The sequence below is a fragment of the Tetrao urogallus genome, assembly GCF_951394365.1.
Source record: "Tetrao urogallus genome assembly, chromosome: 1".
Taxonomy (NCBI): Eukaryota; Metazoa; Chordata; class Aves; order Galliformes; family Phasianidae; genus Tetrao; species Tetrao urogallus.
The window spans coordinates 69,022,305-69,166,483 of record NC_136813.1 but is presented as its reverse complement, the minus strand read 5'-3'; the positions used below and the strand labels follow the sequence as shown (position 1 = coordinate 69,166,483).

The following is a 144,179-nucleotide window of genomic DNA, read 5'->3' as shown; positions in this document are numbered from 1 at the left end:
ACGTGTCCCGAGGAGGGCAACAAAACTGGTGAGGAATCTGTAACACAAGTCTTACAAGGAGCAGCTGAGGGAGCTGGGATTGTATAGTATGGAGAAAAGGAAGCTCAGGAGAGACCTCATTGCACTTTACAACTTCCTGAAGGGAAGTTGTGATGAGGAGGAGTTTAGCTTCTTCTCCCAAGCAACAAACAGGACCCAAGGAAATGGCAGCAAGTTGCACCAGAAGAGGTTTAGGTTAGACATAAGGAAAAACTTTTCTTTCATAGAGTGGTCAGGTACTGGAACGGCCTGCCCATGGAGGTGGTGAAATCGCCATCCCTGGCAGTGTTTAAGAGGCATCTGGATGAGGAGCTACAAGATATGGTTTAGTAGCTTGTGGTAGCAATAGTAATGGGAGGACAGTTGGACTAGATGACCTTCTAGGACCTTTCCAACCTCATGAGTCTATGATTCCATGATCACTATGTTAAAAAAACATCAAGATATTATAATCCATTAAGGCATGACAGAAACAAAATTGCCTATCCTTTCTTCGTATGATTACATACTTTTTTCCTTTTCCTCCACTGACAGTATAGGGTGGATCTCCTCTGTTACAAAAAAAAAATCAATGTTATGTGATGAGGAAAGCTGATTACTGCAGAATTCTTGCCTGCTACTAAATTCAGAAAGAGTGACTAATGTGATTCCAAGCAGAGAGAAAAGGTCTTATTAGTCAAAGAAAATGAATGATTCTCTGGAAAATTCCTGTCAAGTCATTTAATCTCTCTCTTCACAGATGGTCACTGTTATGTTTCTTATTTCCTAAGAGTTCAACTTGATGAGCTGATAATTAATTGATGGACATGCTGCTCCATCACGGCAACAAATGAGAATGAAAAGAAGGTGAGTTTTGGACATCAGAAGTCCCTTTCAGCGCTAAGCATTCTGAAATTAACAGGTACTAGAAATGTCAAATTAGGAACTTGCTCTTGCAGAACCCTATTATGCTTATCTTACCAGTTCTTCTCTTCAATGACAAAATAGAACTCTTTCCTCAGCAGACAACACGGAGTGATGAATTGACAATGATTTTCATTCTTGGTACAATGGTAATGGTTTCTATAAAGTCCAGGAGCAAATTTTGAAAAAGGTACCATAGAATGAGATTGAAACATTGTTGAATATGGAGAGTAGATAATACAGAGATACTGCTTTAAATATAGTATATGATAAAACTATTATTAATTTTACAAATCTCATATAGATATTACCTAACTTGAATTTTCTATTAGGAGCTGATTTCAGTATGCAACTCATTTTGAAGAAAGAGAGGCAATATTCACTAATGTAAAAAAAAAATGCAACTTAGATTCCTACATACTTGATGTTAGGAGACAGTATATCTTATTGATTTACATGTAACAAATATTTATTTATTTATTTATTTATTTTAAGGCATTTCCTTGTGATCCAGATACATGAATTTTATAGTTGAAACTTGAAGCTTGAATACATCAGGATTTGAGCATTATATGCAAAAGTACAAAACACAAAATGCAAATAAACTACAAATACACAAAAACATTAAAAAAACATTTGTGCAATGAAGCTGAGATAGTATTCTCCCAAAAAGCTTACAAAATGTCACATCTATGAGAAGAGACTGAAGGAACTGGGACTGTTCAATCTGGGGGAAAGGAGGCTGAGGGGAGACCTTCTTGCTCTCTTCCAACATCGGAAAGTTGCTTACAGCGAGAGTGGTGTTGGTCCTGCCTCACTGGTGACAGGATGAGGGGAAATGGCCTGAAGTTGTGCCAGGGTAAGATTAGGTTGGATATCAGAAAAAACTTCTTTACTGAAAGGGTTGTTAAGCACTGGAATAGGGTTTCCAGAGAGGTGGTTGAGTCACCATCTCTGGATGTGTTGAAAAACCATTTGGATGTGGTGCTCAGGGACATGATTTAGCAGCAAATTGTTAGACTTAAGGTAGTGCGGTTAGGTTGCAGTTAGACTTGATGATCTTTAAGGTCTTTTCCAACGTGAGTGATCCTATGATTCTATCTGTTTGCATCTCAAACTTGCAGCAACTTCTGCAAATATTTGACCACCAATTGTATCTTGAGCTCAAGTACTCAAGCTCTTTCATCAGAAGTGACATGCTTTTCCCTGAATTTATTAGCCTGAGTTTGGTGAAAATGACAATAATTTTCCTTACCCTTACATTTTCGTGAAGCAATTCAACAAGCTAGACAATGATCTGTTTCTATGCTTTACAGTCCTGATCATACAGAAGTGATGACAAAAAAAAAAAAAAAAAAAAAAAAAAGACAGCAGTTAAATGCAGTTCTTTTTCCACATAGCTTGTCTGTTGTCTTTCTCTGTATGTACTTTATTCTGTATTCTCTCATCTACTGTGTATATACTTAATACGTCTATTTACAAATGTGTTCAAGATATTCAAGATATTTAACTGATTCAACAAGTCAATTTTAATTACTAATTCAAATAATGAATCAGGATCATAAATCCTGATGACCTATATTTCCTTCTCTCCAAACCCAAGTTCTGAAGTCACGTTAAATCTTTATATGTAGGAGACTAACGATATTTAAAATAACGGAGAAAATAGAATACCATAAAGAATGCTGAGTTTTAGCATGATTACAATTATTGTCATGTTCAAATATATATTGGCAGCTACATTAAATGTCTTAGCAAAACTTAGGAAAAAAAAGACATCAATAGATGCCTCCTATCAGAAAAAACAAAACCAAACAACATTTAACCATAGTAGCTGCCACTGTTTATTCCCAGAATCTTCTTAATAATTGTTTTTACATTTTTCAAGTTTGCTCATGAAATATTCATATTGCAGGCTTATAATTATGAGAATTATCCTTTCTGGTGTAGTGCCCTATTAGGAATTTTTGGTGCTAGGCATGTACATAATGTCTGCTTTTACATAAGGGTTGTCATCACCAAATTTCTTCTACAAAGCTGGTCAGCAAGAGTCATCAACTTGTAAGCCATTTTCATTCTTGTTCTGATGGCAAGAAAGATCATTAACTGAACAATATATTTAATCTCACAAACATTCGCTATGCTCTTGATTTGCTAATGTTAACTTGCTAGAGTTTGTAAAATTGCTGTAATTTCTCCTGGGTTACACAAGTCCTGTCCTATTATCCCTAGTCTCTGCTACTGTCTCTTACTCACATAAGTCCTTAACACAGAAAGGCATATTTAACAGTCTAACACACACACATACACACACATAAAAATAATAATTAAAAAAAAAAAGTCTAATGAAATCAAAAAGAAAAGAAAAAAATGATAATAGGCCAACAAAATCTAGGACTCAATAAAAGATTGAATTCAAGTCTGGGTATTTTGCCTTGAGCTTTGCTGCTAACTGTATTTGATCAATATGGTACTGGATAATCTTTAGTGCCACAGTAATATGACTGTGTTCAACAAGGTATAAGGGTCACAAAGGTTCGAGGTGGAATTTAAAGAACCCCATTGAAGAAGTATTCCAAGAAAATACCAGATCTTGACAGCGTATAAAATTTTATCTAAAAACTACGGCCGTACTCTCTGGTGTGCTTATGACTGAGCTGATTTCCATGACCTCTCTCTTGAAAAAAAACGTGGAACTGTGGAACAGAAAAGTATTCCTTTTTTCAATTTTTCTTCCTAAAGCAGTTAAAGTACCACAGTGTTAGTTTTGGGCAGATATCTAGTTTTCTTAGACTGCTTTGAACTGGAAATTGTGTGCAAGCCAGAAAATAGGAGTAAAATCAAAAAGATAGCAACAGCACATAGAGGTACTACAACAAAGCAAACTGAGCAGGTTCTTTGGTCCCTAAGCTGTCTGCAGGTTGACTGTCTACAGGTGTGAACAGTCATTGGAACAGTTTTCTCCCTGAACTGGAAAGGTGGGTTCTTTCTAGCCCCTTTAAGTGAATGAAAGACCAGTGATGGACTCTTAAACAATTCACAGACATGGTTCAGTAGCTGCTATGAAACACAGCCCACTCACAGAAATCACTTTGATTATTGGACTCTGTTTTGGAGACTAAAAGCTCAGACTGTTGGTCTTACTGACAGTTACCTGAGTAGCTGGAACCTATGGCTCTGAAAGACTTTTCTCTTTACACTATACTGTGTTTTTTCTCCTTTCCTAACCACCTTAGACTAAAAAAATCCTTATTTTGGCACTGCTCCTGGGCTATGCTAGGCAAGCTAGGATAAACAGAACAAAGCAGAATAGATTTGAATGCAACAATTCTAGCACTGATTAATTAGATGCCACAGATGTAAGTAAGAGGTGTACAGTTTGTGACTCTTTATAACCAATCTTTAATAACCATAATTGGAGACACCTTGCAGAGTTAAATCTACTTTTCTCTGTCCCTCTCTGACTCTCTAGTCACATCAAGGAGATGAACATCAAAGAACCACAACTGTTTATCTTCCCTTTGCAGTAATATCTGTAATGAATCCTTTCTTCAGGAAGCAAATATGCTTTCAAACAGTGAAACCCACCTCCCAGCTTCTGTCTCAAAATCACCAAAACTTTATCAACCAGAGAATGGGTGGTGAATGCCAAGAGGATATTTTCCATGAAACCATAAATACAAATGCAAAAGCCTGATTTCTCTGTAGTAGGAGTGCTTTTGTTTTATTTGCATTCATTTTCAGTACACACAGTACATATTGATTCTGAATAATCTGTCACTTCTTTTCTTTTTCTGTCATTTGCAGATGTCTAAAGAGTATACTAACATCAAGAACCTTGCTCCTTTACTACCAGATTATATTTCTCCTTTGGGAAAGCTACAGCCTCAGCATAAATAAATAGGAATTATTGCCTGGGTAGAATATATTCAGTGCTTAATTTACTTCCATGAATCTACATATTTCATTTCTTGCATTTGCTATTTGTATTTCATACAGTTTAAAACAAAACAGGTTGGTTTTTTTTTGTTGTTTTTTTTTGTTTGTTTGTTTGTTGTTTGCTTGTTTGTTTTTTGTTTGGTTTTTTTTTTTGTTTTGTTTTTCTTTTTGGTATTCTTCCTTCTTCATTGCTAATTTCTCTATACTTAGAGCTATAGCCTTTCTCAAAAGAAAGATATTTAGAAAGAGAAATACAACATTAGTTTTAGTATAAATCCTTCCTACAGTATAACCGTTAATTCAATACCAGATCATTTTTTTTTCATTTGTTTAAAAATGTAACGTTATAAACTAGCAATATCCTTCATTTTAAACTTAAAGCAGCAAACACAAAGGCCGATTGTTTGCTATTCCTGAGATACCTTCATACCTCCCAGCCTCATATGGTTTTCGTTGATGACATCAATTGTGTTTTGTCTGAGATATGAAACATAATCCTAAATTTAACACTGCTGGTTCTTAAAAGAGAAGAAAATTCACTATTCAAAGCTCTTCAAAGAAAAGCTACTTGAAAAGACGTTTAGACAGTAATTATTTTATACAGTCCTACATTGAAACTTCTAGCACTTTCTCTGTTGAAGTTATTTTTTGTCAATCAAGATCCAGAGTTCGTTTTATTCTCTCTTTTGTATTCATCAGACTGAAGTGTGAAGGTTGGTGTTGACCTACTTTAATAGGCTGATGCATGTTCCTCCTAAAACAAAGTGACATCTGTATTTTCATTTTTCTGAATTGTCACTCTCATGATGACTAATAGTATGTAATGATGCATGGCTGCTGTCAAAAAGAAAAGAAGACTGGTTTCCTCTGAATTACAGTTCTCCCTTCTTGGAGGACATTATGATACCTACATTAAGGGCAGTGGACACATCATCTTTAGATATTTACAGAAGATCTCTATATGTTAGTAAGTTATCAAGATCTCCTTTACAGTACAGTAACAAATTAACCAAGATTAGGATACAACTATTTGACCAAATGTAGATTCTGCATCACAGTGAAATGAATAAATCTGTGGAGGCCATGTATAGCACTGAGTAGGTCTCTGACGAGTAAAATGAAAGTAGTTAGCTTAAATGTTACAGCAAAACTGGAAGCGCTTAAAGGTAAGTGAGGAGATGCTACTCTGAATATCACATAAAATTTTAGTGTCAAAAGATTTTTTTTCTGGATGTTCTAGTTCAGTGGGTCAGCAGCTAAAATGTCAGTTCATAAGTAGTATGTATTTTACTACTCATTTTGACATTTCTGTATAATATGGTGTTGTAACATTTAAATAAAATCATCTAATTTTTAGCAGGTTCAGTTTGAAACATTTTTTTCTTATCGTTTCACATCAAATGAAGAAGTATTTGTTGGGCATGCCATTTTAGAGGACTCTATGTTTTTCTTTTTCCTTTTTCCTTTTTCCTTTTTTTTTTTTTTTTTTTTTTTTTTTTTTTTTCCTTCTCTTTACCTTACTCTTACCTTTTTACTTTAAAGGTAAATATTTTTAATTTTTTCTTATGAATTGAAATTATGACTTTTATAAGGTTCTTGTATGACACTATGAGAGTACAAAATATATTTGACTATTAAATAACAAAGATTGATGAGAAGAGAACACATAGTTCAAATACACAAGGAGTTGCCAAATCTTGATTGCTGGCATTCATACAAAATCTTTCATGTTAATAGGACTTTTAGTGACATTTCCCTTTACAGCATTTACAGTAGAATAAAAATTCTCAGACATATATAATTCCACTTCTGCACCTTGTTCTTTTCCTCAAGGTGCTGATGAAGCAGTCTGTGGACTCAGGGGGTAAAAGTTGATCTTTGATCATTTGTACATGCAGAAACTACAGGTAAAAAACAAAACAAAACAGTTAAATACAGATGATGTGTGTATACATGCATGCATATCATTTTAGACACCTGTGGAAAATAAGATGACTTCTCCAAAAGTAAGGTCTCCTATTTTATTATGTTGGCCCACAGTATTAAATATGGTATGGTACTAGAGGCTGAACCTTCCCACCAATATTCCATTTTGCTGCAGCAGAGGGACAGTCTGACAAAACAGTTTCTGAACAGAAGTGCAGACAAAGAAAAGGTGTGGAATTGAAGTCCTCCATGCAGAAAAAATGGCACCCACTGACATTCATTGATACTTGCTGAACATTTATGAGGACTAAACAGTGGATCTGAGCACAGTGAGGCCATGGGTGGTGCGTTTCAGCAATGGTGACATTGACAGTGGATCACCTCTGCTGGTGCAGACTTTTATGAGCACAGCATGCAGATTCTTATTTATTGCTGGTAAAAATGAATAGCTAATGGTGGTAACTGTGCTGAAAAATAGCATTTGTAGCTGAGGATTTGCTCTATAAAATAGTGTTATTTTGCTCTTTTTTATCTGTTGTACTTTTCATTGAAACAAATAGGAGGCACCACTTTCACTGTAATTTACGTAAAATAATGATTATTTTTCCTAACATCACTTTTTAAAAACAACTATTAATTGAGTTGATGAGAAATTCTTAATGCTAACAAATACACTGATAGCATATAGAGAATAAAAAGCATCTAACTTTCTTCTGTTTTGTTAGGCTACATTTAACCTCACAAGTCTTATTCATTCCATGTTCCAAAGTATGCAAATGCTGCTCATAGCTGCAGCTTATGGTCTAGGACTATGGGTGGATATTTATTTTGTATTTATTCTGTAATACTTAAAATGAATTGAATCAAGATGCTTACATTACACATAACGTAGTGTTACAATCTTTACTTAACTGAGTATTATTAATCTTATAACAAAGATTTGTAAAATGACAACTCATTCTTTTCATACAATTTCAATTATCTTCCTGCACTTGTTTTGAAAAAAATAATATTTTCAGGAAAATAATAATCAGCATTCAGAGTTATTTGTCAAAGACATTGATCCCTAACATCTATTTAATCACAGCTGATTGTCAAGAAGCAGGTTGGCGATAATATCTTAGATTATGTTACAATATTTTTTAATCTAATGCAGAATTTTACTGTCAGATTATGTTCAAGTTATACAGATATGCAGTTCTCTACTTACAAAAAACTTCTTAGAGACTTTCTGCATTAAGTATACTTCACTGTCATATAATTATGTATTTTTTTCCTACTAAGCCCCCTTTTGTTGGTTATGTGTATTTTAAGCAGTCCCTTCAGTGAAAGCATGACATTGACACCTGCCTGTGATCCTTCAGTTAACATCATGCTTCAGTCTCAATGAAAGAAATGTAACAAGAGATGTATCACTTCCAAATTCTTGACAGCATCATTAGAAATGCTGAAGTGTGATGTGTGGATATCTGTTCCATGGTTCTTTTTGCTATCCTTAGACAGAAATTATACTTAGTGGAAACAAGAACAGATCTTGCTGACAGAAATGTCATTATTCCTGAATTGTTCTTGGAGAAGCCTACTTTGTGGGTTGTGGCAGTAATGACAAACATTTTGTAGCTTGTATACTACACTGAAGCAGGTAACACCTGTGATTCCAGAGCTGCAAGGAGAATGAAATTTCTTTTTCCAATGCAGTATCTCCCTTTCTGTGGCACTTTCACACAGGCATAACAGAGAGAGGTGTCTGTCTTGCACATGTGGTATCAAGTAGTACCTAAATGAGGAAGTTCACACAAGTGCTCTACAAAAAGAGGAAAGGGGTAATTAATATAATTCCACCTTTGAGTATGCCTCATTACTGATCTGATGAGAGCTAGTCCATTTTCTGTGGGCTTCTGTTTTGATCACATGAAGCTGCTCAGTATTCTGACTGTATTTTTGGTTATAAATACTTCTGTACGTTGACAAGCTCACCTGTGTTTTCTCTTAGTATATTTTCTAAGTAGATAGAATTCACTTTTCATGAAAACCAGTGGGGAATACACTGATTTGTAACAACCACAGATGCCAATGGAACTGTACTGTCTTCACTGTTACGATTCTCTGGTCTAGACTGGATGATTTTTTACTGTAACTAGCATGAGACTTCACATCACCCCATGATCCAAGTATTTCTAAAGGATGTGGAGTATCCATACCAAGAAGCCTTTTATTCCACAAATTTTACAGTAATAATAATAATGTTTAGTCCTCAGAAAAGAAACAGAACAATAGACACGGGATCACACAGCCTCTGTGTGAACAGCAGATCAGAACAGGAAGTTGGAATCAGATCAAAATATAATGAAGTTCTCCACACTCACGTATCTCCAGAAATGCAGTTTAAACTTGATTACAATTGTTTGGTATTTCACCTTCTCCCTATATATGTATACAGGCCACCTAAATCTATTCACTGGGACTAGTATTCAGAAGATAGGATAATAATGCTTTTATTCAAAACCTGTGGATAGCGGTAATCTAATTAAAGGATCTTGAAGTTTGATTTTTTTTAACGACAAATATTTATTTAAGGAAATTTCACTTGTGAGATTCTCTGCAATGTGTAGGGGAAGAGCAACTATTTTTGATAAACTATAATGACTACATTAGTCTGTGTTATTTTTGTATTCACTAAGTACCTGCAAGGTAAATGTTTGACCCATTTAGTAACAGTAGAGCTTCAGTTGACAAGAATATAACATGGTTGAAATACTAATAATTCCAGAAATTATTCCAATTTAGAAGTGTTTAAAATAGCAGTAAAAAGCATTTTTTCCAGGAACAATGTTATTTTTTTCTTAAAACTCACTATAATGGCTGATTAATTTTCATGCTTCCCTTATTATATGGAGCCTTATTTGTTTACTTCCATTTCTCTCTTTTTTGTTGTTGTGGTTTGTTTGTTTATCTTTCTTTCTGTTATCTTTTTTACTAGTAATGTTGCAAAAAAAAAAATAATGCATAAAAGATCAGAGATGAAGGCAAACGTTAACCTTTAGAATCTGTGGCTGTGACTGAAACAACTCAAGCTGATCAAAAATATTAATTTCAAACAAATGTTCTAATCAATTTCCCTTCTCTGAACTTACAGCTATCATCTGGAATCTTAAAAACAACTGATTTTTTTTTTTTTTTTTTTTTGGCATCTTCAAAAAACTTCACCAGGCCCAATCTCTAGCAAAATTTTCTAAATAGGTAAATTAATTCCCATGTATTTCCCTCAGAACAGGTAATCCCTGTTTGCAGCCTCCTGGGAAACTGTTGCAGTAAGCGCCCATTCCGTTCCCCCGGGAGACCGCAGCTTGGCCAATTACTGAGGTGACGCCAATGTGATGAGCAGCAAATGGCATTTATTATACGTATGCACTAGCTTATATAGCCTAAGTGCTTCGTCTACGCCCCTAAGGGCACGTACCACCCATCAATCATAGAGCAGGGAGAGGGCCTAACGCGTCACACCCCGCGGGGGGGTCTCGTAGTCTCGCAGTTGCCGACAACATCTCCCCCTCTCCAAGCTCAAGAAAGTCTACTACAACTCGAGAGGACCCTAACCCATACACCCCGAAATCCCCACATTATGCCTATACATGCCATTGTCCTCTCGGTTAAGCCTTGCCCCGTTACATCCCGATTCGCAAAATAATCCTATCCTAATAACCCTATAACTTATTAACCTAATGACAACCTCTTAACTTAATAATCCTAATGTCTTAATATCTTAAACGAGAGTTCTACCCTAGCACTCTAACAGTCTACTGGCCTTAAGATAAGTCTTACAAGAGGCGATGTAGTGTATCCTTATGTAATATTAAATCAAGTTGGGACACTTGCTTTAGCAAGCGCCATGTCTTTATATATAATATAAGAACTAAGCACAATAATACTAAACCTAACACAACAACTATTGGATGCAGTATAAAGTTAAATATCCCCATTGCTGTAGGGGACCATCCAAAAAGAACCTCCCACCAGTGATGTTCTCCGTCCTTCATTACTCTCTCTAAGACATGATGTATCTCTTTCATGTCATGATGAATAGTTCTATCTGCTAGCAGTCTTGCAGTTGCAGACAACAGGAAACTTCCTAAGGAGCAGATAGAACTTGATTTCCCTTTTTATCTGTTGCTTTCACAGACAGTATATCATCAGTTACAAATACAAACTTTTTGGTAGCTCAGATGCTCCATCCAGCAGAGGACAACACTAGGCACCAGGGAATGGTCGAAACAGAAGTAATACATTACATTTAATGTTAGGTCTGAGACTTGTACTCATGTCTGCTATTACTCACAGCAGTGGATTTAATGATGTTACCGTTTTAGATTTTTCTGGTTTAAGAACTTATTACTGTAGATGCTGTTTCCTCCTTTAGTAGTCCCTGGTGTGTCTCACATATTACTTTATGTTATTGATAGCAGACGAGGTCATAATCTCTGTGGTATGTGGGACATTTCTGGTGAAACTATTATCATTTACTGTATAGTTTGAGAAAAGAAACCAAGTACCTCACATGTTGTGTATGTATTAAAAAAAAAAAAAAAAAAAAAAAAAAAAAAAAAAAAAAAAAAGGAAGCAATATTTGTGGAATCACAGACTTTTCAATTTCAAGCCCTTTACATTTTACTTAAGTTCTCCAGCCATCAGGGTTCTTTAAAACGCACCAGTGTGAATTTTTCTGCTATAAAACACAATAGACTAAAGTTCTAAAGAAGAATGATATTTAACACTCTGATAAAAATGCATTTAATTACCTGTACGGCTTTATCACAGCCATCATTACCATACAGATACTCAGTTTGGCAGTCCATAATTAGTACTGTGTTCTACAAGTGAAGTTTCTGTACTAAAGCAAATATGGTATTAACAGTAGATGCATGCAGACTTTGAGCTCTTATTTTTCATTTGTTGCAGCTTTTAAGTGCCTTTTAAAAGGCACCATAGGTGTTGAAACCTTTCCATCTAGTCCTTTTATCACTTTTCCATAAAGCTAACGTTGACAAAAATAATCATTTTTTTAAATTATTGCCTTTTCTCTGGAGAAGGTAGTTATGCTGATGATGAAAATTAGGTACAAAACAGTCCAAATCTAAGTGTCCCCCAACACCACTTGACTTTCATCTGTGATTAGACCAGAAACTGAACCAAAATTTTAATGAAGATCTGAAATACTCAGTTAACATTTTATTATTGTGTATGCAAATTTTTGTTATGTGCTCCAGATGAAATTACAAATGATGAAACACAACAGGGCTTCCTGTGATATTGCAGAAGAAAAATAGAAGAACTCTAAATTTCTCAAGAAAACCTCTACCTGCGAAAGATTTCAGTATTCACTCTACATTCTCAAACAATTCAAAAAGCTTAGGTGAATTCTGTCTATTCACCTAATGTTTAGATGAATGAAACCTAAACACAGAATCTTTGTAATTTTACCCACTTTAATGAAAACCCACATCATATGTTTTTACTCTCCAGCAGGACAAAGAGAGAATTAAAAAAAAAAACAAACAAACAATTCATTGCATTAGGGACTCTTGAAAGTCTTGAACGTCTTGAAAGTGACAAAGCTGCATTCTTTAGTAGGTGTAGGGAGATATGGATGGATTAGATGTAGGAAGATACGGAAAGGTTGGGTAAGTACAGAAAAAAAATGAAAATAATAAATCTTAGTTTTAAATTTAATTTCTAGTAGACATTGTGAGGAAAAACTATGTGTTGTGACTTAAATCTGTTACAAAATTATTAAAACTTTTTATGGCTTATGCTATTCACAGTCTTAGTGAACATGAAACAGAAAGAGATACAGAAAAGTACAACTGTCTGCCTTCTAAACAGCTATCTTTGGACAAGTATTTAAAAGCCAATAACACCCTGATAGAAAAATTTGCCAAATTTTTTCATCCTACAAGTGGAATACAAAGAATTTAACATTTGCTGAAAGAACTTAGGCGTAAAGTTCTCATTAATAGTATATTTTATTACATGATCTGAGAATGAATAGCTACAATTTCTCAAGTCACAGAATAGGAAAAGCTGGAAAGTTTAAGTCTCCGATCAGATTTTTTTTGTCTTTGTATGGTACATCAATCTACTTACTCAGAAGCAAAGAAGTATGTAAGAGTATAAGTAAACCAGAGTCAGTTTGGTGCATACAACCTTGTTAACCATTTCTAAAATTTGACTGTACATCTTATCCAGAGAATGAATCAGAATTAATGTATACTTTTAAAATACAGGAGTGCTAGCTACATTCCTGGAAAACTTTAATAGCCCATGATCATATAATTTGCTCTTTATATGTTCTAAATCTCTTCCTACTTTGTGTATAAAACAGACTACCTTCTATTTGCTCCTTGTAACAATTAAAAATCCATTATACTTTCCTCTCTGCAATGACAGTACATAAATTAAGCCTCTGCGAAGTTGAATCTCATATGAAGAGTGATATAACTCTTTCAAAGTGTTACTTATCTGCAATGTTAACTTATCCTGGGCCATCAGAAATTCTGCAAATAGTGTTCATTTAGAAATCAATGTTTTACAACTGTTCATTTGTTGATTCACAATTCAAGCATTTATTTCTGTTAATCAGATGTGGACTTCTTTAGCATTTTTATACTTAATAATTCTCAGCTATCAGTCTCAATTGAATTTTAGCACTGAGAGCTGCAGAACTCGTGATCAGGACATTACATGAAACCAATTCTGTTAAACTGTATATAGTATTTACCTCCCTTTTTTTTTCTTTGTATTTACATATTTCTATTTTAGATGTAGGAAATAAAAACTTAACGTACCCTGGGCCTCTCTGATCAACTCAAACCTAGTACATATGAACCTAGGGCTCACAAAGAGGGAGAAACAGTTGTAGTTAATCTGTAACAGATAGATTTGTGTAACTTGTTGCAAATTTTTGCCATTATTAGTCTTCATTATTGCTTTTTCTTTTTAGTTTTCTGTTATGAAAAATTCACTATTCTAAGCTCTTCTGAAGATTTTGCCCTAGATTTCCACTTATTATCAGACCTTGACAAATACTAGAAAGTGTGTACTGTAAATAATTGTAGAAATGTTTGCTTGAAACAGCTTCTAGGAATCATGTATTTGAACCTCTTGTTTAAAGCAAGGCTGAACCCAACTCAGGATTGGATCATCCAGGACTTTGCTCAGTCAAATCCTGGAAACATCCAGAGATGAAGACTTCACAGTAACTTTGCAAAACTTGTTCTCATGCCCTGCTGCAAGAATCCTTCTTTGTTTTGTTTTGTTTTGTTTTGTTTTGTTTTGTTTTTTGCTCAAAGCTTGCTTCCTGAGGTATTTCCTGTGATAAGACTGATTAATTTGTTGTGGAGCCAAGTAATGGGTGCTACCGTGTGACAATCGATATCTCTTTGGGAACATTTGAAAGCCCCTTCTTCCAGAGCTGCTTGCCTCCGGAAGAGAGTGCTCAGGAGTGTTTACTGGTGGAAGATCTGGCCTGTGACTAAACAGCTCCAGCTAGGTATGGGAAAACTGGGGAATGATACCATCATGTCCTGTGAAAAATAGGATGCAGATGGGCATCTCTGCTCCCTCTTGTCTGCTGGCAAGGCCAGGAAGATAGGAACAAAGGAGTTTCTGCTGAGATCCCAGACCCAGAAGCTGCCACTCCAAGGAGAGCTGACTCAACCACTTTGGATTTGAGCTGTCACTCCAAAGACAGCTGACTCGACCACTTTGAAACCATTGAGAAAGGGGCCATCATCGCCATGGTTGTCGTCGTTGTCGTCATTGTCATCGACTTCATCAACAGAACAATGCCTGATGACCCACCACTACTGAAGATCAAAGACTGAACTATGAACCTCACTGGATCCATGGTGGTGACTATCTCCCTCTTGCTTCCTATAAAGACTCCTTGCTTCTTCTTTTCTATCTTTTCTATCACCCTCCTCCCCTTCCCCATTACCCTAATTCATAACAGTGTCCATCCTCCCCTTCCCCATCTCCCTAATTAAGATTTGTAATAAACTGGTCAGACCAACATTTTAACTGTTGTTTCTTAATCTCACACCGGGTATATAGATAATAAAAGAACCTCCTCTCCCTCCTATAAATTGAAGCGAGACACCTGCTCTCCAGCTTTCTTTTACTAGCAGTTATTTAATTACCAAGAAATGTTCCATTTTTTCCCATTTTCCATTCATATTTTATTTCTCACTCTATTTATTGCTCAAATTCATGTGATATTCTCATATTAAAATTAAAGATGTGGGCAGCCAGGATCTCTTTCAATAGTACTGAAGTACTTAACTACTTATGTCAAACCAATGAAGAAAAGCAATAGCACATTGCCAGGGCCCTGAGTGCATGCTTTCCATGGACCCAATGGGCCGTCCGGTTGTCCATGCTCTGGACCACATATGCTGAGAGACTCCCAGGGAAGCCTTGTCTCTTCCCATCACTATGGATTTGCTAGGTTGTTGTGAGTCTTTGGGCTGATTCTGGCCACTGTCCCTAGACCATCCCTGCTCTTTCTCTGGTGCTATATGGTGGGACCTGCTCAAGGAGAGCATGACACTGGTGACTTATCAGTAGTTGTGGACCCCAGGCATCTGCACCAGCAATTAGCCACCCTTGGCTCTTGTGCTAGCCATCACAGCATCCTGATGTTTAGCTGATGTCTCTTCATAACAACGTAGTCATTTGTGTGAATTTGAGAGTAGTTTATATCACTGATGACTCATCTTGACAGTTTTTCTATTTTCTGGTGCTTTACCAAAAAACTGTAGGCAAAAATCAAACTTAGTAATACCTGTGTTCCTAGAGCCTATTTTTCTATTCCTCTCACCTTCCTTGAAGGTTTTTTGTCTTCATATACAGTCTTCCTCACTGTAGATCTTATCATGAGATCTTTACTTGGCTTCTTATCCCTATGTCTATCTGCAATGAATCACACTTTCAGTAACTATCAAAAGAACAATACCAAAACTTGCTGATTTGATAACTTCCCTCTTTTGCACTGAATAATGCAGGCTTCTTGGAAAAGCAGGAAATTGAAAAACTAAAATATAGGTTTTAAAAATATGGATTCTCACCAAAAGAAAAGGAAAACCTTTGAATGCTTGACTGCACAACCAACAACTGTAACTTTCACTTTTGTCTTCTGCTTTTATAAGTACAAGAACAAATTTATCTTATCATGAAATGGAAACTTGCAGCAAACCTTTATTTCTTTCAGTCATTGGTTTGAATCTCGCCCAAGGGGTGACTTGATCAAAGTTTTCACGATATTTTCTGAAATTTTGAACTTCTTGTGGTGGTGCTGTGCAGTTAAATGAGTAGAAGCCAAGTGTAAATCAAAGAGAGTAGACGTTCACTTACATCACTACTATGTCTAAAAACATTCTGGTCATGTTTGGAAAATTTCCTCCTTATTTAATGTAACAGCCAGAAGCCTTTTAGTTTAGTTTAGTTTAGTTTTTAATTAAATTTCAGGTTCTTTAAAAGGAGCTATTTACTGCACTTATTATATGAATCATGAATATTTTCATTCACCTTCAAGTTCTCAATACATCTATTTCTGGACCTCACAAGACCAATTGTCTTGGTATTTGTAAAGAACCGTCGGGCAGTTTTAATTTAAGCTCATTTATTTTTTGTTCATGTCTTTTTCTTTTTTCCATACTTGACCTCACTCTGAGATATTAGACTCATCTCTGAGGTATGAGAAGCTATTATGAGGCTATTGGTTGATTCTGGGCACCATAAATCATATTAGTTTTCATCAGAAATATTTTCTAAGTCTTTAATGGTGGTATTGTTCTCGTGTTTTTCCCTAGGTGAGACATATCCGATTAATGTAAAATGTTTGCTAAGTGAGTGAAACAGGAACTTCTAGGTCACAATTAATTGTTCTAATTAGGCAAAATAGAGTACCCGAAGTATAGAGGTTCTTCCTGTTCTCCACTAACTGTAGACTGAGCCAATGGCAGCCCTCTCCACTATAAATATTTATGTCATGGGCATCTAAATGTAGGCTAGAAGTAACCTACTGGAGTTAGTTAACTAAAAATGGTTTGAAAACAATGGCATCTGTATGGGTGTTCTGTTTTGTTTCTGATTCTGTTTGGAATGAGATGAAAATTTTTTATATCAATAATATTTAATGAAACACAGAGGAAGGCCAGGTTACATGCTAGTTACACTGAAAAATTTTATTGCTGGGTAGACTAATATTTATCTGGAGTAACATGAGAGACGGTGATAGCAAAAGCAGCTATTAGTGCAAATAAGTTACACATGGAAATTATTAAAAAAAAATCTGAGGGTGTCTATAGGCATTGTCACTAGGGGAAACTGGGAAAACAAGTAGTCATCTTCTTATATATTGCATATGATGCCAGAAGTTTTGCTGAACTTCATGTGAGGAATTCAGATCATTTTCTACATTCCTGAGTAGATATTTTTTCTCACATAATTCTCATTAGAGTTCTTCAGGGAACCAAAAAAACATATTGAGCAAATGAGCAAAACATATTGAGCAAGTGGAGACAGCATGAATTTTAAAATTTACTCAACATCCTACACCATTGTGGGAGGAGAAAAATACTTCATTTTATCCCTTAGGAAACTAGGACATCTTACTTCTATTATGATCTCAAAGCTGTGGGTGGGTGGGAAATTAATCAGGATTTGAACAAATGTCTTAAACAACCAGACTAACCGGAGGTGTCAGGCAGCTTTCTTGAGTGCCAATGGCAAATTGGTTTGTACTGCACTTTCTAGTCACTCATCCAAAATACTTGTAAGGATGGTAGGAAAACAGAGGGAGGGGTGAAGGAGTTGTAAATTGGTTTCTGTTTCCCTGTTTGGGATTACAAAGAGAGAATGATTTTTATCAGCCCTGGTTTAACAATTTTTGAAGCGGTGACCTGGCATCAGGAAGTGGATAAGATAAAGTTTGTGAAATAATAAATGTAACAAGAACTTTGAGGTGAAAGCAAAGAAGAGAACTTTTAAATGTGAGTGTTCTAACAAGTACCAGAAAAAAAAAAAAAAAAAAAAAAAAAAAAAGACATTATCCCTTTGTCTGCCCAGCTTTAGGTTTGAAAATAGAGACAATTATTTTCTTCATACTATTTACTGAGTGTGTCTGTGAGGTTATAGTGACTTGTCATGCACTGTAATATATGATGCCAAGATTCAGAAATATTTCATTGTACTTGAGTTAGGCAGTCATCTTCTAAAGAGAATAAACCAATTTTTCACCTTCAGAGCCGCTTTGCTAAAATTTGCTGCCTGAAGCCACCAGGTATCTCCTGAGAAATTATTTTGAGCAAACAATGGGAATGGAGAAAATATCAACAAAAATAGAATCTGTAAAAGCAAACTCTGCATGCTCCATCAAATAAGTGTCCTTTTAGCTAATAAAAGAACCCCAGTCTTGAATTCCTCTGTCTCCAATTCCTTTCTAAGTTGCTTTTTGCTTTTGTATGCTTCTTTGCCTTTCCCCGTGGTTGTTCCCTATGTGCAGCTGTTAAAGATATTTTTAGGTATAGACAGAGATTGCCTTTAGCACTGACTAAATGAGACTGTCACATACTAAGGCTGTAAATGCACACAAATAATAAAATAAAACCTAGGACTTTGGCTACCACCACCTGTTCCTAATATTCTCTCAGGGCCCCTGGCATAGAAAGAAACGGAAGATGAAACAGTACTTTCAATTCCATAAGGAGGTTGTTTTGTCTAGGTACTACTGTGTAAAAGGTGTGCCATAGGAATCATTGCAGGGGTACAGAAGAGACATAATGAGAATGCTGGTCAGTGTACAAGCTACCAGATAAAGCTTATAGAGAGTCATGCAACATTCTCCAAAAGGAAGTGCCAGCATTCAGCCTGTTTAATGTTAAACTGTATATTGCCATAAGGAAGAACTGGGCACCTGGAGGAAAATGGAAATGGCTTTACTCTTTCAGTTCCAGAAGATCAGTGCATGAGCTCACCTGTGGGCAGAATAAGGCTCAGTAAGAACATCCATACAAGACCAAGACCCTTGCAAGGATTTCTTGTTTGCTAAGGAGAAAAGGCCAGTGAAGTATCAGAGCTTTTAAGAACAAACGAGACCACAAACGAGATGAGGTGCACTCACTATTCTCACAGGGCTCCCTTTTCCTACCAGACGGTGGCTGCTGTGCCCCACTGACCACTGTCAGCACTCAAGGACATTTCAGCAGCTCTGCCTTACTCCTTTCACTCCAGGTGCAGCTGCTTTTCCACTCACCACAGCTATTCCATCCAGAGTTCTCACCCTTCTTAAAAAGATATATTCATTTAGTCCTTGACTAACTTGACATTGTTTTTGTCTGTCAGATTTCTTTATCTGGGAGCAGTTATGCTGTTTAATAAACCTATGCATCAAACAGTATACACACAGCACAAAAATGATTCTCCTTGTTCCACAGTCCAAAATAAAGAATGAAACCTACAATTCTATGTAACAAAACCAGACAGATCCATATGAATTACACTATTAATTTCCCTTTCATTGTCATCTTTCAATGTGCATTTCTAATTAGTTAAAAATATGCTATTTATATGCAGAGTATGTACGTAACCTCCAGTGATTAATAGCACTCTATTCAGTATACACTATATATCTTTTTAGAGCATATTTGCACATCCTCCTCTACAAAGTATCAGAGGAGTCTATATGTAGAGCTTTGCTGGAGTTTGTACAAGGTGTAACATCCTTCTCATTGGACTGGTGTCTGAGCATTTATGAGTCATATTTTCAAAGTATTTGACATCATTTTCAGACCTTAGCACTTTTGTTTAGCAAGCTATTGAATGAAGAGAACAGACAATTATTATTCAGAGACCACCCTGAGTTCATGATCTCAGGGAATATGGGCCCATCAAACAGAAAAGTCAGTGTCTTGAGCTTCAGAAAAATGAACTTTTAGATGTTTAAGGAATTATTCAATGTGATCCCCTGCAATACTGTCCTTAGTGACAATGGAATTGAACAATTGGGAACACCTTTCTGAGTGCATCTCCATCCCCCAGCATAAGAAATTAAGCAATTGGCATGGCTGAAAAAGAACCTGCTGGTCAAACTGAGAAAGGAGAAAATTCAAAGACAGTGGAAACAGGTATGTGTGTGGTCTGATGACATGCAATGCCCTGTGAGGGAACTGACTGATGTGGTTGCCAAGACACTCTCCATCATATTTGAAAAAGTCATGTCTGTCAGGCAAAGTCCCTGGTGACTGGAACAAGGGAAACATCACTCCCTTTTTAAAAAAGGATAGATTGGAAAATCTAGGGAACTACAGGGCAGTGATATTTGCCTCTATGCCTGAGACCATGGAGAAGATCCTTCTGGAAGTTATTTTAAGGCACATGAAAGATGAGGATGTGATCTGTATCTACAAGAACAGGCTGACCATACCTAATCTATCTGGTAGCCTTCTATGATGGAGGGACAGCATCAATAGATAAGGGAAGAGGGACTTATGTAATCTACCAGGACTTCTGTGGGCCTTTGTTATAGTCCTGCAAAATGTTCTTATGTACAGATTGATGATATATGGATTTGAAAACAAAACAAGTAGGCAGATAAGAATTGGTTGAATCGCCACAGCCGGAGGATTGTTTTCGATAGCTCTATGCCTATGTGAAAATCAGTCATGGCTGATGTCTGCCAGCGGTCCATCTTGAGACTAGTGTTATTCAGCAATGTAGACAGTGAGACTGAGTGTACTCTCAGCAAGATTTCAGTTGACACTAAGCTGAGTCATACAGTTGATACAATAGAAGGAAGGGATGACATCCAAAGGGAGCTGGGCAGGTTCAGAATGTGAGCCCACATTATCCTAGTGAAGTTGAATAAGGCCAAGTGCAAGGTGTTGTACTTAGCAAGTCATAGAGAGCAACTCTGTGGAGAAGGAGTTGGAGGCCCCACTAATGCACAAGCAAAATAAAGATGAGATGATTCATGGCTTCACCAAGAGCAAGTCATGTCTGACAAATTGTTGACCATTTATGATGAAGTTACAGTATCAGTGGATAAAGGAATAACAATTGACCTAATCTACCTGGACTTGTGCAAAGCATTTGACACTGTCCTGCAAGCCATCCTGGTCAACAAATGGAAGTAAAATAGATTTGATGGATGGACCCCTTGCTGGACGAGGAATTGGCTGGACAGTCACACTCAGAGAGTTGTGGCCAATGGCTCAATGTCCAGGTGGAGACCAATGACAAGTGGAAGTCCTCAGGGATTTGTAATGGAAGCGGTGCTATTTAACATCTTTGTAGGTGACATGGACAGAGGGATCAGATGCACCCTCAGCTAGTTTGCAGACGTCACCAAGCTGAGTGGTGCAGTTGACATATTAGACAGAAGGGATGCTATCCAGAAGGATCTGGACAGGCTTGAGAGGTGGGCCTGTGCCAGCCTCATGAGGTTCAATAAAGCCAAGTGCAAGGTCCTGCACCTGGGTTGGGGCGATCCCAAGTGCAAATACATGCTGGGCAGAGAATGGCTTGAAAGCAGTCTTATGGAGAATATTTTGGGGGTGTTGGTTGGTGAAACATGAGTTGACAATGTGAATTTCCAGCTCAGAAGGCCAACCATATCTGGGCTGCATCGAGAGAAATGTGTGTTTACAGCCCAGAAGGCCAACTGTATCCTGGATTGCACAAAAAGAGGGGTGCCCTGAACAGCATAGCACAGTCACAGCAAGGAATGTGATTGTCCCCCTATTCTTTGCCCTTGTAAGACACCATCTGGAGTACTGCATTCAGGTCTGAGTCCTCCAGCACAAAAAGGATGTGGAGCTGTTAGAGAGGGTCCAGAGGAGGGCCATGAAGATGATCAGAGGGCTGGAGCACCTTTCCTATGAGAAAAGGTTAAGGAAGCTGATTGTTCAGCCCAGAGAAGAAAATGCTCGGAAGAGACCTCATTGTGTAGTTAAAGAATGTGAGGGGTGCTTATAAGCAGAAGAGACATCAGCTTTTTACACAGTTTGATAATGACAGGACAAAGGGGAATAGTTTTACCTAAAGAAGGGAGATTTAAATTAGATTAGCTCATTAAACTTCCTAATTGGCAGGGCGTCCCCTGAGAGGTCAGCTAGGTCACAACTGCAAGGGTTGAATGGAGAATCCGAACTGGCTGTGGGCTACCACAGATTAACAACTCTGCAGTCCTGCTAGCTGAGGGGTAGCACATCTGTATGTGATCTCAAGTAAAAAACAGCATAAGCAAGGATGTCTGTAACTTGTCTCCTTTGCAACAAAATCCTGTCCTGCCAGACATCTTGCAGTGCTCTGCTGGACTTCTGCACTGCAGAAAAATAAATAAATAAAGCACACTTCCTGAACCCTTAAATTCACAACACGAAAAGAAGCTGTCACTTACAGTTGATTGAGTACTTCTTCAGAGAACAAAACTCTCTCTTTCCTGACATGCCTTGATGAACAGCAAAATAGTTAACAGTCTTGACATTTACGGATACCCACGAAGTATGCTTGCTGGACTATACTGCCTCATGCTGGCCCAAGTCAAACCCTCTTTGTCAGCTTCTGCTTACAAGCTTACAGTGTGTTTGCATGCAAAGGTTTTTATAAAATTAAAGGGAAAAGAAAAAATGATTATCTTAAATGCTTCTGGCAGAAACATTTTATACACGTAAACTTGTATGCAGTGGTTTTTTGCTGTATAAACACAGGTAATGCTCTTGTTTTTATACTATTCCCAGAGATTAATTCTGTTCGATCAGAACTCCTCTTTAATCATATAAAGATATGAGACATTAAGATCCAGTGAGATCATCCAAAGAGAAAATCAGAGAAATTCCCATGTTTCATAATCTTAAATGTCTGCTGGGGCAAATACAAAAGAAACAGGAATATGAAATATAAATAATTTGTACTGAAAATGATAAGCTTGATATCTGTGTACATGAGCAAAATAGAGATAAAAGTCTTCTAGCTATTCATATGAACATACACCTGTTCATTCTTTGCCCAAGAGTTAATTCTCCCTCCAAACCTCAGAATCAATATTATACTTCTCAGCATGAATCCAGTAATTCTGTCCCCCCCTTTAATTCCATTTCTCGCATCGTATCTGGGATTCTGTAACAGGCTGGGAAACTGGTCTACACTCCATTCCTCTTTCTGTTCCCTGTATATAAGCATTTATTAGGGGTCTGAATAGCTAAGGATCTTTTCTGCAGCTATCAAAAAACTGAAGATGGAGGAAGGAGTGACATAGTCCTGCTTTATTTTTTTTTTCTTTTTCCTGTCAAGACTGCCTTAAGAAGAGAGAAAAAAGAGAGAAAAGTCAGAGAAAAAGGGGATTTCTTCAGATTACACTACATGTATGAAGTCTTCAGAAAGGGGGATCACACTGGGTACTTCTATCCACTGCAGCTTTTTAAAAGGTGCTTATTTTCAAGCATGACTTTTCAGTAAGCTGTTGTGTGCTTGCTGATATTTGACAAAATCTGTGAGGAGAGTTGAATCCTCTTTCTTGTGGTGATACTGACCATCAACATCTGGAAAAAAAATGACACCTGATAATGTTTTTCTTCATAGCTTATTTGTGAAAGACAATTAAGTGGATCTATCATTGTAAAAAAAAAAAAAAAACATTCACCCGAGCAGATACTGACTTTGCTTATAGCTGAAAAGCAAGTAGATATTCATTCTGTGATTCTGTGATTCTCTGAGCTACTCCTAAAATCTGCATGAGAGTTGAATGGTGCGAGTGTTTTATTTTCCAAACATAGTTTTGGAAACAAAAATGTTTTAGATATAGAGAAGAAGTAAATTGGACAGTATTAGGTTTACCTTGCACCCAGTGTAAGAGAGAGAGTGGAAAACATCTAGAAAATGCCAGATAGGTACTGACTATATAGACCTGTTCTAACTTACTTTAGAGCATTCATGAGGCAATATGGAATCCTCAGAAATAAAACAACTTACAATTTTTATGCATATTTACAGGCAGGGTATTGGGAACAAAAATAAAACTCTGAATAGAGAAAGACTGAAATAGGGCTATCCACATAATACATGATGCACCAAAAAATGTTACCCACTGGACTCCATCCTTAGGAAATATTCATAAATTTCTAGCAAGCCAAAAGCTTCCCTAATACCCCTAGAGCCATCTTCTAAAACTAGTACAGTTTTCTGTGTCAGCATTCTAACTGTATCAACTGTCACAATTCTAACCATAAACTGGCCAAACCTGCCAGTGTCATTTAGTACCTGTCAGAGGCTCCCCAGTGCCACTGCTCTTAGCTAGGACCAGTAGTCTCGGCAAACCTCCTTTTCAGGCCTGTCTGAAAAGCAGAAAAAACGTTCTCTGAAACCACGACTTTCTCATTCCATCCCATTCCATTCCTTCTTTCCCCTTCTTCTTCTCCTTCCCCTTCCTCTTTCCCTTCTTCTTCCCTCCCCTCCCCTCTCCACTCTCCATTTTGTGCTTAATAAATACACAGTTCATTTTTTTTCCAAAATTATGTTTATGTTTATCTGTAGAAGATTTGCAGCTCCCTTGCCAGTTTAGCCATGGGCAGAAAGAAGGAGGTGAGAATACAGTTGCTGTAGACAAGGCAGTGCAGCAGCAAACAAGAGGAAGTCACAGAATTGTTAAAGCTGAAGAAGACAACTAAGAGCACCTAGTCCAAATTTCAACTAGCACTATGACTACTAACCATGTCCCTCAGTGCCACATTTACACACTTCTTGAACGCTTTCAGGAACAGTGAATCTACCACCTCCCTGGGCAACCTGTTCCAATGCATCACCTCTCTTTCTTAGAAGACATTTTTCCCAATATCCAACTTGAACTTCTCTGGGCACAATTTAAGGGCATTATCTCTCATCCTCTGCTTACATTGTCTCTACTTACCTGTGAGAAGAGGTCAACTCTCCCTCACCACAACCTCCTTCCAGGTAGGCATAGAGAGCAATAAGGTCTCCCCTGAGCCTACTTTTCTCTGGACTGGAGAATTTCAGTTCCCTCAGCTGCTCCTTATAAGATGTGTGTTCCAGGCCCTTTACCAGCCTAGGTGCCCCTGCACTAGCTTAATAAATGTACATCCTGAAAATAATAATTAATCAATGTTAGGAGCGTAATTTGATTATCACTCATGACTATGAAAGATTGATTTAATAATCTCATGTGTCTCAAATGTTAGTTTAGAGGCTAATATTTTAGTTAGCTGATTCAAGATGTGCTGGAGTACAAAACTGAAATGTTTTATTGAAATGACCATTGTATTCAAATGTACAAATAAACCCCTAAACACTGCATAAGACCTCTTCTAACTGATCATTTTTACAAGCTCCTGGTGAAATCTGGAATTTTAGGCTACAATTAAAAAACCAACTGTCCTTGTTCATTAAATATTCCTACTGGTATAAAGCTGCAGAGGTATAAAACATATTATAATGATTTTGGATACTTCAAAACTTTATTCTAATATCTGCCATTTTGTGTCAACACGTTTTAATGAAGATAGACTTTAATCATAAATAAAAATGTGTAGCAGCTAATCAGATTTATTGCAAAAGTTACTGAGGGTTTTCAGTTAAGAACTAAGGGTGAAATATGCACAGCATTTAGAGGCCTGGATTTCAAAAGTACATCGTTTATTAATATTTAATTTCTAATATTACTCTTTTATAATCTGTATTTAGATAAAGCAGCACGATGCTACAGTACAATAAAGAATAAAAACATATTCTTAACATAGGCCATTTTTATAAATGAAATTTGAGTACATTTATGGGATCAGAACGCAAAACAATTTTCACGTCTTCAAGAGAAGTGAAGTGCTTTCTTTAAAAGAATCATATATGTAGATGTGGACTATTGAATGAACTTGCGAAAACATGCAGACATTTCTGAGATTATATTACACCACAAGAGTTCACACTGAAAAAAAAAGAATTAATAAAATTTTGTATTATCGGTGAAAAAAGACAATAACTTACTAAAAGACTGAACAAACCTGTTGGTCAGTTGCTTCTAAGTTTAATTTAACTGTTGCTCCATGTAATCTTTAAATTGCCTTAGATGGAATCTTTCACTCATTTTCAATAGTTTGTGTTTTTATTGTTATGAAATATATAATATATTGTACACAAACATCATTTACTACCTAAATATTTCTTTGACTTTGTTGTCAGTAATTTTAATTTCCCTAACTCATTTAAATCCACTATATCAAAACATTTAAAGGAACATATGTGAATCTAATTAATGTAGAAAATAATTGTATCATATGGATATTTTCTTAAGATTCTTGCAGGCTTTTCCTTCAAATAAGGTTTTGAAATAAAAAGGTTGTGTATTTTGTATATTTTCTTCAACTAATATTTGGTAGTTTTTATAACTTTAACCTTGAATTTTGAAGTACTAAAAGTCCTCGTGGTGCTCTTTTGACACTTTTCTCAAGGGTAAAAAACGTACCAAAGCTGTGATGAAGACACATGTATGTAGACATATCTGTATGTTATTTTCTGAAACATCTCACCCAAGTCTTGGGATATGCCTTGTTATCTATGAGACCTATAGTTAAATATTGGCATGTGGATATGCGTGCTGGTAATGTTTTCCTCAGTTCTTCTGCCTGGAGCTGGGACTCTCATCTTTGAGAAATTAAGCATGTTGACATCAACATGCAACTGACCAGGAGAAGCAAGAATATATTGAGCACCGAACTCTCTGGGCTCATCATCAGAGCTTTAATCTGAATTTGATAGCAGAAGGGGGTGTATTACTGAGTGACAGAGGAGACAGGGAGCACTGTCACTTTAGGAAACAGCAAGGGAAAACCTCAGATTCGTCCCAGAGGAATTTGGAAGGGCTTCTTTGAGAATCTGATAGCCCAGCTGAAGTGCTTCTACACCAGTGCATACAGCATGGAACTAAGCTGGAGGAGCTGCAAACTGCAGTACAGTTAGAAAGCTATGACCTAATTGCTAGTACAGAAACATGGTGGGATAAATTACACAGCTGGAATACAACATTTGAGGACTGAAAGCATTTCATAAGACACAGGCAGGGCAGGAAGAGTGGGAAAGTTAGCCCTCTATGATAAGAGGTGGATAGGTTGCAAAGAGCTGCCTCTGAGAGACAGCCATCACTGGTTGAGATATTGTGCATTAAATTTAGGGAGTAGACCAATAAAGGACATCTGGTAGTTGGGGTCTAATACCACAAGTGGATCAAGGGAAGCCTGTTAACAAGGCCTTCTTTCTTCAGCTACAAGAAGTGTTGCTCGAGCACCCTTCCATCCTGGTGGGTGAATTCAATCACTTGCCTGCTGGGAAAGCTTCATGGTGAGCTGGAAATAGTTCAGGAGACTCCTGGCTTCCATTGTGGATAATTTCCTAGTCCAGGTATTGGACAAACCAACAAGAGATGAAGCGTTACTGAATCTAGTGCTCACCAATAAAGAGGAAATCATTAAAGAGGTTAACATTTGAGGTGGTCTGAGCTGCAGAAACCATGCCTCAATTGAAGTCATGATCTGGAGAAATATGGGCCTGTCAAACACTAAAGTCAGTGACGTAAATTTCAGAAGAATGAATTTTTGTCTGTTTAAGGACTTATTTAATGAGATCCCCTGGGATACTGTCCTTAGTGACAAAGGAATTGAACAGAGTTGGCAACTATTTAAAGATGCCTGTCTCAGAGCAAAAGAACTCTCCATCCCCCAGCATAAGAAATCAAGCAGAGGAGGCAGAAAATAGGCATGGCTGAAAAAGGACCTGCTGAGGGAAATTCCCAGGCAGTGGAATCAGGTATGTGTGTCCTGGGAAGAATACAAGGATGCTGTCTGGATGTGCAGAAGTGGGATCAGGAAAGCTAAGGCACAGATGGAACTGAACTTGGTGAGTAATGTGAAACATAACAAGTAGAGATTCTGGAGGTACATTGGTCAGAAGAGAGAGGCCAAGGAGAGCATGCCCCCTCTGATAGAAGAGAATGAAGAAATGGTTTCAACAGACATGGAGAAGACTGAGGTACTCAGCAAGCTCTTTGCCTCAGTCTTCACAGGCAGTTCAGCCTTCCATCACCTCTTACATCCCTGAACCTCTAGGTGGGAGCTGGGGGAGTAAAATGTCTTCCACTATAAACAAAGAGCAAGTTCAAGATCACCTGATGATAATAAATGCATGCAAGCCTATGGGGCCTGATGACGTGCAGTTCGCTGAGGGAAATGGCTGATGTGGTGCCAAGCCACTCTCCATCATATTTGAAAAAGTCATATCTGTCAGGCAAAGTCCCTGGTGATGGGAAAAAAAGGAAACACCACACACATTTTAAAGAAGGGTAGACAGGAAGATCCAGGGAACTACCCTAACTCTGTTTATAAAGATCTGGAAAAGTTCTAATTGGTTTCCAAGATTGGTAGCCTAAGAATATCTCTGGATGACCTAATGTGACTGAACAATGAATTAGATGTGAGAAAATTCCAGGCATAGCTAATTCTGACCTGTCCCTTCTGACCATTGCTAAAGGAATGTGAGATGATGAGTAAGATATTGGGAGAGCAGCTGTGTACATAACAGTGCCCTTGGATGCTGACTGCATGTTAATAGCCTATAGGTACTTAACCTATCCTTGGAGTATTTTCCTCCAAGTTTTTGTAGGAGAAAGGTCAGAAAGAAGTTCAGTGCAGAGGGAAGATGATTAGTTCAATATGACTAGTGACAATATGACTGTTTTCAGTATAAAAATAATTCAGGATACAGATTGTAATGGATGCTTCACCTTCCCTCATAAAGAAGTGCTTGATTTTAGTAACCTCTTACCATATCTGAGTGATCTAGTCAGGAAATCCATCCAAATCAGGAAGTTCTTCACTAGCCACAGATCTAGAGGCCATCATGACACCTCAGTGCAGCAAACCTCTGCTCTGGGTGAGAACAAAGAAGAGAACACAGTCTGACTGCCTTTCCCATCAGTCAGAATTTGAGCACAGTGATCTTGCACAGCTGCAGAGTGGACCTTGCCCTTCCATATCACAATGATGAATCTCAGAAACGCTGCAGGCTGGGTTTGGAGCACATGTCAAGGTTCAGCCTAACATCCTAGAGAACAGAAAAATAGACTGCCTGCAGATGTCATGTACATTTTCTTAACAAAGCATCTTTCCAAATGCTGAAGTATTCTGTGTTTCAAAGCTCTCTCTTCTTACAGCTACAATGGATTTCTTGAAAATCAATTCTTCTATATGACTGTTTGAAATTGCATTATATCATTTTATGTTGGTAGGGTAGGTTTTGCTAGAATTTTGTTGGCTTTTTCTGTCAGGGATTTTAGAAATGATTCAGAGATTATAAGACAACATAGAGATAAAGAACAGTTTTGAAAGATAGGATATATTGCTCACTATGATTTGTATGAACTAATCTCTAATGCCTCTTTGGAAAAAAAAGAACATCATCAACTGAAGCTTACCATCCATTGCATACATTAACAATGACTGCTTATTAATCTTATAACCTTTTCTAATTAACAGAGTAAATTTTAAAATGAATACAAATTGAAAGAATTCAAGGGTAAAATATATTCAGTAATAAAATATCTCCTTATGTTTGTTGAAATGTCTGTGAAGTAAGAGTTGTGTCAGAGAAATAATTTGTTGTTGTAGGATTTTTGTTGTTGTTTGCTTATAGTCAATAGGAAAATAAGTGCCAACAGCTGGCACTTTGTAAGTAGCACATCTGTGTCAATCTTATATATTATTACAGGCATGGCTAGTAAAATCACATCACTGTTGCTGCTGCTGTTGCCATTGCAGCTGTTGTTATTCACTGTGTGCTGTAGTTCTTCCAAGTGCATGACCAATGAAAAGCAAAAGAGAAATCTGAAGGGAAAATTTGGAATAAACATCTTCAAATCATAAAGTGAAATATATAAATCAATCCTGGGATAAGAAATGCTCATGAATAGGTATAAATTGACAATGTATGGAACTTGAAGTGTGAAAGTTTTATACATCAGTTTGTTACATAAATTGCAACATATACAAAAGAACCATTATGATAAATGTAGGTACAAACAGTTATAGAGATCAGGCCATGGCAAAACAGAGAAAAATGAACTGCAGTTATTTCCTATCAAGAATTAAACTATTATAGTTACATGTGTAAGAAACAAAACAAGAAAAAAAAAAAAAAGAAATTTTATTTAGTGGTAAAGAAAATTTTGCAGTATTGGTATCTCAGAGAAGAGAAAGAATTTATATGCAGTTCAGAGGTACCTGACTGCAATTTCACTATTTTCCCAAAGAATACTGGAACTACAATCAGCTTGAATTGTTTGTTCTAACCCAGGAACCAAAGGTCCTAGAGTAAAGGAGATGCATCATTTCAGCTGATAGCTATTAAAGCAAACTGAACTTTAGGACAAATGAATATATACACTAAATGAATATTATACTGAGAAAAAATAGTGAGAATGGATAACATGAATCATGAAACTGTAAAATGAGAATTGGTTTACATTTGTACTTGCCATGACAGCATTTGTAAAGTATCCAGTTAAGACAATTGCATCAATTATAGTGATATGCCAAACATGACAGGCCACACAAGATATATATCTAAGAATAATAATTGTGGGCATATATGTGTAAGAATTTATGCATATCTGCAGGTAGTATCATTAAATCATATACAATGAAAAAAAAGTTTCTTTATAACCTCATGAAGTTTTCTGCTTAATTAAGTTAGGCAGCTTCCAGAGGAAAATTATTACTCCTTTGCAGTTAGTTGATCAAGTTTATTCCATGATCATTTTACAGGTGCTAAGCTGTGTGGCTGAGCACAGATATTAAATATGTTGAGTGTCTAATCTACATAGGTGTTCAGATGCTAAAGTTCCATATGCAGTAACTGATGATATAAAGATTAATTTGAAATTAACTAACTTTTTAATGCCTTAATCACTCCAGCGTATTTAAACAGAATGAAATGCCAAATAGGAAAAACCAGTGATATATAGTTGCCTTGGTACAGCAGTTCTTTCTTGAGCTGTATAACTGATTGTGTTCTATAAAGCTACCAAAATAAAAACAGATTATAGAAATGAATTCTCTTCTAACTACCTATTCTGAAGGTAAGCATGTGTTACATAAAAAATAACTCTAAATTAATGAAATAGATCCAGGATAAATACAGTTTTGCATTAATTATTTGCATCAAATAAAGTAACTCAATTTTAACTTTCTTTGAATGCTACGAAGAAAAAATTTTGACTGTATCTGTTTTCAAAAGGCTAGAAGATTCTGGAACACAATTTTTTTTTTGGTCTTGTAAAGATTATATTGTATTTACTATTGCATTGTCATGGTCAAAATAGCATAATAATGCAGACTAATATTAATATTGATTAATTAAAAATGAAAGATTTAATGAACATTTTAAAAATTATCATAGGCATCTCCTAATGTTCAGGACAAAAATATTGAAAGCACTAGCATATCCAGACAGTTTATTTCAGCATACACTCCCATCTGTAACATCTCCCATCTCTCACCCATTTCTAGACTACCATTCAAGAATATATATTTTTAAACACTTCTCAACTTCCTGAGTTTTTATATGCAAACTAGCATAACTTGGGCACACAAATCCCTAGTTATTTTTATTTACTTTGCGCAATTGCGAAGACAAATCATGCAATGGAATGCTCAAGTTTCATGCATCCATTTATTTGAAACAAGATGTCTTAGTATTCTGTATTTTCAAATCCCCTTTCTTGTTTCATCCTCAGTTTGTTATGCAGGTACACTAGAATCACAGAATCCTTAGAGTTGGAAGGGACCTTTCAAGGTCACCTAGTCCAGCTCCCCTGCATTGAATGGGGACCACATCCACAGCTAGATCAGGTTGCCCAGGGCCTTATTCAGCCTTGTCTTGAAAGTCTCCAGCGACAGGAGATCAATCATATCTATGTGAAAACTGTTCCAGTGCCTTATCATCCTCACAGTAAAAGACTTTTTCTTTATATCCAACTAAATCCAGCCTTTTTGAGCTTGAAGCCATTTCCCCTTGCTCTATTACCACAGACTCTGCTAAAGGGTCTATCCTGGTCTTTCCTGTAGCTCCCCTTTAGATATTGAAAGGCCACTATCAGGTCACCTCGGAGCCTTCTCTTCTCCAGGCTGAACAGCTCCAGCTCTTTCAGATTGCTCCCATTGAGATAAAATTTACATTTTAATTTGCTTTTAAAGGTAGCGGTCTCCCCCTAGACATGTAGGAAATTATTATTCTCTCTCTGGTATCGTTTATCAGAAAATTCATTTTCACTTTCCCCACAAGTTAAGATTACCACCAGTGCAATTATGACTGTGCTTTCCTCACAATGCAGTCACTCCCATGCAAATGGGTAACGTGTATCTCACTGAATTAAGAAATAATTAGTAATTAAAATTCTCTTTCTCAGAAATCTCATTCTACAGTGTCCTTCTGAAGAAAGAGCTGTTAAGTACAGCTTCTAGTTTTTATGTGGGGCTCCAGTTTAGGAACAAGCCTGGAATTGCCTCTCTTGCTATCTGAATTTATTCTGTTGCTTTGATGAAAAACAGCTGGCACTTTAAAGTCCTTATGATTTTGGAAGAATTCTCCTGCCTATTTTACTTCCTACCTTCTGTGCCCTTATTTTCTGATTTCTTTCATTCTTTGGGTAACTTGGTCAGTCTTACTTCAAACATAAGATCAAAATTCTGTAAGACAACACAAATATGGTTTAGAAGGTATACTAGGTCTGTTTGGTATAACAAGACAAGATTCACCAACTCTTGGGATAGGATTCCAAGAAACAATGCCATTTGGCTTTATTCTGCTGATTTGTTCTTTGTGCTGAGAGAACTCCAATCTCCAGAACTCTTATGGCAAGCCAGAGAGAATTTTGGTTTCCCTCAAGTCTGTAGGCAATACATAACCAATGAAAGATCTATTCCAATGAGAAGTTCACAGATAGAAACAGGCAAGAGAGAAGCATAAACTGATACTTTTTAAAAGCATTTGATAGACAAAACATAAAAAATGCCAGCACTTTTAAAGCCCATTCTTCTTTTCTTCTTCAAATGGGACTTTCACGCGTGTTCTCACTTGGAACTGATGAGGGAGGATACATATAAGGACAAAAATTTGAGAAGGAAGTCAAGTTGGAAATCCCTGGAGCTGCAAGTTCTGGTATTGGAATGGCAGGAGGACAGCAAAACACCTCATGTGAAAATGCTAAACCTAGAGATATTTATTGTTGGTGGTGTTTTTTTGTTTTGTTTTTGTTTTTGGTTGTTGTTTTAAATATATATTTATGGGTTGAAAAAGGATCTCTCATTTTGGGAAACCCCTGCACTGGGGGTGACAGTTCCAGAGTATCTACTGCAGCTTTATAAGAAAAATAATCTGCTCATCACATCTGAATTACTGGAAAAGTATAAATGATATGTCATGATGTCTTGACTGATGGCAAATGAGTTCTTGCAACACAATGTGGAAGACTAATGCTAAATATATCAGTATTGACGTGAGCAGTAGATTACATATAATAAACTGTTTTAAGTATTGTTAACAGCCAAAAAATGAAAATGAGAAGGAAATGCATGCTAAGAAATCACACAGACTGATAAAAATTGGATTTTAGAAGTTTATTATATATCATAATAATGCAGAATAGTTACAATTCAATTAGGAAATTGATCTGTTTCAGTATTCTAAACAAAAGATTATGGCTTCCTACAGAGGAAAAAAAAACCTCACCCCACATTCCCTTCTTTCTTGTCATTAGTAATCAGTATTGCATCTGATGAATCCTCCAGGAAGAAGTATACAGCTGTTTGCTATCTTGTATCTTTTATGTGAGAGGCCACTGACCCCATCTATAAATTCAAAGATACATATGTGGTAAAAATATTTCATATGATAGAGATTAATTTCTTAGCTCTATGGTTTTGCTCTGTTTCTGTAATCTTTTTCAAGAATCTGTTATCTAACACTGAACTGAATTGGACCTAACTGTGTTACAGAGATAGAGTGCCTTACTGAAACTTTAACAGAAACGATAATGCATCTTGAACACTAAATTAATGTATTCTTGAAAGACCTTAAAGGAGCGTAGGATTCACAGTATGATTCTAAAAGTAAGGTGTAGAGGGCAGGTAACACTCATGAGCAGTAATAAAAACAACCAAAATGCCTGTTATACTAGAACAGAGATAAAGCTTTGTATTTCTTGGAGAATAAAAACCTAAACTGGATAAGAAATGTCTTTTTAAGCAATATTGCATTACAACAAAATGTATTATCTGATAGCAAAACATATGGTATCTAGCTCTCAGAGTTAAGTCACCGATAGCTGGGAGTACTTTAGTATCTGAAAAATGATCTCCTTTTACTTATAAACTGATATATCGATTTATACTCCTGATTGTAGGCACCTGACATAACTCTTTCCTCTTTACTTACATTAATGCCTTCAGGACATAAAACATAACAGCTTCTCTCAAAAAACAGAGGAAAGGCAACAGTGAGTTACTAGCCAGAAAAATTGTTGTTGCATTTTTATTAGTGGAAGAAGTGGGGGAAAAAATACTTTCATTAGAACATACTCATATTTATGTCAAAAAGGGAAATAATTTTTTCTCACTCCTTCTCTCTCTCTCTCTCTCTCTCTCTCAAAAAAAAAAAAAAAAAAAAAAAAAAAAAAAAAAAAAGAGGGGTAAGAGGAGAAAAGAAAGAAAAAGGTAGAAGAATAGTCCAAGGAAAAAAAGAAACAAACAACAAGTTTAATTTGAAATTAAAAACAAATCCAACAAGACTGATTGAATTCTCTTCTCCCCTGTAATTATACAACAAAAGGTTTCATAGTGAAAACAAAATTCACCAAGTCAGCTTGACTCCCTTAGGCCTTAGTCATAAACTGCCCACATTTGTATGAACGCTTTGCTTCACTATAGATAGTTCTTTGAAAACTTGATGCTTGCTGAGAAATGCTTGCCACCATGGCCACATAACACAGTTTGAATTTAAACTAGTGTGGTAAACATTTTCAAAATAATTTTAAATGCTTACTACATAAGTAGTAATCATGACTTTCTTTTAACCACATGACATTGCAAAGTTTTCAAATACCTCCTGCATCTCAAATCTTTCATGAAGAAATCATTTTCTGATACATTTTAAATTCTTTTCCTTTGAAGAAAAACTGCTTACAATAAAAATCCATTTATGCTCCTAGATTCCTAGTATATGATATGTATATTTATTTTTGTCATCATTTTTATGATATTCCAAAGAGCGTTTCATTCTGTATGACAGTGATATGCACTTTACCACTCCTGCATCTTACAGAAGGATGAGTGTAGTATTTTCTTAGGTGATCATAATTACTGTCGAAGACTTGTTAGAATCATTTTTACCCATGGATACTGCAGGTAAAACAAAGAACATATTGCCAATGTTACCTGTTCTGGCAACTTAAAGGAAGCAATTTAACAGCAACAGTGGAAAATGAGATCATAAAGGTTAATAGGGTAGAGATCATAACAATAATTTTAATGGAGTTTTAAAGATTCAAGTTATATTTTTTCCTTTTTTTTTTCTTTTTCCAAAGGATATTCTGAAGGCTTATGAAGGAAACTTAATGATGTACATGCTTGTGCATGAAAGGAGTAAGTGCATTAGTATACCAGAAGGTACATTAAGAGGAGACCTCTTTGGAATATGTAGCTGTTAGTGTGTCTTTAGGGTAAAATAGCTACATCATTTTATCTGGGAGCCATGGCAACGTAGAGGTGCAAGACCAAGTACAGATTGAGTTCAAAGGATCAGGTTGTCAAGCAGCATCTTAAATGAACTCAAATCTGGCATGGATCTCCAGATATATCTATGCAAGTTAAACCAAGGCTTTTTAACTGTCAGTGTTATTTAATCTTGCTGATACAAGGACACAGAGGAAAAGATGAGAACAATGTGGTTGAACAGGCAGCAATGCACAGTGGTTTCTGTAACCTGTTTTTAAAGGACTCCTAACAGTAGGTTAGCTTAAATTCATGAGAATAGTTTCTCAGATTATTTTTTCATTAGACAAACTCAACTGTATGGAAAGCTCTGAAGTATTTTCTCCAAATTTCTTAATGTTGCAACTTGGTGGCTGGCTCTCCTTGAATGCATTCATTAAGAACATGAGTATTTTCATTATATATAGGCTTGAATGATGAAAAGCTAATGCAACTAGGGAAACCACGTAGTCCATGTTTATTTATAAATAAGTTGAATTCAAAGGATTGATATAAATATTAATTCCACTTTTTTTAGGACTGAAATATGACTGCCTTCTATTCTATTGGAAAAAATATGCCTGTTAATATTATGATTTTGTTTCTCTGCTGTATTTTCTATTTTATTCTGATGTTTTCATTATATATTCAGGTCTTTCTTCCCTCTCATCTTCAACATTTTTGTTAGCAGCTCTTCTCACTCAACTTGTTTGCTGCCTCTCTAGCAGTATCTATCCAGATCTATTCCTGCACAAATCCTTTGTATCTTCCACATTTCCTTTCCTACCTTCCTACTCTCAGATCTGAGGCATATTTTTAAGTGATATCAGTATAACAACAAATTTCATATTAATCAATATTGCTATATAGCTGTGACTTCAGCAATGTTTCATCTAATCACAGCATACAGGAAAGGAAAGAAATGCTACTTTCAGGGTGTTTTGTAAGGGACATCTACCAGCTAGGAGGGATTAGCTACTGGTTCATTTAATTGCACAGGTGTATCTTCTGAAGCAGTGATTAAATTTTCCTCCTGAAACTCATTCATATCCTTCCCTAACTTTCCACCTGAATATCTCCTGTTAATCAATTCTTAAAGTTGGTAATGGTTTTCATCTCTTCCTTAGAAAAAGCTGCTTCTTGTTGATGATGAAAATAAAGAAAATTGCTATAGTATAAAAGGAAAAAAAATGTACTGATTTTTTTTTTTTAAAGGAAAAAAACTTTTCTGTCACACCATTCTCACATCCTCTTTGCACTTTTCTTTGAAAGCTGAGAGTCCTTTCTTATACTGCACTTAGGAATCTTGTTTGTTCAATCAAAGTGACAATGACAGAAAAGCTCTTCACCTCAAGATGCATCAATTATCTGCATTGTTCATGGCTGGACAAGAGTCTGAATATGGGAGATGCAAACTGGAAACTGGTTCTGTATTAGTCCTTAGAAAAATGTTAAGATTCTTTGGGGAAAAAAAAAAAAAAAAAAAAAAGTACATCTACATTTATCATACTCAAATAATTACTGCATTTGAATGATCAGGTGTGCAGACCCAGCTAAATATTTTGAGAACACCATCATATGACTAAATGTTTCTGCCAGCTGCTGCAGTAGCTTTTAGTGAGATGACTGCTGGAAGAAGGAAATGGATGAGCAGAACTATAATCCTTGTCCAGCACATTCCTTTGCAATAGTCTGTGCATGCTTCACCACTGGTGTTATTCATATCATTATAAATGCAGTAAGGGCAAACCTTATGTTGTTTAAGGAATTGTTGAATGAGATCTTCTGTGAAGATGTCCTTAGAGACAAAGGAGTGGAACAAAGCTGGCTCCCTTTAAGGATGCCTTTCTGAGAGTGCAAGAGCTCTCCATCTCTCAGAATAAGAAAGCAGGCAGGGAAGGCAGGAAACAGGCATGGTTTGGCAAGGCCTGTTGGTCAAAATGAAGGAAAAGAAGGGCAAGGACAGACAGTGGAAGCAAGGGTGTATCACCTGGGAAGAATGCAGCGATGATGTCTGGACTTGCAGAGATGGGATTAGAAATGCCAAGGCACAGAACTTGTGTGCTTGGTGAGGGATGTTAAAAACAACAAGATGGGTTTCCCATAGGTACAAAAATCAGAAGAAACAGGCCAGAGAATGTAACTCCTCTGCTAAATGGGAAAGGATAACTGGCTGCAGCAGAAGTCTGAGGTACTCAATGAGTTCTTTGCCTCAGACTTCACTGGCAGCCAGGATTCTCACATCCATGGACCTTGCATCCCTGGATCTGAACCTCAGATGGGAACGGGGGAAGCAAACTCTCCTTCACTGTAAGGGCAGAACAAGTCTGAGACTGCCTCACAATGCTGAATGTGTACAAGTCCACAAGGCCAGATGATATGCATCCCAGGGTCCTAAGGGAGCTTTCTGATGTGGTGGCCAAGATGCTCCCCATCATATTTGAAAAATCATGACTATTGGGCAAAGTTCCTGGGGACTAGAAAAAGGAAAACATCACTCACACTTACCAGAAATGGAGGAAGGAGGACCTGGGGAACTATAGGTCAGTGATTCTCACCTCAGTGCCTGGGAAGATCATGGAACAGAACCTCCTGGAAGACATGTTAAGACACATGAGGGACAAGTCAGTGATCTGAGACAGCCAGCATGGCTTCACCAAGGAAAGGTCATGCCTGACCAATCTGATGGTCTTCCATATGGAAAGATGGCATCAGTGGACAAAGGGAAGGTAAGTGATGTCATCTACCTGAACTTCTAGAAGGCCTTTTACATAGTCCTTCACCACGTCCTTATCTCTCAATTGGAGATACACGGATTTGAAGGGTGGACTATTTGGTGGATAAGGAATTAGTTGGAAAGTTGCAGCCAGAATGTTGGGGTCAGTGGCTCTGCGTACAGGTGTAGGTCGGTAACAAGTGGTGTCCCTTTGGGGTCCATTTTGGGACTGATACTCTTTACCATCTTTATCAGTGACGTAGATGATAGGATTGAGTGCATGCACAGCAAGTTTGCTCATGACACCAAGCTGAGTAATACAGTTAACACAGCAGAAGGAAGGGATGCCACCCAGAGGGACCTTAATAGGTCCTAGTTTCCAGTTTATGAAAGGTGGGCTCTTGTGAACCTAATGAGGTTCAACAAAGCAAAGTGCAAGGTGTTGCACTTAGACTGGGGGTAGTCCCAAATATATATACAGACTGAGAGAAGTAATCCTTGCTAGCAGCCCTGCTGATAAGGACTTAGGAGTCCAATATCTAATACTAGACTAAGTTCTATGGGCCATGTGGTTAACTGAAAATGTATTTTCTGTAAGCGTTGTAACTGCTTTTCGAATCACCGTATCTTCATACCACACACAGTGTGCTCAACATATTCAGTGGAATGTAACTGTTAATTGGTGAGTTATAAATCATTTACATCTTAACAACTATCATGTTTATGACTTTTTTTTTTTTTTTCCCCTAAAATTTGAATAAATTCTTTTTGCTGTACTCTAGCCTTTTACAACCAGGGTTTATAGGCAGATAATGACTTTCATACATTGCAAAATGAGACCACGGGGCAAAACCAGGTGAAAAATATGGAGAGACATTTCTGTGAAACTGAAATTAATTGTTCGGCAAAAAGCAGGTTATTGACTTCTAAACTGTTTGACACACATTTATTCCAATTAATTTCTATTAGGAATAATAAAAAGCAAATGAATATTGAAACGTGGACAAAATAACCATTGTTGGGGGATGTAATCTTCAGGCATGATTCTCATCTAAGCTGATTAGTGGAACTTGTAAACAGCCCACTAAAAATTGTGAATTATCTCTTCTAAACAATCAGTTGCTTTGGGTAGGCTTCATGATATGACAGTCCTTAAACAGATTAACATGCTTCAATTGTTCTAACAGATGTTGACATGTACATGCTACTTTTTAAAAAACAGTTAATAATGCATAAGAATGGAGAGTATGCTGCTTAAACTCTGAACTTTTTCCACTATTTTACATTCCAAAAAAGATTCCCCACAATGAAGGTTTAGAAATACCTACATTTGTTCTCGCCTTATGGAATATCCCTTTTTTATCTATATATGTCCATCCTTTTATTAAGAACTGTTAGATACTGGAACAAACATTAAGTGAGACAGTTATCTTTTGTTTCTGTCAAAGAAATGTGCATCTTCCTTTGGATTACTTCTTGGATATATTGTGTCTCATCACTTGTCTGTGCTCTATAGTAGCTACAGTGACAATAATTCATAAAAATAGAGTTCAGTGTATGCTTATAGCATTCCTGAGAAAAAATGTTGTGTATGTGTTGTGTATGTCAGATACTTCGTTAATGTACCTCATTTTTGGTTAGAGCTGTACTTAGATATCAGCATAATTGAGGAATAACAGAATTAGATTTTTTTAGTGAGCTAACCTGACTACTGTTTTACTATTCAACTTTTATAGCACAGAACCAAACAATGGTTAATTTATGTTGCTAAGCAAAATTATTTGCTATTCTCTTCAGAAGTTGCTTTTTAGTAGTCTTCAGAATATTACGAAATTACATTTTTCAAAGGTGCTTAGGGTCATGGTGTTGCATTGGAATGAAAGTAAACAAAGAGCAAGGTTAAAGAGGGGGGGATAAATCAGAAAATGGACTTAGTGACTTAGATATTCATATAAAGACAAAAGTCCGTGTCCCTAAGCACAGACGTTTTTTAAACAAAATTACAAAGAGATGCATATATTGTATTTTCAGTCCTAGATCAGAGCAGTGAGTTCATAAAATCTGAATCTGTTACTGTTAATGTCTTCCATTCAGATAAATATAGAAGAAAATTCAAATAGCCATTGATCCAAACATAAAATATTGTTCATGTAGGTGAAGTAATGAGTACTTTCTTCATCTCAATCATCAACTCTATTAAATTAAGATGTATCTGCCCCCAAATGTATTTTGTTTGTCTATTATAATACTATTAGCCTATTATAATACTGACCACCATAGTTTGATGAAATCAAATTTAAACATTTCTTTCATTTTATTTAAAGAATGGTCGAAGAATTACCATAGAAGTTCTTGATGACCATGGAAGTTGTCCTTTGTCCCAGAATCCAGTGGGACTTCAAGACTGATTGTGAATTTTTCTGAAACTGCCCCTGAGATCTTCTGTTTCAGCACATCCGAGTGTAGGGGAATCTATTTGTTTAGCCTTGTTGCTTAGAATTAACACAAGAATGACCTTCCACTAGCAACCTGAAAAAAAAAATTAAAAAAAAAAATCTGAACTAAAGATATATATGAGAAGTAGTCGTTCATAGATATCTCATAGATCTCTAAATTTTACAGATCATTTCCTATCCAAGTTTAAGACTATAGGCAGCTATCTTTCTCTATTTATTTCAAAGAGAAATATTTTTCTCTACCGCACAACACACAGCTATAATTGTAAACACTTTCTTATTCTGCTTTAGAATTTGCTTATGAAGGTTGGAAGAGCTGGCATATGGTTTTTTTGTCTCTTTCTGGTTACTTATCTAATTTACGTATCTGATTTCTGCATCAGTTTCTCTATCATTTAGCTTATTTCCTGTCCTGCCAGCAGTATTTTATTTCTATGGAGCCATAAGCCAATGTGAAAGTAGCTAATGCTCTTTCAAACTAGTTTCAAACTCTGCATGAAAAATGCTTTTCAGCTCTCATTTAAATATTTGTTTTCCTCAATTTTTAACAGTGGAATTTAACAGCTTCAGTGGTACTTCTTGTGACCCATGCAAACAAGTTTATTTTATAGCTGGATAGTATTTGACCTTCAGTGCCATTGGATTTATCCTTTATGAAAACCTTTCATTGTTCTGTTATTTTTTATTTTTAGCCAGTACATTCTACAACATGATTGTTATGGTAAATAGTATCCTAGTAACAGAAAGAATTGGCTGTTGAACTCAGTAAAAAATATTAGCTTTTATTATATTTCCAACAAAGAGAAAGACTGGAGGCTAGATTTAAATACCATGCAGACAAAACCTGAAACTATGGAAAGGGAAAGGCTGGAAACGCCTACCACTTAAACCATATACAGCTTGTGAATTTTGAAGTAAATTAAAGATATCAAGACAGTCAGGAATGAAAAGTTACGCACAAATCAGTGTGTGCATCTTCTCTTGGTGAAGAATCTCACTCAGCAAAGCTTCTGAGTACAGTGGAATGGTAAAGAGTAAAACTAAAAGCATATCTTCAAATATCTTGCTCAACTAGAAACTTTCTGTCATAATCATATTGGATATGTACTCAGTCTTGTGATAATACAGATTATTAAGAAATTTTATCCATTAAGGCATTGTAACTAGTTTTATATCCAATATAATTCAGGCTAAACATTTGTAACTTTAGAAACAAATTGGAAAAAATATTTAGCAGATGGAGACCTAAAATAATTTTACATGCATAATTTAAGCACTTTATTTATTTGCTTGGCAAGTAAGTATTTCTGAAGATACTAGAAGATGGAAGACAGAAGGTAAAAGTGTGAGCTCTTTAAACACCACAGATATGCACACGCTATATTAGATATTGACTGCTGCATATTAAATGTCATGACTTTTTCCAGAACTTCAGCAGTATTCTTCAAGTCCAGCCCATTCAACAAAATTATAATTGATGTTAACAGAAAATGTAAGAAAATATAAATTGGAAAAGATCTTAATTTACTGTTGGCAAAACTCTATTGTAATTAAAAATATCTCATCCTTGTACAATAATTAAAATGCTGGCACACAAAATGATTAATGTGACCTTAAAAACAAATTGCTTGACCTGTATAATGATGACACTTCTTTTAAATAATTTCATTAGGATCTTTCTTCACTGATTTGCATAGCATGGTGGAGACTAAAAAGAACTGAAAATCTGATGAAAAATCAAATGAACAATCAAGTAGAAGTAAACCTACGAACAAGTAAGCAAGGGATAAAAGAAGCTTTTGGCATTTAGTTGCCAAATTCTGATCGTGAAAAACTTCCTTTGAACAACCTTGAAATCATTCTTACTTTATAATAAGATTTTAAAGAGACCGAAGTGAGATTCAGCTGCCTAAACAGAAATGTATCGAAGTTTATGTAGGTTTTGCTGGTTATTTCATGCTTCTTCTTCTTCTTCTTCCTCTTTTTTTTTTTTTTTTTTTTTTTTTTTTTTTTTTAATAAATGGAAAAGCAATAAAGAATTATTCTTAGGCATAATTGATCTCATCTGAGAGTAGTCATATAAGTTACAGCAGACATACCTTGCATTCCTCTTTCCTAGGTAGAAATGGAAGCTAGCTCAGCTCTAGCTATATTCATTGTGAGCATACAAAATTAAGTAAGATAAACATGAGACCTGGAACTATATTTCTACCTATACTGACTTCTGAATCCTTATGGAAATACATTTTCCCACAGTATCTGTGGACTCTGACCCTATTTTCAAAGCATACTTGATAAGGCAAAGATGAGATTTTTTCCTGCACAAGCACAGATTTCCTGCACATTCTGACATCAAGTAAAAGAGATCATTCCTCTGAGTCTTCCTTCCTGGACTCTTTCCTAGATAAGATGTGAAATATAAACAAAGCAGCTATCTGGGTGTGAAAAGAGGGTGGGAAAGGAGATTCACATAACTTCAGCCTTTCCTATACAAGCTTTGCCACTCTGTAGGAGAGGATCCTAGATTCATCAGATCAGGGAACAAGTAAGGTAAAGTGACTTCGTAGCCCTAAGGTATGTCTCTTTCTGCTCTAAAGGTGATCTGTGTACTTCATGTGATTAAAAGTATTTAATCAGTCTTGAAGTTTTGTAGAAAGGCTGTCAACACCACCTAACCAAGTGTCCTTACCTCTAGGGAGTATTATCCTCTTCTTGATTCCCTGCATTTATGATTGTTTGCTACCCATTGGCACAGTATTAACAGAAAGATGGGTGATATTCTTCACTCCCAGTCTGTATGCCTTCACCAGTCTTGAGCTCATCCCTCATTCTCCTGATAATTTGTGTGCCTCCTCCAATCTTGCTGATACATTCTCTGGTGAAATCCACAGTCTTTTTATTATTATTATTATTATTATTATTATTATTATTTGGTTATTTTTCAATTAGGCATGGCATCATTGCTGGTCCATTTTTAGCTATTGATTCCATACTTTCTCCCACATCACCGTGAGGCTAGACATGCTGGAATGAAACTGTCTGGGGCCCATAATTTATGTCAGAGATGGGAAGCATACCCAAGACCTCATTTTATGAATATATTCCACAACCTGTTGTTTACCTCTTTCCAAATTATCTATTCTTCCAGCTTTCTCAGGCTACTGTAACTGTTACAAAAGTTCCTTTTGGAAAATCTAAAGGTTTGTACCCTGAGAATCAGTTGTATAAAAGGAGCCACGGCTTACGGTAGAGGGCAAGTGCCTCTCTACAATAACTGACAAAGGGTTAGATGTGGCAAGATTTCAACTGTTAGCAAAATTCAGTTTGAGTTTGCATTGTTTTTAGCACATATGAGGAACTGTGGCAACAGTTAAGCACAGTTCCTCAGAAGTCTCTTACAGCATTTCTATCTATCTGCAGCTTTACCTAAGACAATTTCGTGGATGAAAACCTCTTCTTTCCATGAAAGGAGGTTGTTGCACTGTAAAATCAGGATATTTATCCATTATGATCTAGACTCTGGCCTTCACAGGTTAAGGCCATTATCTAGATTTTAATGAACAGTCACATCAAACTGTGTAACAACCTCCCTTCACACAAAGAAAAGGTTTACCTCTACAAATCAGTCTTAAAAAATCTGCCAAGCAAGATTTTTTAAATTGAACTGTATTCCCCAATACTGGTCTGGACAAAATGGAGAAACCCCAGAAAGATTTAAGACTGAGCCCAGGCTTAATGTGTGAACATGACATGCATTTATGTAGCCTGGTACTGAGTGCTTAGAAACTGATAGGCACAATTGCTAACCTGCAGCTTTCACATAGTGCTCATTAATGTCACTGCTTGAATTCTAGCTAAACACTTCATTGTCATTAATTTCCAGAAAGGGCAGAATGCCATCTAGCTGCTAGGGATGGCCTCTCACTGCCAAATTTTGCTGAAAGACCATCAAAGACACTTGTCATTCAGTGGCATAAAACTTGGCATCAAGCAGTATTTCCCCTTATTTTTATTAAGTGTCATTGGAGAGAAGGATGCAGCCCCAAGCAAATTCTTTTGCTGTGTAATCTGTTTTTAAAAAGCCTAGAGAGAGATAAGATGCCTCTGAATGAATGTGTTTCTTATATATATCAGACACTGAGGTATCAGGATCTAAAATTCCTATTCTAACAATATCTCTGGAGATTAAACATTAACATTAAACATTAAGATTAAGTTATCTTAATGGTAGCATTAATCAACTGCTTCCCAATGCACTGCATATGATCACAAAAGATTGGTAACTGCAAATCAATCAGAACACTTTTCTAAATCAAATTACTTTATTCATTTGATGAGATGGCATTGTGCAAAAGATAAATTGTTTATTTTTTTCACACATGGTACAACCTTCTTGTAATCTTTTTTATTACTGTGACAGGCAAGTCATTTTTAAAAGTTGTTTTTTGGTTTCCTTCAGTACTTGCTTTCATTTGAGAGCAACAATGATCATAGTGAACTGAAGATATTCTCTTACACCCAACCTGAGTTTGTAAGGCTTTTGAGATGCTTTGTCTCTAATTTTTTGTGACAAATAGTGTTACACAGAGCAAATTCATATGAAATTCTCTTGTCAAAATGAAGAGCTCTGCCTTATAATTTCAAGTACTTCACAATCTTTTTCACATAAATCAAGTTCAATAAAATATTATCCATATAAAAAAGCTTTATTAGTTGACAACGGTAGAAAAAAATATTGTTGGATGGGTTATTTTTGTAACTGAGTTGGGCATATAAGCATTTCAAATACAGTTTTCCTTTTAAAGGGAAATACCTATGGCACAAATCTTTTATAGATAAGACTCATATTTCTCTACCCAGAGAGACTGGCATGATTAATATTAAATAAATGCTTTCCAAGTGTTCAGAGGATGCTGTATAAGCACTACAACATAGACCACTCAAGGTCTGCACTGTGTGATAACTTTAACTAAAATTAAAGATATGGCCATAAGATAATTGAACAAGCTAGTGTAGTGCAAGCTTCAGTGGGAGGCTGGAATTCAGTTATTTCCACGACCACAGAAAAACTTCAGTGACTGAAGCTTTTGTTGGTGCACGCTCATTACTCTGAGTGCTGAGCTGACAGACTATAGCTGCTGTAGATAGTCTCAATAACAACTTGTAACATCCCTTATTTGCTATGCAGGGGAAGTTCTAGGAAGATTTTTGTTGCTTTCAATGTAAATAAAAACAATTGAGAACACCAGAATGATTTGGAAAAACCATGTGGCCTATTGGTGTTCTTAGCACTCCTTGAGTTACCTGCGGTTGTAACAGTCAGTGAGGCTGGAAGGACCCAGAGTTTGGCTCTGGTCTTCCGCCCTTTCCAGGAACTGAAAGTATGACTGCTGATCCCTCACACCCCGAAGCTTCAGATTAAGATACCACCTCCTGAATGACCACTAAGGAGGAGCATGGGATCGTGCATACCCATGGGCCTCCAGCAAGTTTTCATTTGGGAGGCTGGCACAACAGGGACCAGCTGGCTGCAAATGCATCCTTGTTCCTTTTGCTTGCTCACAGTTCCTGATGGACTCAGATTCACTTGCAACCAGTAGGACTCTGTCTTCAGATTGGAGAAATCCCTAGAACGACATTTGCTCCCTGGCACAGAGTTCTGTTATGCCAGATTCCTCCTGCACACACAGCCAGCCTCTCTGCCTGCACTGTACTCATCCAAGATGAGTACTCCTGAAAGTGAGCTCCTCAAAGCACATTTCTGACAGTGTACAGGTAAGGCCAGAGGAAAGAGAAACAAAAAACAAAACAAAAAGAACAATAACAAAAAAAAGCAAACGTCTGTCTTATGTACAGAATTAGCATGTCCTAATTAGAGTTAATAAAAGAAAGCTTCAGTACATGTCCCCTAGTGGCAACAGCTGTAAAATGTGTAACCAATGTATTAAATGCTTTAGCAATTGCACTCTCCCATTTGATCCGTATAAGGAAGTAAAAAGGCAGTGTAAGGTGTGCTATCATACTTGGCATTAGAACATTGCATCCCTGCAGCTATGCTTGCTCTCTTTTTATTTCTTTCTCAATTGTTTTCCTATGTTGGATGACATCTTATGTTAAATTCTTCTATATTGTCCACACATTTGAACACCCAGATCTCACATTACTACAATGTGAGATAAGCTAGATAAGCTATTGCTGACAAGTGCTGATTCTTACTGAGCTGTGAAGGGTATGGACCATATCCACTTCAATCTCTCTGAACTTTCAGTTGGATTTCATTGAACTGAAAAGACTCTCTCTCTGGAAGACTGTATTTTTCCTTTTTTCTTTTTTCTTTTTTCTTTTCACAGTAATTAAGGCAAGTCAGAACAAGTTTTTAAGGAGCCGGGAACCTGTGACATCCAGTCCACAAGGGAGAAATATTAAAGTAATTCCATGTGGTGTCCTATGTCTGCTAAAAAAGGAAAGACTGAGAATAAACATAATCAGAGATAAGTGATTGACATCCTTCTCTACGTGCATCGTTTTTAGCCATCTGCTCTCTCTGCTCCAGGCCTCAACCCCACATGTGTTAAATAGTGAGCAAAGAGCCTACATGCGCATCTGAAGTTTAAGGATACCTTTACACAGTCTACTTTTCCATTTCTTAAATTGCACGCCTTGTAGAGAAGGTGACCAGAAAGTGCACCTTTACCAACTCGCTACTGTAAGTACTTCTTATTCTTTCAGTATTCCTAGCAATTACAGAGAAGCTGTTATCCTTTAGGAAAAGATGAGGAGCTGAGAAACAGAGTTAAATGACTTGCTCTGGGCCATACAGGGACTCTGTGATAAACTACAATGTAATGCTGTTAAATAACTCTCTAGAGAAATACACTTTCCTCTGAATCTGAACTCCCAGTTTAAACTAATGTATACCACTGTCGGGCACCATGTTACAATATAGATGATAGTTAAATGATAGATTGAAAGCCAGTCTCAAAGTAAAACAGTTTCACATTCTCCTTATTTCTTCCTTGCTAATACATTGTGATTCACATATATCCTATGAGTAACTTGCTATGAAAAACAAAACTTTCCATATTAGATCAGGCAATACCATAATAAAAATGGTATACTGTGCTTCTCATTTTATTTTGCAGATAAACAAGACTATTTTAATTACCATGATCTGACATGCTATCTCTAGAACAGAAAGTACAATACTGGAAGATATAATACATTTTCAGCAAAGGGAAGGTTTATTTTAGGCATTAAATGAAATAGCATTGCAACAAAAAATACTGTCTTATTTTTAAAAGAATCTTTCTTGAAGGAATAATTGTAAAAATGGAGTTCAGATTTTATTGCTTCTGTCAAAATATTAAAAGCTATATTAAATTAAATTTTGGTAAATATGAAGCTTGTGGCACAAACAAGAAAATAACTTTTATTATTCAGGGTAACTTGGGTGTGCTTTAATTTTTTAGATTTTATAATTCAAAGTTAATTCTGGCTGGAAGTTAAATAAGTAGAAGGTTTGCTGTGTCGAGGTGCTTTAAAAATCAGTTATTTTCACAAAGATCACTTTTTACTTACTGATAGATCAAGGCAAAATATCTGCTGTGGTCAACATGACAAGCAAATTGGAGGAGTCGGTGGCAAATAAATAAGTGGAAAAGTGTTTGAGAGGTTGAAGATTTTAAGAAAGGAGATCAGAGAGATGGCACCAAAACTCAAGGAGAGTATAAAAGAAAGTCTCATTCAAGAAGAAAATCAGAGCAGAAGAAAAATAATCATTTTTGGTATCTCAGTAGGGAGCACAGATCAGCTGCTACGCTGAGAGGAAAAACAGTTCTTGAGCCTGCAGAAACTAGAGACATAACAGTAATGCAGCATCTTCCTGATGAAAAAATAGGTGAGGTGTGGATGTCCTTAACAATATAAACTGAGGTCCCTGTAAAGGTCACAGCCTAGAAACTGTGGCAACAAAAGAGATTCAATGAGGCCTTGTCTGAGTTTCAGCTAGTTACCCAACATATATTTTTGCCCATATGATTCATCAGAAATATTTGCTTGCAAAAACTGCAAAGAGGAGAGCTGTGGTAACTAAGAGTGCATCCTCCACCCTGGCAGTTGGACCTCCTTCCAGCTGCAGGACTGTCATGGTTTTATGATTTTGGTTATCAGCATTCCATATCACAACATCATGGAGTGCGCTGGGATTTAAAGAGTTAATGCTCCAGGTCCAGGCACCTGTTCAGAAGAGAAGAACTACATACCCCAGAACACTTTGCGTTCAGAGAGGAGATATAACCCTTGGCAATGTCACAAGACCTCCCCTTTTTCCTTCGGCTCTCTTCCCTGCTGCTCATCCCGACCACATGTATTGCTTCAGCATTAGTGTAAGGCCTACATTTTTTCAGATACTCTCTCATTATATTTGATTTATTAGCTTCAAGTCTAATTATATTGTATTATAGTGTGTTATCTTGCATTCTGATACCATATTTAGTAAATTAGTTTGTTTCTCCTCAGATCGTTGCCGCTGTTTTTAATTATTTGAGGTCCCTGTTTCCCCTTTCTGGAGGTGCGGATTTGCGAATCCCTCCACCCCACTAGTCACAGAACGAGGCCAAAGCAGCCCACAAACCATTGACAAGGGCAGGCATTGGAGGGAGCAGCATTAATGAGCACTTTGGCTAGAAGATGGGGACCAGGAATTTGGGATACATAGATTCAGTTGGGAACACTACAGAGGAGTATCTGTATTTTAACCAGAGGGATCTTTCTTACTAAATTTATCTTGTACATTCAGTGTTTAAATAAAGCAAGGAGGGAATTATGCTGCATGAATAGCCACCTGACAGCCTTCCAGATACAATATAAACAGTCTTGAGAGGCTATTGGGGAAATATCTGAACTGACTAACTTCATCAGCACACACAGGATTTTGCTACACAGAGGTCACAGAGCACATACTTAAGATAAACAGTCATAAACACAAGGTGAAATATCAAAAATTGGACTTCAAGGAAAGAGTACAACATTTCCCAAGACAGGAAATTGCAGGAGAAAAATCAAATAAAATAGATTTTACAGAGAGAGAAATATACCATATATCACAATATGTTTTTATATGACAGGCTTCAGCAGCTCCCAAAAACTGGGTCACAACCTCAATGTCTGCTTGCTGAAGCTATTGCATTATTATCAACTGAGATCCCTTTTGCATTAGTGTTGCACTAATACCACCAAACAGATTGTAATACATCATAATGTTGGAATTAACTAGTGTTTTCTGATAAGAAGCAAGTCACCTTCTATTATCAAGCATCAAATCATCTTAGTATTTTGCTGATATATTCTGCTCTGGTACAATCTGCCAAAGAAAATAGTTTGCCCAGCTACAGAGCGATCAGAAAATGTGACTGAATAAGATGAAGATAAAAATGGGTACAGAAATTAGCCCTGAAGTATCGTAGATTTCCCAAGGCCTTACTGAGAACTCAGAGTCAGTTGCATTTGGCTTTGAGAAAATGTAAATGTTCAAGTCCAAGTTTATTCTCAGAAAATGGTAGATCCCATTCAAGGAGCTTAAATAACAGCAGAAGTATTTAAAGCAAGAACAAATATTATTTATTTGTCAGCCACACTTATCAGTGGAAGAACAGGTATGGTAAATATATAGTATATTTTTATTATAGTATAAATTTGTAACACCAATATTAAGCATGAACCAAATATTTCATTTTAGCAATTGGGTCATGAATGCCAGGGTTTGTCTACCTCAGAGATTAAACAGTTATTTATTGATTTGTCTGTTTTTGATAGTGTGTTAAGTGAAACAGTATGAATTTGGCTTGCATGTTTTCCAGGAGAGTTATGGTACATGTTTTAAGCACCCATTTGATGCACAAACAAAGGCTGATGCCATGCAACACGATGAGAGTGAGGGAGCATGATTTTATTGTGGACTAAGGTTTCCCACTACACAGCTCTCTATATTTTTATGGCACATGCAACATTAGATTCTTAGCAGTCTGTTTCTTATTTGGTGTTGGTCTCTTCTCACTGGTGACAGGTGACAGGACGAGGGGAAATGGCCTTAAGTTGCACCAGGGTAAGTTTAGGTTGGATATCGGGAAACACTTCCTTACAGAAAGGGTTGTTAAGCACTGGAATAGGCTCCCCAGGGAGATGGTTGAGTTTCTATGCCTGAATGTGTTTAAAAATTGTTTGGATGTGGTGCTCAGGGACATGATTTAGCAGAGGGCTGTTAGGGTTAAGGGTAATTTGGTTAGGTTGTGGTTGGACTCGATGATCATTAAGGTTTTTTTCCAACATGAGCAATTTTATAATTCTATTTTATATCACTGACAGTTGTTGAATCTGTTCTTTACTTATCAATTATCAAATTACAGTTACACGAACCTTTTCACCATTATATCTCTATTTGTTAATTTTTGGGAGAATGTCCCAATGGCAGTGGATAATACTGAAAAGGACTGTTGAGTGTGCATTTAGTGGCTGTAGTTGACAGAAACAGTAAGAAAATTCCTCAGTGTGTAAGAACAATTTTGAAGCTGAAGATGTGAAAAATGATCTCTAGAAAAGGTATGCTTTGGTAGATAAGGGCAGCAAAACCTGTTTTATACCATTTATTGTATTATTAAGTCAGAGAAGATGTTTTTTAAGCTCCTTCTCATTGCATGTTTTCTGAAATTCTACTGTAATATTGTACTAAAGACAGTATATCCTATATAACAAGTTCTTGTAAAGCTACCTAGACATTCTCCTTGTTCTGAGAAGGAAAACAAGGAAGTTTATCCAGAATGTACCTCTGACAGGCTGTTTTCTGAGTCATAGTCACAGTAGCAAAACTGAAAGAAGGATGAGCAACACAGCTGTAGCCATGGCTTCCAGACAAGATTGTTCCAGGACAGCTGGTCAGAAACAACTTGAAGCGATCTGGTGTGGTTATCTACTGCTCGCTGTATGACACTGAGAATTTCATAGAACCGGCTCTCTGTTTCTGGGGTCAGTGGGACTTTCTCTTCAGGGTCCCTGGAGAGATCGAAGAGCAGTGGGGGATCATGGTGTGTGATGAAGCCTCCATAGCAAAAGCAAACATGAGAGTCATAGCAACCATTGGAATCCTCAGGAGTGAAGTTTGGAGTGAAGAAAAAGACTTTCCAGATGGATTCACCTGCAGTTTCCAAATACAAAACAATCAGTGATAAAAGGACCAACTGAAAATCCTTTCAACTTATGAAACTCTAATTTACACCACAATAAATCAAACACTCTATACAACATTTGACAAAGAAGAACTGCAACATACTGAAAAAGCAAAACATGGTGATTTTCTTGCTACACAAATTTATGAAACAATGATGATCACTTCAGTCCCTTAGAAGAATTTAACTAAATTACAGAAGACTTAAAAGAACTTCATGTTTTTAAGTAAGCAATGCTAAGAAATGCTAAATATTCTCAAAGATATTACACTGTCTTCCTCAAGATATATTAAAAATGTACTTTTGCCATTTGACCATATCCAGACACCACTGAACTATGAATGATTCTCATTTCACTAATTTAAAAAAAAAAAAAAAAACATTTTTTAATCTTTTTCTCCTTTAATCTCCTTGTGGTATTAACCCATCACACTGCCACATGCTTACTTTGCAAACATGTTGAGACAGATGTTCTCATTTTATTAAATGTGATGACAGGAACTGCTATAAGAGATCCTGTCTCAGGCTTCAAGATGCTTTTTCAAAAATACATAACTATTACAGTAGTTCAATTTTTAGGTGAGACATTGCTTTGTAAACTGGGAACCAAACATCTTTCAGATAGGGAATTTTGACTTTGCTTAACACACTGTGTACAGACACTGAACTGCCTGCACTAGAATAACTTCATTGAGTGTTTTCACTATTCAAGATAAGAATTAATTCCTGTACTAAGAACAAGCAAATATTAGTCATTTCCTTCAAGAAATGATCTTGAACAGAACAGAAGACTGGAGAACCTAAAAATACTTAACAGGGAAGGAATAAACAAGAAATGGCTATTATTCTCCTCAAGCATCACAAAATAGATCATGCAGACAGGAATGGACAGGCATTTTAATGGAAGTGCACAATCCTCTCAAGCTGGGGAAGAATGCACCAGAAATAAACCAGGGAATAATTAGAGTCAAAATCTGCTTTTCATTCTTAATAAAAGTAGGATAGTAAACAGCTTAGACCTATGATGCCTGACTACCTATCCATCAGAGCATATACAGACACCTGAAATACACAGTCATTAGTTATTTACTTTCCTTAATGCCCTATCGCTGAAACTTTTTTTCAAAGAACCACTCAGAAACATAGATTGTTATGGACTGGAAGGGACCTCTGGGAATAACTGAGTCCAACCCCCTGCTAAAGTAGATTCCCTACACAGGAAAACATCCAAGAGGGTTTTGATTATCTCCAGAGAAGAAGAATCCACAATGTCTGGGCAGCCTGTTCCTGTGCTCTATCATCCTTGAAGTAAAAAGAATTTTGTTCTCATGTTCAGGTAGAACTCTTCCAGATTGTACCCACTGTCCCTTGTTCTGTTGTTACACACCACTGAACAGAGCCTGCCCATTAGAGATTTATAATTGTCTGTATGCTGTTCTCCATGTTGGACAGCATCAGATCTCTCAAGTTTTCTTCATAAGAGACGTTTTTGTATCACTTCTTTTATATTAAATACTGGGGGGAAAGCTCTGTAGTATTTTGCTGAATTTTTTTAAGTCCACAGAAATTTTGTTACTTTTATAACTTGTTAAATATTTATATGTGCAGTGGTGGTTAATATTCATTAATCAAGTCACTCGTTCACTAGAATAGAAAGCACTTGAAGGTGTGTGAAGGGCAGAAATGAACCGGTACATCACATGCAGTAACTACATCACACTGAATGTTTAAAGAGAGGTTTAAAGGCATAAATGTTTCAGTGGATTAGAGAGTCACAGACTGTGGTTCCAGTTCATAACATGAATTTAAAAGAAAATAAGTGACCTGAAGATTCTTTACAGCTTCTTCTATCCTGCAGCATTTTTTGCGTTGTAAGGGAATTTACCTTAAGGAACCAATTCAATGATAGAACGTGGAGACTACCAGTTCATTTAGTCTGCACTTAAATCAGGGTCAGAGGGTGATGGTCATTATATGCATTAGTCTAGGAGTATCCTCTGAATGCCGCTTGAGAATCAGTACAAGGGAAGCAGCTCTAAAAGCAAAGAGCACCTTGCTGGCACAGACAATAAGGTGTGGCAGGCTTTAATAGGTACTGAAGGCTCTGGCTGTAACAGCAGCAATGGCTCAATCATACTGGGGGGCAGGGACAGGACATGACTGGACAGGATGGGAGCATTTCTCCATCTCCTTTTCCAATAATATTTTGGAAGATTGATTTAGTATTTGAATTTTTTGTTGTTTCCTCACAATTAAAATTAATAATAATCCCAGAATTAAAAAATTGCAGGGGTTGGAAGGGATCATTGAGCCTCAAGAGATCATTGAGCCCAACCCTCCTGCTAAAGAAGGTACCCTACAACAGGTCACACAGGCAGTCCTCCAGGTGGGTCTAAGTATCACCATAGAAGGAGTCTCCACAACCTCTCTGGATAACCTGTTCTAGCACTGTTCCAGTGTTCCATCACCCTTACTGTAAAGAAGTTCTGCATATTAGTAGGAAACTTCCTACATTCAAGTTTTAGGTCATTATTCTGTGTCCTATCACTCCGCACCACTGAAAAGAGCCTGGCCTCATTCATTTGCCTCCCACCTTCCCTTAGATGTATATAAACATTAATCAGATCCCCCTTCAGTTTTGTTTTCCTCAGACTGGACAGACCCAGGTTACTCAGTCTTTCCTTTCTTCTCCGTATGGGAGATGCTCCAGGCCCTTAATTGTCTTTGTGGCCCTTTGATGGACTGCTTGTAGGAGTCTTGTCTTTTTTAATGAAAGGATCCCAGAACTGGACACAGTATTCTAAACGTGGCCTTACTGGGGCAGAGTAAGGGGGAGAATCACCTCCCTTGACCTGCTGGTCACACTCTTTTTAATGCACTGCAGGATATCATTGGCTTTCTTGGACACAAGGGCACACTGCTCATGGGGAACCTGTTGTCCAGAGCTCATCTCTTGCTCAGAGACATGATTTAGCAGAGGGTTGTTAGAGTTAGGGTAGTATGGTTAGGTTATGGTTGGACTCAATGATCTTTATGGTCTTTTCCAACCTGAGCAATTCTATGATTCAATGACTTTATGATCTACAGCAGGTCACCCCCTATCCTGAACTGATGCATGCCATTATTTCTCCCCAGGTGCAAGACTCTATCCTTAATCTTGTTAAACCTCATCAGGTTCCTCACTGCTCAAGTCTCCAGTCTGTCCAGGTCAACAATCTAACAGTCCCCCTCAGATATCTTTGAACTTATGCACAGAACATTGCCCAGAGCAGAAATACGCCTCTCATTATTGAGATTTAAAATATATATTCTGGGAACCTATGTGATTCTATACTAAGCATTTCTTCTGGCTCTTTAAAAGTGTTTGATTGTCAGGATGGACAATAAAGAACAGAAATGGCCAAAATCACTATTAATCAGCTTCTGTAGACCAAGCAATATTTACTCCGTTTGAGAATTTAATTCAGAGCACTGTAACACCTTGACAGAAAGGCAGAAAAAATGCACATGAAAGCTCCGTGGTCAGGATGTGTTACCATACCCCTATCTTTGATAGAACACTTCTACTGAATTACTTTGAAAATGAATTTTCCATCAACTCTTATGTTGTGGGACACTGTATCACCAGGCCATTTAAAGGGCTGACTCACAGCAATATAAATTTAAGGATTCCTGACTTATTGTAAAACATAGCATTAGGATAATATAAGTAAGTTCAAAGACACGGGAAAAAAAACAGAAACATGCAAGTTGTACTATGATATTTTTTCCCTTACAGAATAAATATTCTTCAGGCTTGCCTATATCTAGAGCATCTGTCACGTTGCAAAATGTGTGTGATTGGAGACAGACACGTGACATCAGATCATGTCTGAATTACATTGCTAGTTTTTTTTGAAGAGCTGATAGTTGTCAGCCATGCTGCTACTTACACTGTGCAAAACACAGCCTTGGCAGAGCAAGTACAATTGTACAATAGAACAATGATCATTTACTGCACTGCAGTGTTTCAAAGGACCTGGAACTTCATGAGGTGCTGGAAAAACATCAGTGCAGAGTTTAACTACCCACTGCCTAAGCATTATAAAAGTACAGCACACCTGTCAGTGTCTGTGTCTGTAGAGAAGCCAGTGTAATATACAAGGAGACATAAAGAGGTGTTGGATTTCTAATCTGTAAAGCTGATGAGCTGTATAAGGATCTTAACAATGGAGACTTCTCTCTCAATTTCTCTCAGCTGATATAGAATCTCATTTTGTCAGAGGGCTAGCTGCAAGGATCAAATTAATCTCTCAATAATTAACAATACTTTTGTTGTTCAAACCATCTGAACTTTCTTATTATTTAAAGACAACTATAACTCTGTTCTTCACTGAGCCTAGCTGTAAAATTGTCAGGGTTCCCTCACAGTCAGTATATAGAGTCCTTCTAAAACACAGAAGGCAAGCTAGATGTCTGTAGTTCCTTGGAGATCCTTTCCCAGAGCATCACAGCTTCTTTATTCAGCATTCATTTTTCTGCTGAGTTAATTGCACAAGGGTTTTACTTGCTCAGTCCTCAGAATACCACTTTCCTTTGCATACATAAAAAAGCATAAGTCACAGAAGTTGTACATACAAATAGTCTCAAGTTAAAATAGGTTGCAATTAGTTTTCACAAATCTGCTATGAACATAACTGCTAAGAATTTGATCTCCCTAACAGCCTCCTCTTCAGTTTTATTATCCTTCATCTATTTATTCTCTCATAATCACACAGACAATCAAAACTTCAATAGACAGGTAAAGGCCAGAAGGGTAAATAAAAGTATCTCAGTAAAATATATTAATATTTCCAAGATGACATGACACAAAGGATATGGATGTCATTTCTGTAATATTAGATCTGTGCATAATTATTGATGGCTATATCCTATTCTCTGATAAAGACTTGAAATGAACAAGAGCTATTTCTGTGTTATTGCCTGGATCTTATTTTTACTGTTTTTTTCATCTATGATAGGTAGATCTGGGCTTTCCTTTGTTCATATCATTTTGTTTCTTCTTTTGGTAGAAGAACAAGTTAACAAGTCTATTCTTCATTGCAAATTGATGAGCTGGTCTCTTCTTGACTTAAGACTCACTTGAGCATAACCCTTTGGGCATAGCAATACATAGAAATGCAAATTGCGCACAGTCTTTTCCTGTATTTCAAGTGAGCTCTGTAGCCAAGGTATGCTCTCACATTCTAACTAAAGCCAGCTCTTCAACTTTGCTACAGAGTAGCAGATTGAAGTTCAAATCTACTTAAAAATATTCTTCAGATAACTGTTGTTATTGCTGGATTTACTCCTTTTTTTCTGCTTCCTATATCACTGGAGTAATTTAGAAGTTGTAGGTTCTCTGCTAATCTTTTATAAAGTAGATATCACAGATATGTGTGTACTCTACTTTTCAAAAATTTAAAAATTTAAAAAAGGTTGTGGTTGTTGAGCTTTTGTAGAACTATATATGTCATATGGAGAATACTATATGGTTACTACAAACAAAGCATACTATTATTTTTATCAATATGTACATTCCTCAAACAGCTAGTAAAAATATGTTGAGTTCAAAAGTTTTTAACTTTACTCTTCCAGTCAAAATTTGTATTCTTTAGACACATTTATCTGGTGTTTTAGGATGCTGTATTGTTACATCAGTCAAAAGACTGAGTAACATTCAAAGACATAATGTTAATTTACGAGAATGTGTTGTTGCTAGAAGAGGCTTGCATGAAGAATGGTGAAGAATATAGAATATCTGAACTAAAAAACATGAAATGGAAAACAACAGTGAGCTGATGAGCAACTGTAGTGGAATGAAAAGGTTCCACTGAAATCTACTAATGTGTCAAGATAATCTGCTAAATGGTAGGAGCTGACAAAGAATTATCTTCCTGAACTCTTCATTACCAAAAAGAATGACCACGCATTTATACATATACACACAAATGGGTATAGAAACTATGTTTCCAAAATCAGAAGTGCCAATGCAATGTTATGCCTCCTAGTTGGAAGTTACAGCTAACAAGAACATGGAAGAATACATTTTGCTCAGGGAATTAAAAAAAAAACACTTTGAGTAATCTCATGCGTGTAACCCAGACAATTGCTAAAGATTTGGCTGAAAAGTCTATTCACTTGTTGAATTGCCCATGTGATTTTCAGTTCATTTAAAGAACAGTCATTATCATTCTGAAGACAGAAGATAATGTTGGCACAAAAAAGATATTAGCAATTTCCTGCCTATTTCTTACCCTTTTCATGTACCAGTTTTCCTCTGGAATTACAAAAAAGATACAGCTAAGAAACAGGAGAGCAACACACTCAAGAATGTAACAATGCATAGCTTGTTCGCTAAGGATAAGAAAAATGAAAGCGGAATTTATTTAGAATTATATTTTGCCTTTTGTCCTTTCTGTCCGTTAAAAATTGAGGACAATAATTCCTATCTGACATAAAGTGGATGCAATCACCTGAGTGATGTGAAAGGTATGCAAGATTCATGTTGTTATTTTCCTGATAGTGTGGCAAACATACAAGACAAAGACAACTCAAAGCAACTACTGCAAATATTTTCAGACAATTTTAAATTTGTCTGCAGAGAAGTACCAGAGGACAGGGGGAAAAAAAAAAAGACAGCAGAGGGCCACAAAGATGATTAGGGGCCTGGAATATCTACCCTTTGAGGAAAGGCTCAGAGACCTGTGACTTCAGCTGGGAGATGAGAAGACTAAGGGAGATTCTTAGCAGTGTTTATAAATATCTACATGGCAGTTATGAGGATGAGGCCAGACTCTTTTCAACAGTGCCCAGTGACAGGTCAAGGGGCAATGGGGACAAAATGGAATGCAAGAAATTCCATTTGAATATGAAGAAATACTTATTTACTGTGTGAGTGACAGAGAACTGGAACAGGCTGCTGCCCAGAGAGGTTGAGGATTCTCTTTCTCTGGAGATATTTAAAGTCCAGCTGGACACTGTTGTTGGGAATCTACCAGTGGGGTTGGTGCAGAAGATCCCTAGAAGTTCCTTCCAACCCCTACAATTATGTCATTCTGTGAACCAAGGTCATCTCCAAGAATTGGTCCACATATGTCTCTTTCCAGATATTTTTTTTCAAAATTTGAGTATTAAAACAAATTTTGATAAACAGAATGCTAATGAAATATTCAGAACCAATTATCTGAAAATTGACAGTGAATTTAACCTTTAAATACAAAGAAATACGTATATAAAGACAGAATTATGCAAAGTGGCATTAAAACTGATAAGCAGTAATTTTGTAATTTCAGTAGCCTAGAACTGTGTACACTGCCAAAGAATGCTGAATATAATTTGGTTTATTTTAAAAAATTCAGGACAAATGTGAATTCAGGAAAATTTCCTTACATGTGACTCAGGGAGTTTAATATGAATAATTTTTATTTTTAGAAATCACTGAGGTACTTAGAAAATATGAAAGATTTATTTTTATTTCCAAAATTGAATCATTTAAATATAAATTATGACATAGCAAAGGGACTTCTTTTGTTAGACTCAAAAATGGAGTTAAAAAAAAATTACTTTTAATGTGATGCTACAAATTCAGAAAAAGAAAGAAAAAAAACTCAAATTTGATTCTTCTGATTTTAACAAAAAAAAAATAGAAAAAATATGCATGTATTAAACAATTAGAATCATATGATTAATGTTCAATAATACAGTTGAAGCCCTTCCTCCCCAAAATACTGAATTAAACATAAACACTAAAAAATATGTCATAGAGTGTTATCTTAAAGACAACCAGCAAGAACTCTCATATACATTTATTCCTAAGAAAATTACTAGAAGTTGTCTACTATCTATTTTCACCTGGACATGCTCAAGGTTAAGGTTTTTCAGAGAAATTTAGCAGTCTGCCAGTATGAACTTTTTTTGCAAAAATCAAACCTCATTTCGCAGTTCTCCAGCCAGCATGAATACTTGAGTTTGGATAGAAGACTAGTTTTAGGAATGCAATGGGAATGTTTCCTTGTCCTTAGTGGTACGGAATATGGACACAGAGAGCTTCAGCTACTCTCCAACTGACAGTAAGTGATGGTAAAGGGAAACAACCTTGACACTTTCCTATTTCCAGATTAAGGAAGGCAGGCATAATGAAAAACAAGGTTCACCCCTCTGAAGTGCTATAATGTGCTAAAATCTCCTTCTCACCAAGAACAAGATTAGAGAAGAGTCTCCTGGGGCTGTAAATGGAATGAACTCATTTTAATTGCACTGTATATAGAACTTAAGTGAAGAGAGCTCAGAATTATTTTGAAGACAGGTTACTTCAGCTCTATCATTCAATTAATGTAAAATCATTCTGGAGAGTGAACTCTGTTCAGTCATGAATGAAATAATCCAAATAATAGAAATTTGTAATTTTAAGGTTATTTTTTTCATAAGGAGTGGTTCACTGGTTAAGTGTCCAGAAAGGTTTGCTTACACTTTCCATTCTGAAGCTATTCCTGCCCCTTAGTTTGCAAACCAAGTGAGGTATACTTATGGTGAAAAAAAAAAAAAAAAAAAAAAAAAAAAAAAAGAGAGAGAGAGAGAGAGAGAGAGAAAGAATAGCTCATTTTTAGCTTTATTCCTGCTTTAATTAATACTTTTAAAACAGTTCTGTTACATCAATCTAACACTACTTCCAACACAATTTTAACTCTATTTTTTCATATACTGTATTTCCACAACATTCCTTAATTCCTTTGTCTTGTGACTTTAGTCAACTCTCAAGTTTTCACACTTCAAGCACCTGCTGTGAAGAAACTGCAGTGTTTTAAAATGTTAGAAGCTTCATAAACTTGATACAAAAACAACAACCAAAAAAAACCACAAGCAGGTCCAAAAGCAATTCTGATTAAATACTAGCTGAAGACCTGGTGCAAAAAGCACACCTTTCTTAGTAGGGAAGTTCTCTGTAGCAGTAATTCTGCTGCCATGCACAAACACTGAAACATTACTGTTGGAAAAGATAACTAAAACCATCTAGTTCTACCATCACAGAGCAAACTGAGACAAGAAAATAGTGTAAAGGCTTTGTCATGTTTGTCAAGGAAAACATTTTCCTACCTAAAATACTGGTAGCAGAAATGTGTATCTGATGATTAGGTCAATTTTCTTAAGCTTGATATAAACAGCTTTTTGTTTTCTGTTCAAGCAAGAAATGCTCTTTTTTCTTTCAGGTATTATTTCACATTTACTAAGCATTATGCCCATACTGTGTCACCTCAATTCAGCTGCACCTGTTATGATGTAAGCTTCAAGACAACAAATTAAAATAGTTAATCAGGTAGTTTAGGTAAATGACACTTGATGCCTGTTCTGCTTCTTCTAGATGTTGTGGTTGACACACTGAAAAGAAACTAGGGATTTGGGAGAGCACTTTTAGGGGACTAAAAGTGGGACTCTTAGAGTTTTTTTTCTTGATTTTGGTGCTCCATGAAACAGGCAAGATCATGTGGAGAAGAAAAAAGAAAAAAACAACAAAACAACAGATGAGGACTAAAGACGGTGCTTACAAAGCAAGTTTGGAAGAAGAGGGAAAAAAAAGTAACTTCAATAATCAATGAGAAAAGACCAGAATGACCTTCATTAAGAAACAGTAAGTGATTCAGATGTTTGAGACAATGAATATTTAAAAAAAAAAAAACAAAACAACAAAAAACAAAAAACCCCACACACAAACTGAATAAAACAAAAACAAAAAATAATACCTTATAAGACAAGAAAGAAAAGATTTCTCTAGAGAGAACAGTGGAAATGAATGGACTTTCAAAACTAAAAGACAGAAAAGGCAAATGACAGGAAAATTCTCATGAAGGTCAGACATTATAATTTCTACAGCTTCAGAAAGAAAAGACACACAAAAGCATCTGTTAAGAGAATCAAAAAGAGATTCACTCCAAGTAAGGCTAGAAGCACAGAAATAAGGAGGGAAATTGAAATAAAGTGATGGGAAAAGAATGAATACAGGGTAAAAGGACACAGTTCAGAGAGAAGAAGAAGGTTACACTTGGTCCAACAAAAATGTGGTTTAAGTGAGCTGAAGACTCACGTGTTATCCCTAAGCAGAAAGTGTATTTCTCCCACAGCTTCACTATTTGAAAGTAGCTACTAGATGCTTTTGAAATCCTTCATAGGCTTGTGTAAATAAACCAGTTGGGAACTGGAGTAGATCCATATTAAGCTGACTCTTCAATGTTTTTCATGGATGGTGATCCTCAAAAACAGAAAATTGGTCTGCAGTACTTGCATTCTGTTGAGGAAATCTCAAACAAATACTTTGCTGAAGCACATGACTGTGTAAGCATTGGCAAAAAATATGCCCATATATATCTATGGAAACTTCTTACCTACTGCTACAAGTTTCTATATGATTTCTTTAATAGACTACATTGCCACTGCATTTTGTCATTAAGATAAAAGCTAATGACAAAGAATGAGGTTTAATGAGTCTTACTGAGGCTTATAAAGTGATAGTGGGGAAGGACCCTTATGCCTCCACAGTAAGAGCTGCCGCAATCAGCAACAGCAATTACCTGTAACAAATAAATCTCAGAATCACAGAATGGCCAGAGTTGGAAGGGACATCAAGGATCATGAAACCCCAACCCCACTGCAACATGCAGGGCCACCAACCTCCACATTTAATATCAGATCAGGCTGCCCAGGGCCCCATCCAATCTGGCCTTGAATACCTCCAGGGACGGGGCATCCACAACCTCCTCTGAGCAGCCTGTTCCAACACCTCACCACTCTCTCTGTTAAGAACTTCCCCCTGCCATCCAACCTAAATCTTCCTTCCCTCTACTTAAAACCATTTCCCCTCGTTCTGTCATTATCTACCCTTTCAAAGAGTTGATTCCCCTCCTCTTTGTAGGCTCCCTTTAGGTACTGAAAGGCTGTAATGAGTTCCCCCTCAGCCTTCTTTTCTCCAGGCTGAACAAGCCCAGATCCCTAAGCCTGTCTTTGTAGCAGGGGTGCTCCAGTCCCCTGATCATGTTCATGGCTCTCATCTGGACCGTCTCCAACAGCTCTCTGTCTTTCTTGTACTGGGGGCTCCAGACCTGGACACAGTACTCCAGATGGGGTCTCACATGAGCAGAATAGAGGGGGACAATCACCTCCCTGTCCCTGCTGGCCACCCCTCTTCTGATGGAGCCCAGGATACCATTTGCTTTTTGAGCTGCAAGAGCACACTGCTGGCTCATGTTAAGCTTTTCATCTATCAAGACCACCAGATCCTTCTCTACAGGGTTGCTCTCAAGGACCGCTCCTTCCAGTCTGCATGGATGCCTGGGATTCCTCCAGCCCAAGTGCAAAACCTTGCACTTTGTGTGTTGAACCTCATTAGGTTCACCCGGGCCCACTTTTCAAGCCGGTTGAGGTCCCTTTGAATGGCATCCCTTCCTTCCACCATGTCAACCACGTCACTCAGCTTGGTGCCATCAGCAAACTTGCTGAGGGTGCACTCGATTCCATCATCAATGTCATTGACAAAGATGTTGAAGAGCACCAAACCCAAGACAGACCCCTGGGGGATGCCGCTCATTACTGCCTGGACATAGAGCCATTGATAACCACCCTCTGTCTGCGGCCTTTCAATCACGCTCATTCCTCATGTGATCAAGTATGTCATCCAGGAGGATCTGTTCCATGCTCTTCCCAGGCACAGAGGTGAGACTCACCAGCCTGTAGTTCCCAGGGTCCTCCTTGGCCCCTTTCTTGTAAATGGGAATGACGTGACCCTTCCTCCAGCCATCTGGGACCTCACCTGACAGCCACAACTTTTCATATACGATGGATAGTGGCTTGGCAACCACCTCAGCTAGTTCCTTCAGAACTCTGGAATGCACGCCATCTGACCCCATAGACTTGTATACATTCAGTCTCATGAGGTGATCTCGGACATGCATTGCCTTTACAGTGGGGTGGGATTTACAGCCCCGGTCCCCATCTAGAGGTTTAGAGATCCAGGGCTCAGGGACATGAGAAATACTGGAATCCTGGCCGCCAGTGAAGACCGAGGCAAAGAGCTCATTCAGTATCTCAGCCTTCTCTTCGTCCGTTGAAGCCTGTTCTCCTTTTACATTTACCAAAGGAGGTACACTCTGGCCTGTCTCTTCTGGCCAAAGTATCTGTAGAATGTCTTCCTATTTTCACAGCCCTCGCCAAGTTCAGTTCTGCCTGTGCCTTGGCTTTCCTGATCCCATGACTGCAAGTCCAGATGGCATCCCTGTATTCTTCCCAGTTGACACACCCTTGTTTCCAGAGCTTGTACGCACTTTTCTTTGCCCTCAGCATGCTCAGCAGGTCCTTGCCAAGTCATGCCGGTTTTCTACCTCCTCTGCCCGCTTTCTTATTCAGAGGGACGGAGAGTTCTTGTGCTCTCAGGAAGGCATCCTTGAAGAGTAGCCAGCTCTCTTCAACATCTTTGTTTTTAAAGAGAGCATCCCAGGGGATCTTGGCCAACAGTCCATTGAACAGCTTAAAGTTTGCTCTTCCAAAGTTCAGGGTCCTGACGCCTCTCCTTGCCAGGTCCACATCCCTTGAGATCATGAACTCAACCAGGGCATGGTCTCTGCAGCCCAGGCTGCCTCCAACTTCAATGCCTTTAATGATCTCCTTCGCATTGGTGAGCAGCAAGTCCAGCAACGCTTCACCTCTGGTAGTCTGTCCAATATCTGAACCAGAAAGTTATCATCAATGCATTTCAGTAGCTTCCTAGACCTCTTGCAGCTTGCCGTGTGGTCTTTCCAACAGATATCTGGATGGTTGAAGTCCCCCATTAGGACAAGAGCCTATGAACATGATGCTTCCCACATCTGAAGTGAGCCAGCCTTGTCAACAGTCTCCCCTTGATCAGGTAGCCTGTCGTATATGTCTATCGCCAGCTGGACTTTGTTAGTCCTGTCCTTAATTCTAACCCACAGGCTCTAAACCTGCTCCTGACTGTTTCTCAGAGGGAGCTCTTCACAGTCTTTGACATAGATGGCAACTTCTCCACCCTTCCTATTTTGCTAATCCCTTCTAAAGAGCCAATACTCCTCAGTGGTGGTATTCCAGTTATGGGAGTTATCCCACCATGTTTCCATGATAGCAACAAGGTCATAACTTTCCAAGCACATCACAGTTTCCAACTCATCCTGCTTATTTCCCAAGCTGAGTGTACTGGTATAAAGGTACTTCATCTGGGCTTTCCATCTCACTGCCTTTATAGAAGATCTAGGATCCCCTAGAACAGCAGCATCCCCAGCATCCCCCTGCCCCAGTCCATCCTTCTGTACTCTACCGTCTTCACCCATCAAGTTTGGTACGAGCCCTCGAACGACCCACTCAATCCTAGCGGTCCTCATTTTGTCCCCTTCCCCCATCATACCTAGTTTAAAGACCTTTCAATGAGACCCACCGGTTCCTCAGCTAAGATCCTCTTACCCCTCAGATACAGGCTACTTCCATCTGCAGCCATTATGCCAGGTGCTGAGTAAATTGCCCCGTGGTTAAAAAAACCAAAATTCCTGTGTTTGCACCAACTTCTACACCATTTATTTATGAGAGTTGATGCTAATAGCTGAAGTAAATGACTATTTTAGTTCTGTGTCAAAAGGAAAATTGAACATGAGATGTAAGTGGTACTTTCTTAATTGGACTTTAAAGAGCTTTATGCTAGTAACTCAAACTATCTATCCATTAATCAAAGTATCTAATCCATGCTTTTCTTCTCTGATTATTCTTGTCAGATCTTTCAGGACACTGATGCATGGATAAAATTATATTCAGTTATACAAAACCAATTCACCTCTCGTATTTTGCTACACAGTCTAAACTATCTACTTTATTTATTGCATATTTGAAGGCAGACTCTTGTCTGAACCTCTGCTGCTTTAAAAGAAAAATGACACTAATTACATTACATGATCTTAAAATTCCCAGTTAACTTTAAAAGGCATACAGTGTCTTTTCTTGACATTTAGAAAAATATTAATTTCTTTCACAATATAAAAAAGGTGGCAAGACATTTAAGGCACTCAGTGGGATTTACTGCTCAGTATACTCCACTACTATTTATTATGCAATTTAACAATCTGGTATTCTCACCTAATTCTGGATCTCTGAAATGTATTTGTTTTTATGAAAGCTAGATGCCACTGTTCATTGATTGGCTTTTTATCTTTGTTAGAATTCTATGTTAAGGTGAGAATAATTCTGCTTATTACTCTTTTAAAGATCAGATTAGCTCAGATGTAAAAGCTTACACCTGCCCATTGTTAGCACCACCCTCGTAATCTGCTAAAAACCTGAGATACTGGAACCTTGAGAACTCCAGTATGCCTTACCAGTCCTGACCAACTGTATGTTGGAACTCCATCCACACACTCTGTCCATGACCAGGATCCCCATTTTATTTTAGCCTGAGGTCATCGATATTGCTGTAGGAGTGCTATTCCTTAGCCCCGTCTCTGGACTGCCTGATGTAGCCTTTCTTCCACCTATGTCTTCATTCTTATCTCTTCCTGCTTCTGACTGGGCTCTATGAGTAGACCTTAAATCTGAATCACCAGTTCACCTAGTTAGGATTTACTGATGGACCCTGTTATTAGCACTCAGCTCTACTCATTCTGCTTGGGTGCTGCCAGTGAGGCTACTTCCACAGCTAGGGTCACTTGTAGTTCCTGACTTTATGAAGTTCCAGTTGCTTCCTACTAAGAAATGACCAACCTTGCTCCGTGGTCATCCACAATACAATTATCTCTAAGTAATCATTCTTCAATGAACAACTTTCTTGCAAAGTACTCTGTTTCCCTTATCATAACTAATGATGTTTTTAGAAAGAGAAGGCTAATTTTCTTTTTTCTTTTTCTTTCCAATTCTTTATATAGCTATTGCCTAGTGCTCTTATGACTTGAATATGAGACTAGGCCTTTGCTCCATAACTGCTTTTTTTGTTATACAAAAATAACCAGACAGAAATCAAAGATACTGAGTGGATTTGCTTTCATAAACGTCAGAGGTTCCTGTGAAAACCATTTCTTTCTAGTGTAGTCAGAGTAAGACACCACCACAAGTTAGAAAATCAAACTTTCTATCTCTCCAATGTTCTCTAGCCCATGTTAAATTTGATTTGGCAGCCAATATCTATTTACAAGGTGCTGCTGTTTATGAAAGACCCAAAAGTATTCATAGATTGTGAATCTCCTCCTTTCAAGTATGTTTAAAGTCCCTATATTTAACTGACGTAGCCAGAAAATACAGATGGAAGTTTGCAGACTTTTTTTCTTTAAAACAAACAAACAAAAAATACCCACAAAACATAATTTGTTTTCATTTAATGTCTTACTCACCCATCACTGAATGACCTCTGAAATAGTCAGTAGCTGAAGTACATCTGAATTGACTGCTTATGTGTTCATATCTATCTTACATTAATACATGCATTTTCTCTGTTCCAGTTGTAGCAAATAAGAACAAAAGCTCATTTCAGATATTTCAAATGAATCATCTTTTTGTCATCTAATTCATCCCCCTGCCACTTCATGATTGTTCACCACAATCTATTTTTTAGTGCTTTCTTGATAGATGATTTCTTCTGTTGTAACTTTTGTGCTACTCTAATTCATTTCCTTTATTGCTGAAGACAAAGACACTTTATTGGCGCACTCCTTTCACTCAGTGTTTTATCTGGCAATTTTTGCAAATACATATTTTTCGCAAACTTTTGCTAGACTTTAAACAAAGATTTTGGTGCAAGTCTTTGTTCATTTAGATTGCCATGCATTGCACTGTCAGCTCCAAATTTCATTTCCATGCCATTTTTAGAATCCTAGTCTTCTGAAGTGAATACCAAAATTCCCATGAATTTACTGAAAGGATGATTTTACCTCATTTGCCTTCATTTCAACAAAGTAATTGTATTTTAATTTAAGAACTCAAATACTAATCTCATGCTTAAATTAAACAGAGCACAATGTAATTGTGACCAAAACTAATTGTTTAAGTAAATTAAGATCTGCAAATGTTCTTCAACTGCTATTAAATTGTATTTATTTATTATTTACATAATATACTAGCCAGCATGTCCTGGCCAGTAGTGTTTCTTCTCTTTGTGTTGCTCTTCTATTTTTGACTGTTATTCAATGTAATAATTCTAGTTCAGCTCAAGAGTGTCTTTGAAGAGTGCACTTATGTCACAAATTTAATCCAACATTTATTATTAGTTATACCAACACTATGAAGTCTCGGCTCTTATGTAAAAGACAGTTACAAAATTGAGTTAGACAAAGACAGCCACATACTTGAGTGTGAAATCCTTTTTATCTTCTTTTTACTCATAGAATATGCTCCTATAGAGTATGGCTAAGGTTAATGGCCTTAACCCCTTGTTTTAGAAATATAAATAAATAGAATAACAGCTTGCTGTCTAAAGTCATTCATTTACTTGCTGAACTTCCTCCAGACAACTGAAAATGCTTTTGGCGTTACATGACAAGACATAAATTTTATATATGACCTCCCTTCCCACTGTAGTTAAGAGTGATGACAGCACTCAAAGGATATTGTGAAATACAAACATCTACATAGCGGTAGTTATTTTTTGGATTTTTAAACTTACAAACAATTTTTATCCATAGCTCTGCAAACTCAGTCTGCATCTTTCAATTTAGCTGATTTCTTTGCCAAAATACTCTCTAAAGATCTGTGACAATAGTAAGGATAATATATTTTTCTATCATGTTCATGATAGTGTCTCCTTATTCTATGCTAATCTCCAAAAGAGAACAGACATACAGTGACAACAACCTCAGTAAAGTGACTAACTAAAATACAGAGATTCAGGCAACGTTTAGGTAGTTGTTGAAATTTTTCTTATATTTCCAAAGATGTTTCTAATGGGCTGGCAATCATGCTAAACAGAGAATCATAGAATCACCAAAGTTAGGAAAAGGCCTCCGAGATTATCTAGTTCACAGGCCCAAGCTTAAACTCTATTTCTTTGCTAATACTTAATATTCTAACCCAAGATCTTGGCACTTATGGCATGGAGACATAGAAAGGAGTCTGCATTTCACTTAGGATTAGACCAATCAAACTATATTCAAAAGGAAATCAGGCCAGGCAGATAGACTTGGTAAACAATTTTCCTATCACTCAAATCCTCATTTTCACTTTGAAAGCTTTCTCTGTCTTGCTGATTCTCATAAGTTTGTCTGATTTAAACTTCTGAATTTTGGACTACTACATTCTTCCTGTCTTTCTATCATAAAAACACCCTAAAACTAAGTGTAAAATAGAATGTTGGCTTCTACAGCTTTTTTCCAAGGTGTATATCAAATTTTATCAGAGGAGGAGTAAGATGCCCTGTACAGACATGTTACACAGACATGACCTTTGGATCAGAAAAGAACACAGATGCTTTAAGCCCTCCTAAATGTGCTCCTCTCTCTGCCTGAGAGCAGACATAGTGTGCTCTCATACATCTCATCAGAATACATAGCAACTGAAATATAAAATCTAACCTAAGGGTGAGTATATATCTGAGGTCAGTGAATCCACAAACTGAACAAAATTCTTGAAATCTGTTAGGAAAGACAAAGAACAATTGTTGTGGGTAATTTTTCTTGTATGTCTAGGCAAAGACTACATTGACTGTTGTTAGCTCTTTCTAGCAATGGCCATAAACCTGGTCTATGAATGGAATACTGACTAGTACACAGATTTACAATATCAGAGAATCACAGAATTGTAGGGGTTGGAAGGGACCTCCAGAGATTGAGTCCAACCCCCCTGCCAAAGCAGGTTCCCTACACCAGGTCACACAGGTAGGCATCCAGGCAGGTCTTGAACATCTCCAGAGAAGGAGACTCCACCACCTCCCTGGGCAGCCTGTTCCAGTGCTCCATCACCCTCATCGTAAAGAAGTTCTTGTGCACATTTGTGAAGAACTTCCTATGCTGCAGTTTCTGGACGTTTCCCCTTGTCCTGTCTCCACTCACCACTGAAAAGAGTCCGGCCTCGCCATTCTGCCCCCCACACATTAGATATTTATAGACCTGGATCAGGTCCCCTCTCAGTCTTCTTTTCTCAGGGCTAAACAGACCCAGTTCACTCAGCCTTTCCTCATAGGAGAGATGCTCCAGGACCTTCACCATCTTTGTGGCCCTCTGCTGGACTCTTTCCAAGAGATCCCTGTCTTTTTTGTACTGGGGAGCCTAGAACTGGATGCAGTACTCCAGATGAGGCCTCACCAGGGCAGAGTAGAGGGGGAGAATCACCTCCCTTGACCTGCTGGCCACGCTCTTTTTAATGCACCCCAGGATGCCATTGGCCCTCTTGGCCACAAGGGCACACTGCTGGCTCATGGCCAACCTGTCGTCCACCAGGACACCCAGGTCCCTCTCTGCAGAGCTCCTCTCCAGCAGCTTGGGACCTGTACTGGTGCATGCAATTATTCCTCCCCAGATGCAAGACTCTACACTTGCTTTTTGTTAAACCTCATCCGGTTTTTCTTCGCCCAGCTCTCCAGCCTGTCCAGGTCTTGCTGAATGGCAGCACAGCCTTCAGGCGTGTCAGCCAATACTCCCAATTTCGATATGCTTTAAAATATGAAGAATTACATGGTGAAGAATACTTAGGCAGTTGTGCATGCACACACTGCTCTTGTTAGTTCTAATCATTTGCCAGATCCTAAATTCAAGGAATACTTACCAATAGAATCATCCTTTCCTGAATTCGAATAATTACTTTTCTCACTTCACTATGACATAATTTATTAACTTTTTTCAAGTTTAACCTATGCTAAGGAGACACAGAAGTATGTTGCTTTTGCATATTTCCTGCCTTCAAATGTGTACACTTATAACTGGATTAACTTCTTTGAAAGCACATATTCAAAAATACTTTGTGAAATATGAGTAACAGAATTTCTTTTACCTGCCATTTACAAATGTACAAATATATTTATCAGAATTTAGTCCTGCTTCTTTTGTTTTGTTTTGCTTTGTTTTTCCATTTCTTTTTTTTTTTTTTCCCGAAATATCAGTATGCTATAAAACTATTTAAAAGCACAGGCAGAAATTAAAACACTTCCTATCTAGAGGCCTGAAATACTTTGGTATGTGAATGTGAGGGAGGAGGGAAAAAGGCTTTTGATAATGCTCAGGAACTACAGGCACCGTAAAATCTGTTCAGTATTCCAAAATCTAGTCAAAGCATTTTTCAGTACCTTTTCTTGATCATTTCAGACTCCCTGTAAACATCCGCATGGTGTTCTAGGTCAGTTTTTTATTGCTCCTATATAGTCTTGATGTTTTGAGCTACTTGGTATTCTCGACATCACCAGAACTTCTAAATGACCTAGCAGTTCTGCTAAGACATGCCTGAATGAACAGAAGCAGATGAACAAACAACCTGTATTTTTGCAGTTCAGCTTCTGTTCTATCCACTGTAAGATTACACTTCCACTAACCATGAAACTAAACTTGGACATTTGTGTTCAGGAATTATTCTCGTGCTAAGATAAACCTATTAATGCATTTAAAGTATTATATATCCCCTAATTCTTTGAGGTCAAATACAAATTTCTAAAATCAACAGGAATATCATTGTTTGTACTGAGACATGAGCCTTTCACAAGCTGATGACATTTATAGTGACTCCTTGTTCTTTTGGCCTTCTGAAGTACTAATGAGGACTTAGATACAGAAAGCACCTACACTTAAATAGCGCACATTGTCCACAGGCACACACTGACGACCAGCATAATATTGTCCACATGAACCTACTCTCTGAGCATTCACTGTTTTTATCTGTAAATATTTCTTCTGTGCTTCATAGCATGGTCTTTTCTAACTTACTGAGAATTGATCCAACTCTTGACAGTCAGGTTTCCAGGGAATTTCTTCAATAAACCAATACTTTGTTTACTTTTCTAGTGTAATAGCATGGCAGAGGCTGAGGCATGCAAGATACTTCAGGTGGATTGTTCATGCAAAAACTACTACTCTTTAAAAGCATTGCTTAAGATGACAAATACCATTTGAATCTGATTTTTAGATTAGGGTGAATCTGAGCTATGTTCTGAACGTGACAAACAGAATGCTGCAGGCTCAAATGCAACAATGAATGGAATATATTTTTAGAACTGAAATGCTCTAGAAATTGTTTAAGGACTACATTTTGTCTTATTTGGTAAGATGTAATTCATTTTTGAAATTTACAGCACATTTTTAGTTGCTCTTATGAACTTGTTATTATATGTATTTGTTTTTACTCCCATTAACCATCTGAATAGAAAAAAAAAAACAACTATCAGACTAGTATTCTAAGTCAGACCTTTTTTCTTATTGAAGTGTTAGCTGTAAAGTATACAGAAAAAAAAAATCTGTAAGATCCTTCTTTTTTTTTTTCTCCTTTTTACTGTCATAAGTGCATGACACAGTATCTGACAGGAAGCCATTCACACTGAAGTTTAAATAATACTGAATTAGCTACTTTAAATGCTTTTGCCTTTTTATGATCACTGAAACCTGTCAACCTTTCTCTGCTCACTAAGAACATTACTAATTTAGGTCAGAATATCTTGGAGTCGATAGACAAGTATGTTATGGTTGCTATTTTTATATGATAAAAGCAGTATTATATCATCACTGAAAGAAGGTCTGCGTGTATAATGTCTGAGTCAAAGGACATTTAACATGGTCTTTTGCTGGTGGAATGGCTCTCTCAGATAAAAACCGTTCTTGCATCAATTTTACTATAACTGAGGATGTCTATCCTAAATAAAAAGCAAAAATCTTTGTGATGATAGGAAAATCTTTCTTCTTTGAATCCTATATTTCTCATCCTTTCAAAGCATTTATTTTCTGAGAATAGGTAGGAAGGTGTTATGATAAGATTTGATTTAAAAAAGAAAGATATTTCATTGTAAGACAACAAAATGTTTCTTGGATGATAGTGATGCTCACGTGGTACTATTATCTCTCCTTCTAAAGGTGCTCTGCAAAAGATGGTCACTTCCTGGATCAATTTTCTGTTAAGTTTATCTTCTTTTGTATTGTTCAGCAATGAAAACAAGAAACGATAACCACTGGCATTCTTGTGGACAACGTGAATCCTTACTAGCCTGCACCAGCATCCTTGGTCACCACAAAGCAAGCAAGCAAAAGAACAGGAAGCACCTATGCAAAGGTATAGGTTCCGCAAATGGGTATGACAACCACACCTGACTGTTTACTTATGAACCTATACAACATTTATTCATGGTACATCAAAGAACACAAAGAACAATTACTTTCTTATTACTTTGAAATTAATGAGTTAGAAGTAGAAAACCTACTTATGAGGCTTCAGTAAATGTATACATTGCAAATTTTTTATTATGTTAGAAGGGTAGAACAATGAGTAATATATTTCAACTAAACCTGTGAAAGGTTTTCTTTCTTAAATGCTCAAAGAGGGCCAAACAAGAAAGGGGCAGATTTTTTAAACAGAAGTATATTGCCACCATTTTTAATCCCAAAGTTCTCATTTACAAACTAATGCATTTCCACTTTCTGCAGACAACTTTCAACTATCTACTCTTTCACTGGGAATTTGATAGCTGAAATAAGATTTTCAGATTTGTTATATAGAACATTATAGTGTTTCTCAGTTTTCAGTATCTGCCCAGACTCTGTCTTCTGAATACTCTCTAATCAAAGAATCATAGAATCACAGAAGAATCACAGAATAGAACCGTAAAGGCTGGAAGAGACTAGAGCTAGAGCTCATCGAGTCCAACCCCCCAAATGTCAACATTGCATTCACAAATGGGCATTCTTTAAGCATACGAATTCATTCCACAATTTTTAGTTATTGAGATATTAATAAAAATGAAAGTAAGAATGATTCTGTAAATAATGTGATTCCTCTTTAATAACAATGTAACCCTTACTACACCTTACAGTATGAATAACATACTCCTTACAAGGGTAAGGAAAAATGTAAAGCATTCCTTTTCTAACTCTCTCTTCTTCAGAAGTAAATATTATTTTAATTCCATCTTAGATAAAAGGCAATACTTATAAGAAGTCGTTTTAAAATGGTACTTCTAAGCAGATCTTTCCTGCTTTGTCTTCTCTTTATTATGAACTTAACTTTTTTAGTTCTGTAGAACACAGATGAGCCTCTCTAAAAAAAACAGATTCTGTGTATTTTCCCCACTTGCTGGACTAAAATATGCAAAATAGAAAATATTCCTCATTGTTTTTATTGTTTTAATTATGTAACAACTGATGCTGCAGAAAACATTAAATACATGACTAGAAAGATGCCCTCACCCCTATATGATGAACAAAATATCTGTCATGGAATACTGCGGAAAACTGGATGTTGGAGGGCATGGCAATATCTGGTAATCACAATAGCCAAGAATTTTATAATAACATGGAAAGAATCACTGAATGGTGAATTTGACTACACAATTGTCAGCAATTGTAATTGATCCCAAGATACAAGAAACTCAGAATAAGCAATACTCGAAAACATTTTTTAAGTGAAGCTAATTGAAAATTTTCATGAGAGCTATGCTCATAGGCTAGATAGAGCTAAATTTTACGAAAACTTCCTTCCAGAGGTAATATTCTGACACATTTTCACCACCTCACCAACGGTTTTTGAGCTACGCATTTCTCAAACCGAATGGCACTGAAGATATACCTCCGGATTGCGGTTAATGCACTTTCAAGGAGTGATATAAGCTTCAGCTTTCAGAGGAAAGTCTTTACCTAGCATTACCTTGTATTAAACATCCTATTTCAGCAAAAACCTTTGGCTAAGATATCAGATAATAGAGCACATCACCATTTAGATTTATCAGATTTTCAAAAATATTATAAGGACTTATCATTTGATAGCTTTACAGTCTTCCTGGTGATCACTGGTACATTAGATCTTGACTTTTGTAAACTGGTTATTCTGTTCTTTATAGAAGACAAGTGTGCATAGATAGATAAGATCATTTTTAATACTGTATTCATATTTTTATAACCAATAGTAATGTCCATCTTATCCTCACTTGCTGAAACAAAGATCTTTTTCATGTATACCGAAGTAAAGATTTTCAGTGAAATTCTATAGCCTTTAAAAATCATTATGTATCTATCATGTGCCAGTTTGATTCTATGGTCTACTGTGCCTCAGTTAAACTTGCTATAGCACATCTATTTTTCCTTTTTTTTTTTTTTGTTGTTGTTTTACTGAATGACAATTTCAGCATATGGAAGCAAATAATTCTAAAATGCCAATTTTGTAATCATTTACTAGCACAGAAATGTAGCACTCAAGTCACTAAATATTTTTATAATAATGCAAACATGTATTACATGTTTATATTCCTCCCTTTTTTTGGAATAAAAATAGCTTGCACTGAATAATGAAATCCATTTTGAAGTAGAAAATGTAAAGGATTACCAGCACAGTCACTGTAGCATTTATCAGAAATATTATAGTATTTGTATTATAAGTAACAAAATATTGTGAATGTTATTAGTTCTTTATAATACAAGCTGTACTGCATCAGATTTTTCAATATTTATTAAACAGGGTTACAATATATTCCCTCCTTATCAAATTCAAATTTTGCCCATAGTCAGAATAACCTGAAAGATGCAATAGTTCCCTTCAGCTGAAGATTTGCTCTGTATCTGATGAATTCTCTCCTTATAATTAAGTTGTCATAGCAATACATTTTTAATAGTACTGATCCATAGGCCACTAATGTGCTAGAGACAGAGCTGTTGATATTTTTTGGCATGCAGTTAGGCTAAATTATAGCTTTAGCAAGTACACAATTATCAGCCTATCTGCACTAGCAGAATTATGTGTGGTAAGAGTTAAATTAGGCCAAAGTATTATCTGATACACACAACTAACATAGCTCTATACAAAACTCTGGACATCTCAGCTTAAGAAATTCAAGGCAGAACTTACACCTGATTTGTTTTAAACTTGAATGTTGAATGACTAAAAAACCTAAATAATTACACCAGACTAAGCAGAATGAAAAGCTAATTTTTTTTCTTCACACCTGCTGCTTTTGTATATTGGTACTTACATGGTGCACCCAGAAATTGTGGAGAATATGCACTGAAAATGGAAAATCACAGTACTTTGCTGACACTGCTTTAAGATCTTCAAATACATACATAAGCAATTAAAGATATTTGTCAGGTTTCAGAGTAACAGGAAGTCATCTTCCAATAATTTGGACTGTATGTGTTTATTGTTTTCAAGGCCTTATCACAAGTGTTAGCATTCCTGCGTTTATGAGGTTTCTGCAAAGCCTTTGACATGATCCCTCATAACATCCTTTTCTCTCTAAATTGGAGAGGTGTGGATATGAAGGATGGACTGTTTGATGGATTAGGAATTGGCTGGCTGGATGCAGCCAAAGGGTTGTTCCAAATGGCTCTGTGTCAGGGTGGAGGCTTGTCACAAGTGGTGTCCTTCAGGGGTCTTGAAACTGGTGCTCTTCAACACGTTCATTAACAACACAGATGATTGTATCGAGTGCATCCTCAGCAAGTTTGCAGATGACACCAAGCTGAGCGGTGCAGTCCATACACTGGAAGGAAGGGAAGCTATCCAGAGGGATCTGGACAGGCTGGAGAAATGGGCCCATGAAAACCTAATGAGGTTCAATAAAATCAAGAGCAGGGTGCACTTGGGTCAGGGCAATCCCAGGTATTTATAAAAGCTGGGGGAAGATCTCCTTGAGAGCAGCCCTGCGGAGAAGGACTTGGGGGTCCTGGTGGACAAGAAGTTGGACATGAACTGCCAATGTGTGCTTGCAGCCCAGAAGGCCAACTGTGTTAAAAAAGTTTAAAAAAGGGGAGGCCAGCAGAGAAAGGGAGGTGATTGTCCCCCTTCACTTGGCTCTTGTGAAGTCCCATCTGGAGTACTGCGTCCAGGCCTGGGGCCTCCAGTACGGGAAGGATGTCGAGCTCTTGGAATGGGTCCAGAGGAGGGCCACTAAGATGATCAGAGGGTTGGAGCACCTCTCCTATGAGGAGAGGTTGAGGGAATTGGGATTGTTTAGCTTGGAGAAGAGAAGGCTCCAGGAAGACCTCACTGTGACATTCCAGTGATTGAAGGGAGGAAATAAACAGGAGGGGAAATAGCTGTTTATGAGGGTGGATAGTGACAGGACAAGGGGGAATAGTTTTAAACAGACAGGGGAGGTTTAGGTTAGATATCAGGAGGAAGTTTTTCACTCAGAGGGTGGTGACGCACTGGAACAGGTTGCCCAAGCAGGCTGTGGGTGCCCCATCTCTGGAGGCATTCAAGACCAGGCTGGATGTGGCTATGGGCAGCCTGGTCTGGTAGTTGGTGACCCTGGACATAGCAGGGAGATTGAAGCTAGATGATCATCATGGTCCTTTTCAGCCATTCTGTGTGAGAAGCACACCTGCTGAAGTCAGACTTTAGAAGCATGCAAGCAGGAGAAAGGTGTGCAAATGCTATACATTTTACTTACACCAAATTTCTCTGTCTCATATCATGAGTGATAGCTCTTATTAGGGATCCTAATAATCCCTAGCTGGGATTATTCATTCCACAAAATCACGATGTCTTCCACTAAACTTTGTGAGAGGCTTCAGTCCTAGTGAGAGGCAGAGTTGGTTAGCCCATATGTACAGGCAAAATCTATAGGCTGCATGTTTTTATATAGTTTCAAAGTAGTTCAAATCAGTGTAGTTAACTATCTAGGAAATACAACTCTAGAACAGCACAAGTCTTTCCTGGTCTAAAAGACTTCTTACAGTAAACAGAAAGAGACAATAGTTGCCAATGTTTTTCTCAATAATTTGCTGTTTTTTCTTACATAAGGCATAGTTTTCAAGACTGTTCTAAAGAATATTAAGTACCTACTTCTGGTAGTCCTTTGTGAATTGAGTTCTGTTTATTTGATCATAGTCATTGGAAAGACACAACTATAGGATGTGAGATGTTGCAGCTATTTCTGGATACTGGAAAATGTGTGTGCTCATAGAAGAATGTGGAACTTATTTGGCCACAAGGTACGTAAGACATGGATATATGTAGACATAGGAAGGATGACCAGATCTATCTAAATACTGAAGCCATATCTACTTGAAACTGATTATGCTCTACCTGAGGTTAAATGAAAACTGTTTAATTATCCAGCCTGTCCTTAATGAAGGTAGATTCATCTTCATATGCTTTCTTGGATATGTTCCTAAGTATACTGAATGAGCTGTTGCTGTAGGATACTTCTAGTTTAGGTCTTTGTTGCTTGCAAAAAAACTCTTCAAAAGTTTGAATTAAATGACTGAAATAATGGCTTCTCAAAAAAAAAAAAAAAAAAAAAAAAAAAGCTGTGTTCATTTTTCATACACAAAAAACTAATGTCACGTACTATTTGCAGAAATTGTGCCTGTCAATGAACTCTGTGATCAGGTGTGGAAAAAAAGAGCTGTGGAGGGAGACTACAGAACAATTAATACACTAACTAGTAATATATTACACTTCAAGCTTATCAATAACTTCCTGTTGCTGAGTTATCAGAAGAAAAAACAATCACGCTCATTTTTCCACGAGTACTCACAGTGCTGATAATATCAGGGTGCATGCGGCTCTAATGCAAGAATAGTTATCTCTATACAACAGTAACACACAAGAGAGAGATAAGCAGGCACAAAACTTTAGCTTACTGCAATAAATATATTTAAAAATATGATTGTATTTTCTACATTGAAAAGGCATTTCTGAAGATCTGAGATTGAAGAAGTAAAACTGAAGGAGAGCAATTTTACAGGTCTGATACAAAGAAAGCAGAAATTATTATCGAACTATTGCTTATTCTCAAACTATGTAGTAGGCTAACAAAATGTAATTCTATTCTGAAATATGCCAGTCTTACGACAATGTTACTGCCAGATTCTGAATAGGCTTTAGGTTTCACTTGCTTTGGAGGAAGGATAAAAGGAATATCACACTCTAAACTGTTTTCCCTCAGTAAACAAAGTAGACTAGTCTAGTCCCTCATCATCACTCCCCTTCATTTCTCATTAAACTCCCCTTCAGTGATTAACAAAGTTGATCCTTTGCTCAGATAAGGGGTTACTTTATCTCACAAATGCGTATTAGTGAGAAAACACTTCTGCCTGCTTGGAGCTCTGCCTACGTCTCTATGAAGCAGAATAATTACATCCAACCACAGACAAAAAAAACAAAAACAAAAAAAAAAAACGACCCTAGCTAAACACATAACACATTCCTTTTGTTTGGTTCTTCCTTATGGTTATTTATCAAATGCAAGATGTAAAGTTGTAGTAAATACAAAACACTGATGTAGCTTTTTTTTTTTTTTTTTTTTTTTTTTTTACTTTCAGTGCTTTGGAAAAGGACTTAACTTGTAGAATCAAAATGAGTTGGAAAATTGGTCATATTGGTCATCTGCAGGCATACATTCTACCTTAGCCTTGAAACTAGAAAAAGGGAAAATATTACATATAACAGTTATCTTACCCAAAAATGCTACATCAAAGGATTGTTTCAAATCTTCAATTTTTAAGCAGTAATATAAGTAACTTTGAATGTTGACTGATATGTGAAAAACACACACTTAATTTCATTCAGTCCTGAGATTTTTATGGGAAGGGAAACATGCTCTAATTATTTTGGACAATGCTATCAGAAATAGTGAGCTTTTGGTTAAGAAGAAGAGGATAAGTAGGCAAAGCTTTATTTAGTTCATAAAAAACATGAAAAGGTTATATATAATCCTGAATTAAATTACTGAATAATGACTATGACTCAATGATACTTCTATACTTCGTTATTTCAGTAGTAAAAATGGCCAGATTGGCATCATATTCAAGCTGTTACTCAGCAAGACATCCTATTATCTGTACATTTTTAGACAGATGTAACAGTTAACCTTGACTACTTTGTTCTGCAAAACAGACTATCTTTCAGGCAAATTTAAAAAATAGATTCCTATATTGGCTTCATATTTAATATTAATGCACAGCAGTAAGTAAATGTAAGATGGTGAAATGGCTCTGTAAATAGGTGTATTTTAGCAAATGAAAAGTGAAAAAAATAATGAAGAATGGTTAGATATCTTAAGTAATTTGTTACTACAGTCAAAGGCTTTTTCGCAATTCTTTTTGAGGTGCAATAACAATTATATTAAATATTTAAAGTTTGAGTAGGTGAAATCACTTACCGTTTCCTGGATGCCAGCGCACTGCATTTAAATATGCGTTACAGTAATGGAAGAGAAATTCATGCTTCGACCGCATAACTTTTCCTTGAAGTAAAGGCATCAGATCATGTCCATCAATAATTCTGAGTAATAAAGCATTTCAAATTCAGAAGAATAATCCAAACTTCCCCTTTCCGTGAAGATGTTATAACTGTGCATTTTCACTTCTTGAAATCTAGCTCTCATGATCTGAATGGTCACTTCCAATTGATCATTTTGGAATAAAACCTTCAGGTGCACTTTCCCTTTGGTTTCTACATTATTTAAGGAAACATTATTTTTATATTTTGCCATTAGGAATGATTGCTTCTTCCTCCCACTTCTCTTGCTGAGAATGAGATCAGACATATGTGTGTAAACTGCTAAAACACAGCCCTCTGCATGTAAATATATAACTGCTCAAGTTGCTTCGAATTAGTCTGGTTGAGGTAACAACTAAGACCAGAGAAATCTCTGCTACATTGTGCTTGCATTCCCTGAAGCAATGGTAATAACTATGTCCAGTAAATTATGAATGCCAGAATTTAATACAGAACTAGTGATTTCAAAGCTGAAAATGAACTGTGTGTGTTTATCAACAACATATAAACACACCCACACACACAAGTACACATGAACACACAAATACAAGGGCTGTTCCAAAGGTAATGTCTCCTAATTTATTATGTTGGCCCACAGTGCCAGAAGAAAAAGCTGGTAGTACAACAATACCTTCCAGCCAATAGCCTATTATTCTGTTGCTCTGCAACAGCAGAGGAGCAGTCTGACAAAATGGTATCTGACATGGAAGTGCATATGAAGCAAATGTAATTTAATTCCTCCATGCAGAAAAAATAGCTCCTACTGACATTCATCAACACTTGCTGAATGTTTATAGAGACCAACCAGTGGATGTGAGCAGAATGAGATGGTGGGTAGCATGTTTCAGCAGTGGTGATAGCAAGAGCAAGTAACCTCTGTTGGCACAGATTTTTATTCAAGCAGCATGCAGGCTTTTGACCATAGCTAATGGTTATAACTATGTTTAAAAACAGTGTTTTGTAGCTTAAAATTTGCTCAAATTTTAAAATTTTTGCTCAAAATTTAAAATTTTTAAAACACACAAGTGTTATTGTGGTCTTTGTATCTTTTGCTATATGAAATATGAAAATAAATAGAAGGCATTACTTTTTGAGCAATGCACGTATAAATTCTCTTTCTACTGTTGGACAACGTTGATGATATTTTGAAAAAGTATGTCAATTTGCATTGAAATGGAGTTATATAACAAACAAGTCAGTTAAATGTTTCCATAATCTAAGCTAATGAATTGCTGGAATCAGCTGATGAGAGAGAAATAACAATCTGCATTTAATACTTTGTATGAATTACAAATTTTACAAGAAGTTTCATATGAACTTCATTTGTGCTGGTATATAGATCAGCACGTAAGTATTTTCTTAAACATTCTGATCAATATCTTGTAAAAAGATTTTTAAAACTCTTCAACTTCTAAATGCCCATCATTTTTCACGACTATATAAGACCTGTTTCATAACTATTACAAGATGGGCACAAATTCCACTTTTTCATCCCTTGATCTAGATCTGACTTGGCTGCAAGGGGGTACATTTTCAATTTGTGATGTTTTCTTCTCTGAGTTATTCGCTCTGGTTTTGCCCCTGCAAGCATGGCCCCTTAAAGCTGAGAGCAGGATAGATTCATGTCTATTGCTTAAACCCTGTTCTACAGATTCTTGAAGGGGAAAAAGTTTCCAGTAATATACCTCTAGTAGTCTTGTACAAAGTATAGCCCACATCTGCTAGTTTATATATGAGAATATATAAGCCTGAGACTTCACTCAAAAAATATTAAAATGAAATGTATAAGATCTGCCCTCATTTAGACTAGTCTGAACTGCTTAGGTTTGACAGAGTTCCTGTTTGTAAGGGATGTCTCAGTGCACGTATGACTAATTTTTCATGTCCTACATATGTCCTGCCCTGCCATTTCCTGCACACACTCCATGAATCATCATTAGCAGAGTAGCTCCTGGCTGATCTACCTCATGTGGATTCTGGATGCTTTGTGCTCAAAAGTTGTTTGTGCATGGCAGATGTATTCAAAGCATAAGTGTAGCAGCATCTATCTACATATTGGAGTTGGATGGCAGCAGAATTTAGGTGTGTGCACCTGCCTGATGAGAATGGATATCTCCTGAAGAAAATAAAACACATGGATGTGGGAATGTTAGTGAAACATCTTAGGAAGTTTGAAAGTCTCATGGAGTTTCAGACTACAGGACACTCTTAAGAGATTATTTTTACTCATTTGGTAGAGAACAATAAATTGAATGAAAATATAGGTAGCATTTTGATGTGACTTGCTATCCTAAGGCAGTGAAGGTTTAACTCATAAAGTTAAAATAATTTAAACTTGTAGGTCCCTTTTCTATCATATTCAGTCATACGGAGCAGAACTTTTTCTGATACATTTGTTTTTGCTTTTTGGTAAATAATTCTAGGTCAGCATGTTGCTCTTGGTATTCTCTCACCCTGTAATTGTCCAGTACTCTTTCCCTCCCCTGCAAGCTTACCACACTGGATAACAGAACTGCATTGTAATGCTCTGAACTAGCCACAGAGCTGATCTTTACAAATGATATCAGCAATAGGAAAAAAAAGAAACAACAACAACCAAAAACCAACAACAACAAAAAAAACACCCAAAAGAGTTACAAAAGAAAGTAAGGGAAATATTAGCACTCGATACTGAGTTCTAGCTGTTTATAACTACTGAGTACACATACCTGTCATAGGGTAACTGTGCCCCAGCTAGTTTGACAATGGTAGGAAAAATATCCATGTTACTTGTTGGCTCATCAATATAACTGCCAGCCTGAATCACTCCAGGCCAACGGAGAAGCCCTGGCACACGAATACCTCCTTCCCAGTTAGTTGATTTTCCACCTAAAAAAGAAAGTGTTTAATAAGACACCAGTTTCTTCTTAGAAAAATAGCACACAATCCCACAAGATACCAATTATAGCTATCTTTTCATTAAATGCATTTTAACTTGCTCGGTATAGTGAACTACATTTCCCATCTACGATCAGAAACTTTCCTATAGTAAATCTACCACTATATATTAGACAGAGCTTATAAACTGTATTTAGTTATAATAAATAAACAAATAATGATCATGGAAAATAAAAAGGCAGCTTGCAGAAATCCTCATAGAAAATTTGATCTAGTAAATGTATCTCACAGATATATGCAGACATAACTAAAAAACAGGAATCAAAATAAATTGAAGTATGACTCAGTCTGAGGTATAAAACCAGGAGATATATATGATATTTTATTAAAATGCTGTCAAAAGTTTTTAGTTAGAATAATCAATTTAACTATGTTACAGAACTCTCTAAATAAATGAACTGGTAAGAAATTTGCTACAATGATAACAACAATAGAAATAACTGAAAGAAATGGAATATGTGTGTTGAAATTACATTGTTGTGTGAAGCCAACAGTAACTCATGGTTCAAATATTACTTGTTTCTCCCTTTTCAAGTAAAAATAAATAATTAATAAAACAAAATATCATAACGAAGTGTTTGAATAGTTCTGCTTCCTCAGTGGCTTAGAACTTCAATGCAACAGGATTTTCAGATCTTCAATACTGTCTTGACTTCTCCATGATTTTTTCCATTTCTGCATTGGAGGATTCAGAATGGATATTTCCTTTGTTTTCATTGTTTAATAATAAGATGGCAACTTTATAGCTGTTCATGTAGAGAGAATTTTCTGGCTGAAATCTTTTAGCTTGTGATTTTTCTATTATAATACACTACTGTGTATTTTCTTCATAGATTTCATCAAAGCATGGAAATATCAACATCAAAACAATGCTGAATATATTATATAGTATAAAATGGCCAGGAAAACATAATTAATTATTACTCTGACATTACAAAAATTAAACTTTCTAATATACAACACTACAACAAGCAAAAATCTTAGCTTAAGCTGTTCTTGGAAATCAGAGCGTGTTCTGATTTCAACAAGGCTATTCTTTTAAGACCAGTCTCAAACATCATCTCCTGACATTTAATCAAATGTAATTTCTCACCATAAGGTAAATGGGTATCTATTCTAAAAGTTAGAAATTAGATGTGAAGATTATTTTTGTTTAAATTATTGTTGAAGGAAAAGGGACTTCCAAAATAACTATCTAAGAAAATGTAGATTTAAATTTATAAAGATGTTATTTGGTTATTTGGCTTTAAATCCCTACCATTTAGAAGATGGAAGTATGCCAAATATTTAATACTGTTAGTTCAAAAACCAGATAGATGTCAAGAAACTTTGTTCACCTTTTGTACAAAAGATGTCTCTACCTCTCCATGTACAACAGTCATTTGCACTTTAAAAGAAAGTTGGGCATTTTATGTTACCCAGCAGGAAAGTGTCAAGGTTAATATCTCAACTGACTTATGAATCACAGTAATCCTACTGAGCAGGATTACTTAAGTCTGAACATGAACTCAGGAAAAGGATATTAAATTATAGATGTTTGCAAATTAACGTATTTTTTCTGTGAAAATTTATCCCAGGGAGGTGATGTACTGAGACGAGACGGATCCTAGTTCTGTGTAAACATCACAAGAGCTTGTTGGCTGTACTACGTGGAGAAAATCCTGAGACAGTATCTACCTTCTAAAGGTAATTTTCATTGCTGTGCTCCTCTTACTTCTGCACATTTGTCTGAACCTAGTAACAGTGTTTTGTAGATTGAACTGTTCAAATAAATTATATTTTTATTGTTGCTTTGATCTTTGTCTTGTGTAATCTGAAGTAATTTCAAGGTAAGTGTTGAAACCCATTCCCACACACATTGCAACTTCTAAACCTGAGATATTGGATAACTTTTAGAGCTACTAAATTCACAGCACAATTTTCCTGAATCATTATAGAGATAGAAAACTTCCAAATAACCCCAGCACAAACAGAGTGCGCAGCAAACTGCCTGCCTACTGTGAGATACAAAAAGCAAAAATGGACTCCACAGTAGGACTATCTCCTTGTGTACTTCTAAGAAGAAGAGACTGTTTTCCTTTGAAAAGACTAATTGCAGCATAATTTTTTTATAACTCTAGAGGAGATATCAGGAAGACAGAAAAATAGCAGGGAACTAGGGCACGAATGACTGGGTAACTGAGGAAGACTGTATTCTATTATCTATGCCTACATGGTTTCCTGCTTTACTAAAACTTTGTTTAGTGACGTCACTAGATTTACTTGAAATGAAGTATGAAAGTTTTTATTATTGCTGTCTTTAAAATTATAGCTGTTCCATGTTGCTCAAGCTACCTGTTTTTATATCAAGCTTTCATATTGATGCTTGAAACATGAAGCAAACATTCAAACAGCTGAAATATTAAAAAAAAAAAAAAAAAAAATTCCAAAAAAGCTCATTATGTAAAAAAAAATCTCTTGCTATTCCAAAATCTAACTCATTACTTTTCTATTTTTCTTGGAGTCAGCAACACTGAAACAGAGAAAAGACAGCAACTTAGCAGTCTGTATGTCTGGCAAACTCTACACAGAATAGCAATATTTTATTTTTCTTCTTTTAAATTATTCTGAAATGTTTTTAAAACAGTATAAAACACCCCAGGCTGTATTTTCATGTTTAGCTATCTAAGCTCTCTGAATAGTTGCATCCTTTAGTATTTTATTGAACAACAGCCTACATTTACCTTTTTCTGAGAACTGCAGGAGCAGACAAGCAATAGACATAACTCTCTGCAGTCATCCACAACATGATCTCAAATTTCCATTTTAACTACATCTCAAATCTTAGCCATAAGAATACCTCTTTTTCCCCTCCCTCTGGTTTAAAATGACTGCTATTACCTAACTCTGGGAATAGAGCTTGTATGAAAGTTGATATACAAAAGAGAACTCTGTGGTATATCACTACTAATATTTTGAATGATGCATGATGAAAAGTATTTAAAAGAACTTTTTTTGGATCATTTGGATTATAACCATGCTACCATTTCATTCCTGCTTGAATTCATATAAAAATAAACCCTTCAAAACCTATTTTTTGTTGTGAATGAAAATACAAAGAAATTAATTGTTTGCCTGCCTCTTTGTTGTAGACTTTCCACTACAAATATTGATAATCAGATCTGGTTGCTATTGTCTATCTTACAAAAGTATCAAATAACTATTTGTTTTCACTTGCATGCATACTCATTATTACACTGATTTTCAATCCTTTTTTATGTACTTCTTTTGTTAATTTTCAACTTGAACTGTTCCTATAGAAGTGAAACTAATAAGATACAGATCATATGGACATATTATCATCAAATAAGTAAAATTCTCCCTCAAGATATTTTCTGATTCAGTCAAAATTACAAGATGGCTGGATTATTTAAAAAAAAATAATAATAATTGGACCACTTCAGAGAATGGAAGAATACAGCACAATGGAAACAAACTCAATGCCTGTGCTTATTAAAGTCAAAAGAGAAACTTCAACCAATATTACTAGATATTTATTAGCACAGTTTCTGCAGCCGAAGTAAGAGTCAATTTGATTTCTCTGTGAATTACAGAAAGGAAAAGGTTTACTAATAACATAAACACTGCTGAATGAACTGGTCACTGCAGTATAGTAAAAATGCATCAATTTCAGTAAAAATATCAGCTAATTCTTTTCACTGTTCTGTGTTGAGCACTCACAGATCTATAATAGATGTCATGTGAAAATTAGGGGCTAAGTCGGTAAGAAATATTGGTTTTGTCACGTATCATTCACTATGTATCATGAACTGGAGGATTCCAAAGAAACTGATGCGCCTAAAGGATGCAAAGGACTTATTGGTCAAAGAGGTTCATGTGGAATTGACACATTTCCAAGAGAAAGTAATTACTTAAAAACACTAAGAAGCTAGGAAAAAGTATATTATCAAGTGTGCACCCAAGAATCATTCAGAAGAATCATTCAATCATGCTGGGCAGAAGATTCTACTAAAATAGTCATTCAATTTTTGCTACAGAGGCTGTATCTACATTTAAAACTTCAAAAGATCCATGATAAGGACCTTCAAGAAAAGTTTCTGGAATATTAAATATGGGCTAGGGGACCAAAAATTGTCATGAATCAAAATCTGACTAACAGTTGGGGAAAAAAAATGTAATAGGTTATGACACATTCTACTCTGCACTATGTCCTCCATTATTTTAATATATTTACTTCAATATTGGAACTGGAGAGAGTTGTAAAACTGAACAAAATCTACATGTGACACACTGTATTACTGATCTGTGAAATTCAGGAGAAAAGAGAATGGACTTCTTGCCAAGTGGGATGAAGAAGGATGACAAGATTCAAGTTCGAATTCTATATGAATATTTTTCTATAATGGAAAATATAGAAAAAATAACTGAGCTAGAGTCTATGCTCTCAGTTATTCATACAGCGAACTTAGCTGTACACACAATAAAATGGACCTATGCTAATCCTAATGTTTAAAGCACACTTGTAATCAATAAAATAAAAAAATAGCGGGTGGGATACAAAATGAAGATGCTAATAGAAAAATTTAAATAGATAAATGAATAGTAATATTCATGGAAAATATGAAAAGGCTATTTCAAGAGAATGTATTGCACAATTAGAAATATTTCACAGAAGAAAAAAAATCCACAATAAGAAATCAGGGACAAGGGACAACACATCAATCAAACAGAGCAGACAGTAACCAGACAATATTTTTCCGAATGAAGCATTAAGGGGAAAGAGGCATAATGAAAATATAGAAAAGAGAGGTAAGATAAGGAAGATATAACGGCTTATTACTCCTTTATCAAATAAGAAATATTACACTTCAAGGAGATGTTTAATGGAATCTGAAATTGTCCCACTTCAAAACAGTGACTGTCTTTAATATGGATTTCATTGCTAAAGAATTTAAAATCAAAGTGGACCTTCATACTTATATGATGAAAAATTGTAATAGTTAATGCTAAAAGCCTTTCTAGAATTGTAATTGTCAAGATTTGTGTCTAAAACCAAGGTCATACTGGAAGTTTTCTCTGAAGAAGAGAAGCATAGCTCCTGCGTCTTTCTCAGAGGCTTCTGGTTTTGACATCTGTCAGAAAAAGGTAACTGGAAAGAGGGCCCACTGTTTTAATCCATCACTTCCATATTACCTTATAATATCTTCTAAGAAAAAAGGATACTGGAAAATCACACTAGGTATCAACTACTTTAACACCATGTTAGTTCTGGTTTCTAATTTCAAGAGATATACAAATTTAGTGACCTTCCACAATCAGAATCTAGACTAATAATAACCTCAAATAATATTTTTTTGGCATTCAGTCTTGCAGTGAAAGCCTAATTCTCCAAACTCCTCTTAAATTTTATTATTGGTGCTGATTCGGCTGGATATTAAGACAAATTAGTGAGTACAACTTGTGGGGATCTGTTGAGAGCTTTTGATTTAGGGCAGTACAATTATTGCTAAATATAGTGTACCAGCTTTAACAAGAGGGTTAAGTGTCTTGATTCATATTTACATTCAGATAGCACTCATATACAAAAAGGTAAGATTATCTACCAAATGCAGGGAAGAAAGACGCAAATGTCTCCCAGTTTTGCAAATGAATAAAGCTCCTAGTGCATGCACACATAACCACAAGCATATAGGGACTGTTCTTTTTACTTTTTCAGTCACGCTGCTACAACAGTGTCTGAGATTTACATACTTCACAGGTCTGTTTTTCTCTAATTCTACCAGAGATGTACAGAGCCTTAACATTTGATGGCAAATATGAATAAATCCTTATGTATGAAAATTGCTTATTATGCAATCAATTGATAGTATCCACTTCAGGTCTTCTGCAAATTATTCTTAATGTACTTGTTAAATTGAGGACTGATACAGAGATGGAGACAGCGAAAGATAAAACAGAGCTCACTGTATTTTAAAACTGAAAATATATACTCAGCTGATTGCAAAGGTCTTAATTTCTTTGTATTTTGTTAAGAATCTCTCTCATACAATAACTGTTTCTTACATAGCAATTATTTTTTTCATAGTACATTGCAGTACTTCCAGTATAGCATAAGAGGCAACTGCAAGCCATGTTATAATTCATTTTGAAAATAAAAGGCATACTATTCCCAAGATAATCCTATCAATCAGATTTTTATTAATTCAGATAAGATCTATTTCAAATTGCTCTCTGTTCTGTAAGTATGAATACAAAATTCTGCAAAGCTTAATAGAAAATACTCCATTCAATCAAACTATTCCACAGAAAGGCATATTCCCCAGAGTACTTGTGATCTTTCTTTCTCGTCATCATTTATCCTCTGTCTTAGGTCCAGCATCCTAGAAGGGAAATAATTTTTGGAGCTTCTAAAACACCTCAGGCTGTGCCTTCAGCTACAAATATGTAACCATATGGTTCCTTAATTACTTAAAGCACCACATAAGGCTTATGTGCTAATGTTTAAGATAGATTTCACTGTGGTGTTAACCCAAGGGAATCCACATGATACTCTGTAACCTCATGACTTCGGCATTACTTGTTTTGCTTGTATAGCAACTCCTTTGTAGCTCTCTTAAAATCCAAGGGTAATTTTTCAGAAAGATGCCTGCTGACTAAAAAGAGTGGAGTCCTTTCACTTGAAAACTTCACTGTGCTGTTATTGCTTACTCTACATATCTTTCTTCCTTTGTGCAGTTTTGCAGATGTTACATGACAGATTCACCAGAGGATCATGCTGCCATCCAGAGGAACCATGATGGGATGGAGTAATTGGCTAACTGGAAACTCATGAAGTTCTGCAAAGGGATGTGCCAAAACTGCCTCTGTGGAGAAATCTGCTGTGCCCTTGCATCAAGAAAGGCTAGGGACCAACCATCTTTGCAGAGAAATATCTGCAGGTCCTGGGACATGACAAATTGAATATGAGGTAGCAATGTAGAATTGGGGCAATGAAGGCTAGCAATATCTGTGGCTACAGTACGAAGAATGTTGATAGAAGGTCAAGACAGGTGATTCTTTCATTCTTTTCAGACCTAATGAGACATGCCTGAAATGCTGATTTCAGTGCTGGGATCACCAGTACAGAAGAGATATGGACACGGAGTGAGTTCAAAGGTGAGCCATGAAAAAGATAATGCAGTTTAATCACAGAATCGCTCAGGTTGGAAAAGATTATCGAGTCCATCCACAACCTAACCATACTACCCTAACTCTAACGACCCTCTGCTAAATCACGTCCCTAAGCACCACATCCAAATGGTTTTTAAACACGTCCAGGGATGGTGACTCGACCACCGCCTGGGGAACCTATTCCAGTGCTTAACAACCCTTTCCATAAAAAAGTTTTTCCTGATATCCAACCCAAACTTACCCTAGTGCAACTTGAGGCCATTTCCACTCATCCTGTCACCTGTCATCAGTGCGAAGAGATCAACCCCACTCTCACTGTAAGCATCTTTCAGATATTGAAAGAGAGCAAAAAGGTCCTTCCCTCAGCCTCCTTTTCCCCAGACTGAAGACCCCCAGTTCCTTCAGTCTCTCCTCATAGGCCATATTCTCCACGGCCTTCACAAGCCTTGTTGCCCTTTTCTGTACTGCTCCAGCACCTCCATGTCCTTTCTATACTGAGCTGCCCAAAACTGAACACAGTACTCAAGGTGGGGTCTCACCAAGTCCGAGTACAGGGGGAAGATTACTTCCGTAGTCCTGCTCACCACACCATTCCTGATACAAGCCAGGATGCTTGGCCTTCTTGGCCATCAGGGCACACTGCTGGCTCATATTCAGCCAACTGTCCCTCAGTATACCAAGGTCCCTTTCCATCAGGCAGCTTTCCAGTAACTTCTCCCCAAGCCTGTAGAGTTGTCTGGGGTTGTTGTGACCAAAATGCAGGACCCAACATTTGGCCATATTTAATCTCATACAATTAACCACTTGGCCCATCGATCCAGTCTTCCCAGGTCAATCCAGTCTATGTCTATCCAGGTGTGGTGGAATTCTTAGGTCACAGCCTGAACCAATGGGTGAGCTATGTGAGTACATGAGTGTCTGGAGTGGGTGGGAGGGAGGGGGGGTTTAGAGCCACTCCTTCTGTCTCCACAATACTTCCTGTCTGCCATCCGAGCCTCCCTTTTCCCCCCACCCTTCTCTGCTGTGGCACGATGGTATGAACGGAGGAGGATCACATTCCTCAGCTCGTCATTTTCTCCAAACTGTTACTGGGAGGGGTGAGTTTGTTCCTCATGGATATCTTCTCCTATAGCACCTATTTCTCAAGTAAAGGCTCTGTCATTGCCTTCGTTTGCTCTACACCAGGTCAATAGAATCATGGAATCTTAGAGTTGCAAGGGACCTCTAAAGGTCATCTAGTCCAGCTCCCCTACAATGAAAACAGACATCCACAGGTAGACGAGGTTGCCCAAGGCCTGATGCAGCCTTGACTTGAAAGTCTTCAGTCCTTCATTGTATTATATATATCCAAGCCTGCGCTTGGATTTAGTGTGAAGGTCATGAGCATTTACTATTAAGAAATTGAAATTTTGAAATTTTTGACCCTAGAGTATATTACAGATTTGGAAAAAAAACCAAGACAGTATTTTCTGACACAATTAAAAAAAAAACAAAAACACATCAGAGAACATTCACCTTTATATATACCGTTGCAACCTCCATGGACTTCTCCAGAACTAGAGATTTCTTCAATATGAGCCCCTTGGTCAGATGAAAAGTATACAAGAGATCTGTTGCTCAGATTATAATTCTCCAGCACATCCAGAATCTGTCCTAAAAAGAAATAATAATAATAAAAAAACATAGTGCTTTTGGGTGGCTTGCTGTAATTAATCTTGGCAAGTACAAATACACATAGTAATTGACAACATACAGTATGCAGTAGGGGACAATTTTGCACAGCCTGTTGCAGTCAAGACTATGGTTCCATTGCAGCAGGGTTTCCTGAAGTATAAAATGAGAAGATTTGTGTACAACTGAAAAATGAGCTAATCTACAGAGAGCCAGTGATCTTTGGAAGCAGTTGCTCTCAATGACAAAAACTCCACAGCAAGAAACCGTTGAGGTTTCTGAAAGAGTCTCAGTATACAGAATACAGTTAAGAGTTTGGGGGTAAAGCTGTGCTGCCTAGCAACCAGCAGAGGCAACATGGCAAAAACCCGTGTGAATGCTAGAATAAGAAATTCTCACCCAAAAAAAAAAAAAAGTTAAGGTATGGAATGGTTTTGGAGGCAACATGGTTTCATGATCAAGCCTACTAATTAGTCACTAATTTGTTGTCATACAACAATAGACATCTATTAACTATTAATATGCAATTATATGCATCTATTAATATGCAAGGTAACAAGCACATGTGTGCACATAATTAAAAGAAAAATCCATATGGTTATGTTCTGAAATTCCAACGCAGAGTCAGTCCTCACATTCATTTACACAAAAGACTTCTTTCCCTTGGCACAGCAGAGGAGTCTCGCACTGCACATACATCTACATCTATTTAGACTGAATTCTTTAAAGAAGGCTTCTGTACTAATGAGTGTGAAGCCACTCTTTGTAACTCTTTGTAACTTGCTCCAGTGAATTTAAAACTGATTAGGAATCGAAAATTATTGACCTTGGAAACTAACCAAAGAATAAGAATATAGCACACATTAGCCTGCAAATAAGCTTTAACCTTATTCTTCAGGGATCCCAAAGCATATAAAGATAATTTTTGAGGCCTGTAACTAGTGGTGTTTCTCAGAGGTCAGTGCTGGTTCTGGTCTTGTTCAACATCTTTATCAATGATGTGGATGAAAGGATAGAGTCCAAACTCAGCAAATTTGCTGATGACAAAAAGCTAGGAGAAGTGGCTGACACATTGGAAGGCTGTGCTACCATTCAACAAGACCTATAGAGACTGGAGAATTGGGCTGGGAGGAACTTGATGAGGTTTAACAAGAATAAGTGTACATACAGTCTTGCACCTGAGGCAGAATAACAGCATGCATCAGTACATACTGGGGGTTGATCTGCTGGAGAGCAGTTCTGCAGAGAAGGACCTATGAGCCCTAGTTGACAAGAGGTTGGCTATAAGCCAGCAATGTGCCCTTGTGGCCAAGAAGACCAATGATATCCTCAGGTGCATTAAAAAGTGTATGGCCAGCAGGCTGAGGGAGATGATCCTCCCTCTCTAATCTGCACTAGTGAGGCCATATTTAGTATACTGTATCCAGTTCTGAGCTCTGCAGATCAAAAAAGCCAGGGATCTCCTAGAAGGAGTTCAGCAGAGGTCCACAAAGGGCCTGGAGCATCTCCCATATGAGGAGAGGCTGAGTAACCTGAGTTTGTTCAGCCAGGGAAAAGGAAGACTGGGGGGGATCTGATTAATGAAAAATATCTGAAAAATATCTGAAGGGAGGTGGGAGGCAAGTGGATGAGGTCAGGCTCTTCTCAGTGGTGCGGAGTAATAGGACAAGGAGTAATGGCCTAAAACTTGAACATAGGAAACTCTGTACTAACACGTGGAAGAACTTATTTCTGATTAGGATGACAGAGCACTGGAACAGGTTAGGTTATCCAGAGAGGGTGTGGAGACTCCTTCTATGGAGACATACAAGACCCATCTGGAGGCCTACCTGTGTGGCCTATTGTAGGGTACCTACTTTAGCAACCCCTTCAGTTCTGTGATTCTGTGATTTTCTCTTGATCCTTTTTATTTATACATTCTGGCATGCTCCAATTTGAATGTTAATTTTGACTGGCTCAATTGTCCTCTCAGAATTAATTAATTCAAATAGCACTCTATTGTCATAGACTCACATTCTCAATGCACTCACAGAAATGAACCAAAAATTCGGTTTCTATTCTTATCTTGAACAGCTACACCTTCTATAACGAACACTGTATAAATAACCAATAAAGTGTCTAAAATAAGATCCATTAAAGTACATCTGAATGATATGGTTTCTGTTAACATATGCCATACATCTACTTATTAGCATTTCTAAATGGTAGCCAAAACAATAAAAATGCAATGCATGTAGTGTAAGCAGATATCTTTGACATACTGCCATACATTATATCAATTTTGAAAGCAAAGAATATAAAATAAGCAAAATATAAATTTTATCATTTTCCAATAACAATATATGTATTTTTTACTCTTCTAATTTTATTATTTCTTCAGATTATAAAGATACTTTAGAATTAAGCTAAGACTGATGTATAAACATACTGAGATAATCATAGTTAATGAACAAGGAGGATTTTCACCTAGGCTGTTTTAGCTGACTAACTTTTTAAAAGGTGAATCATTACTGCAAAAAGGCCTTTTTAAAAAATCTATTGACTAAAAAGAAAAAACAGGCAATTAATTGAAAAGTAAATATTAGTAAAAGTAAACATTAGAGACCAAACAAAGTAATCTGAAATGCAAGAAATTTACTACATAAGTTAAATTTTCATGACTGTTGTGGACAGTTAAATGTCATCAGAGTAAGATGGTAACAGTATTGCTTCCCACAAAATATGACTGGATACTTATCATATGTCATCATATATGATCTTTGATTAAAAGAATGGGGCTTTTGCATGCCTAGCTGATCTGTTTGAATCCCATTCCTAGTTTCTGAACAAAATACAAATGTAAAAAGTTTGTAGAAGTAAAAAGTTTATTCAGAATATGAAACTGTGGGATAAATAAGTCAAAACACTTGGAAAACTGTAGCTCAGTTTTAGCAATGATGGCTTGAAATCCCCAATGCAGGAAACTATTAATAAAAATAGAAAGATTCTTTATCAAAAAGACTGAATTGAAAGTCTTGTTCTAAAAAATTAAGATCCATACTGATCTCGGTGAATGCCTTTGCTTACATATTTCTGGTTTGAACAGAACAGATTTTGAAAGACAGCATTCCAAACAACAAAATAAATCTAACACTGAAAGAGCTGCATAAATTCTGAACCTACTGAGCAACTATAATTTAATTCAACCTTCTCCTCCTATTAGCATTCTAGAAATGTATATTCCAATTCAGTGGCTAACATTGAGTCAGAGACATATGACATATGACATTAGACAATGTTCTTTCATTTACACAAAAATAAATAAATAAATAATTCAGGATAGCATTAAGATGTTGCCTGTTTTAATTAAGATGATGTTTCAAAATTTAAGCAAAGCTTCTTCTGAAAAATGCTGAGCTCTCTACATTCTGTTCTCCACTCTCATTTCAAGCTATGTTAAATTATAGGATTGTTTCATTGTGAAAGTGACAATGCTGACTACAGTGGACTGATACTCATGTAAAAATGATGAAAGCAATTGACTCTACTCTTTAGGAGGAAACAGACAGTACTATGCCACTATTCAACTTGACTAACATGAGCATAAATGGAAGCTGAACCTACCTATATAATGCTGATGTTAATTTTTGAAGTTTTTAACCGTGTAAGATTCCCTCTATGCTCACGCACATTGTTACAGGATTTTTAAAAAATGACTACTTGTTTGAAAACATGGCACAAACACTGAACAATAAAGAGTTACAAATGTATTAACAATTAGGAAATCTCTTCCAGTCAAGCAAGAGTATGAAAAATATATTTGCTTCATAATTAGCTTACAGTCATTTGAAGTCAATAGACAGAAGAGTTACCTGTATTAATTTGAAATAATGTAGAATCTTGATGAAATTATGGGGGGAAAAATGCTCTAGAATATAAACTATAGAATACATCTGTGTAGTGTAGGCACTAGGAAAAAGATCTCTCAACTCATTAGGAAAGCTTTAAAACAGTTTGCTTGATTCAAAGTAAAGTAAGATTCAGAAGGAGGTTTAAAGATGGCTCAGGACAAGACAGTTCATGGCAAAAGAAATTTCTTTTAATAGAACTTTTTATCCCACCCAGCAGACGTTGACATGACTGTCAAATCCAGAAGTTTATAGTAAGCTTGAGATAATTATTGGACAAAGATTGATCTGGGAAGATCAGCCATCACATCTCTGCCTAGAGACTTTTCTTCTGTTTAGTTTACGTGTCAGAATTCCCTGCTGATATTAATGTTTGCTTTTGAATAGCATAACTAATCAGAATGACAAGTAACATGTTTTAAAGCTGAAGGGGCTTACGTCTGAGAGTGACAAGCTAAGAGTGTTTTGAATACATGCGTAACTTCCTACACATAACGCCTGCACATATAAATATCTGGAAGCCTATACTGATCCCATAAAAGATAATGATGTCATTTAGCTAAATATCCGCTACATATTAAATTTCTTGGGACCTTCTTCTTGGCACAGGAATTAAATTAAGGTAACCCCATCATCTCTTCCAGGCTCAAAGGCTAATATTTTCACCTTATAAAGACTTAATGTTGCAACTTCTGCCCACTAACTTTAACACGTTAACAAACATTTTAATCTCTATACTGATTTTGTGTAATAAAAAAGAGACTTCATTCTTTAATGTACTGATCTGATTACAAAGTACACTGACTAAAACCTTTGTATAAAAATCAGCTTAGTAACTGAGATCAACACATCCATATCTTAATTTTAGCTTTTGCACATTTCAGGTTATAAATATGCAAATGTTTTCTGATATGCTTAAAGCTGTACAGTTTCCCCTTGATAAATATGTAAATCAGTTTGTCTCTGCAGTGGGGAAGTAATTATCACTTTCAGACCCACTCATTGAGCACAACACTAGAGGTAAAGATGGAAAATAATAAAACCACTGACAGCAAAATAAGAAGTTGCTGCACATATGGTGAGCAGTACATAAACTCTGCATGAAACTTGTTTAACATTCAGAGCTATAATACAACCACTAGGAAGTGGAAATTCTAGGACAAAGTAATAGATTGATAGGACGGAACATTAAGTAGTCCATTAATTGAATGCACTCACCTAAAAAGACATGATTCTGTATAGAGGGATCATTAGCATATGAACCTCAACGGTGAGAGAAAGTAACAGCTAATAAACTGATTAGAAGAGAAAATAAATACATAAGTAATTTTTAAAATATGTAATAATTCCTGTAGGAAGAAAGCAAAGTTTAGATTCAGTGGAAAGTCTTGAATCAGTCTCACTGTGCTAACATTATTTATAAAGTTACATTACGGATACAATCTGTACAGCAAAGTCTTCCTCAAAGTATAAAGCTGAGATTTAAAATGTGCCAAGTTTTTACTACTATAGTTTAGTGGAATTGTCAATGTCAAAAGGACATTCTGCTACACAAGCAGCATCTTGTTTTGAAAAAGTACATCTTTATTGGTGTTTTAATTAGGAGCAGAGTCAATGGTTTACAGGGTGGTTTGGCCTGGTTCTGTGGCTAGAGCATTAACTAACTCTCAGTGCACTTCATGACGTTATGATGTGGAATACTGATAACCAAAAATCATAATACCATGACAAGCAGGAGCATACATTTGTGATACATCATCACCACTTTATATATTTCTGCTTGCATAACAAAGATTTCTTGGATTTTCTGACCTGGATTCCTTTCCAATTAACTAAACTCAAGAGTAGAATCTGGGAATGCACTTAAAATACTGGCTCCACTGAGGAAACATTCAGTCTATGGAACAACAGTAGAGTTGGTCTGAAGTCAATTTTTTTCTCTGCTGATATCCTGATAGTCTGCAGACACTGACCCCATATCTAAAGTTCCTTTCTACTGTTCTTGACTAGTTGCTAATTTTGGAACAAGATTATGTATATAATATATATAACAGTATATATAACAATATATATCACAAAATACTTGATTCACACACACACACACGCACACAAACTATATTACATGTATAAGAATATATATAACAAAAAAGAAGTCATAGTTTGGAAGAACTGGTTTATTCCTACCTGGGAACAAGATCATGTGGTGGCAGAATGAGAAAAAGTCAGTTATGGAGTCAAACACAGCTGGAGTAATTGCAGCAGAATTGATGTCACCAAGGCAGTTTGTATGATAATTTAGTGGCTTTCTCTAAGTGGGAAAAAATACGACTTCTTAGGCACTCAAGAATAGGTAAGTGGGATCATACTTAGGGGTTTATTTCAGTAGGACCTTCTCAAGTGTATGCTCTTTCCCTCCTCTCAAGATGAGACTGAGGTGCCCTATGCAACAGCTGGAAACTACATCAACAGGAGCAAGAACAGATGAAGCCCCTGCAAAGACAACTGATTAAGAGTTATTCTGCCTCAGGATGTACATACTCCAGGGATCTCTGAGCACATTTAGAATTAAGTAATGTGTAAATTACATGAATCCTACATGTGTGATGTATCTTAACATATGCATTATACATTACTTATTCAAACATTCATAAGAAACAGCATTTATAAATGACAAAATAATTTGATACCGTCCTTGGGTATGAGACAGTTGTAAACACATTCTACAGTATTAGTACTCTATGTATAATTAATTAGATAGCTGCTCCAATGGTAGTTCTTTTTTCTCATATTATACTCTGATAATCTAAACAAATTCTTTATCTATCTGCTTGATCATAGTATCATAGAATCACAAGGCTGGAAAAGAACCCACAATATCATCTAGTCCAACTGTAAACTGATTCTGAAATCAAGGTAGGTTGCCTTGAATTTTTTTCTCCACAGTACTCTCCAGAATGAAAGATAGTTCAGATTTGCCATTACTGGAAGTTCAAAAAAGGTAGGACTGATGAATCTTACACTGAAACCCTGCTGGTTGCACAAGAAAGATTCACATGGATGGGTGCAATTTACAATCAGCATCCGCATCTACATGAGAGATAGTTACTACACCACCTTTTAAAGTCACTGAAGTAAAATCAATGTTTTCACATGCAGCTCTCTTAGGATGAATGACTTGGCCCCAGAATTCTGAATTCTTTTCACAGAAGGGGAAAGTGAGGTTCAGCTTCAATTATCTAAACTGCAAGGTAAATTACCTTTCAAATCAGTAAGAAGATAGGTCAAGATTACATGTAGAATATCAGACAAGTATAGTTGGTGTAAGGGCTCACAGAAGGACCATCTTCTAAAAAATATAACAAGGTAAATGGTGTAGGGTTAGCTAAGATATCAGTATGATTTTGCCCTGCAATCGTAAGCTTGAATTGGCTTGTGACTGTTTATATAGTCTTACATGGATAATAAAGCTGAGAGTGAAGTTGTGGCTACTGTGGTTGTGAACAGCTGTAAGTACAGTTGCTACATTGATAACAAGGTTTTCATATTCACATTGATAGTAAAACACTAATGATATAGTTTTGGGGATTATTAGAGATCAAAAGTATAACTATTTTGGTGCCCATGTTCCTATTAATATTTAGATAATAAAGTGCTAATAAGTGCATTGCATAAAGCTCACTTTTAGACCTTACATCTATCTTTTCTACACAAGGCTAACTAAAATCATCATTCTTAGCCTGATTAAAATGCTAAAATATGAGTGATAGTCGTGAGATTTTAGAGGGTCCATCACATTTTTATCTTTCATGACAGATGTGATAACTTCTTGGGCAAATCTGTATCTTAATTCTGAGAATAAGATGCCATTTTATCTGTACAGCTAAGATGCATAGTGCAAAGTATACTGCCTACTACCCCAGGATCTCCTGTGGTTTCCTCCAAATTCTGGAAAGGGTTTAGGTGAACTGTAATGGCAATCAAAGGATACTATTCATTTTTGAATTAGACTGTCAAATGAAATTAAGACTTCAATTGTTTGATCATTTCAATAAAAGTTTATGGTAATTGATAACCGAAGAGTGATAAAAGAAACACTTCTCTATATCTTCAAAGGTTTAAACACTTATTAGAGTCAGATTTAAATTGAATATGTATATATTCTTAGATCCAAATGCATAATGCCAAAATTTTTTTCAGATTAAAGTATGAATAATTTTAAACAGGTAAGCAAATGTAATACTATATTTTAATCTTCTGCACTTTTTTTGAAAAAAAAAGTTATATGTCAGTGTCTTGTTTCATTTTTATAACTTATCAAACAAAACTGAAACTGCCATAAAATTGTTTGACCTTTCATGTTTCACCAGACAAGCTTTTTTATCTTTGCTGAATTTGTAACTGAGCTTAGACATCGTATACTATAAAGCAAAAAGTATTTTTACCAGGATGTGATTAGCATTCGTCATCAAATCTTTATTATTTTCATTTTGCAGCTTTCTGATTTTAATTATTGTCAAAATCCAATCTTATATGAAGGTAGCTGCTCATTAATTCACACACAGAATGGAAGACTCTTGCTTTTTTGCCCTCCTGACATGATATCTCCATTTTTCCCAGTGATTGCGCAGGCTAGTCAGGTCACCTACTTCTCTAAATGCTTTTGGGCAACTCAGTGCCTTTTGTGCCCTAAGACACTTGAAGTCTACTGTGCAATCACTGTCTCCAAATCACACTAGCAGTGAATGAATCTCTGCACAGACACTTTTAATACCAATAAGAAAGAATGTCTGACTGTGAAAATTGTTCTCAGGGGAACTTTCCACCATGGAATGTAAACTCCAATGTAAACTCAAGATGACATTCTAAACTTTAGGAGGTGAGAATAATCAAGAAAATTTAAGGCCACAAATATTTCGGCATGTTTAATTTATTTTATTTTTTAATAATTATCTCTCTCTTTTTTCTTTCTTTTTTTTTTTTTTTTAATATGTGCATATTCAGTATAGCAGTATTTATACAGCTTTAAGCTACTTGGGATACTATCAGAAGGGAAAACAAGTAACTTTATTTCTCGTCTTCATCACTGATTATTGATGTTTATCTCAAAAGACTGACAAACTATCTTGTAAAACAAGAGTTTAAATCCTTAATTCATTTAAGTACTCTTGAAAAAAAAGGAAGTCCAGACTAGACTAAGAAAGAGTTTTTGCTTAAGTTTCACAACAGTATTCACTGTTAAAACAGATGTCTACAGGAAAAGAATATAAGCTGTCTTTTTCTGTTGAGAAGTCTAGGAAAGATAAATACATTAGTCTCAGATTAGGTTGGAACAACTTGAGGTCTTAGCTTAGGTAAAGATGCATTTGATGCCCCCCAAAAAATGATGGAATGAGGGCGTTGAGATCATCAGTATGTTTCTTTGCCTTTTCTCTACCAAATTTTTACTCATGAATAAAGCAAAATGTGATGCAGAATTACTAACATAGCTACTAACTTGAGTTTACTAATGTTCAGATACAATACAAATGCTAGTTGTCATTTGGTTTGTAATGGGAAGTTACAGAAAAGGAAGTTGGGAGACTTTCCAGTGTGAATTCTGAGAAGAATGCAAAGCATTTCTGGAAATCTCTGCTTTGTATACCAGAATCCCACTAAGATTATTTTTTAAGGATAAATCTGAAAGTTAAATTTGAAAAGGGAAAGATTATTCACCTAAGTAACACTACAGATCAATTGAAATATTAACGTAGATACAAGAAACAAAGTAATCTAACTGCAAATCTGATGAAGGGACTGTTCTAACTAAGATAAACTCTTCAAGGCACAGATAGCAAGCAATGACTAGGAAGGCCCAAAGAGAATATTTCAAAATACGGTAAGGGTGCTATTCTGTAAGTGAGAGGCAGTTACAGAGGATTAGAGAGGGTTACTACATCTCTATTACTGTATGCATTTTCAGAATACTAACTCTTTCTGAACCCTTAACAGCAAATCTATGGAAGCTGCACGACAGTCATTCGTGAACAGAAGATGTTTAAAATCTCAACATTTCCTATGAATGCTTCCGTAACAGACTGGTGTTTCAGTGTTGGAGGAAATGAGAATTTATCAAAAGCAAATATATTTCTGCACTCAAAGACAGCAGAAAAACATGGCTAGCTGTACTCAGTAACTAATTATCCTTATCAAGATTCAACAAATAAATATCACAAAAGTAGGACAGAGCATTTGTATACATGTTTCTGGAGAGTGTATTCATTACACCATTGTCTCCTGGTCAAAACAATTATTTTCTATTCTCATTCTGTGTATTCCTAAGGTTCGTAAAGAACAATGGAAGTAATTAAATGTCACATCAGCAAATCAGCTTATGTTCTGCAAAAGAGCTGTGATATTATTCTCCAACATTTTCTATTGAGACAGACCTCAAAGTTCTCTTTATCTGCTAAAACCAGTCATTCACTTTTTATGAAAAGTATGTGGAGGTACTTGCAGCAGCCAGCTGATGAACTACAGCAGAACTGCACAAAAGTTGAAAATTACTGAGAAATCTAGGATATGGGGTTGACTATCTCAGTTCTAAATTGGCAAGAACACTCAGGATAAAATCCCATAGACGTGTTACAGGATTATAGGGACACCTGCCAATTTTGTGCCTTATTAAAATTATACTGGTTTGAAAAAGCAATTCTAGCAGCACTTTGCCCTTAACACCATGCTGAGGATGTTCAAAGCTTGTCCTGTGGGATGTGGTGTGGTAAATACAAAGGAACTTGTATTATTTTAACTCCTAACATTTTGGCACTAGTCAGGACTTCAAGGGACAGATGGGACATTTCATCCCACTTTCAACTGCACAGACAGCATCCTTACCTTTGGCTTTGGTTTTCTCTCTAATTTTCTGCTAATGGGCATTTGACATTTGTATGCTACTGCTCCCTGCCTGTGAGTCGCTGGCAGCCGCCTCAGCTTTCCTCTTTTTCCTTGCCAGCTTTGCTAGTAAAGTACATTTTCTTACACATATTAGAAAGGAACACTATCTGCTACATTTCTGACTGCGTGGTTAAACTATGATACAAAATTTACTGCTTTTCTATTGCAAACTTCACTTTTTTTAGTATTATTGTTTATTTAATGTAGCCAAATCTCTAATAAATACAGTTTGTTTGAAAGACTGTGATGGCATTGTTTTCAACCATAAAAACCTTTCCATATCATGGTTGTTGATTTCAATTCAGCCCAGTTCCACTGACTCCAGTGTAGTTACATCATTTTACACAAACAGAAGACCTACCCCAGAATGGTTAAAAAGGAAAAGGTGTAGATCAGGACAGGTCTCTTGCTTTTCTGTGTGCACACTTTAATTTTTTTCCAAAGAAGTCCCTGAAAAAACCATATTTAAACAAAATAAAATTAAACAACAACAACCAACAAAACAAACAAAATAAAACAAAGCAAAACAACTAAACAGTATAAAGGACCAGGATATCTGACACTTAGAAACACATATTTGTGCTACATAAAGATCTCGATCTTAATGTAATCTTATTCTCTTTTATGTCTTCTTCAAATCTCGGGGAAGAATAGCTAATGCATGAGTTGTATGGAACTTGGTAATATTTACATATAGAAGGAAGGGTTAGTTTAAATTAAAAAAAAAAATCTGTTAGCTCATCTAAAAAGACACATCTTCATAAAGAAGATGTAGTATTAAAATCTGTCAAATTGATATCTCTCTTTGAATCTCAACTGCATTACAGTATTTTTTCCTCTTTTTTAAAGCCCAGTCCTCCCAAAACTACCTAAGCAACAATGTTCTGACAAGCTATTATCAGCAGAGACTGATCACTGTAGAAGACACCAACTAATGAAATGCAGCAAAAGGAAAGCAAAAAACCACAATGTGATTTCCTGTGACAATCCACTGGGAGAACTAGCAAAGAGGAACTACAGAAGAAAGAAAAGAATTAATTATCTGCTCTTACTATATGAGGAGCTGAAAAAAAGAAGGTCAAACTCTACCTTTAGATGAAAGTGTACCTCTCTTACATCAGGAAGGCAGAAATTTCTTTAATGGAAGATAAAACCATTATTGCAGATTATGTTAAAGTTAACCCGACTACTTATATCAATGGGACATTTCATATCAACATGGGAGATAGGAACCTGGTCTTAAAACTCTATTTTGGAAACAGAATACCATAACAGTATTCCTATACGTATACTACTGTGTGGGCCTTGATCATTTTTGACAGGGAAATAAAAGAATCTACCAAAAGGGAATGAAGTCCTATTTTCAGAGATACTAAAGAACATACCACAGACATTTTGTTAAAATATTTTTTTCTGACTACCCCAATCTACCCCAGTTTGTATGTGAATAATTTTATTTTAAAAAGTTCTATTTTCAAACACCATGTCTCAAAGCCTCTGAAACCCTCTGGTACAGTATTTCATTTGCTATCCCTTCTTTCTATTCTAAATACAGTAATATTTACCATTTAACTCTGATATAAAGTTTTTGAGTTAATTCATAAAGGCTTCTTTTTGACAAAACTTGTTAGGAAGAAATGGAAAAATAAATTTTCTTCACTGTAGAAAGAAACTCTAACTTCAGATTTATAAACTTCAGAGCTATGGAGTCCCAAAACCTTTCAAAATGAGCATCTGAAAAACATGTAATGACAAAGGCTCCTTACACTTTTTAATTTAATGTATTGATTGCAATAGTTCCAATTCGATGCAATGATTTTACAAGACAAATTACATAAGTTCTTATTGTAAATAAAGAAACAAACACATTCATTATTTATTTACTGTGTCTGCTTAATCAACTCAATTCTGAAATTAGAAAGAAGCATTTTAGTATCTTTCACACAGCCTAAATGCATCCATACTTTTCACACAGCCAAAAATAGTACCTTCCACAACCTTCTGTGAAATACTGACACATTAAGCTATTCTTTTATTTCAAATATTTAGAATTAAGCTAAATTTGGGTTTGCAGAAAGAAAAAATTCATGTTTCTTTTCTGGGTCAAGGCACTCTGTTCTTTAAGATCAAAGCACATTTGCATTTCTATTATTCCTTGTTTGTCTGCTTTGTTTTTAAATTTCAGTCTGATTTAGAAACGGAATTAAAATCAATACTTAACACACAAATACCACTACCACTAGCTAAAAAAGAGCCTAAATCTCTAAGAGCCTAAATCTTTTATCCTCATAGTACAGAAATGATAGATTAATTTTAACACCATACAAACTGAAGATCCAATGGGCCAAGTTAACTACAAATAATTTCAATAAACTCAATATGATGCTGCAGCATGATATCTACCCACTAGGTTGCTAAAAGGACACATGAAAAAAGCTAGTAAAAGATATCTTGAGTATATTAAATGAAATATGTAAAAAAAAGAAAAAAACAACAAACCAAAACAGCATTAAAAAAAGAGAAACAACTAAGAAGCGTAGTAAAGATTCAACATTATTTTTTCCTAAGCAGCATCATGAAACAAAACATAAATGACTTATTTTACAATCAGATAGTGGGGGAAAAAGCTGGATAACATCAAAGCTGTCAGTCTGCCATCCCGCCCTTAACTAATCCATAGAATCATAGACTGGCTCTAGTTAGAGGAGATTTTAAAGATCATCAAGTTCCAATCCCTCTCCCATGGCCAGGCTTGCCAGTAACTAGATCAAGGTGCCAGGACCCCATCCAACCTGGCTTTGAGCACCATCAGAGATTCAATATCCATAACCTTTCTGGGCAATCTGTTCCACTGCCTCACCATCCTCTGAGTAAAAAAAATTCTTCCTAACATCTAAGCTAAAGCTCCTCTCTTTTAGTTTAATGCTATTCCCCCTTGTCTATCTCTGTCAGACTGCTTAAAAAGTCAGACCCACTCCTGCTTGTAAGCTCCCTTCAAGTACTGGAAGGCTGCAGCAAGGCCCCCCAAGAGTTTTTCCTTCTACAAGCCCAATTCCCTCAACCTATCTTCATAGAAGAGATGCTCCAACCCTTGATCATCTTTGTGGCCCTTCTTCAGATGTGCTCCAACAGCTACCCATACTTCCTTTACTGAAGACCTCAGGCTTGGACACAGTTCTCCAGGTGTGGCCTAACAAAAGCAGAGCAGAAGGGGACGATCCCCTCCCTCTTCCTGCTAGCCACCCCTCTTTCAGTGCAGCAGGATACTGTTGGCCGTCCAAGCTACTAACACATATTGCCGGCTCATCTCCAGCTTTTCATTCATCAGTATCTCCAAGTCCTTTTCCACGGGGCCGCTGTCAATGAGTTCTTCTCCCCATCTGTACTCACACCTGGGATTGCCTCAACCGAAGTGCAACACCTTGCTCTTTGTCTTGTTTAACCTCATTAGGTTCTCCTGTGCCCACTTTTTGAGCCTGTCCATGTCCTTCTTCTGTATGGTATCCCTTCCTTCTATTATGTCAAGTGCACCACTCAGCTTAGTGTCATCAGCAAACTTGCTGAGGGTGCACTCAATCCCACTTGTCTATGTCGTTGAAAAAGATGTTGAAGAGCACTGCTCCCAAAATGGACACTATCACTCCCAACCGGCCTCCATCTGGACATACAGCTTCTGACAACAACCCTGTGGCTATGACCATCCAACCAATTACGACATCCACCAGATAGTCCAGCCTACAAATTCATTTCTTTCCAATTTAGAGATAAGGATGTGGTGCGAGACCATGTCAATGGCCTTGCACAAGTCCATGTAGATGACATCAAACGTCATTGCACTTGTATTTTCCCAAACCTTAAAAAGTCAATTATGTATCTGCTAGTACAATTTTTTTTTAATTATTACTATTTAAAACACAAAAACCAACCAACCAAATAGGAAATCCCTACAAACTTTTTGTAATGCAAAATGTACAATACTTACTAGAAGAAGAATGATCTTGTATTATTAGCATGCTTACTTAGTACTGTTGTTTTAGCAACCAAAAGTATTACCAAAAAAGAAGCAAAAAACCACAGTCGACAAAAAGGCAGTTCTACCAACTCCATCAACAAGAACTTATTACCACCAGGAATCTGAGCCTTATAATTCAGCCAGTTTGAAAAGAAATTTCAATTTCATGTCAATTTACTAATACAAATCATCCTGCCAATTAACAATAATCACAGAATTGTAGAATCTCTATAGAATGGTTTGGATTAGAAGGGAAATTAAGGATCACTTAGTCCCAACACCTCTGCAAAGGCAGGGACATCTCTCAACAGACAAAATTGCTCATAGCCCCAACCTGGCCTTGAATACCTTTTGGGATGAGGCATACACAGTCTCTATGGACAACCTGTTTCAGTGTCTCATCATCCTCATAGCAAAGAACTTCCTCCCAATGTCTTACCCTCTTTTAGTTTAAAGCCTTTACCCTCTTGTCACGACACAACCTGATTCTCTCTCCAACATTGCTGTACTGAGGTGCCCACAACTGAAAACAGTACTCAAGGTGGGGCCTCACCAAGTCCGAGTACAGGGGGAAGATTACCTCTGTAGTCCTGCTCACCACACCATTCCTGATACAAGCCAGGATGCTTGGCTTTCTTGGCCACCTGGGCACACTGCTGGCTCATATTCAGCTGACTGTCCATCAGTACACCAAGGTCCCTTTCCATCAGGCAGCTTTCTGACAACTTCTCCTCAAGCCTCCAGAGTTGTCTGGGGTTGTTGTGACCAAAATGCAGGATCCAACATTTGGCTGTATTTAATCTCATACAATTAACCACTTGGCCCATTGATCCAGTCTATTCAGGTCCCTCTATAGTGTCTTTATCAAAACAGAACTTCAGTACTGTTTTTGTTAAATAGAACATGAAAATTCGTATTTAACAACTAGGATACATCTACTGTTGAATAGCTGCTCATTAAGAAGGGGATCTGTTATGAGAAGACAAAGTGCCAGTGGAAAAAAAATGACATAACTGTATGGTTGTATCAGAAGATACAAGCATAAAAAAATTTGCATTTCCCATTTTGTAAAACTGGATATTGTAATATACAAAGTTATTCTGTGCCTTCTGTGTAGCTGTACAAATGTACAATTATTCATGCACACTATCAGTTGTATTGAGGTACTGGATAATCCATTTAAAAATTTTCTGAAGGTACAAGAAAGGGGTGTGGATGAGGAGGTTTAAATAACCAGATTAAAAATTCTCGCTTTTAGTTTCTCTGCCTCTTTATTTTACCTTCAGGCTTCTTTCATTGATATGTAAGCTATAACAGTAACATACTTCACCTACTAGCTCAACTTCATTCTTTATGAAAAACATGATTGCATGCTCTATAAATAACTCGACAGATATTTCTGTGTTTGAAGCATAGAAGAAAAAAAGGACGGTAAAATCATGTTCATAAGTCAGTGTTGAAGGTTTCAGGTTCAAAATAGGGACACAATCTCCAAAGATAGAAAAGGGAGCTGTAAATCACATCCCTGTCTTTCATCCTGATCCAATTCTCTTTACGACCATTATACACTTGTGGTATTCGAGATGGAGGAAATGTAATTCCACTTAGCAGCTTCACAGTACCCATGTTAAAAATGTTATACAGAGTCAAATTATCAACAAAACCTTTACTAGCTTCCATTAAACTGTGTTCTCAGTCTGTATTTTTGAGATTCTCTACCTTTAGGATGTTAGTCTTAATTCTGTATCATGAGCCCTACTCAGTGTCCTTGTTTTTTACTTTTCAGCACTGTTTACGTATAACCTTCATCCAAGTATACAGAGAAGTTACTATGTTCCATATTAGTGTTGGCTTAAACCTTTATTGTGTTCTCAATCCCAATGATGACTCCCCACCCACCTCAAGCATGGAGCAAAAAAAAAAAAAAAAAGTCATTTATGTGGTAGATCAAACAAAATGTTGGCTGCACATTTTATTGCAGACTTTCATATCCCATAGTCTGGAGAATCTCTGGGATTCTGCTATCTCAAGGTCATCTGAAACAAGTTGTGAGCTTTCTCCTACCAGTAGATATTTGCCTATCTCAAGTAAAGTATTTCTTTTTCTTCACTGATTAGAGCATTTTGATCACAATGTTAGATGTCATTTCACTGTTTTTTTTTTGTTTTTGTTTTTGTTTTTGTTTTTGTTTTAATTAGGATCAATTTTCAGAAGTTTATTACTAACAGAAAACCTTTAAAATTTTGAAAGTGGTAGTATTAATTTGTTGTAAAGTGAATAATGCACTAGCATATTTTGTGCTGATAATTTAACTTGTGTCATATCAGATGCAAATGAAATCTGTTCAGCAGATAGCAACAAATTTTGAACACACTGATGCTACTACAACAAGCTACATTACACTGAAATTTTCTATTATAGAGTATGCATTATTAAGACATTACTTAAATCTGGCTGATTAAAAAATGATATAGGAATGGCTGTTTAAAATCTACTTTAAAATCTTGTAAATAATGTTACAAGGAGATTTGCTGTGTACAAAGATGTACTATAGAAAAAGGAAATTGTACTTGAGGATTAGATAGCTCAGGAGGCTTAGAGAGTAAACAGGAGTCTTGTATCACTTACCTTTTAAATTCAGTCCTGTTCAGTAGTGACTGAAAGTCATTATTATTTAGTGACATATAAAATGTGTTTGGGTTTTAGCCCAGATCACAACTGGAAAGCATCCACATCATAAATGGCAGAACTACAAATTTCTTTAATCTGCATTCTTATTGACAATTTTCCCAGATTTGACCTGAAGACTTAATGTGCTTCAAGAGCTTAACTACTATAATAGCTGAAAAAAACCCAAAACCAGCCTTTTATGTTAGAGTAAGTTCAGGATGGAAGATTAGAGTGGAAAAATGCTATTCATAAACTACTTAACTGGCTTCATACCTTATTCCTAGAGTTACTAGCTGAACATCTTTAATGATAACACAAAAAAAACTTAAAAATAAACCTAGACTTCTCACATATAGCAGTATCAGTTCAGAAAAGCAAGGTCAAGAAACATACCAAGCATCACTCTCCAGAACTTTAATTTCATCTTTTAAGTTTTCAGGCTCAGCTAAGATTATGTCACATTCATCATAGCTGGATAAAACAATTTAAGTCTGATTATCTACCATCTATAATATGGTGGTATCATTCTGCTTTGATTACCTTTTAAATTGATTTTGCACTGTTACAAATGACTACATTAGGTGAAAAATAATGACAAATTAAGCTCATCTTTAGGGACAAAAGAGAAAAAAATGATTCAATTCTATTTTATGAATTTCTGCCAAAAACAAAAAACAAAAACCAAAAAAAACCAAAAAAATAAAAACCACAAAAGAATACTCTTAAGAAAAAGATCAGTCCTTAGATGATTGTTTCCTCATCTGTGGTTTATTTTTTTGTTTATCTCTGAAGTCCTTTCTTTGCATTTAGACACAAATATTTACTTTGTTCAGCTCTAAAATGGATCAGTATAATAATAATATATAATTATATATAAACAATATATAATTAAATATATATAAATATATAATAAATAACTATAAAATTATATGCAAATGTGAGATTACTCTTCAATCTCTATTTCTCCCTGATAAATAAATAGGAAGTGAAATCTCTTCATTTTTTTTTGTTTCCTGGTGTCTTTACTTAAACTCATTCAGTCTGAGATTATTAGCATGCTGCTGTTCATCTTACATAAACTCTACAGTAATGAAAGTTTCTGATTACAGATGTTTCTATGAATTATATTAGTGTGAATTTGACTTTGAATAACATTAGCTATTGAAATATAGTGAGATTTCATTTTAAATAGCTAAGGTTTACAAGTTCTTTTCTAGATTTCACATCTTATTTTTTGCTTGTCCATCACTAGATATAGCAAGAAAACAGTGTACAATTTAGTAAGGAAATCCTATTTAAGATATAATCAGCATCCTCAATATCTGCAATCACTGTAGTAACATAATGCATTTTGCTTCTGTTTTCTTCAGTGAATAGCTCCTTGGATCCTACAGACTATCTCTTAGAAGCTATTGCCCGATTTGTTTTCAAAATATGAATCAATTTTAGCAACTAGTTTCTTTCCCCTTTTCTTGAGCATCTCAGAAGATGACAGAATGGTTAAAGATTGGAACAGACCTCGGGTTCAGCACCTCACTCAGACTGGTTGCCCAGGCCCATGTCCAGACGGCATTTGAATATCTCCAAGGAGGAGACTTTATATCCCCCCTAAGCTACCTTTGCCAGTGCTCCCCAGTAAATAAGTGCTTTCTGATGGAACCTTCTTTGCTACAGTCTGTGCCCATTTTTCCTGTCAGCAGGCATAGAAAGAGCCTTTTGTCTTTCTTGCCCACTCCTTCAGGTATCTATAGATACTGATGAAATTCCCCTGTGCCTTCTATTCCCTATGTTGAATAGTCACAGTACTCTCAGCTTTTCCTGACAAGAAAGATGCTCCAGTCCTGTAAATCACCTTTGCAGACCTCTGCCAGACTTTCTTCAGTAGCTCTATTATCTCTCTTGTACTGGAGAGATATGGAGCTACTTTCACAATATAGAATTTTACTGAACCTTTTAAGATATTTCAACCACAAGCTTAAAGTAAGAATAAGACACATTAAGATCCCACTCCTCTTATTCTAATTAAGTAACATCAGGTGGCAACATTTTTGCATCTTGGCATAAGTTGATCCTAATACACAATAAAAGAATATGACAGAGAAGCAGTTAAGTTTTTTCCAGCTTGAAGGGCATTCTAATAATAAAGACATCCAGCATGGTTACCTTACAGGAAACTAGCTTGTGCCAGACTACAATTTCTGAGACATTTTTACACTTCAGACATTTACCACTGATTGTTCCACAAGGGATTAAAAACTGGTTAGTAGACTTACTACTGTAAACAGAACAATAAACAGCCATTTCCAAAAGTGGTGTTGAATTAGTCTATCTTCATGCAGCTTATATACAAGTCCACAGAGGGCTTCAGAACTCTTCACACTGCTAACACTAATGAAATTAGTGTTATGCAATTTAGAGTAAAAAAAATAATTTCTGAAAATATCCATTTATTTTCCTATACTGAATTAGAAATGAAGAAAGCAAGAAGAGAGGAAGGAAAAGAAGGATAACACTCTTTTCACTCACTCATCATTTCTTTTTCCATTTTAGACTACAAGATTATTTTATCTGCTCTCAGTTGAATTATAATTAATAGCATTAATAAGGTGCTCAGCCTACATTGAAACAAATTTAATATTATCCAGAGAATAACTCTCTAAGGCATGTCACATACAGTGACATTATAACTGAATGCCTTAAACACTGGATTCTGTTAAACACATATCAGTTTGCAAAAATAGTAAAAATATACAGACCTAAAGCTTATTCAAATACTTTGTATTTACTATTTTTGACATGGACTGTAATCATACTCTTCAATGTTGGTTTAACAAGTCACAAACGTGAAACAATCGATAGAGTATTTTACTTATGCTTTATATCTGTTTTTCACCTCCTAGCATGGAGATTGTCTTTTAATTGAATTATTGCCCAATTAGGTAATTTAATTTAAATAAATAAACAAATTAAAAGGGTGAATTGTCTTTTGTTTAGGATTCTTAGTCAGAGTGGACTTCTCTGTCTTACTTTTAGAAAAGAAATTGTTCTTCCTCTTGCATATGACAGCTAGAGCTTTCTTTCTGACACTAATTGGTCTCTCAAATCAGGGACAGTATTTAATTTGCATTTCATGGCCCAATTTGATATAAATTTTCCTTTACTCTTATTTGACAACCGTAACATTGTTTCTGTTGTTCTCCTCCAGGTTTTTCTTCTTTTTTTTTTTTCTTTTCTTTTTAGTCATCCATAAAGGATCGGTATTTCTCAACACTCAACAAATTGTACACTGGAAATTTCTATTAGAAATGAATTGTAGTTGGTGATTGGCTTCCTGGAAAGTGTCAAGCATTTTTGATGATATACTATAATTATGTTTTCCATGCATTCATTATGTACTTATTATGTTTATAATATTATATATATATATATTATGTTATGTTATTGTTTATATTATGTAAAATTATGATATTATAATAAATATTATATATTTATTATGTACTATCTTTAATTAAAAGATTGTGTTGCATATTGCTATATGTGGCATAGTTTATTCTTATTTATTTTGCAAATTACATTCCTTTGTACATAAATACTAATTTCTGTTTAACAAATAATAATACAACCCGTTGTAGAAAGCTAATAGTTTTCTTTTTTTTTCAGCTTTTCCAGACAATTTTGTTTAATTTTTCTACTAATGTCTTAAGAAGTACTCAAGGAAATCATGGTTACCGGCATCAATAGTATAGCAAATAAATGTACTTTGTCTGATATAGTTGATTCATTAAGACTGGAATTTTCAGTGGAAACTAATGGAAATAGTGCTCTCATCAATTAAAAAAAAAAAAAAAAGAAAAAGTCTGTGTTTTTCCTTCAGTCTCTATTAGAATGTTAGACATAACCTTCTTTCATCATATTAATAATAGAGGAAAAAATAGCAAAGAAACTAAACACATCTGCTGCCTCCCGGAGCCAATATGCAATCTGTCCAAAGAGAGGAGTCTTATAAGACATATACCACACCAAATAGCCAAATCCTCAGCTGAGACAAAATTTGGCATTTGTACACTAGTTTAAATTAGCCAAGAACCTGTTTCCTAATTGGTCTAGCCCTACTAGTTCTGGTGCTCCTATAATAAAGGCCAATACTAGAAGAAACTCATGTTTCTCTACTCTTGAGTTTTTCCAAAATTCCTATGCTATCACTACTACATTTTTATATCTGATTTATCTCAATCATTCCAAGTCACATTTTGGTGTCCTGCAGTTTGAAACAGTTTGTGTGACACATCTCTTAAAAGCCTGTGGTTATTCTGGCTTTCAATCTGCTATCACCTCTGCATCATTAGATAGTCTGAAGCAGGAGCTGCGTAGGTTTCCAGTGTGTTTAAACTCCAGAGCCACTCTCCTCAAGGGGGGAGCAAAACCCAAAGACAGCAAATTGATTGATTGATTGGGCTAGAACATCCTTGCTAACATGGAATAGAAAAAGAAATAGAAAAATCAAACCCAGGCAGTGAAACAAGCTTACCACAGAGACAATGCAAGCCGAAATGACAGGACTCATGAATACCCCTATGCAGTGCAAACTCTTGATTTACTAAATACAGGTTGGCACTGACGGAAGTGATAAAGATTCAGGATGCAATACATATTGAATTAAATCCTATTTCTCTTTACAAAATCAGACATACAAAAGAGCTTTTTTTACTGCTTAGTCCATTTACCCCACATACTGAAAGCCATTCCTTACAAATGCATACAGTTTCTCCCAAATAAGGGCTTTCCCAAATTGTTTATTTCTGCGAGTATTGTACTAAATAAACTACAAATCATTAAATATACCTTGTTTTTGGTCCTCTAACTTCTGCAACTAGAATTCTTGATGCAAAAGATGCAGAAGAATATACACAAGGTTTATCCACATATGCTTGCATAGTTTAAAAATATGAGGGCTACTCCAAAATCAGTGCCTCTTAATTTATTGTGTTGGCCTACATCAGAGGCAGATGGTGGCATGGCAGTAATGGTTAAACCTTCCCACCAACATTCCACTACATTTTGCTGCTGTGTGATAGATGGCATCAGAGGGATGGTCTGACAAAATGGCATTTGACATGGAAGTGCATGTAAAGCAAAGCGGGTGGAATTTAATTCCTCCATGCAGAAAAAATGGCATCCACTGACATTAATCAACACTTGCTGGACATTTATGGACACCAAACAGTGAATGTGAGCACAATGAGGAGAAGGGTGGTGCATTTCAGCAGTGGTTACAGATACATGAAAGATTAGCCAACTTCCAGATGGCCATGCAGATTTTTATAAGCATGGCATGCATGCTCTTGTTCATCACTGGTAAAAATGCATAGCTAATGGTGACTTATAGATGTGAATTTGCTCTATCAAGTAGAGTTATTTTACTCTTTGTATCTGTTGTAGTTTCCATGGAAATAAATAGGAGGCATTACTTTCAGAGCACTCTACATCCATATGCACCAAAGCTGAACTCATGAACAAGGAAACACCATTTTCATGAAGAAAGTCCACACTGATTTACCATTATAGTCAAAGAAGAGAGTAACTATTTGTAAGACATAACAAATTTGATCACAGAGTAGTTATTATATCTTATCTATCTTTTTCCCCCTAACTATTAGGGTCAATTATGTGTAACATACTGCAGATATCTACATTGCAGGATTCTATGTTTGATGGACATGCCTTCACTGATACTAAACTAAGATCAACATACCTACACTCCAATCCATTTCCTCCACAGCATCACCATATAATCCATGCCTGCTTTTTCCTCTGAACACTTTTGAAGCATATAGAGCAGTATGGACATGAAGATAAGACAGGACAAGAAGAAATGGTGCATTATGGTTCCTGGGGAAAAAGAAAAACAAAACAAATAACTACAATCATAAAAAACTTAGATTTAGTCTATTTTATTTAAAAATTTCGAAGCAGAATTGTTTTGGCAGTGGAGCTCAAAAAAAACCCAAATGAATACTAAGTAGGATAAAGTATCTGATTACAGGGTAAATCCTGAACACACAACAAACACACAGACGGTAAAAATTTTCAACTGAGTGCACGCTGAATTGAATGCATTAAAATAAATAAATAAATAAATAAAATTAATCAATTACTGTTTGCTATCTCTGTAGAAAGAGATTTTATTTAAAGCCAGGAATCTAGCAGATTCTGGCTACAAGAATCTATTAGTTTTAGAAGTATATGTTTAAGAGCCCTAATGCAACTGCTGTCCAGAAACATACCCATTTAGTACAATATGCATATGTATATACAGTCACTTTCTTCAACAAGGTCGTATGGGAGGTAATAAACTAACTAGACTATTGTAAGAACCTGGGCCAATATCATAATATCAGACTGTACCAAACCAAATATACTAGCACTTCCTCCTTTATCCAGACTAAGGTTTATGACAAAATCTTCTCCTGTTATTTAATGAGGTATTTTTATGCATATAATTAGCACGTAACAATAGAAATACATTGCATTTTTATAAGCTGCATCAAGGCATAAATATTTTTAAAATGCATATTAATACAAAGGAATTGTTCTCCTCTCACTGTAATAAAGTCTCCATTGTTTTAATTCTACTTCTTGAACTGAGATGAAGGAGTGCAATAAACAGACTCTGTAAATTTTGCTGTTCATGTGATACGTCAACATGATATTTACGATCAGTTCCAGCAGGCTGTGAAAGAAAAGCTCAAATAAGAACATTTCTTTATGCATTATTTATAGAACTTTACTTTAAAGCGTGCAGTACCAGCTAAATTTACTACTATACGCTGTAACAACATTTGTAATGCATTACACATACTGTAAATTTCAGTTGAATCACAAGAGCACTACCCAGAGAACTTGTCTGAATCTCACCTTAAGACACTCAGCTAATCATAGAGCACTTTTGGGGTTATTTACTGTATTTTCCCTTGTCACTTCTCTGGTGGATTATATATATGATTCATGCTAACATCAAAGGAAAACCAGATAGTTCCTCATGCAGTTAGTTCATCCATCTTTTAAAGGGATGGAAGAACAATCCAGATGTGCACATGCAAATTATTCATTTAAAAAATATGTATTCTAATCTATCAACAAACTTCATAAAAGAGATTCATATGACATCAATATTTTGATCGATATTTTGAAGGAAAATTAAATATAGTATGTTTTGATGTATTTATCTTCTCTCATGGATTGGATTTGTTCTGGCAGAAGTTGCATGGTTAAAACTTTCTTATTGACACAGGCAGCAATGAACAAATACAAAAAGGTAAAATTTTACCTAGATTATTCATTGGATAACAGTGTTTCTGGCTGGGAAGTTTTCTCCATAAATATATCTCCTTTTTTAAAAAGAGGTCAAGTAATCACAGAATAAATAGAGTATTTATCATGTGGGAAATTGAAAAGGAATATTTGAATTCCCTCCAGATAACTTTTCATATATATCCTTTATGATCTCAGTACTGATAAATGTATTACAAAGTAGAGATTCCCAAAAATAAAAATATAATATTTCTCATAAAATATACATTTACCATGAAGTTTGTATTGATTGTTATTTGGTAGGTCATATGTGTGGGAAATTTTCATTATTGTAGCAAAAATAATAAAGGAGGCTTCTGAGTCAATTAAAAAGACTGAAAATGTCAGCATTTCAAATAAAAAAGATGTACATGTATAAATTTAATGTTTTTTATGTGTCTTAACCTAACACTGACCCTTCATTAAAGAACATTTCTGCAAGGCAGTTGTTTCGTTGCTTTTTACAATCTCAATTCTTTTACTGCATCTTAATCTTTAGCTTTTTCCTAAATCACAGTTCACTGAATTGAGTGCAGTACATAAATTTTAGGGTGGAATACCACAAAAAAATACACTTTTTACTTGTAACAGTGCAGGCATGATTTACTTTTCATGCAAACTGTCTTGTTCTGATTTTACAGATTGTGCATACTTGTAAATGTATATGTGTATTGCTAAAGTAAGTCATTTTCAAGATACAGCAATTCTTTTCTTTAACGGAACTGATATAAAGATCATACTTTCATAAAAGGCATCCAATCAATGTCTAACATACAGGGGCACTAAATCATTCTCTCCTTTGCAACCCAAATTGACAGGTTCTGATTGACAGCTCACTGTCAGCTGGAGAAGTGTTTCACCTATTAATATCCTATAAAAGATCACAGGCAGCTATTTATCTCCTGCCAAAACTCTTTGAGGAGAATTATAAAAGACTACTTTTAATATGACCTTGAAATGGAATGACAATATCAGCTAGTAGGTAGGAGAGATATCTGACAATAACAGCTTCATTCTCCTGAATCACTTCAGTAAACAGCTCCTTCAAAGATGTATCATCACTATCTTTTACACACTTCAGACACAGGGAACTTCAGCTTCTAAAGATCTGAGGTTCACTTACTCAAATCTAGCAAGGAATTTTTATCAAAACACAAATCACATTCTTTTCAATCTACTGAATAGCAAGATAAATTACGTGGTTCCAACTTATGACATTCCTTAGAATACACGTATCTGACATTGAAAACATCTAAATGCATCACACTGCTGGTAATACCACTGCACTATATAGTATTAAATTCTGCTTATTTACTGTGAGGAGTCTTTGTGTCATTCAAATATTTAATTCAGGCTTGAGCTATTAAAAGGACAGCTTTAATATGAAGTCACCCCTCACCTAACAGATCCTTAACTCTGTTGTTCTTGTTATTTCATTTCAAGTATTTGCTGAACTAAAAGCTCCCTGGGTACTTCTGTTTGTCTTCGTAAGCACTGATGTTCATCCAAAACCACTGTGGCAGAGCAATAGGCAAGGTTTGGTATTTGTAGGCCTGTGGCTGTCAAATCAGAGGGACATTTTCTGCATGATTTAATTCTGGACATTAAGTGGGAACATGACATGACAGGGCTTAGTTTTACTTGCCCTCAATAAACTCTATATTAATCTTTAATACGATGAACAAGTACTACCTTTCTGAACAAAAAACTTCTGCTAATGTAAAATTGTCCTCAAATTCCATCCTAAAGTACTAAATTTTTAAGCTACAGATTCTATAGTGGTGAAAGTATTCACAGCAGCTATGAAAGTAGACATACGTACCTTTGCCCGAAAATCATACAATGAATGGCTTTGGGTTGGAAGAGACCTTAAAGTTCATCCAGTTTCACGCCCCCTGCTATGGGTAGGGTTGCCACCCAGATCAGGCTGCTCAGTTCCCCATCTAACCTGGCCTTGAACACCTCTAGGGATTCAGGCGTTCTAGGGCATTCATATTTTCTTTGGGCAGCTAGTGCCCATGCCTCACCAACCTCTGAGTAAAATCATCCCTCTGAACAGCTCATCTAAATTTCATCCTTTTCTGTTTAAAACCATTCTCCTTTGTCCTAAAACTATCAGACCATGTAAAAAGTTGCTTTCCACCTTGTTTATAAGCTCCTTTTAAGAACTGGAAGGTCACAGTGAAGTCTCCCCAGAGCTTTCTGATCTCCAGGCTGAACAAGCTCAGGTCCCTCAGCCCTTCTTCAAAGGAGAAGTTCTCCAGATCTCTGACAATCTTCATTGCACTCCTCAGGAAACACTTCAACAGTTCCATGTCTTTCTTGTGCTTCATGTCTATTGAGCTAGACAAACACTGTGCTTTATTAAAATCTTGATTTCAGTACAACATGCCAACTGCCTAATATTAACACCTAGTGACACATGGAAAAATTCCAAACAAGTCTGCTAGAGTAGATGAAAATAAATCTAGATACGTGACAGTCTTTCAAGCACTGAAATAGAATAGATAAGTAGTTTAAAAAAAGTAATAATAACTACTATCACAAATTTTGAACATTATGGCTATGTAATTTATGACTGGAAAAAAAAATCTGCATGAAAATTTCTGAATATCATCTTTACTATTAAAACAAGATACCACCTTCACCTTAAAAACAAAATGTTATTAATTGTCATCAGCTATCTGAATTTGTTAGGAGAGAGATTCTGTAACATAGAGTGATACTTCTGTCTTACTGGTTTCTAAGATATTAAAAAAAGGTTTGGCATTTTCTAATTTGGATTGTTTGTGCCACTGGTTATCTATTAAAGGATATGCTGAAAAGACATGAGTGACAACCACACTGAACTTAAAATGAAATAATTAGCATCCATTTGACTTTCAGATATACTATAATGTCTAGAGAATATTTTGATATGTTTAAAATATGTACATGCACTTGCTCTTGGGGAAAAGTAAAATTAGAATTAACATACAGTGAGTTGACCTGGCCACTTACAATTACAGTGAGCAATTAAATTAATATTTGTTTGCATACATCAGATCTTTCATATGAAATTGTACATATTCTTCTGCAGTGTTATTTCCAAGTTCAATATTGTATTTACTCTTTCTCTCTACCTATGAGCAAATAAAAAGAGTAATAAATATATACAAGACCAAGGAAGAAAAAATACTGTCACCCTTCCAAAAACAGAGTGAAGAAGAGTAAGCATAACAATGCATAGCTATTCTGTGAGCAAATTCTAAGGATTGAAAAATATCAAAACTGATGACTAGATATTGATAGATAGATAGACAGACAGATAGACAGATAGATAGACAGATAGATAGACAGATAGATAGACAGATAGAAGTCATAAAGTTGACAGTATGATAGACATAATTAGAAAAGAGAATAATTTCAAGAAAATCCACTGCCTGAACTCTGAAGAGCTTACAAAAACAGGTAATAGGTATAATAAACTTACATAGATAAAATATCGATTTTATGTTATGTGTTGTCTTTTTAATGCACATAACTACATATATATATATACACATATAAAATTGCATGCGTACATGTCTGCTGTTAAAACCTTTTTGTTTCATGATTGCCATTCCACTACAAATGGCCAAAGTCAGTAGATAAGTTATAAAAGCAATGGTCTGTGGATACACTGACATGATGTCAGAGCTAGTGTGTCAAAGCAAATATTGATTTTGTTGCTCACAATATTATACTGGGCAAATCAGTTCAGTGTATATACTCACACTTTTCCCCAGGAGCAAGTTTTATGGCCATATACTTACATATGAAATCACAACAGGGCACAATTAAGATTGCTTGGGTGCTCTAATGGCTTCTCAACACCCTAATATGTTTGGATATATTTTTTTAATCTAGCTTTGACTCTAAACTGTCTGGTTTATAATTCTCAATACAATTGCAGAATTCCTGTAATGAAGTTTATTGTAAATTACTAATATATGCTATTAACCTTCACTTCAATTCTAAATAACTGTTGTCCAGAAATGACTCTGAGAATGGAGGCCAAGTGCTAGCTGATGAAAAGCCTCAACCTCCAGCTGAGTCAACAGAGCTGTGCTTACACAGACCATATTTTGTTTAGCCAGCTTTAAACTTTGACTAAGTTATGTTTTGTGTGCATTATGAGAATGAATAAATAGTGTTACCACTTTTTTAGCATTCATTCTCAATCTTGAATTTACCTGTTTTGAAACTATCGTTTTACTGACAATATGTTGAAAGCAATATATAATTCAGAGATCTTCAAAACACTGTGAATTGCTACAGCAAATTAATAGACTTATACAAAAAGGCAGAATCTCCCTACATATACATACAAAAAGAGACATTTTAAACCACCAAAACCTTGGTCGCTAACTCTCAAAAACTTCCACAGGTGTGTACATGTGTTCTTGAGTGCATTTATAATAAACAAGTATTACATTGCTAAACTTATTAAAATCCAAATGAGAAAATACATTTATCTATCACCATTAACCAGAGGAAATAATGATGCTTTAGTTTAATTTTGCTTACTCATGAGAGTTAAAGAAATCTGATTTAAAAGATGTTTTCTTTTTGGTGTTGTGAGTAGAGCTAGCCAAATCAAATATTTATAATGAATGAAATGACAGAAAAAACGCAGTAGATAAAGACTTTAGATAGGCATTTTTTTTCCTAGCAATATTGCTGACTACCACGTCCCGTCATTAAGTTCATAAAAATTACCCATTGATTCTTTGGTTTAAGTTTGCATTCAGCAATGATATCATGTGAATGTATTCATAGTTACTACTGGGTGCAGTTTTCATCATTTAATGGATGCACCAAAACAATGATGAGGAGCAGTTTCTCATTCCAGAGAACTTATAAAGTACAACTCCACATTTTGCTTTCATACAACTAAGTCACATTACAAAATGCTTTTCATATTTTTGGTTACCTGAAATTCCGAATAATGAAAGTCCTAAAAAGTGTTAGAAGTTTAATATATATATTTTTAAACATTTTTATTCTGAAATGAATAAACATAAAAAGTTTGTAGTTTCTATAGAGAAATTAATGACATACTGTTGGAAAAAAAAAAAAAAAGAGATTAAGACAAAGTAGAAAGTGATGGCTTTCCTCTACACATGCATACACTTTGTTGTAAAACTGTCACTTGACAGTGATTAACTTCAGTCATGCTTTAAAGAAAAAAATGGTAATCTACTTTTTAGGAAGCAATGTCATTGTAAATTGCCATCATTAATTCAAACCACAGCTAGAAACCTACCTTTCTATAAACCGTACAGCTTCTGTTGTCAGCCTCTGAGTAAGATTCTCATAGGATAATGGCTGCTGGATTATCTGATGGTCCCTCATTAAAAAGCAGTTCAGGTGTCGGAAATGATAAAAGAAAAAAATCAAAACTGCAAGTGAAATACAGGTTATTAACAGAGAGATGCCTAGTGCTTGGAAAGGTACTTTGAAGAAGCCAATATAATGCACTACTGCCAATGAGACCATGGTGACTCCAAGGATTTGGATTAGGATGACAAGGTACCTCTGAACCCCTTTTAAAAACACGCTGCCTTGGCCAGGCTTGCAGTCTCTAAGGTTGGTCACAGTAAGCCCATAAAAGTAATCAAATCCATGACTGAGGGGGTGGTGACAGAAGTCATTATTGCTTTCACAGTTCATCCCAAGATGCCACTTTCCTACAAAGAGAGGAGAACAGTAAGTACTTTTGTAGTTAAATAATCAAACTTACATTGTGAGCTATTTCCAAATATGAAACTGTCACTACCTGATACTGCCCCAGCATTTATTGTGTGGATCCCTATTTTCTATATAACTCTCTTCACACATTCATCAAATAATTTGTTTCATATCTGTTCCTCTTTTTAGCTGGAATTAGTTTGGTACTGCTCTTGAAGGAGACCATTAAATTCTGAGTGGGCCAGCAGGTCACTGAAGAGCAGAAGAGCTCTAACACATATTCAGCTTTGAAAATGAAGCCTTTGTGCATGTGTAGTTAAGTCATAGAATAAAAATAACACTGGTTTGTAGTGGCTGCTGCTTTCTGAGAAAGAAAGAATGCAGAGTTATTTAATACCTTATCTGGCAAATCACTCATATTTGACTACTTAAAGAAAATAGAAAAAGACAGTAGCAGAAAATAAAAATAATGAAATTACTAAAGCATTAATTATTTAAATAATTACCAATTCTCTGAAATTGCATTATCCCTCACTATATATATAAATATATTTTATATGGATATATGAAAAGTAACTCATAATTAGCAAATTGCTACAGAATACTACAGCTCACATCAGTTTGTTTGAGTAGGAGATTATTCTAATTCTGCAGTAAAGTTGGACACAGACACAAAGAAATAGTGGAAATAATGAATCTGATTTGCATTATAGTGATATAATCTATTTTGTGCTGATTAAAGTAAGTATTTAGATAATTCTTTCTATGACTCGAGGATAACACGTTATCATATTCTTTTGCATTGCTTAGCACAATGGATCCAACTGCTTGGTAGCTTTTATTTAAATTCCAATGCAAAATGAAGAAAACTTAAATAAGCCTCTAACCATACATTAACATTAGAGCAATGCTCTTTGGTATCACCAACAAAATGTTGAATATTTGACAAAACTTTCAGTGTCACCTTTGATAAAACAAATGGCAATTTATATTGCTGGGCCAAACCTAGCTCAAACAAATTTGAAATATTTTGTTGCAAACATTTCTGGGTACGCTTAGTAGAAAATACATGAAAGGAATAAAGCATACATAGACATCTCCCCTTTCTCTTACCACTTCAGCAAAAGCCATTACATATCTGCAAGAAAGAATCCTGATTGCAGGCAGAGCATCTCCCACATTTGGCAGTAATGAATGAGGGGAATGCAGTATGAAAGAGCACGAAGATGAGGATCAGTTCTGATATTTTGAAACAATACATAGCAAGCAGGTTTAGCATCATTACTTCTTCATAAATAGCTAAACTATGGAAATGAAAATACCATAGTAATCTTTAGTCTAATTGAATGTTCTAAATCTCCTACATACCTAGATGGCCTTTGATTAGAAATACTTCTGTGTATTAGAGAAGCAGTTAGAAATGCATTTTCAGGTATGCTTAACATGGCAGTGAAATGGAAGCCTTCTACAACTTTCTTGCATCACATCAAGATTTTTACTACTTTTTATTGTGATAGGCTTCTACATCTAGCAGATGTACTGAAGCAATGCTTTCCATGGACAGAATGGCTATAGTATCTCCTTTCACTTGACCCAGCAAACGTTGTGAACAAAATCAGAAAAGTTTTACTGAATTTTCAGACAGTAGAAATGGTACAATAAAGGATTATCGAAGACTACAAGTCTAAATTTCATTGCCAGTGACCCAAGGCATAGACTTTTGAAAATAAATGTTTCAATTTTTTCTCTCTGAGAAATAATTTTCAAGCCCAATATGTAGCAAATTCAGCATCAAGCCATCCTCATAAAGTCAGATAACTGAAATAAATATACGGGCTTATAGTCATGAATATACAATAATCTTAAAGTTTAATTTTTTTAATTTCCTGCTTACATTTGTTAAACTGAAAACATCTATAAACAGATGTAAAAAATATAAGGAAGTCAAATAAACCATATATACTTCAAGGTGATTTATTATGATAAATAAATACAATTGTTTAAACTGTGGCAATAAAACTAGACATTGCAAGCCAGAAGAGAAGAATCTTGCAATAAAACATTAAGGACAGTGTAAAACTTACCAGCAGTTTTCTAGCAAGCTCAACAAATTCTTCTACAACCAAGATGAACTTGGCCTTTAGAAAATATTTGTTTGAAGCAACTGAAACCATACATAGCAAGCATACAGAGCAAGCTGGCAAGGCAAAGGAACCACATAGGTTCTAATTATACCAGCAACTGTGACTGAAAGACAAAATTGTCATTTTTAAAAGGCTGATGAAACAGAGTGCTTTGATAGGGTTTGCACTACTGTCAAAAAGTAAGTAATGGTTAGGTACACAATTTTATTTTATTTTTTTTTTCCTTCTTTAGTTTATCATTCCTTGTGATGATGTTTTTTTGCAAAAGTAAAGTTTCACAGTTCGGACCAGCCATGCATCATACAAATTTCAGCAGATTCTACCAAGCTTCTGAGTGAAATTTATGCTGTTAATTCTTCATGATGAGTTCTTTGATAGTTTGAAACCTAGTTTTTTTCATTATCCTTCTACCACAACTAAAATTTTTGCAGTGCAAAAGCAATGCAATGAAAGAAAAGTGGATGTCAGAAGGAAGTCCAGTATAGCTAAAAAATTCCATTTTGAACTCAGATTTCAGATCTTGGAATGCTGGGTAGGCTGTAGCAATACATGTTTTCCTTTGCTTTTCCCTCAGACAGCTGAAAAGAGAGCAATCTGAAGGTTGCATTATATATGCTGATGTATTTCCTTTGTATCTTTTTCTGATCCACAGATAAAAGGTAAGATACAAAATGCAGACCAAGAAGCAAATAAAAATATTTTATATGCTCCAAGAAATGTATTTATATGAAATACATAGTAATTATGATAATATGAAATATTTGTGCATATGTTATCAATACTGCAACATTGTCATTGAATCACAGAATCATAGAATCACAAGGTTGGAAAGGACCTACAAGATCATCTAGCCCAACTGCCCTTCTAGCACCATTACTACCCACTAGGCCACAAATCATAGCTCATCATCCAGAAGCCTTTTGAACACTGTCAGGGACACTGACCTCCCTGAGCGACCATTCCAATGCCTGACCACTCTTTGAGAGAATAAGTTTTTCCTTATGTCTAATCTAAATCTTCCCTGGTACAACTTTTGGCCATTTTCTCAGGTCCTATTTGATGCATGGAAGAAGAGGCCAAAACCCTCCTAATCACAACTTCCCTTCAGGAAGTTATAGAGTGCCACAAGATCTCCCCTGAACCTCCTCTTCTCTAAAAGTAGTTAAAAACTCTTCTGTTAAAAACTGTTTCATTAATTCTACTGCATAGACTCAGACTTTTATTTCTCACTAATGCGATGATGTGTTCAAACATTGCAATGTATCATTCTGGACTAAAGGTACAAATTCCTCTTTATAAATTAGTATTTTTAACTTTGGAGATAATCTACATAACTGTATTTTAAACTCCTTAGAATGCTAGACAATGCACTTGTATGGGAACTGCTGAATCATGGCCTGAATTTCTGATTGATCACCTGAAGAGAGCAATGAGTCAGCCCTAGGAGCACAGGTGAAGGCAATTCACCTGTGATGCCAGAAGGGGTGGAGCCTGGCTCCACTTCTCCTAGACCCATTTAAGAGCTGACTAGCAGCAGGGAAGGATCTCCAGAAAGAGATTCTTCCTTTGGAGTTTTACAATGAGCCCAGGACAAGGATAAGAACTCTATTTTCTTTTTGGTATAATAACCTGCTTAGCCAAAATGTCTTGTTTATTTCATAATTATGACACCTGTATATTCATTGATTGTACAGCACTGAATAATAGTCGTAAGGGAAAGCCGATGTTTAGTAAAGTGTAGTTGAGTAGAGCTGTAGGAAAAACAATATCAACGTATTTATAGCAGTAGCTAAAACAATACTGATCTACCTGAAGTGCATTTTTTTAGGTTATAAGTAGCTATTTCCCACAAAATATCAACCGTTCTTGCTACTACTTACAATCCTTAACTGGTGAAATACTAGAGATTCAATGTATCTAAGTTTTTAAGGAAAAAACTTAGTTTCATTGCAGATCTTCTGAATTAGTCTCCACCTGCTGTTTCTGTAGGAGGTCACCTTCTTTGTGCCACAGGGGAAAAGAAATGAGATAAAAAAGTGTATGCACAACAGCTAAAATATATTCAAAGATGTATCAAGCAAGAGGAAGCACATATTCAGAACACAGACACACACACACACACACAAAAAAAAAAAAAAAGCATTTAGGGAGAAAATGTCCTTAGAGAATAAAGGGGAGAGCAGCTTGGTGGAGGAGAAGAAGAAAAAAAAAAGTGTTGGTACTGGTCTAAGGAACAGAAAAGCTTCCAACTATCTTTATGCCAACCCATCCCAAGAGCAGAATTTGGTCGTTAATTGTTTGGGAATTGCGAGTTACTGAACCAAGCAAAGATTCCCTGGTCTAGAACAGTATGATGTGGTAAGAATACCAGCAGAGACAGAAAATAGTGTCTGTCTATCTAGTCTTCAAATCTACATAATTTTTCTCTCTGTCATTTACATATACTTATCCTCAATTTTAACACTCTTCTTGATTTTTTTGGAAGCCTTCATTATACACTAAGGGTATGGTAATATTACATCTTATGGTTTCATAGCTATCATTCAGGTTGCTTGGAAGAATTGTTCAGTAAGCTTCATGGAGATAACTTCTGGAAATGTAAGAGGCAAGCTGTCATGTTACAGCGAAACTAGTTAAAAAAAGAACATTAACTAGGTCAACTCCAAAAAAAAAATGCTTTGCGTTACAGTGCTTGTCACAAATATAAAATTTTTTTTTTTTTTTTTTTGCAGTATTCTTTAATTGAATATGGAGTTAACTCCAATATGAATATGACAAATTATTAATGGATTTTTCCTCCAGCGTTCAAATATACCCATGCTAAATATACTTATGTTAGGGCTTCTTGTTATTCTGTTTTTGGTCTGGCAGAACATGAAGGTATTTTATACTTTCTAAGACTGACGTACAGATAAGGGGGACTTTTCAAGTTAGGGACATCGGTACTGAACAATCTATGTTATACAGATATTTCTAAAAAGGTTGTATGAATTACTAGCCTTGCTAAAGTCAGATTTTTAAATAAGAAATAATTCCCAAATTATAAGCTTCTGTTACATTTTAAAGTGAAATTGGATGCATTCATCTTCCAAAAGAATGTAGCAACATTGGTGCACGATGTTCTCCAAACAACCATTTCCTTGAAATTCTAGTGAAGAAAAGTACAGTGTGTAGCATTAGTAGTATTTCATAGAAATAAGCTAAACTGTAATCAATGTAGAAAAAATCAATGGCAAAACTAGAAAAAAAAATAAAACACTTCACATTATTTAAAGTGAACTTTTGTGATATTAATTCCAATTCTGTTTAATGGGAATTTAGTGGGATTCCTTTTACTCATCAATACATATTAGTTCATCACTGGATATTATGCTTCATTTAGTTGTTTGAACATTCTGTGAAATACAAGAGAAACGTTTTTTTTCACTAAACATCTACCATATCTTGAGATTATCTATAAATGAGTAAGAAGAAAATACAGACAGCCCAACTAGAACACTATTTTATGAATATCCAAAAACTGGTTAAATGAAATGGAACACACCTCTGTGATGACTTTTGTACTCTGGAATCCTTCATCGTCTCTACTTACATTGAAATATAGTTTATTTATACCAAAAGCTTTTCAAGACTGATTGATTTTCAGTTTATTCACCATGTTAATTTTTGCATCTTGCAAATGAAACTGCAATTGTACAAGAAAATTAGACATACTTACATGATTTGTGTTTCACGTATGCATGGGAATGTGCTCAGCTTTTTGTTGGAAAAAAATCATTATTATGCTGTGGAGACTCTTAATACAGACCCCTAATAATCTACATACAAAACTAAGGTTCTTTTATTCAAAAGAATGAAAAAAATGCTACATACTTATGCAATCTTACCTATTAGAGCTGTTGCATAACCTCTTTGCTTCAGGAGTTTGGAAAATGTTATTTCTTCAGAAGGAAGTCCACCAGAAGAAGCAGAAAATAGGAAGACACCAACTCGTGAAAAAGCAGCCATTCCTGAATACAGTGAGAATGAATGAGACTTAGATAACACGGTGTAACAGTTTTCATTCATTATTTCTGAACTTTTTCTTGAACTTCTGATTTTTTTCTTGAAGTAGTATCATATAAATGACATATTACCAGCAGTCATTATGAAACACAAGTGGCAGATAGTGTCATCTGTTGTCATCTGTTCAGCTGATTTTTTTTCCTGTATTTTTACCAGAAAATGGTAAGTGGAGAAAATGGAAATTCTGTTGCTGTGAACATGGCGTCAGCCATCACACAAAGAGCTGCAAGACCTGTAAGTATTCTAAGATATAACATAACTTGAAGAAGTTGAGCTTGCATAATTTATTTTTCTTGAACATGGGGAAGGAATGGAGTTGAGGACACTTTCCAAGTTCTTCTCCCAAATCTTCCACTTTCCTTATATGTGGTTTTCTTCATTACTTCAAGGTAATTTGAAAGAATGCAGTAAATGCAGGGCAATTTTTCAGCATAAATATCATTAGGTCAAAAAAGAGCAAGAGAGCCTGACTTTAGAAACAGTGTCTAGAGCACTCAGTTTTGGTGGGAGAAAATCAGTACTCCAATAGCCTGAACACACATGACTGACTTCCAGCCTGAGAGTATCAAAGCAACATCAGTCATCAGCTAGTAAGACAACATCTAAATAAGTCACAGTAATCTCTATGCACTGAGAGTCTGAAAACACTAACTTGAGTTTATAAGCTACTCTCAGGATGATGAACTAGAGAGCTCAGGTTCATTAAAATTAGATCACTAGGATTCCAGATGAGAGTTGGCTCAGAGTACAGACAGACAGAACACAGGATATCTATGCAAATCTGTGCAGATGTATCTTCAGGAAGTTTGAATTATGCAACTTGGATGATTGCAGTGCCAAAATTACATGACTGATCTAGACAACCAGAATCTTCCCTCAGGTATTCATTGTGGTTAGAAGAGAAAAAGGCTTGTTAGACCAGTTTATTAAAGTGATCTCTGTCTTTCAAATGCTGACTTCAGATTTTCACCTTGCACAGCAACATCAGTTTTAGTGATCTATGGTTTAGGCAATTTTAGTTGTCTATACACATCTGTATTTCATTTCAAGGTGTATTTTGGTCTCTCTTAACTGAAATCCAAATAATTCCTTTAAGTTATCAGAAACAAATTATAAAACTATGATTTTTTTTTCATCAGTATCTTTCTCTGAGTTTGTGTCTAATCTAATAATATATTTTGAAATATAAAACTCCTAGAGATGCAGAAAAATATTACTTTTTCAAAACTGTGATTCTAGCTTTTTCTATGACAATTTTCTACTAATTCTTTACTAATATTCCAGAGTAGTCTATGTTTAACAATTTCATAATTTCGTTAAGACAGAGTTCAATTTTTGCATGCACATGGAAGTTATTAGGTGTAACTGAGAACAGGCCATTTAAGAACAAAAATCAGTTCAAATGCTAATTTTTCTGAAGAACAAGGTCTATAATGGAAACTGACCTCTGGCTTTACCTACAGTAAATATTAATAGCAATATAACTGTAATAGGTATATAAAATTTTCCTTTGCAGCTGAATGTAATGGAAATTTAGCAAGTTACATTAGCTGGCACTTTTGCAGAAGCTTGTTACATGATTTGAATGAACATGAATGTATCAAGTAGGCTCCAGAGTCTTGCTTTGCTTTCATTCCCAGAAGCAAGGACAGGATGTTTTATCACTAATGAACAAGTGATCTGATTAATGTATAATGATTCCTGCTAAAAATTATGTTGAGAGAATGTTAAAATTGCATGCCTAAGCACAGAGGAGATCAGTCTCAGCACACTAAAATAAACAGGTTCTCAGATTGTCTTTAGATTTGAAATAAGAAAAGTTGTATGCATTCATAGGATACTTAACACTGTGTATGGCAAGATATGAAAGGAAAGATATGAAACAACTGAAGAGGTGAACAGCTCACAGTTTTGGACAGTGGAGGAAGTCGAAGTTTGGCTGCTCCTGCCATTAAACAACCATAGTTCAATCTTTTTTTAGTGTTTTTAAAAATATTTAACTCAATAAAAAGCTTTATATTGTGTGAACTCTTTGGCAGTGAGAAAATCTACCATCTACAGAAGGTTTCAAATGTTGCCCAACTCTCCAAAGCTTGATTAGACACTGAAACGAGTACCTAACCTGGTAAACACATGAGGAAAAAGGCAGAGCAAAAATGCACAGTTTACTGCAAATAAAATAATATATATATATAAATGAAATAGTTGAATTTTACCTGATCTGATAGGGTATCTCCCTGTCAGAAAAGCTGCCCTGCTTGGAGTACACAGTGGTGATGCAGCTAAATGCTGAGTAAGTGTCACTCCTTCTTTTGCTAGCCTGTCAATATTAGGTGTTCTTAAAAAAAAAAAATAATAATAATAATAATTAAAAAATAGAAAAGAGTATACAGATAAGATTATTTAAAAATGAGCATGGTGAGATTAAGATTTTGTATTAGACTCCATGTTATTAATGTTCACAGTTTGACTCTAATATTAGCTACAGGAGCTAACATCCAACCTTCCATATCTGCTTGAGAACCTTGTCATCATGCAGACAAAAGTTGGCTGCTACAGGAGTAAAGCCTGTGCCTTCAGTTCTACAGCGAGAATATTAGAAATGAGAACTGGCCACGAGCTACTGTGTGTTCTGGTACATCACTAACCTACAAGATTAATGACTATAACCTCAAGAAACAGTAATCCTTCCACATAAAAGTTCAAATTTAGTCAGAAATATTAATTTTCCAATAGATTTTTTGCTATCTGCAGCATCATATATGATGACATCATCTATGATAACAAGAAATTTTTTCATACTCCAGAGATGAAATTCTGAATTGTCATAACACAGAAAACACATATTTGAGCTGTTCTGGTTCTCAGGAGTGACAAATATGACAGGAATGGCCCAGCAGGCACTAAGGTGCAGCAGGAGGGCAGGAGGTGCTCCAAGATGGAGCAGCAGCTCCCTGCAGCCCAGAAGAGGGGTAGCGGTGGGGCAGGAAGGCTGGGGGAGCTGCCACTCATGGGGACTGTGAGGGGCAGTGCCTGAAGGGTTCCTCAATACACAGCGTTGGGGCAGTGCTGGGAGAGCTGCAGCCCGTGGGAAGCCTATATGGGATCAGTTTGGGAAGGACAACATTTTCTAATCTGTTAGTAGTTGGAAAAAAATAGATTAATTTATTTTGCACAGAGTCTGTTTTGCCTGTGATGATATTTGGTGAATGATCTCCCTCTCTTTATCTCAATCCATGAACAGTGCAGTGCAGTGCAGAGTAGCCCATCAGAGTTGTTTGCTCAATTCTCTGTTTATGTTTCAACTTTTTGTTTGGATAAATACATTAGCTAATGATGTAATGAATATAAGGTTGAATATTCTATTCTACAGAAAGGTTATTACTTTTTCAACATATAAAAAACATAATACAACCTGTTTTTTGTTGTTGTTGTTGTTTTCATTCATTTTTAATTGATAAATTCTTAGAAAAGGCTAAACACAAAAGCTATGACTCCTGCAGATATATAATTGTACCTTAAAGTTCTGTTCCCATAACATCCCAGATCTCCAATACCAAGATCATCAGCTATCAGTAAAACGACATTGGGATTTGAACCACTGTAGGTATTGACATTATTTATGGCACACTGGAAAATCATTAAAAATAAAAGAAGTCCCATCTTCTTCCTGGTATATAAGAACAAGAGAAAAAGGTAAGAGATAAAGACTTGAAAAAAAAAAAAAAATTCTAATATTATTGCCTTGGATTCTATAGTAGAAGTTGGATTGTCAATTTTTGTTTTGCTTAAGAGATTTTTTTACATTGTTTTCTCTCCAATATTTTTTTAAATTAAAAATGCATATTTTGTTAAACAATAGTCATTCCTTCCAAGCATTTACTGAGTTTTTAAATAAAAACAAATAAGCAGTTAGAACCTCTACGACAGTATATCTATGTATACAGAAGTGCTACAGAGAAATAAATCATTACATTAAATAGCAGTATTTTCTTGAAGTATAAATGTGATTTTAGGAACATAAAAATTGAAATATTTTAGAATCAAAATTTCAAATGTACATTGCAAAAAAATCAATTCTGCTACTGAAGTGAGTGAATAGTTCTTCAGCAAAGGAAAATTCTATTTACACACAGGATAAAATAACATGGCAAAGGAGATAAAAATATGCACTGCAAAATTATTGAAAGGCATGTTTAATAAAAAAAAAAATCACAAATCATGGCCTACAGCAAAACTGTGTAAATGTATTTTTTACAAACAATAATGTTCTATAAAAATAGCTCATGCTTTATCCAACTTCAAACAGGAAGAGTAATGGAATGTACACATTGCTACATTGAATGCTATGAATGCTATTTTACCTACATAGGGATCTGTTTAAACTGACTGTGCTCTGGCTGAATTTGAGCAACATTAGGCTTTGATGGACAGTGCCAAGTACATTCAGCAAAACAGAACACCTTTTTCTTTTACCCCTAGTGATACTTCCATCTTTTCTGGATTCTGGCAACCTTTTTTCAAACACAGTTGAGATATGAGTCCCATCTGCACACCTGCTTATGCTGGGACAAAAAGGAAAATGGAGGACACCTGGCAGGTTCCACTGAGGTAGAAATTTTGAAAGCGAAACAGTAGGAAAAAGAACCAGGAACAAAGATTTCCAGAGAGAATGTGGACAGCAGGTCAAGAAAGGAAAGGTTGTAAATCTGTGAGTTATGGTAGATAAAAGCAAATGGAGAGAACATAAAGAAGTCAGAACTGCAAAAAAGAGTTTGTACAAAGGGACTAAACATCAAGGGAGAGCAATTCATAAATCACTGAGGTGTGGTGGGCAAAAGCATCCATAAGCACCCAGTAGTCACAACTGGTAGAACTTGTTCTGACTTGAATAAAAATCCAGGAAGGAAATTAGAGACCCACCTGAAATAAGAGCCGTGGGTTGAAATGAGGAGAAACAGTAGAGAATTTAAGAAACAGGAAGAGACAGTATGATGGTGGACAGGCAGATAAACTGAGGAAAAAGGTGAGAGAATTGGGACTATGTGGGATAAAAGAGCTGAGCAGCTACAGTTAGGGAAGATGAAGGGAAATGGTTGGGAAGAAGAGCCTCCACAGATAAGACTTGATCGGTTACAAGTGGTGTTTCCCAGGGGTCAGAACTGAGGCCTGTGCTGTTTAGTATCTTTACTGATGACCTGGATAAGGGGATTTAGTGCACCCTCAGTTACTTTGCAGATGACAATGAGGTGGGAGGACGTGTTGATCTGCCTGGAGGTAGAATGGCCCTACAGAGGGGTTTGGACTGGCTGGGTAGCTGAGCTAAAGCTAGAGGGATTAAGTTCAATAAGACCAACTGCCAAGTCCTTCACTTTGGCCACAGCAATCCCAGGCAACAGGCTTGGAGCAGAGTGGCTGGAAGACTGTGCAGACGAAATGGACTTGAGGGTGTTGGTCAACGCTCAGCTAAACATGAGCCAGCAGTGTGCCCAGGTGGCCAAGAAGATGAGTGGCATTCAAACTTGTGTCAGAAATAGTGTTGCCAGCAGAAAAGCAGAGTACACGACCCTCTGTACTCAGCACTTGTGAGGACACATTAAAGTTGCATCCTTTATGTCATATTACCTCCAAAAGATAAATAAAATAATATCCTTTTGGCCTGATCCTAATAGTATTTCATTTAGATAAACAAAATTTTGCATTTGCAACAGACTAAAATCATGCAAAAATTCAATTATGACATCCTAACTAGTAACCTAGTCTCAGCAATAAGATTGCTTCATTTTTTTGAACATTATTTACATAGATGAAAATCTGTATATAAGTTATTAAAAGTTCCTTATTGTAAGACAGAAATTTCACATAAAATAAGCTTAGAAAACACAAGAAAAAACAAATATTTCTTGTTCAGCCATGATTATCTGCTGGGTCCGAATCAAATCTAGACAAAGCCACAAAGCCTCTGTCAGACATAAGTTCAATTTAAGTATCTTTTTAAAATGATCTCTCTAAAATTTACTAGTTTAATCTCAGCAACATAACAGAATTTATCAGCAGTATTGTTAAATAATAAACCATTTTTTTCCTTGTAGTAAATCATATCATGAATGGAAGATAAGATTTTATTTTTTAATATAGTTCCATCAGTTTTATTTAAAACAAACAAAAAAAAACCCCTTCAAACTGTATGATTAGATATGTATATTAGTTCCATGATTAATGTTCAGTAACATTCCTTCTGCCAGACAAATACTCATTAGGAATTTAGTTCTGAATGTGGTCTGGCCAGTAGTGAAATAAAGGAGTACCATAGGTAGTCATCTGACCTATCTGTCAGAGGCCCACCATCCTGAGAGATTTAAAAAAAAAAAAAAAAAGAAGGTAAATCATGATTAACTGTTATTAATAATAACAGTATAATTAGTACTAATAATATCATGTAATTTCCCAGGGAGGTGTTCTAAAGCGCTAAAAGAAATCTTTCAGATTCAGTAATTGCACATTATTAAGATGCATATGCATATTTGCATATATGAAGAATGCATCTCTGCTCAGTCTTTGCAGTTAGAAGAATTTTAGGTCAGTGTTTTACGTCAGCATGTGTTTTGTGTTTAGCTTAAAGACATAGTAACGATACCACTAGATTTTGATGGAAAGGAAAGGTAAGAGAGATGAGAAAGTTTCTTCTCTGATATCTATAGTACCTCACTTCAGAAAATATTAAATAATAATGCTGAACTGTGCAAAAATGTTGACATATGCAAGTATTAACATGTTTTCTATGTATATGCCCATTAGAATAAGATCTTTACAGTGCTACATTAAATAATGTAATATGACACTTCCTGACATATTTGAGGGCTTAGCTTAAACTCATCCATGATATCTAGCTTAATTAATATTTTTTGAAAGCCGTTGAGTCAGGTTTTTGTTATATACCAAAGCTAGATAATGTGTGAAGTGGATGTTTCAAGAGGCCAAATTGAAGAGAGGAAGAAATTGTATGACAAAAACTGTCTCTTTTGAGTTACTCAGTGGCATCCTCTGGAGTATGTCAAGATCAAAGCTTTGGATTGCATAACATAATATTATTGCTTTTCCCACTACCTAAAACAACTTTTCTAGTCAAAGTAGTTTACTACAGAGATTGCTGTGAAACAGCCAGTAAATTTTTCTTTGCTATGTAAGGCTAACAAGTAACACATAAATAATAGGATCCAGTATGTTATGCTCTTTCCAAAAGGATGTTCCACTTAAAGAAAACAGAAATTGTATTTGCATAAATTTGTTCTCAAAATGTGAGATTATTATTTTTAAAACGGCTCTATTGTTACTTATGCCTTCATTATGACAGCACTCAAGGACTCTCAATACAACTTACTGTGTCAGAGTCAACAACTGAAAAAAAGGTTTCCTTCATTCATTCTGTGGGTAATTTTACCCACAGAGGAGCTAAAAGCCTATATGGCTTTTATCAACTAAGCAGTCATGGTGCAAACCAATCCATCTGAATTTTATTCATCTTAAAGTTATGCATTTAGCCTGAGTTAATTATCTAGGCATCCTCTCTAATTAGTAGGAAGAGACAAACATATTAAGAGAATGATTCAACTCTTCTTAAGACTGATACAATGAAATGCTGAAAGTAATGTTCATTATCTTTTTCCAGAGAAGGAAGAGAGCCTAAAGACCTAATTTAGACGACGTGTATATAAAAGGAATAAAGATGCATGAGATGTATCCCAACTTGATTATGGATTGTCTGTGTGTGCTCAGCATACAATAGGAGCAAAAAAAAAAAAAGTTTTTCGTAGTACACAACCAATGTACTTTTCCATTAGTATGATGTGTTCCACTAATGGTACTAGTTTAACAGCTTATTACTTTATGTAATACCACTGACACCTGGGAACTAGGGACAATTCTTAATGAGTTTTAGCTGCAAAATTTTTCTTCAAGAGATGCACATAGCAATTTATCCTTTCCAGATTGTAAGGCAATCCTATGAATATTCTGTCCCGAGTACCCTACTGTTTCATTATTCTTAATTAAAAATAAATAAATAAATACAATTGTTTACATCCAACTGCAAAGAGTGTTTTATAGGAGTATTGGTAATTCATTCTATGAATAAAGTCAGCTATAGCCAACCCTGTATTTAGATTACATTCACAAGTGTAATCAGACAAATAAACTTTATCTCTGACAGACTTTTGACAGAATAGAAATTGCATTCCCTGCTGCTATCTGAGCCAGATGATATTTCAAGAGAGCTGTTGTCAGAGGCGACCAGCTGACTGATTGTGAGTGCAGTTTGATTGTGGTTCACAGCTTCTTCCCTGCTGCCTTCTTCCCTAAGGGCTATAGAGACACTGGGAAACCAAAGCAGCACAGGACCAGCCAGCCATTGCTAGGGCCTATTACCTCCTTTCAGGCTAGAACTTATTACTTTCCCACAGAAAAATAAAGCACTTAAAGATTCTGACATGGCAGGAACCAGTCTGTGATTGTGTCTGGGTACTGTCTGGCAACTCGTATGGAAAAGTCATGTACCTTCCCAAAGGCCCAAATATCATGTCTCCCTGTCTCTCATCACACATGGCAGATATTCTGGTCACATGCTTATCCTCACAAGTAAAGAGTAGGAGAAAAGAGAGTAGCAGTACACCTATCACCGAATCACAGAATGGCTCAGGCTGCAAGGGACCTCAAGGATCATGAATCTCCAACCCCCCTCACCACAGGCAGGGCCACCAACCTCCACATTTAATACTAGACCAGGCTGTCCAGGACCCAATACAGTCTGGCCTTGAACACCTCCAGGGACAGGGCATCCACAAACTCTCTGGGCAGCCTGTTCCAGCACCTCACCACTCTCTCTGTACAGAAATTCCCCCTGACATCCAACGTAAATCTTCCCTCCCTCAACTTAAAACCATTTCCCCTTGTCCTGCAGTTCTCAACCCTTTCAAAGAGTTGATTCCCCTCCTGTTGGTAGGCTCCCTTTAAGTACTAAAAGGCTGCAATGAGGTCACCCCACAGCCTTCTTTTCTCCAGGCTGAACTAGCCCAGCTCCCTCAGCCTGTCTTTGTATTATTATATGAGGTATATGCATATATGGGTGTTTTGTTGGTGAAAAGTATCCTGTAACCAATTCTCACATTTGTTTGCTTTGCAATCTGTCCCACTGCAAAGACTGAGCACTGCTGTATTAGAATGTACATATACAAATTGAGAGGAAATTTCTGTGCCTATGGGACCAAATCACAGGGGCTCACAAGATACAAAATAATAGCTTTTTATTTTTCCTTTCTCTTCACAGAATCACAGAATTGTGAAGTTGAATTGTGGGGTTGGAAGGGACCTCCAAAGATCATCGTGTCCAACCCCCCTGCCAAAGCAGGTTCCCTACAGCAGGTCGCACAGGTAGGCATCCAGGCAGGTCTTGAACATCTCCAGAGAAGGAGACTCCACCACCTCCCTGGGCAGCCTGTTCCAGTGCTCCGTCACCCTCATCGTAAAGAAGTTCTTGTGCACATTTGTGCGGAACTTCCTATGCTGCAGTTTCCGGCCGTTTCCCCTTGTCCTGTCTCCACTCACCACTGAAAAGAGACTGGCCTCACCACTATGCCCCCACACCCCAGGTATTTATAAACCTGGATTAGATCCCCTCTCAGTTGTCTTTTCTCAAGGCTGAACAGACCCAGCTCACTCAGCCTTTCTTTCATAGGAGAGATGCTCCAGGACCTTCACATTTTTGTGGCCCTCCGCTGGACTCCAGGACCTTCACATTTTTGTGGCCCTCCGCTGGACTCTTTCCAAGAGGTCCCTGTCTTTTTTGTACTGGGGAGCCCAGAACTGGACGCAGTACTCCAGATGAGGTCTTACCAGGGCAGAGTAGAGGGGGAGGATCACCTCCCTCGACCTGCTGGCCACGCTCTTTTTAATGCATCCCAGGATGCCATTGGCCCTCTTGGCCACAAGGGCACACTGCTGGCTCATGGCCAACCTGTCGTCCACCAGGACACCCAGTTCCCTCTCCGCAGAGCTCCTCTCCAGCAGCTCATCTCCCAGCCTGTACCGGTGCATGCAGTTATTCCTCCCTAGATGCAAGACTCTACACTTGCTTTTGTTGAACCTCATCTGGTTTCTTACTGCCCAGCTCTCCAGCCTGTCCAGGTCTCGCTGAATGGCAGCACAGCTTTTAGGTGTGTCAGCCAATCCTCCCAACTTCGTATCATCAGCAAACTTGCTGAGGGTGGCCATTATCCCCTCATCAAGGTCATTGATGAAGATGTTGAACAAGACCGGACCCAGCACAGACCCCTGGGGGACACCACTGGTTACAGGTCTCCAGCCAGACTCTGCACTGCCAACGATGACCCTCTGCGCTCTGCCAGTCAGCCAGTTCTCAACCCACCTCACTGTCCACTCATCTATCCCACACTTCCTCAGCTTTGTTATAAGGATGTCGTGGGAGACAGTATCAAATCTTCCCCCATCCACCCAGCATGTGACAACATCATAGAAGGCCATCAGGTTGGTCAAGCACGACCTCCCCCTGGTGAACCCATGATGACTACTCCTGATAACCTCCTTTTCTCCCAGTTGTCTGGAGATAGCATCAAGCACAAGCTGTACCATCATCTTTCCAGGGACAGAGGTGAGGCTGACAGGCCTATAATTACCCGGGTCTTCCTTCTTGCCCTTTTTGAAGACTGGAGTGACGTTGGCTATCCTCTAGTCATCAGGGACCTCCCCCATTATCCAAGACCTCTCAAAGATGATGGAGAGAGGTTCAGCAATGACCTCCGCCAGCTCCCTTAGCACACGTGGATGCACCCCTTCAGGTCCCATGGACTTGTGGACCTTAGTACTGCCTAGGCTCTCAAGCACCACCTCTTTCCTGACTAAAGGGAAGTCTCCCATTCCCCAGACCCTCTCACTAACCTTCAGGGTGTGGGAAACCTGAGGGAGAGCATTTTCACTGAAGACGGAAGTAAAGAAGACATTCAGTATCTCTGCCTTCTCAGCATCTCCCGTTACCAGAACCTCCCCTCACTTAGTAAGGGGCTCACATTCTCTCTAGTTTTCCTTTTGCTGCTAACATATTTGAAGAAGCCTTTTTTATTATCCTTTATCACTTTAGCCAGATTCAATTCCAGGTGGGCTTTAGCCTTCCTCATTGCATCCCTGCAGACCTTGACAACATTCCTATATTCTTCTCAAGTGGTCAGACCCTTTTTCCACATTTCATGGACCTTCTTCTTTCCTTTGAGCACAAGTGAAAGCCATGAAGAAAAGGTAAGATGAGCAACCTGTCAAAGACCGAGTTTCTTAGCAGATTCCAATAAAAAGGAAAGCCTATTTTTTTGTTATTCAGTCATACAAGTAGTTCAGGAATGATGTGCTTTTACTTCTGTGATACAACAAATATTCAGGGACTGATGTGTCCTCCTTCTGCAGACAGACATGAACATGTCTCTGGAAAACCCCTCTGAAATTTTTTGGATGGGATACTTAATAGTAAATTAAAAAATAATGCAATTTCTATTTTTTTTTTTTTTAAAGTCATAATTTAAAAATGAAATACTTCTTATTTTTACACCTAGAAAAATGATCTGCTTAGAATTTACAAGTGAAACAAAGCCACTTATGTTCTTGTCTTGGGCAGAGAGAGATTTTTGCTATGCTACTTTGAACAGAGCTAAAGATTTGATCAAAGTCACAATTTGTTTAAAGACTCAATGCAAAATTAGAATAAATAGAATAGAACTATTCATAATTTTTATTCTGTCCTCTTATATAGCAACAAAAAAGCTTCAGAAACATAATACATATATACACATAGTAAGATGACAAGCCATTTTCTTACTAGTTCTAATATAGAGGTAATTCACCAGAATTATTCATTTTAAACAACAAACAGTTTTAAAAACAAATACTATTGTCGGAAACAAAAGAAATCTTACAAAAAAACCAAAATCAACAGAAAAGAATACTTTGAAATTAGAAAAAGGATTATGAGCTGCAAAGTTGTTACACAGTTGCCTGATTACAAGCTACAGAGATCAAAATCTTCTCATAAAAAATGTGCAAGCCAAGTGACAAACATATTAACAAAATAACGCGTATACATTAGCAAACTTTTTATCTGAATCTTAAAGCTTTAATCATGTACTAATTTCAGAAAACGAATAGTTGACTCACACTAGAAAAAAAAAATAAGAAAAAAAATAATAAAAAAAACCTTGTGAATATACTTAGCATGGCAAAATATTTGAGAGACATTATTTAAATTTAATAGGATTAGGCAACAGTTAGAATTAATGTCTTAAAAAGGATATCTGAAAGAATAAATAATTATCCAACTAAAAATATCCACTTATAAGAAGAGGCTTAAATGGGTCCTGAATGTTTGACACGAAACAAAACAAAACATCTAGAAGAAACAGAAATGCATGTAGTGCACGTCAGAGATATATGAAAAAGGCAAAGTTATAAAGATCCTTATGAATAAACTTTTGCACTTTGCCTTCCCCTTTCCGTTCTCTCTCTCTTTCTTTTATCTGGTTTTTCCCTTTCTCTTTCATAGGGACTTTACACAACTTTTACATATTCCTGTTCAAACAGAACACATATTTAAAAAGTCAAAATCCCAACACAACAGAATGAATGAAAATTATCATTAGCTCAAGACTATATTAGCTCATTTCATTTTCATCTTATTTTTTATAACATTTCAAGATCATAAAGAAATATAAAAAGTATATTAAATAAGATTTTTTTTTCCCCCAATTTCTTGTGACACATCAGTATTAACTTTCCTTTAACATTTGAAGAGTTCCTCAGTAATAGCTCTAGGGGTCTCATTATCTTCTGGCCTGGACTAGAGCATGCTACAAGTATGTTTGAAATGAGTAATATGTTTTTTAAATCATATCAGAATGTCTGTATGTAATTTTTTTCCTTCATTCATTGCCCTTAGGTATGACACACCATTGAGTTCGTAAGGTTAGATTTTGCTTATCAGTGGAAAAAGAACATATCATTTTTTGTCTGATGTGTATTTCTCAGAACTAATGTTTTGCTGCTACTATTAACAACTGCCATAATAGACAACATATTCAGATGTCAGTTGTAATAACTAATATAAATGGAAGATGTAACTCTTCTTACGTAGGTAAGAGTAACATCTGTAAATGAGTAATCCATGTCATCAGCTTCTAATTCAGAGCTGTGTTTGTCAGCAGTGCTCGATAAAACAGTACTTCCCTAAAAAAAAAAAAAAAAAAAAAAAAAAAAAAGAGTAGCATTCTAGTTTATTGATTTGATTTCTAATTAAATACATTTTGTAATGGTAGGGATTCTAGAAGAAAACAAGTTTGCATACCAGTCTGTCTAGTTTAAGACAATGTCACAGGAGAAACAGTCTGTCTGAGCTCTGTTCCCTAAGAGATCTTTGTAATATGACTGTTCAATTGATTCTGCTTTTTTTAGTATGGTAGAGGGGCAGAGGGGAGAGGGAAGGGAAAAGAAAAAAAAAAAGTGAAAAAAAAGAACAGAAAGAACAGACTATCTTTACACCTTGGCCTTTTAATTTCAAACATTCGTCCGGGAAACAAAAAATCCAGGATCAGTGCAATTCTGAGCCTGAAGCAGTTAAAACCTGCATTTTCACAGCCTGGAGTGCTACAGTAATGATTCTTGTTAAGCATTTCTTGGCAACTCATCTGAAATGTCCAGACTACCTTTAATCCTCCTTCTCACTCTAAACTGATTTTCTTTCATTCCTCATCCTAAAATTTTCTCTTATAAAATCATGAAATCACCATACAAACTCTTCTACAATCCTAATCTTTCTCAACAATGTTATTTCTTCTTTATGAATCCCATATTATTGTCATGTCAATACAGATTCAGACTGGATACCTCTCAGATGCAGCTGCTTGTTTCATTCAGTTCTGCTTGCCCAGGTGCTGCTGTTTCCACTAATGCTCCATCACTACTGCTGCTGCTGCCGTTCCTCCCTGCTTGACTTCTCTCCCCGCCAAGTAAGGTTTCCACCAGGCAACAATATGCAGTGCTTCCCCCACTGGCTACTGTGGTTCTCCAGGTATTAGAACAGCCTCAGCTGCTAGTCTGACAGGGACTGAACACCCAAATACAGGTTTGTACTTCCTAAAATCCACGTGAAGAGCACCCTAAGGCAGAAAATGTGTTTGTGAGAAAACAAGGCGTATGGAATCCATATTATTAATGAGTCATTACAAAACTGCATAGCAATACATGTGGTCGGACTCATACATTCTTTTGAACTTTTTTTTTTTTGTTAAATTGACTTTTATTTTCATCTTCCTTCCTTCTTGTCTCGGGTGCTTGCCTGAATAGAGTTCTGTAGAAACCTGGCAGATAGAACCTATTTAGAAGCTATGACGTCTTCCATACCTGCTCTCTTCCTCTCTTATTCCTTATAGTAGTTCCCTTCCTCTTAGTAGTTCCCCTTATGGATATTGTTTCCTCAGTAACCATGGTTACACTCAGTTAACAGGTTGAATGTGTGTGAGAATACAAAGGAAGAGATTAGCTTTATTTAATATCACTTAAAAAGTCATAGTTAAGTCTCACACTTTTCCACCTTTGAATCAGAGAGATTTGGTTAGATTACACTGCTAATAAACCAGGGTCACTTCAAAACTCCAGGCTTATTTTGAAACCTAGCCACCTCCAAAACTATTTAACAATTTATTTCCACTGGATCTTGAAAGAGTCTGTAATCAAAATTATATACACTTCTAACATTACTTTTTAAACAACCAGAGCTTAAGTGGTAAGAAAAAAAAACTTACAGCTAGAAAATGTTCTACTACATAAGCACTCTACTCTATTTTTCATTCAAAATGCTTTCACAATTCAATAAAGCTTATGCTCTTTTTAGCCCACTGTAGTCAGGGAATGTTCTGTTCCGCTGCAGTACTATACAGTAAAGTGTATTTTGTTGCAAAAAAGATAGTATTAGTATGCCTTTTTTCTTTCTTATGTAAAATACATTAATCTAATAAGGAAAAGAAATCATTGCATGTTATTACTTCCCATAATTACTAACTTCCAGTCATGAAGAATTTGCTTTGAGCCATGAAAGAATATGAACACCAACAATGGATTAACTCAAAGTTTACAAT

General features: G+C 36.2%; 1 protein-coding gene across 1 annotated transcript; it reads right to left on the bottom strand.

Moving 5' to 3' along the window:
* Positions 1 to 51,640: 51,640 nt before the first annotated feature.
* On the bottom strand, positions 51,641 to 132,666 carry STS (steroid sulfatase; the record flags this gene model as incomplete). Its single annotated transcript, XM_079549546.1, has 9 exons — positions 132,515 to 132,666; positions 131,214 to 131,335; positions 128,820 to 128,942; positions 122,364 to 122,787; positions 115,479 to 115,615; positions 92,069 to 92,206; positions 83,155 to 83,314; positions 80,328 to 80,449; positions 51,641 to 52,023 (listed from the first exon to the last, which is right to left on the bottom strand). Exons 1-9 carry the CDS (start codon positions 132,658 to 132,660, stop codon positions 51,641 to 51,643), a joined length of 1,755 nt encoding a protein of 584 aa, XP_079405672.1. The 5' UTR covers positions 132,661 to 132,666.
* Positions 132,667 to 144,179: the final 11,513 nt, after the last annotated feature.